General features: G+C 36.8%; 2 protein-coding genes and 1 pseudogene across 4 annotated transcripts; 2 read left to right on the top strand and 1 right to left on the bottom strand.

Moving 5' to 3' along the window:
* Positions 1 to 27,782: 27,782 nt before the first annotated feature.
* On the top strand, positions 27,783 to 119,738 carry LOC121479585 (ATP-binding cassette sub-family C member 2-like). 3 transcript variants are annotated; one of them, XM_041735296.1, is made up of 28 exons: positions 27,783 to 27,902; positions 32,959 to 33,020; positions 40,221 to 40,368; positions 41,098 to 41,240; positions 47,626 to 47,803; positions 57,074 to 57,328; positions 59,795 to 59,860; positions 62,093 to 62,230; positions 63,842 to 63,988; positions 65,958 to 66,042; positions 66,136 to 66,202; positions 66,587 to 66,713; positions 74,336 to 74,512; positions 77,737 to 77,904; positions 79,242 to 79,404; positions 85,017 to 85,092; positions 92,622 to 92,682; positions 93,117 to 93,336; positions 104,694 to 104,848; positions 105,476 to 105,631; positions 108,659 to 108,858; positions 110,065 to 110,191; positions 111,520 to 111,621; positions 114,475 to 114,618; positions 115,604 to 115,762; positions 117,046 to 117,212; positions 118,139 to 118,333; positions 118,674 to 119,738. In XM_041735296.1, the coding sequence occupies exons 1-28, from the start codon at positions 27,831 to 27,833 to the stop codon at positions 118,798 to 118,800; spliced, it is 3,885 nt and encodes a 1,294-aa protein (XP_041591230.1). In that variant the 5' UTR covers positions 27,783 to 27,830; the 3' UTR covers positions 118,801 to 119,738. The 3 variants fall into 3 exon arrangements, with proteins under 3 accessions (XP_041591230.1, XP_041591231.1, XP_041591232.1); XM_041735297.1 differs by lacking the exon at positions 27,783 to 27,902 and adding an exon at positions 30,144 to 30,590; XM_041735298.1 differs by lacking the exons at positions 27,783 to 27,902; positions 32,959 to 33,020; positions 40,221 to 40,368; positions 47,626 to 47,803 and having other exon boundaries at positions 41,171 to 41,240; positions 118,674 to 119,737.
* Positions 97,322 to 98,817, top strand: LOC121479586 (annotated as a pseudogene).
* A 9,315-nt stretch (positions 119,739 to 129,053) lies between the features above and the next one.
* HSPA13 (heat shock protein family A (Hsp70) member 13) lies at positions 129,054 to 141,294 on the bottom strand. Its single transcript, XM_041735189.1, has 5 exons — positions 141,218 to 141,294; positions 138,896 to 139,236; positions 135,770 to 135,983; positions 134,132 to 134,299; positions 129,054 to 132,218 (listed from the first exon to the last, which is right to left on the bottom strand). The coding sequence occupies exons 1-5, from the start codon at positions 141,240 to 141,242 to the stop codon at positions 131,551 to 131,553; spliced, it is 1,416 nt and encodes a 471-aa protein (XP_041591123.1). The 5' UTR covers positions 141,243 to 141,294; the 3' UTR covers positions 129,054 to 131,550.
* Positions 141,295 to 144,179: the final 2,885 nt, after the last annotated feature.

The following is a 144,179-nucleotide window of genomic DNA, read 5'->3' as shown; positions in this document are numbered from 1 at the left end:
ATGCTGCGGGCTCAGTTTATTTAAACAGAGAAACTAAATAGTTATAAAAATCTCATTAGTCCTCTTAATAGTAGTCTCATATCTTGAAAGCAAGTTCATCTGTTCTGTCCCCACAACTTCTTTTTTTTTTTTTTTTTTTTTAAAGATTTTCTTTATTCATGAGAAACAGAGAGACACAGGCTCCATGCAGGAAGCCCGATGCGGGACTTTATACCGGGTCTCCAGGGTTATGCCCTAGGCCAAAGGCAGGCGCTACCGCTGAGCCACCCAGGGATCCCCTGTCTCCACAACTTCTGATAAAGATACAGTACTGTTGACCTAAATAAAAAGGCAAGTTTTGGACCATTTTAAAAAGATGAGTTTACTTGATTTTGGCTCAGGTCATAATCTCAGAATTCTGGGATTGAGCCCCATGTAAGGCTCCACATTTGGCATGGAACTCGCTTCAGATTCTCTTTCCTCTCTCCCTTGGCCCCTCCCCCTCCCTCTCTTAAAAAAAAAAGAGGAGTTTATTTGGGAATAACAGAGAAATTGTAATTTGGAACAGGCAACCTGAGTAAGCTAATCCACTGAGGGTTTGGGATGGGCTGTATTTATGGGCAGGGAATAAGAGGGGAGAGTTCAGTTAGAGTCTGATAAAATCAAAACAAATGGAGACCAGATTTGAAAATTCGCCAAGCAGACAAAACCAGTCCAGTCATACAGACAAAGCTCAAATTCAGTACATTTGCAAGTCTAACCCAACCTGGATCATTTCTTGTTTAAGACTGGAAAATAAGTAAATTTTCCAGTCAATGTGAAGCAATCCCTGATTACTTCCTTATCATTATTATTTTTTTAAGATTTTACTTATTTATTTGAGAAAGACAGAGAGAGTGGGGGGGAGGAGTAGAGGGAGAGGGACAAGCAGACTCCATGCTGAGCACAGAACCCTCCCTGGGGCTCCATCCCAGGACCTTGAGCTCGTGACCGGAGCAGAAATCAAGAGTCAGATTTTAACCAACTGACCTCCCAGGCACCACTACTTCCTTATCATTTAAGAAAATCCAAATAGGGATACCTGAGTGGCTCAGTGGTTGAGTGTCTGCCTTCAGCTCAGGGCGTGATCCTGGAGTCCCAGGATCAATTCCCACATCGGGCTCCCTGCATGGAGCCTGCTTCTCCCTCTGCCTGTGTCTCTGCCTCTCTCTCTGTGTCTCTCATGAATAAATAAATTAAAAAATCTTAAAAAAAAGAAAATCCAAATACTACCAGTTTTCTGTAAATTAGGTATTTAGGGTAAATCAATCTCTCAGCCCTTAAATTTTGCTTTCCTGAGGACACATGTATGAGATTTTTCCATTTTATAATCTCTGGTTCTGTTTTAGATAGAAATTCTTTCATGGTACCCTTGAATCAAACAGACAGGGTATTGACTTTTCTTACCACTCATCTGATTATGTCATTGTCTACTAATCCTTAATATTTAAGTTAGTATGCATTGATAAATAATAATTTGATTGCAGGAGCATATGCACTTAAACTGACTTATACCGTTTCTTAGGACATTTTCAGAAATTGCCATATGCTAGTTGTCCTAAATTCTCTTTATAACAGATCCTTTAATGTTTCTTCAAGAAACTGAATGTCTGAAATATATATCCAATCCAAATCAAATATAGAAACATAGACCATGAAACTTGTACCATTTCTATTCTCAGTTGTTCATATGCAAAGTGGAAAACAATGATCTATTTTACATGTTAAGGATAAATGCAGCTAAGAATGTCCTAGACACCTTTTAAACATTTCATAAATATTATTTTTCCTTATGGACTACACAAAAATCTAATTCATCTTATGGATTGCAAGAGTTCTATTTGTAATCATGAGAGGGTGCATGGGAATGAACTGATTTTTTTTTTCATCCAAACACTTAAAAGCAAAGCTCTGTTCCACATCAGTGAGAAAACACTCAACACAGCAGAATCATTTAATAGCTTTCAATATTAATACAAGGATATGCTATGGCTATGTTCAGTTTTCCATATCTCTGGTTACGTTTATCCATTGAGTCAGGTAATTGATACAACTCTCCAGTCCAAGTTACCTGTGTAAGGATGAATTTTAATATTTTTTTTTACCCTGTATAAAACATGATTAGAAGAGAAATATATCTTCTTTCCTCAAAATGTTTACCCATTATCTAACCAGTGTAGTCAGATTGTAAGGGATAAATTGTTACCATGTGACACAGCAGGAAAGCGAGTTAAAATTCTTAGCAAGTCCAAGGCAACTATCTGGATATCCCAGAGTGCAGTGATGTCATAAGAACATGACCAGATCATGCAAGTGTTCACCAGATAACCTTACTTGTTCTATGGCTTTATTTATGCAAAAACAACAATTAATGTTTTGATTCATCATTCCCTTTGCTATCAAGGATATAACAGTAATTAAGTCCCTTACAGAATTCATTTTTGCAATGAGAAATAGGAAAGAGAAAAGTCACACCTTACATGTGCCTGAGAGTTGTAATATTATAATCCGACAGCTTTCTATGAAGATGGATAGCACTTATGAATATAGAATAGTTATACAGAGTCATTGATCCTTCTTAGCAGATGTCCAAAGGAAGGCTAAGAAAATCCTTCCAGTCCTAAGAACTATAGGGCAAACTACAAACTACTTCCAGAGAATAGGACTCTTGAGTTCCAACCATTGGTACTTACTTTAGAGTTTTGTAAATAACCTTAAACAAACAGTTTGGATATTCAGCTAATCGTGAGTAGGGGATTTTTTTTTTTTTTTTTTGTCTGAATGACCAAATCCAGAGATTTGATAGAGAATAGTAATTAGTTATCTATATATTAAGCAAAATCAAACTTCACTTTATTTATTTTTAATTTTTATTTATTTATGATAGTCACACAGAGAGAGAGAGAGAGAGGCAGAGACACAGGCAGAGGGAGAGAGGGAGAAGCAGGCTCCATGCACCGGGAGCCTGACGTGGGATTCGATCCCGGGTCTCCAGGATCGCGCCCTGGGCCAAAGGCAGGCGCTAAACCACTGCGCCACCCAGGGATCCCCAAACTTCACTTTATAATTAAGAAACTTTAGACATTGAGCTTCTAGTAATAGGTATAGAGTCAAAGGCTCTCAGTATATTTTAGGAGTGACCAGTAGATCTCCTTTGACCCTTTCCTTTTTTCTTGCTATGTTCTTTCTCAAAAATATCTTATCCATAACTTTTGTGAATCATACCTGCAGTCCATATTCCAACCCTGAGCTCTCTCCTGAATACCAGTCACTTGCTTACAAGTACTTATAATGTGCCTTAACCACAGATATTTGATGTGGTTGATTGTTTTGCAGAACAGGAGAAAAGTAGAGGTTATAGCTCTGCTCCAAAAAAATGAGTCCCTTTTTATATTTAGCAGGGAACCTTCCTTAGTTGTATCTCAGGGTCAACAGTGGACAGTGACAGCTTTAAAATATATACATATTTTTAATCACTTGAGTATTTGTATAGGTATTTGGCATCTGATTATTGGGGATGAAAAATATTATTTTGGCCAACAGGATTTTACACATGGGTAGTAAAAGCCAGTTGCCAGTGCCATTAAACAAAACAAACAAAAAACAAAACCTTCCCTATAGCTCCTTTAAACCTTCTACTTTTAATTATTTCCTCTGTTAGACAAAACATGATGAATTATGATGATATGTGGCCTATTGGATTACTTATTGGAAAACATTTTTATTTTCTATTGTTCACTGAGAAATCATTTCAGAGAAACAATGTTTTTGCAAAATATGTGGAGAAATACTTAATGTCTTTCTAATCAATTCCTCAACCACTTAAATAAGCTACAAAATAAAGTTTTACGTAAAAATTGTGCTGATAACTGGTTTGATCTACTCTAAGTGAAATGTTTAAAAATGAATTAAGTTGAACAGCTGACAGTGAGTATGTAGTAAGTCTGTTCATTTATTTATTTATTTGTAAAGATTTTATTTCTTTATTCATGAGAGATGCAGAGAGAGAGGCAGAAACATAGGCAGACACCTCACAGGGAGGTTGATACGGGACTCAATCCCCAGACTCTGGTATCAGACCTGACGTGAAGGCAAACGCTCAAATGCTGAGACACCAGGTTTCCCAATAAGACTATTTAGAATATCTTGAGATATAGTTAACGGGCAACAGTTAGTGGGAAACTAGGCAAAATACCAGCACCACCTAGAAATGAACAGGATAGCGTGGGAGGGAGTAAAGAAAGGAAATTGAGAAAACCAGAATGGTGAGCAAGAGAGAGGAGACCTGACCAGAATAATATAAGACTGGACACTTTTTGGTGGAAACCACATAATAGTGTTTTATATTCAGTTTCAAATTATTTACAATTTCAGATTACTTTACAGCAATGTCAACTAGGTCATCCGTCCAGATTATCATTAAAGTCAACTAGACCAGTGAAGACCTTCTGTGTGTGTGCACACATGCACATGTGTTGAAAACAAGTTCAGTGAGTTAATAAGGTGTGGAGCAGTGCCAATGTATTAATTGTACTAATTTTGTGGAAGCAAGAATTTGAAGATAAAGATAGCTATGACTATGCTGGGTATTCCTAGAAATCTTGAGGAGCTCCCTGCATACTTCATAAGACATGGGTTTGGGATTTGAATCAGTCTTACAGTCTTAAGTAGTAGGAAGAGTTCTATCACAGATTTTAGATGATGCACAAGTACACACATTTTTTTATTGTGAAAAAGATTAGCATGGAGCTTTTAAGGGGCTACTGGTTTGCAGTGTCAGATAAAATAGTCTCAGCAGGCAAGTAGACTCTCCTAATTACTAGAAATGTGTCTCTATCTATCTATCTATCTACCAAAAATAAGGGATAAAAACTCATAAGGAATCTTCGAAGAAAGAAAAGCATAATCCAAACAATCATGGAATATACTGCTCCTAATAGTGGGGCAGCAATAAAAGTACTCTGGACCCAAAGTCTGTAGATAGAGCCAGAGAAGGTGCAGGTGCAAGTAGCAGTGTGATCTCTTGGGTTATTTGCTGAAGGATCATCCAGATGGGGTGACCCTCAACCCATCCACCGTGATTCCCTCCTTAGAGCAGCAGCCCTATGGCTTCTGTCTCCTGGTAGCACTGGAAGAGATGCGTCACCCCTACCAATGACTTTGTCAACTCATCCCTGATTTCATTTCATTTATATTTATATTTTTTATGATGGAAAGAAAACTATAGTGTTAATACATTAACACTGGTACTAATTCTAATGCTGTGTGCTTGAGAATAAAATTTAATCAAAATAGTTTTATGTTACAAAATTCCGAACATTTCTAGAGAGTTGTTAATATAGTTAGAATATAGGGAGGTCAGTGTATCATAAAGCATTAGGGTAATACTCAATGCCTTCTCTTAGAAAACTATTCCTTTAGAATTCTGGACCATATCTCTCAAATTTGAGAAAATGCTCTGTCACCTTGAAACTCAGTTTGGGGTTCATCTTATTTTAGTGTTCTGCAGGTTGGGAGGAAATATTAAACTGCTTCTTCATGAACCTAGGAGGAAATCTATAAGAGCAGTATTGGGTAGTGTAGGATTTGGCCTTCAAAGTTGGAAACTGTTTGCCTTGATAGGAGGCTGCTTTCCCCCTCTAAAGGGAAATATCCTGTCCCTGATTAGCTATTGACCTAAGGGCTAAGCCCAGTAGGTTAGGAGAATGAAAAGCTGAGAGATGTTATAGGGAAAAATGTTATTCATTCACCTCATGTTTCCTTTCCATGGACATCCCCCAAGTAATTCTTTATGGCCTCTTATCCTAAATGTTATTCACTTGACCCTATAGAGGTGTAGGGTTCTTCACTGAAGAAACCTGTTAATCCATATTTTCTGATTGTATAGACCTATGATAAAAACTGGATATCCTAGAGATTCAATTCATATCTTCTTCCCCATCTTCTCTGGACTCATGTGAGACCACAGTCCTGGAAGCATATGTTGGTTCAGCAGAACTAAACTTTCCATTGCTTGGTTGTGTCAGTGTCTACACCGGACTGGAGGCAGTGCTCACAGGTCTTTCCAGTTTGCATTTGTTCTTTCAAAAGCCCTCCTTAGAACACCTGTTTGCAGTTTTCTGCTGTGCTTAATAGCTTTTTTCACCCTGGAATTTGAAGCTGTTTTTCACTTGGGGTGAAGGAATTGAAAACTGGAATTGCAAATTCTGACTCTTCATCCCCACTATGTCCAGCCATGATAGCTAGTGCACACCACAGGTGGTAAGGCCAGGGAGACACCCCAACAATAAAATACGTAAATGCTTCAGTAATAAGATGCCAGTATAAGATTTCCTCATTTTAATATAATCCCTTGCCATGTTTCCAGGGAGAAATTAACTAACAAAATTAATCTCACAACCTAAAGTAAATGAAAGGAAATTAAAGTCCTTAATCTTGCCCTGTGATTTCAGGCCCAGAACTCTCTAAAAAGTTTAAGTTAGAGTCCAAAGAAATTTGAATATTTTGTGGGTTTGTGTTCTTCTCAGAAGCAGCCCGAGCAATTCTCCATGCCCAGATGGAGTTGGGTTTCCTTAGTGGCTACATTCTGGGTTCTGCCTCACAGTCTCCATAAATCTTCCAGAGCCAATAAAAGTAACTGGAGAAGACTCCCATTGAAGGATTTCTTATGGCAATGTATTTTATCACATCTAGAAGGAAAAGGTGATCTGTGTACCCATTTCCTTTCTCAGAGATATTTAGAGATTGCTGCCTTATAAAATTTAGAAAACCCCTAGTGTGATAGCCCTGGTCTCCAAGCTTTTTGAGGTTCTTATTTTGGTACTCTTCCAAATGTGCAGAAGTTTATCACCTCAATTGCCATCTTTCAACCCTGATTTCATGTCCTTTAAGCTTGCATGGAGTCCAAAAGAGGACAGACCTTCATTTTGACCTTAGTCTGTACTTTCTAATTGATTAGATTCTTCTTTCCAGCTTATCTCTTAATTTAGGCAAAAGACCCGGCAGGTGAAGCATCCTGTGAGAGGAACCTGAACTACCCCCTCAAACAATAATGACTGCCCTGACTCCAAGACCCAGAAGATTGAGCCCAAGAGAATGACCTACCCAATCTTTACTGCCCAGCTGCCTGTACCCACTGACTTTTGTCCCACATTTTCCTTATATAATCTTAGAAAGTATTTTCAGCAGTTTAGAGACAGTCTTCGAGACATAAGTCTGCTGTTTTCCCAGTGTTGTCCTCACTGAAATAAATTTCTTTCTTTTTCACCACCACTCACATCTCTGCCTTTGGATTTGGTCACATCAAGTGGTGGAACATGATCTACTTGAGACCTCTGGAGCCAGGTGCTCTTGCACTCTTGTGCCCCCATTACAACACCCCCACTTGAGATACCATTCACCAGTCTGGGTTATCATCTGTGCTTCTGACCAACTGGCTCTGGATCGGAAGTTCCAACAGCTCTCTCTTTGTTTCAATTAATTTGCTAGAGCAGCTCACAGAACTCAGAGAAGCTTTACTTACTAGAGCACCAGTTTATTTTACATATATATAAAATTAAGGAACAGCCAAAGAGAGATGCAAAGGGCAGTATCGAGAGAGCTTCCATGACCTTACTAAGCACTTACTCTCCCCAAATCTCCATGTGTTCACCAATCTGCAAGTTCTCTGGGCCTCTCCTTTTGCCTTTTTATGGAGGCTTCAGAACATGAGCATGCAGGATTAAATCATTGGCCATCAGCAATTGAGTCTACCTCCAGCCCCTCCTCCTCTTCTGAGGTCGGGGAGGTAGGATTAAAGGGTCCAACCTTCAAATCACAGGTTAGGTCTTCTCTCAAGCAGCTTCCACCCTTAGGTGGATTCCAAATATCATCTTATTAACATAAAAAGAGACTCCTTTGTAAGGCTCATCTCTTAGAATTACCATAATTGCAAGGGTTTTAGGAGCCCTGGGCCAGAAATAAAGATGAAGACCAAACATTTAGTTCTTATTACAAATCACAATATCCACAGTCATACCTTAGAGTTGTCCCACTGGAGGGTGGGGAGCCTGGCCATTTATCCTTGGACTCCCATCCCCCATCAGTTAGGAGTTGCCCTGGCACATTAACTACCCATTCCAGCCTTTCCAGGGTGCTGAAGAAGCTACTCCTAACTCGAAAGGAACCTGCAGGGCAGGAGGGAGAAAGCTGTGAGTTGTGGGGCACTGTATGTAACTGCTAGGAAACTCAGATGGGGATTTGGGGGAGGTGGGGACACATACAGTGAAGATGCATCCGCAGCATGTGCTGCATTCTGTAGCCTGCAATTTTCCTGTGCTATTCCCTTACTGCTTTAGCTAAACTCAACAGTCTCCAGAAGTTTCTGAGAATTTTACTTAGGAGGATGATTCTTTTTCTTAGGTTAGCTGAACCCTAGTGCTCCTTTCATTTTAGTTTTCTTTTGCTTTCTGGTTTCTGGTCCAGACACTAGTTTTGTTTTTCTCTCTCTCTTTTTTTTTTTTAATTAAGATTTTATTTATTTATTTGAGAGAGAAAGAGAGTGAAAAAGAGAACATGAAGGGGAGAGGAAGGGATAGAGGGAGGGCCAGGATGCTGACGTGGGGCTTGATCCCAGGACCCTGTGAGTGACTGTGACCTAAGTAGAAGGCAGACACTTAACTGACACTAGTCTTGTTTTGAAAAGCTACCCACAGTAGGATGGATTTATAAAGCAAGCACAATAAATTCTGAGTCTGTGAAAAACACAGATTGTACAGATCTTTCCCAACTGCACCTCATTGAACTGGGCTGTGTTACCTAGAAGACATTCTCTTATCAGAACAACATCTAACCCAGTCTTGGACTCTTCTGCTCTGATCCTTTCAATATGTATCATTTCTACTCTGCCTTCCCTTTGAAAACTATTCCCTTAGATTCTGGAACATATCTCTCAGAGTCAGGGCAATCAATACTCTGTCACCTTGGCATTCACTTAATAATAGTTTGTGTATATTATACTGATCTTATCAGCTTTCCACTTTCACATTTACCTATGCTTTATACAATCCTTTGAAATGGCTGTTTTACTCCCTCCTTCCCCCCAGGTGCCTGCTGTTGCTGTTGCTGCTGCTGCTTTTATGCAACTGGCTGTTTCACTTTAAAAAAAATTTTTTTAGGGGATCCCTGGGTGGCGCAGCGGTTTGGCGCCTGCCTTTGGCCCCGGCGCGATCCTGGAAACCCGGGATCGAATCCCGCATCGGGCTCCCGGTGCATGGAGCCTGCTTCTCCCTCTGCCTGTGTCTCTGCCTCTCTCTCTCTCTCTCTGTGACTATCATAAATAAATAAAAAAGAAAAAAAATTAAATTTTTTTTTTAAAATTTAAGTTCAGTTTGCCAACATATAGTATAATGCCCAGTGCTCATCCTATCAAGTACCCTCCTCAGTGCCTGTCAACCAGCTGTTTCACTTTTTAAAGGATGTGTCATAGTTTGGATTCTCCAGGAAGTAACTTTTGAGATGAAGTTTAGTGTACAGGATGTTTATAGAACAGTATCCTTGGAATCAACACCCAAGGAGGGAGATGTGAGCAATAATGGGCAGAGGGAGACAATGAGTGTTCTATCATAATCAGAGCTATCCTGTTTTGGACTGAAATGTCCTGGTCCTTATACCCCAACCTCTATCAGTCTACATTTAATGTAGGCCACCCCAGAGTGCATGGTCTTAGGCAATGCCATAAGACTGAATAAGAAACACAGGACAAGGAAAATTAAAAAAAAAAAAAAAAGAAAGAAAGAAAGAAAGAAAAGCACAAAATAAGATGGTATATTTAAACCCAAATACATCAATAATAACATGAAATATGAGAGCTCTAGATAAATGACATTTTCACACCAACTTTTTTAAAAGTCCACCTATCTGCTATTTACGATAAATCATCTAATGGAAAAGGATATTGAAATGCTGGAAGTAATAGAACGGAAAATTATACACCATTGAAACATAAAGAAAAAAACCTGGCATAAATGTATTAATATCAAGAAATAGAAACATTTAAGCAAACACTATTACACATGATAAAGTGGGCACTTGAAAATAATAAAAGGTTCATTTCACTAGTTTGATATAAATATAAAATTGTTTGTGCCTAATATCATCCTCAAAACACATAATGCAAGACATTGTCAGAGATATGAAGAGAAATAAATAAAGTCACAATTATACTGGGAGATTTTTTTTACATCTTTATATATAACATAAGGAAGCACATACACAAAACAAGAAAGGATTTAGAAAAATTGAACAATGCAATTATCAATTTTAATTAATTGATATTGATATAAAATTATAATAATTCATATTTGCTATTGATACCAATTGTAACTGGTAATTCAATTATTTATCTCTGTATCCATCTATCATTACATCAACAAGAACACTAAACAATTAAGGAAGCTGAAATTATACAGGGTCACGAAACAAGTCATTAAAAATGATAAAGATATATCATATATATCAGGGCTTGGTAAGTTATGAACCACAGGCCACATTCAGCTTGCTGCTTATTTTTTTAAATAAACATTTGTGGTAATAATACAGCCACACCATTGTCTATGGCTGCCTCCAGGTGCAACGGTAGCATTGAGTGGTTTTGTCCCTAAAGCCCTCAGGACTTGTGCTTCTGTTAATTTAATGATCTTGGTTCCCAAAGGAGTAATTCTTTCACTAGGGGACTAAGTACTTATTACGCCATTAAATTGTAAGTTGAGCCTACTACCTGGCCACTTCGAGTTCCTGATACCAGTAAATCAATAGGCAAAAAAGGAGGTAAATGTCCCAAATGGAATATTAATTCTGACTAGCTAGAGAAAATGGATTGCTACTATATAAGGCATAAGTAGATGTGGAATTCAGGAGTTCTCCCTGCAAGTATCTCAGTATTTCCAAGTCCACAGCAAATGGAGTATTATTTAAAGTATCCAGCAGATGGTGCCCAAGTAACATGCATAGTCGATTTGGGGGCTCCTGCAGGCTAGTCCAAGATTTGATCTGCTCCCAGTGCCAGCTGTCCTTTGCCATGGAAAGGTGAAGTCTGCATTTGTAATTGCAAATGCTAGCTAGGCAGCCTCCTGCCTCTGTACAGAAGCTGAATGAACTGCTTGTTTTACTTTGGGTATAGAAAGAGTAAAGGTTAAGCCAGTATCTTCTAGCTTCTGTAGACTTACTGATATATTTTTATAGAATCATAGGATATTCTTGATATTAAATCAAAAGTGTATGGGCATAAAGACAATACTTTATAACCATATATCATATATTTTAATTGAAAAGTCACATTTGAAAGGTGTGCTCAATTTTTAATCCATACTATGCATACTTATTTTGTTCTAGGGTTAATGTTTAATCCTGAGCAAGAACACTTGTTAAGCATTGTTTGATCTTTTATAGGAATTCCCCCATCAGCTGAGATGAATAATGGAGATTTTTATTAGGGAGTTAATTTAAATTTACAAAGCTATAGATAATCAAAAGCACTTGTTCAACAAAGTTGAAGTTATGGTATATAAAAGATTTAATTATTTGAGGCAAAATGGTTGAAAGCATAGGCTCTGAAGACAATCTGGGTTCTAGACTTCTGTACAATTCGGAGCAAGGTTCTTAGACTGGTTCTGTGCCTCAGTTTCCCCAGCTATAAAATCAGAGTAATTATAGTTTCTTCTTCATAGAAGTACTCTGAGATAACATGAGTACAAATAAAGCACTTAGAATATGTCTGCCATGAAAGAAGTGCTAAATAAGTGCTGATACTATTATCACTATTATTTAACAAATTTAAATTTCATAAGCATGTGTCTAAAATATTAAAATTTCACTGAATAATTTGGACCACTCATTTAGGGTAAGTGTGTCCTTATTTCTTATTTGAATACTTTATGCAAATCAAATTTCTTTATAGAATGCAATGTTATCATCTTTCACTTAAGTAGCATGACAGAGTAGATATGATTAAATTTAAATGAATTTCAATTAGATCAGGATTTAATTCGAGTCAGAATTAATTTCCTCTTTCTATTTTATAAATGGCATGTTCTGTCTCAATATACCAATATTTACATTCTTGATAATTGAAATATAGTTGCAAATTTTATATTTAAATGTAATAAACATTTTGGAATGCACACCTTATGTATTTCAAATAAGGTATCCAATTAATGTATTTCAGTTAATTCTATAGCTATAGTCATTTACTTCTGTAGCTATAATCATATAATTTAGCTGCCATACTTATAAAAGTTTATTCAAGTGACTTTGATGGGGGCCTCAGAAGTTTTCTTTCCCTCCTCATTTAGGGGGATTGCCACACCTGTGTTACATTGAGAACCTAGCAGCAAAACCTAACAATTTCACAATATAGTCAATATAGTCAATATTGAAAACATACCAATACTCCTGAGGTTAACATATATATTTAATATAATCTCATCCAGTACACATATTTTACAATGAAGAAATTTTCTGGTAAAACTAAATTTGCAAAACCAAAGAAATGTACCAAAGAATGAAATATATTTTGATCCAATAGCTACTAAAGTATTATTGTATTGCCATAAACATATCAATGGAAAAGAATAGAAATTTTAAAAGTAGATACAATTGCATATAATTTAGGATATAAGGAAGTATATAACAGGAAATAACGGCAAAAAGGTTAATGCAGAATAAGCAATGTGATAAATGAACAATTCACTTAAAAGGATTATATTCATGTTTTAATATATTAAAAATAAATTCCAGGTAGATTAAAAGGGTAGATTTTAAAAAATCAAGTCTTAGAAAACCAAGTCTCTCAAAAATCCTGCAAGACTTTTTAAGTACAAATTGCATAGCAGGACTGGGAACACTTACCTCAAAGAGATTATGTAACCTACCTAAGGTCACTGAGCTCATTAGTAGAAGAATAAAGAATCAAATACAAGTTTATTTGAATATGAAATCTGTAATTTTCCATTACAATTCTATGTAAAGTGCTTAGAGTAGTGCCTACAATATTTTGAACTAGATTAAGTTTATAATCATTAGTGGTATTGTCACTGCTATGATCATTGTTATCCACAGAGCTGGAGAATGGTTACAGAACCAGGTGAAATAATGTAGGTTAGTAGTATATACTTCTGCACAATGTTGCCAAAGTTAACTAGAGCCACTGAAATGTTTAAACCTCCTGAACTAATAATTCTTTGTAATTCATCTCAAGGAAGTAGTGAAAAGAAGCAGAAACATTTTCTGTACAGAGTCCCTTGTGAAAGTTTGAAAATAATCTAAAATTTGAAGTCACCATTATTTCGTTAATTAAATTATGCCTCATTACCATAGAATATTAGGTAGTTATTTTAAAATGATAATACATAGAAAATGTAGCAAAAGGAAAGAACATGATAGCAAAAAGGAAGAACATAAATGTAATTCTGGTAACATTGCAACTAAAGGCAGTAAGGGTGCTTAAAAAGAGAATATAAAAAAATACACAGTGTGGCTGTCAGAGGAGAATGGAATTAGGGTGATTTTTTTCCTTTGCTCTTTTTTATGTTTGTTCAATTCGTGAAACTGTGAAATAATACCTTTAGGTAATTTGCTTAGTATATTTATAAGCATAATTATTTCAAATATTAACATAGGTATATTTGACATTTAAATTCAAAATAATGTGAGTTTTAAATTAGATTATTTTAGCTATTAAGAAGAAATAAATTACCATATTAAATAATACACATTTTCATTTTCTCTTCCCATTGTCCAAATTTAGATAAAATTTTTTTTTCTTTAATCCTTAAATTAACAATTAATCATTAGGGGGAGAAACCACGTTTAAATCTTTGTAGGGTCTACTACAATTAAGGCTAGATAATCACTTTGGTAGTCTTGGAAGAATCTAAAGCTTTTTGACTTCTTTCTGTTCATTAATGTGCATTTTAAAAGCCAAAATAATAAAACTCTTGCTTCTATGGCTCATCCTTATTCCACAAATTCATCTTGTTAATGTTAATGGGAAGATAATGACTACTTTCTTGTGTCATAACCACCACCTTTTCTTTAATAGACAAAGATTGATGGTGATTCTAAGTAAGAGAATATTGGCCAAGGAGGGGCGGAGGGGTGGGGGGACAGGGAAAGAGGCAGAAATTGTGCACAACCTGTCATGACCCCTTTTCAAGCTTTTAAATACATGTGATTTTATCATTTCTACTTCTAGGTACTTGAAATACATCAGCTTTATTTTGAAAAGATTTTTTTTAATAAGAAGCCTCCTTTGTAAATCTTTATCCTTTATTGAATTCCACTATCTTCTTAATACTATAAATCATTGGATCTCAGATGTCAATGATTATGGATTTACCATTATTTCATGGACTGTTACAGAAAATAATATTACCAACTAAACTATGAAACAATGTTTTCTTACCTATCAGACATGTTTTATAGAGAGATTTTCTTAGGCTTTATTTATTTATTTTTTAAGATTTCATTTATTTATTTGAGAGAGGGACAGAGAGACAGAGAGACGTTGTGAGCAGGGGCGAAGGGCAGAGGGAGAAGCAGACTCCCTACGGATTAGGGAGCCTAATGCCACACTTGATCCTGGACCCTGGGATCATGACCTGAGCCAAAGGCAAATGCTTAACCAACTGAACCCATGCACCCTTTTTTGGGCTTTAGACAGAGGTTTTATTTGTCACTGTTATGTCTTACATGAAAATGATATGGAGAAGTAAACCAAATCAATGAACACATTTCTAAAACTTCTTTGTACTCGGATCCAATTTTATGAATCTCTCTTCAAATCAGAGTTGTCGTGGTCCTTTTTGTCCTCACCATACCGTCGTTCTCTGTGCCATCAAGAACTGGCATAGGTGGGAGCAGCCTGGGTGGCTCAGTGGTTTAGCTCTGCCTTCAGCCCAGGGCGTGACCCTGGAGACATGGGATCGAGTCCCACGTGGGGCTCCCTGCATGGAGCCTGCTTCTCCCTCTGCCTGTGTCTCTGCCTCTCTCTCTGTGTCTCTCATGAATAAATACATAAACTCTTAAAAAAAAATAACTGATGTAGGTGGACATTCTGAAAAGTGTTCCACTGTTCCATTTTCTTCCAAAATGCAGACACCCATTTGGCAAATTTTCATGCCAGAGTTTCCTTGAATTTTGCCAGATACCACATTCTTTGTTCCTCTTTTCCCTTAGGTATTTGCTTAAAATCCTTTTTCAGAGAGACTTTCGCTGATCACCACATATAAATTGCAACATCACTGATACTCTTTTCCCTCTTCCCCTCAGTAGTTCTCCCGATAGCACGCTATCTGACATTACTTTATGTTCATGGTCTATTCCCCCAAACATAAGATAGTGTAAGTGTTCTATGGGAAGGATTTTACTTCCTTTTGTAATCTAAAAAAAAAAAAAATTATCCGACACTTAACACAGTGCCTCCTCCCTGATAGATATTCAATGAATAACAGATGAATGACTAAACAACTATTCACGTGAGCTGGAAAATTCAGAAAAGGTATTCCTAGTTTGCAGGAATTGCCTTCCCTTTGAAATGCTGGGTTTACACACTGAGAAAATGTATTTCTCTCTGAACCCTATTCTTGATAACAACCCCACCGCTTTTTTTTTTTTTTTTTGACACTGTCTTTCCCTGGCTGTGTGAATATCACTGTGCACAGTATGTGGGCTTTGGTTGCACTGTCACCTTCTATTCTGAAAAGCTTGTTGTTAAAAGTGCTTCTGGTCAGTTCTTAGTTTATCAACGATATGAGTCTTTTCAAGTTATTTATTTTCTCAAAAATTCATGAACTGGGTTGTGTGGACTTAGTTTGTAAGTGTAAATAGTATACCAATTGACAAAATAAATGCACTCTAAATATTACTTATTATTAAGTTTGGAGCTTAAAGCCTTCAGGGCTCTGTTCTAGCATCTTACCTGAGCTTGATCAAAAATGTTCAAATCTATTGTAATAGATTTGTATCACACATTATGTACAGAATATACAGAAAGAAATATGTACAGATGTATAATGTGGCTCAATAAATGTTCATTTGGAAAAGATAAATATGAACTTTGCTCCATATTTGTCTCTTTGGAAACCAAATACTTATTCAGGCAACGATGGGGAAAGATAGAGAATAAAGAATACAGTTCTGGGGGTACCTGGGTGGCTCAGTTGGTTAAGCACCTGCCTTGGGCTCAGGTCATGATCCTGGGGTCCTGGAATTCAGCCCCATGCTGGGTTCCCTGCTCAGCGGGGAGCCTGCTCCTCCCTCTCCCTCTGCCCCCTTCACCCCTACTTGTGCTCTCATTTTCTTTCAAATAAATAAAATCTTTTTTTTTTGTCGCATAAACATTCCTTTTATTATCATATTTGAGTTTATGTAGCAATACAGTCCTTCTAAACAATAATCCTATATTTTAGTAGTGATGATTTTGAAGTATTGACATCGTGCTTCATTATATTAAAGAAATATCCATGCCAACTATCTAAACATGACATGGTTTTTTACTTGATCAGCAAGTTGGCAGTAAGAGAGGAAATTCATAGTACTTCTATGTTAACTAAATGCCATATCTACTTAAATTGTCTAATATGCTACTGTAATCTACTTATGAAAACAATAGTTTGCTTAGACAAATAGTCTATAAAGTAGCAACTGTTTTTTAAAAAAAATTTTTTTATTGGAGTTCTATTTGCCAACATATAGCATAACACTCAGTGCTCATCCTGCCAAGTGCCCCCCTCAGTGCCCATCACCCAGTCACCCCAACCCCCTGCCCACCTCCCCTTCCACTACCCCTTGTTCATTTCCCAGAGTTAGGTGTCTTTCACGTTTTGTCACCCTCACTGATATTTTCACTCATCTTCTCTCCTTTCCCTTTATTCCCTTTCACTAGTTTTTATATTCCCCAAATAAATGAGACCATATGTTTGTCCTTCTCCCATTGACTTATTTCACTCAGCATAATACCCTCCAGGTCTCTCCACGTCGAAGCAAATGGTGGGTGTTTGTCAGTTTCTAATGGCTGAGTAATATTCCATTGTATACACAGACCACATCTTCTTCATCCACTCATCTTCTTTTTTTTTTTTATTTTAAAGATTTTATTTATTTATTCATGACAGACACAGAGAGAGAAAGAGAGGCAGAGACACAGGCAGAGGGAGAAGCAGGCTCCATGCAGGGAGCCTGACGTGGGACTCGATCCCTAGTTTCCAGGATCACACTCCAGGCTGAAGGCAGCGTTAAACCGCTGGGCCACTGGGGCTGCCCACATCCACTCATCTTCGATGGACACCGAGGCTCCTTCCACAGTTTGGCTATTGTGGACATTGCTGCTATAAACATTGGGGTGCAGGTGTCCCGGTGTTTCACTGCATCTGTATTTTTGGGGTAAATCCCCAGCAGTGCAATTGCTGGGTCGTAGGGCAGGTCTATTTTTAACTCTTTGAGGAACCTCCACACAGTTTTCCAGAGTGGCTGCACCAGTTCACATTCCCACCAACAGTGCAAGAGGGTTCCCCTTTCTCCACATCCTCTCCAACATTTGTGGTTTCCTGTCTTCCTGTCTTGTTAATTTTCCCCATTCTCACTGGTGTGAGGTGGGATCTCATTGTGGTTTTGATTTGTATTTCCCTGATGGCCAGTGATGCAGAGCATTTTCTCATGTGCTTGTTGGTCAAATAAATAAAATCTTAAAAAAAAAAAAAAGAATACAGTTCTGTTGCAGGTTTAGCAATACCTAGTCATGAATAGATTGTATGTTTTCAAATAATTTGCATCATAAAAAGCATGAAAAAACCACAACGAAAAGGTGTTTTGGTTTCTGCCTACAGTATTTCTGTACCTGAAATTGTCTCCTGCTATTCTTGTAACTGACTATAGTTTATTATGTTCTAACCTTTGAGCCTTCTGTGACTAATTTGGAAGGTGATCCATATCTTGATTCATTGTTCTCTAATAGTGCATCTTGTTCATTTTCTTTACAGCACCATACATTTTGTAGTTACTTATTTATTTGGTGTACTTGTTTCTACTTGGTCTTTCCCACTAGTGTATATAACCCAGTGAGGACAAGGACAATTCACTATATTCCCAGCACCTGCCAGAATGTCTCACACATGGATGGTAGTTACTTAATGCTTGTTAAATACATTAGATAAAGCAGTGAAGATGTGAACAAATTCTCTGGAAAATATTTGGAAATTTATTTTTGCTAAATGATGTGTATATGACTTTGAGGGGTCAAACAAAAATGATCACAAATAAATTACCAGAAGATGAGCATACTGACTGGGATGCCTGGGTGGCTCAGTGGTTGAGTGTCTGCCTTCAGCTCAGGGTTGTGATCCTGGAGTCCTGGGATCCAGCCCCGCATTGGGCTCCCTGCAGGGAGCCTGCTTTTCCCTTTGTCTGTGTCTCTGCCTCTCTCTGTGTGTCTCTCATGAATAAATAAATAAAAAATATATATATATAAAAAAGATGAGCAGACTAAGTAGCTTCACACATCTGCAAATCACTGGGGTTTTGTCTTGTTTTGTTTTTTGGGTTTCTGTTTTTGTTTTTTTTGAGGATAAATGAAAGGGTACCATATTGGTATAGTGGAAAAACAAACACAAAGAATCCTGGATTCAAGGAAATCTAATATTTTCCCCTGGATTTCTTTCTAACTAGAATGATGGGAAAGTCTCCTCCTCTGTGACATGGTGGATTTAGAATAAATCCTTCAAAACTTGGGATCTTTTCTACTATTGCTTTGTTTTTAATTTGTCTGGTGTTGATTTTTTTTTAAAGATTTTATTTATTCATGAGAGACACAGAGACAGAAAGGCAGAGACACAGGCAGAGGGAGAAGCAGGCTCCACGCAGGGAGCCGGATGCGGGACTCGATCCCAGAACCCTGGGATCATGCCCTGAGTGGAAAGCAGGCGCTAACCCAGGCGTCCCTTTCTGGCGTTGACTTTTACCTTTTATAATGCAGTCTAAAGCAGGGCAAGTTGCAGTTGCTTTTAATACATGGAATTAGTAAGTGATTTTGCTATTTTGGTGTCACTTGTGAAAATATGTAAAAGAAACCTCATTTAAAACGGAGTCAGGAATCCCTGCAAGGGGCACTCTCATGCACTTTAACTCAGTGTAAGATGCGTACATCACGTACACCAACTGAAAGAAACTTACTTTACGTATCCTACTAAGGGGAAGGAAGAATTTCTCTATACTCATCAATAGCCCAGCCAAGGAGAAACTGCACACTCAGCCAAAGAGAAGCCATCACCACCCCGAACTCAGCGGAACAGCCTCTCCCAGCTCCCTTCCTCCTCCTGGGAAAGCAAACCCTTCTCCTGAGTTCTCCAGACTTGCCTCCCGTCTGCCAAAGTTTGCCTGTTCCTAATTGCAATTCTTCTGCTGTTCTTGAATTAATTCACTTTCCTGGTAAAATGAGTGGCTTTTTGTTTTGTAAGGCCAATATGTTCTTCTAACTCCATTTTGCTATATTGACTGTCATTTTAGGAAGAATGAAGGGATCACAAGTTCGCAATTTTCTCAATGCTGTCCGATTCTGAGGTCTGAGCTTCATAGAGAAAAACCTGTGCATATTTAATGGAAATAAACCAAGGCATTCTAACTTAAAAAATGTTTGATTCTCCCTGTCAAAATCAATACCTGCCCTTTTGCTGTGAAATGCTATTGTTGGGATAGATATGGAAATTCTGAAGAGATTTGGTGGTGCTTACTACTGGGGAAAAAAAACAGTAGCTATATTCAATAAAGAATAAAGCTATCAACTCCAGATGAAAGACCTGCACATGTATTACATGTATGTAAAAGAAAGCCAAGTTCACCTTTACCAGGCAGCAGTCTGTTGGCAGAGTCAGGTGGAAAGTTGTCCTGTTTGTCCCTCCAAGGGCATATTTGGAATTTTGATCTGGTGACTGATTGTATAAATACCATTCACAAGGGTTCCTACTCTGAGATGCTTCCTTTTTTTTTTTTTTTATTGGAGTTCAATTTGCCAACATATAGCATAACACCCAGTGCTCGTCCCGCCAAGTGCCCCCCTCAGTGCCCATTACCCAGTCACCCCCACCCCTGGCCCACCTCCCCTTCCACTACCCCTTGTTCATTTCCCAGAGTTAGGTAACTGAGATGCTTCCATCTTCAGTTCCCTATCACTTTCCTATCCCATCTGAATAGCCACAGTGACACAATCCCCAGCACTCTGAATTCCTGTGTCTTAATATTTTACAGGTTCTCTTTGTTGAATAAATCCAATTATTCCTATAAATACTCTTGTTTTCTCGGGACACCTGGGTGCCTCAGTGGTTGAGCATCTGTCTTCTGCTCAGGTCATGATCCCAGGGTCCTGGCATGGAGTCCCACATCGGGCTCCCTACAGGAAGTCTGCTTCTCCCTCTGCCTACGTCTCTGCCTCTCTGTGTGTCTCTCATGAATAAATACATAAAATCTTAAAAAAAAAATACTCTTGTTCTCCTGTTCATAAGCAAATCTGGAAAAACAGTCTCATAATTCTGCTCACTGTCTGCACTTTGTATCTCTGGTTTCCAATCTCAGTTGGGCCCCAACCTTTAGACTTTTAGATATGGCTCTAAATGTAATATGATTGCTTTATTTATGGAGTGCTTAGCCGCGTGCCAGGTTCTGTGCCTAACATTTTAGTCTAGTTTCTAATTCAGCTTCTGATATAGTACTTTTGGTGCCCTGTGAGGTAAAAATAAGGCTGAAAAATTGAGGCTAAGGAACAAAAAGCTAAGTGACTTGCCTAGTTTCACACAACTAGCACATGCAAATGGAGATTCTACCGTAGGTCTCACACTCAAGCCCTGCTTTCAACCCAGCCCTCAACCATCTCCTTCTTTCATATGCTGACAAATCATTTGGAGGAAACTTGAGCTGTGGAGGTGCAAAGCTTGTGTTGAAGAATTACGTGCCTATTTGAAACACAGCAGCCTAATGGTGAAACCTCTCTTATTGAACATTTACTTTTGTCTACTTTAAAAACTAATGCATGCTTGCTATAGAGAATTTTGAGAATACGTATGTAGAGGGAAGAAAAATCTTTCATGATCTCACTAGCCCCCAGGGGGGACACTATTAACATCTGATTATTTACAAACAGTAAATAATTTAACATTTTATTTTTTAAAATATTGTGTTTATCTATTTGACAGAGAGACAGCACAGAAGCAGGAGAAGCAGCAGAGGGAGAGGGAGAAGCAGGCTCCCTGCTAAGCAAGGAACTCCATATGGGACTGCATCCCAGAATCCTAGCATCATGACCTGAGCTGAAGGCAGACATTAAATAAACTGAGCCACCCAGGTGTCCTAATTTGACATTTTAAATTTATAATAATTTAATTAATTACATATATTTTATAGTTGATGTCATATATAAAAACTATATTCTTGAAAAATTATATAATTACATTGTTAACGTGTTCAGATATTTTTATCATAAATATCATTTTTATCATGACATAATATTGCATAGTGTATATGTATGTATAATTAACTGAAAGGTTGTCCCATTGTTATAATTTACTTTCTCTTTGTTCCAAATACATAAATAGTAACCCAGTGAAAACATTTATCAGTTAATTATTTGACTTCATTTCATGGACAACCTTTCAGTTAATTATACATACATATACACTATGCAATATTATGTCATGATAAAAATGATATTTATGATAAAATATCTGAACACGTTGACTTCATTTCATTACTGTTTATTCTCTTGGGATGGAAATGAATCAATGAAATAACAGTGAATTCTGTTTACTTACTAGATGATTGAAATGTGTAAGTTTAAAATTAAATTTTATTTTTTATTTTGTTTTTTAAAGATCTTATTTACTTATTCATGAGAGACCCAGAGTGAGAGAGAGAGAGGCAGAGACATAGGCAGAGGGAGAAGCAGGCTCCATGCAGGGGGCCTGATGTGGGACTCGATCCCGGGTCTCTAGGATCACACCCTGAGCTGAAGGCAGTGCTAAATTGCTGAGCCATCTGGGCTGCCCTAAGATTAAATTTTAAATTTATGTTTAGTGCACCTGGGTAGCTCGGTGGTTGAGCCTCTCCCTTTGGCTAGGGTTGTGATCCCAGAGGTCATGGGATCCAGTCCCACATCAGGCTCCCTGTAAGGAGCCTGCTTCTTCCTCTGTCTGTGTCTCTGACTCTCTCTTTGTGTCTCTCATGAATAAATCAATAAAAATTTTAAAAGAAATTACGTTTAAGTTTAATGTGCACCCTCTTCAGAACTTACCTGGATGGTAGTCTTGTTATGCACCTGGACAAATAACTAGTCTTAGCACCTAGTCTTTTTTCACTCTGTTAATATTTGACTCGAAAAGTAATCTAGTAAAACTGCTGGTTCCTTAGAACAAATGCAGCAAAGCCAAGTACAAATAGGCATCACGCTCTTTACCATCGTACATTCACAGGGTGTTAAAATGTGTGTGTGTGTACAAATATTAAATCTTGACCCTTGAGTATGTATTTCTAATATTTTGTGTGAAGAAATTCTAAGTACACAAGGCACTTCTGTTGCATGACAAAATACAGTAGAGCTTTAAGAAAAACACTTATACAACAGTTTGAATTGAAGCTGAATTGGCCACTATCTCATGGAATACCATTTTTACATGAAAGAATGATTGAAGACAAACTACGGTTATTCAGACTTGGATATATGGCAGAATTTTCTCAAGAGTAAATGAAGTGATTCTGTTATTCCAAGGGATACAACTGATGGTGTTTGTTGCCAGTGAAAATTTCAAGGTTTTTAGAGAAAGTTATATTTTTAGACTACCAGTATCACCACTGTGAGCTTGGCAGTAATTCCAATACTTAAAGAATTTTTTGATGAAATTGGTGATGAAACTTTTTTTTATATTAAAGATTTGTGTCAACATTTGGAAGATACTCATAACTCAGGGAATCAATATATTCCAAATAACTGATACATCATGTTATAAAATCATACAGTTATAAAAGACTCATTCAAAATGCAAGATAGATCAATGAATTTTAATGTAGCACAAAAGGTTTACTGATAGTGTTTCAGGTTCTACACTGCAACTAACTTTTAAGAAACTAGCAGAGTTTTGCTGTTATATTAAAGGAAAATACCCAGAACTACCTGAAAAGCAACAAATTAATCCACCTCTTTCAACTACATATGTGTGTGAAGCTAGATTTTCTTCATGTACTTCAATCAAAAGCATTTATTATAAGAAATTGGATGCAGAAGCAGGTATGGGGGTCCCACCACCTTTTACCAAATCAGACATTAAAATCTAAAATAATGCCAGTATTCCCAGAAAAAAAGTGTTGTTCTTTAAATATAGCTGTTTTCCATAAATAATCTATCACTAATGAAAACACACAATGGGTTTATTATTTTTTTAAATAATAAATGAAAACTGTTAAAGTCTCATTTTAATTTCTAATATAGTGAGTATCCATAGAGATACTTCATATAAACAAACGTTAGTTAAGTACTCAATAATTTTGAATATGTAAAGGTTTCCTGACTCCAAAACATTTGAGTTAAATCTCTTGATTTAAGAGAAATCCATATGCTATTCCTTAGAGAGATATTCCTCATAGTACTGACCATGGGAGCAAGGAGTTGGACTTAGCCTACATACTATTCACTAGGTGACTAGGTAAGTAATAACCATCATAATAATTTATTCAATATATACCATGTGCTCTGGCTGTTCTAAGTGCTTTACTTACTAGATGATTGAAATCTGAAATCCAAGAGGAAGGCATTGCTACTACTTGCATTTTATAGATAGGAAAGTGAGCCCTGAGATGTTAAATGACTTCCTGTTAAATGGTGGAGCTGGACTTCAACCTGAAGTCTTACATCAGATTCTATGGGCTTAATCACATTCAAGTTTCTGTAAATTGTGGTATTTTCCTAGAACAAAACACCACGGAGAAGTCAGGAACAATAGGTGAGTACATGGCCTCACATGGGTAGATGCTCTACAAATAAGTCAAAAAATAAGGAAGGAAGGAAGAAGGAAGGAAGGAAGGAAGGAAGGAAGGAAGGAAGGAAGGAAGGAATGAATTGTAATGACTTCATAGAAAAATGCCATTTGCATACTTTTGTGTCATTCCAGATAAATAACTTATGGAAGATAATAAGTGGATTGGAAATCAAAGTAGTGTGAAAATAAAAAGAAAATTTAAAAAATGGTGCCTCGCAAAATGATGGTAGTATCATCATTGTATAGTATCAGTATATCATCATGACCTGAATAGTACATTTTTTTTTTTAAAGATCTTATTTTTTTAATTCATGAGAGACACAGGGAGACACAGGCAGAGACACAGGCAGAGAGAAGCAGACTCCTTGCAGGGAGCCCGATGTGGGATTTGATCCCAGGACTCCAGGATCATGCCCTGGGTAGAAGGCAGGTGCCCAACCGCTGAGCTACCCAGGCATCCTGAATAGTACTGTTAATTCAACTTTTAATACCAAGGTTAACAAGAGCAATGGAAATCACATCTACTCCCACCCCCCCATAAAAGCCTAACCTACAGTTGCCAAAACACTTCTCCCCTCTGTGTCATGGTGACAACCCCTTGCTCAACTATGGGAGACAGGCAGCTCTGTCTTTTGGTCTTAATCTAATCAGCCTTAGAGATTCTGACCCTGATGTCTGAAGCTCTCAACAAGAAAGAATGAGCTGAGTGCCTGCAGAACTTGTAAAGTAGAACAGAATCCCTGGAAGGACAAGAAGCCTCTAAACAAACCTAAAAAAAAATGGATACTGTGACAAAACATGCTCCACCCATTACGAGATCCACAGGGCCTTTTATTCCACATCCCATGATTTTCTTTTTGCTGAGAAAGACATATTTATTTCACAGTTCAGCTAGTGTGAGAATTCAGTCACAGAATGTAAACTTTGCAACAATGTTTTGTTTATGTCAAGGTCATTTTATTTTATACCTTCTGTCACCTAGGCAAATCTGAATATTACACTTTTTTTCATTGAAGGAATGAAAAATGGTCATTCTTTTCTTAAAAACCCTCACGCCTTCCATCTCATTAGCACAGTCTTACCTTCAAAATAGAGAAACTTAAAATGTAGTTCTGTGGGACTCCCAGAGATTTTCCCCCCAATTCCTTTGAGTGGAGACTTCATCATTCCAGTTCCCCCAACACACCTATTGCCTTCTTCTCTAGCCTTTACTAAATTAAATTACCTTGGGGATCTCTGTCTCCTCCCACTAACTAGTGAATTGTGTTATCTATACTGAGCTGAGTATGAGTAGAAATCTGTCCCTTTTCACTTGCTAGAACACCAGCCTTTTCTAGCGGGGCTGACTCCAAGAAGAGGAAGGAAAATAAATGTTGGATTTAAAGCCCGAGCTATTTTTAGGCCTCTTCTTCCTGACTTCCTCCTCTATGGCACAGGTTCAAAGTTCCTTCTTTCCTTGGATCTGAAAAGCAAGGACGGACTTGACAAGAAGATCTTGTATTTTCCACACGGCATCCACACCGTGAGCATTGCAAAAGTACAGATGGAGAAGGAGCCCCTCAGGCAGAAGCTGCTGAATATGAAATATCCCCATATTGCACTGGAGTTTGTGTAAAGTTCTGGAAGAAGTGAGACAAAGTTTCTAAGTCCTGAGCTGTGACCTCAATTCTTCACAGACACACTTTTTTTTTTTTTTTTTCCTGGTAAAGATTTTATTTGTTTATTCATGAGAGACACACAGAGAGTCAGAGACAGAGGCAGAGGGAGAAGCGGGCTCCCTGAGGGGACCCTGATGTGGAACTCGATCCCAGAACCCTGAGATCACGCCCTGAGCGGAAGGCAGACGCTGAGCCACTGAACCACCCAAGTGCCCCTACAGACACACTTGTTTTAAAATAAAATCTACAACTTCCTTTTTGCATAGAAGCCAGACAAACATGGCTTCAAGAGCAGAAGAAAGCCAAATAAACTGTCCTAAACATCCCCTGGAACTTTAATCCTACAATGAATCATTTAGTCTAATCTTTATGCAGAAGTTGTCTGGTTCCTCACATCCTATGAGCCATTCTATGGGCAAGCCCAAACTTCTCCCAGATGATTCTTTGGGCATTTTTCTCCAGGAAACAGGCTTTCTTCAATCCTTAATCTCAATTCTTTCTATGCACCTCTAACATTAAATTCAAGAAGCAGAGAGAATCTTCCTTAGTCCTGAAACATTATTACCCACCCTTGTAAAATTATCACATTGCCTTATCTTTATTCCATTATTTAGAATTTCTTTCTTTTTTTTTTTGAAGATTTATTTACTTATTTATGATAGACACAGAGAAGAGAGAGAGGCAGAGACACAGGCAATAGGGAGAAGCAGGCTCCATGCAGGGAGCCCGACATGGGACTCCATGGATCGCAACCCGGCCAAAGGCAGGCGCCAAACCGCTGAGCCACCCAGGGATCCCCCATTATTTAGAATTTCTAAAATGACTTCTCCTTCTGGCCCGGAGCCTCAGGTGGTGGGGCATGCCATTCCTGATCTCAGGGGCAGGAAGTTCAAGCCCCATGTTCGGGGAGAGCCTACTTTAAAAAATAAAAAAAATAAAAAGCAAAAAAACCCACTCCCTCTTCTGCTGCTTCCAGTTCTAAGTAAATTGAAACAAAATATTTCCTCAGACCAATGACACATCTCAGGGATCAGCAGATCTTCCTCAAAGTATTGCACGCTTTCAGGACTTGTTTACGTAAGGCTCATGGCTTGGCACTAGCTACCACAGCTCTAAAAGCCATCCTCCCTATTCACATTCCCTTTATTTTTTTTTTCTCCATTTTATTTTATTTATTTTTTATGATAGTCACAGAGAGAGAGAGAGAGAGAGAGGCAGAGACACAGGCAGAGGGAGAAGCAGGCTCCATGCACCGGGAGCCCGATGTGGGATTCGATCCCGGGTCTCCAGGATCGCGCCCTGGGCCAAGGCAGGCGCCAAACCGCTGCGCCACCCAGGGATCCCTCACATTCCCTTTAAATGCCCTGTGTCTGGTTTAGCCCTTTGCGAATTCTAGTTACAATGAAGTTTTTTTCATTTATTATGTTGCTTTATAATTAATTTGAAGAGTAAAATTTAGATTCCAGACACAGTTACGGTTTTCTAGAGTTAAGGGATTTCCTTTGTTTCTAATTTTAAAGTCATTGCAATACAATTCGCTCCCTAAAGTCCTACTGACACCTGTTGCCCTTAGCAGTTTTCCCGCTCGGGACAGCTGTAATATTCTGTTTACTAACATGTCATCCCAGGGAGGAATGAGCTTTGGGCTGCTATCCTGAAGAAACAGACCTTTCTTCCTTTCCTTCCTTTCCTTTTTTTTTAACAGAGCAATCCTGCAAATTGGAGAGTGGAGAACTACTGAGGGGAGCGCAAACTACCCGAGAGGCAGAGATCAGCGGACTCTGCAGAAGGTCTCGCCTCTCTGCTCGTGTGGCCGCTCCCCACTCCTCCTCCCCTCTTCTTCTCCTCCCCTTCCTCCCCTTCCTCACCTCTCCCTCCTCCCCCTCCTCTTTCTCACCCCCTCCTCTCCTTCCTTACCTCTTCCTCCCCCTCCTCCCCTCCCCCCTCCTCCCCGGGGCGCGCTCCCGGTTAGGGCGGGCCCAGCTCGGGGCAGGGCGGCAGCCCACGCGGCCTGGCTGGGTGCGCGTCGCCCGCCGTCTGGACGCCGGAGGCAGAGAGGCCAGCGCCTCGGGAGGGAGGGACGTGCCCGAGCCCGGCGCCGCGGACCATGCCCTGCAGCCCGCGGAGGTGGGGCGCCCGCGGCGACTACGAGCGGGTCCCCGGGGGGCGTGAGGCGCAGGTAACGGCCCTCGGTCCTGGGGGCGGGGCGGGGCGGGGGAGGGGGCGGGGGCGCCGCCTGCTCGGACCCCGACCCGGCTCGGCCGGAGCCCGGGCCCCGCGGTCGTCGTACTCACGCCCAGAGGCGGACGCGCGGTGGCGAGATGCCCCGGGCCTCGCGGAGACGCGGCCTCTGGACACCGGGGTCTCAGGCCGCGTGGCTGCTGCCCAGGGAAGGACGCGACTTTCTTGAAGGGACGAGTGACTGCCCGACTCGGAGACACGCCCTAGACAGGAACGGCTGGAGCTGGCGTCGCTGAAGGAGGACAGGCGGGGGCGGGGGGCGCCGGGGGGTGCGGGGGTGCGGGGGTGCGGGGGGCGGGGGCTGCGCATCCTTCCCTGGCCTCGCTGCGCCGCGCCGGGACCCGCGCCCCCCGGGACAGGCTCCGCGCAAGCTCCACGGTTTACTGTTCTCCACCGCACAAGACAAAGCCTCACGAGGAGCCCCTAAGAGAAGCAGTTCCGTGATTCTAAAAAGGAAAAACAAAATTCGGATGCAGGGGATCTTCTTCTAACCCTGAGTGATTCCAAGTGTCAGATCAACATGACAGGATTCTTCTGATTGCACAGAAAATGGAACTATAGATGCTTTTAAAAGCAAAGCGAATTATATGAAGTCTGTAAAATATAGAGGCTGAATAAATCCCTTGAAAATGCGAAAGAGCTCCACCAGGATAATACAGTTTTTTTTTTCTTTTTAATTTGTTTTTGTTTTTAGTTTTTTTGTTTGTTTTTTACTTTCTTTTCTTTTCATTTTTACTTTAATGGCAGGCTTAAGCAGGGAGACAGGTTTAAGATCGTTGGTGCAACTACAGAGGTGGCAAAAGCAGTGATTCACAAACTTGTAGGGTGGGAAATGGCAAAACTCAAATAATTGACTCAGAATTGCACTCAGTTCTTCCTGCAGGATTCCAACGACATTTATGCCTTTGACTGTTATTCAACCTGGGTAGCTTTATGGGCCAGGAATTCATTTAGAAAACACTACTTGTACTTGCATTTTGTTGTTGTTGTTGTTGTTACTTCTACGATGCCAAATTAAAAAAAAAAAAGTTGATGGCTTCAAAGTAGATTGAAAACCTTATATGATCACATTTCATTGCTGAGGCTTTGTATTTTGACATAATAGATCTCAGACATAAATCTCACCTACTTATCAGCTAAGAAAGTGACTTTCTCATAGTTTCTAGGGCCTTTATGGTGACCTAGGAATAGAATGCTTAAAATTATTTTCTTACTGTGATTAGTGGCCATTCATTCATTCATTCCTCCAGAACATGTTTATTATGAGCTAGGCCCTGGGCTAAAACTGAAAATATAAAGATAAATCAAATATAGTTTTCTGTCTTCCAGACTAAGTTAAGCAAGAGAGAAGCACCTCTCAGGAAATGATTCAATAGTCAGGAAAGAATGAGGGTAAATTCAGTGAAGACAGTTCTGAAGAGCCCCTTAAATCCTCCCTAAGGAATATGTTGAGATTGCTATGGTAACCCAGAACAGGAATATAAGCCTTAAAGGCTGGGATGGGAAAAAAAGGAATTACCAAAGGCAATAAATCTTAAATAGGATTGAAGTACAAGAGAGAATTAGCCAGAAGTGAAGTAGAAGGATGCGGGCAGGAGGAAAGTTATCTCTAAGTGGCAGCAAGCAGCCTGTGACAGGTAGAATTGAGAGTGTGGGTTTGACTGGAAGACAGAATGGACTAACTGGATTAGATCCAGTCTCTTAAACTTCTTGAGTTTCTTAAACTCTGGGCCTTAGTTTCATCTACTGTAAATGAGGCTGACAAAAATGGTTTCACCACAAAGACATGAGGTTATATATATGTTTTTTTTTTTTTAATTTTTAAAATTTATTTGTGAGACAGAGAGAGTGAGCCAGCATGAGCAGGAGAAGCAGAAGGAGAAGCAAGCTCCTTGCTAGGCAGGGTGCCCGAGGGGGTGCTCAATTCCAGAACCCAGAGATCATGATCTGAGCTGAAGACTGATCCTTGACTGACTAAGCCACCCAGTTGCCCCACAAAGACATGTATTTAATGAGATAATATAGTTTGTATATATAATCTGGCACATAAGTGATTAAGAAACATACTTTTTAAAAAAGATTTTATTTATTCATTTGACATAGAGAGATAGAAAGAACACACAAGCAGGAGGAGCAGGGGTAGGCAGAGGGATAAGGGGGAAACAGGCTCCCTGCCAAACAAGGAGCTGGATGTGGGACTTGATTCCGGGACCCTGTGATCATGACCTGAGCCAAAGGCAGCTGCTTAACTGTCTGAGCCATCCAGGTAACCCAAGAAACATAAATTGTTTGGTCTCTGGATGTTTTCCCTTCTCCGTGAGGCTGTCCTTCCACTTTCTCTTAACTGCCTCCACCAATCCCAGAACCCTCCTCCAGTACCCACAAAGGAAGCTCCTGAAGTTAGGGGTTATGAGATACTGTGTAGCAGTCCCCCAAACCATATCCTGTGGGACTACATCTCAAGGTTGAACCCAAGAAAGATTGAAAGTAGCACACTTCACACTAGTCCTGGACCCTCGCTATGCTGTGGTCTCATGGTCTAAATATTTCCTGCTCCTCCATCATAATACAGAAATAACAAGACCACCATTCAAATGAAAATTGCCCTTAAATCAGCAATGTTAAGGTATGTTTATGGAATGCCTGTTATACATGCAATAGTAGTTAAGTACAATAGATAAGAAAATAGCTTAGGAAACGAAGGCTTGGGGCGACAAGAGAAATGGGAAACATTTGGGGTCAGTTAGGTCTGCAGACTAGAAGTGCTACCTGAGTGAGAATAAGTGAGTTAGAAGGACTGAGAATATTTAATGGAGAAGAGGAGAGTAAATTAGAACACTGAAAGTTACTTTTTAGAATGTCATGTCCTGATTTTCTACATAGATGTTACTTTGTAACAATATATCAGTAATGAACTCAGGGAGACCCATGCTATGAATTCAGTATTCATTGAAAAGTCATTTATACATACTTGTTGCTTGATAAGGCATATTACCTTCACCAGATATTTACCTGTCTACTGTAATGTTTTCCAGGAGGTAACTATATTTGGAATTTACTGTGATAAATTCAGCCTGGCCTACATCTAAGGAGGCTAATTACCAGAGGACTCAAAGGGCCTCATATGAGATGCTTTCACATGGAAAACGAGCCAAGGGGGAATGTTAAATCAAATCCTGAGTTTTTGGTCTAAAATAACCTTCAGTAATAGCTTTGCTAGATGTAGGTGCTGAAAACAACCACCTTTTTTTTTTTTTTTTTTTTTTACTTAGCTCATGATTGTCTGGACCAGTTGGATCATGACCTGATTTGGGTCAGGTTGGCTGATTTTTGCTGAACTCTTTTAGGCACTTTGGCCAACCAGAAAGTTATCTAGTGACAGGATAGTATAGGATTAATTTACTCCTATGTTTGACACTTCCCAAGGTAGGACGACAGACTGTCAGATGAGCACCTCAGTTCTCTTCTATAAGATCTCTCATCCTCTAGCAGCTAGTTTGGGATCAGGCACATGGTGCATTCAGGGTTTTTAGCACAGAAAGCCTCTTGAGGCTCAGAATTGGAGTTCTCTTAGTGTCACTCTCATGGCATTCTTATGATCACAACAAGAAATGATGCCAGCCCAGATTTAAGGCGTGGAGAATAGAGTTTACCTCTTGATGGGAAAAGCTGCTAAGAATTTTTAGCTATTTGTAGTTGGCCACAAAAACAAGATGTATTTTGGATGTGAATAAGATCTTTTCTTTGGTGGTAAATTATCAAGTTGGCAACTCCCCGTGAAATAGAATGTGACTTGTGGGTTAAATCAAGAATTTTCAGAACATTTTCCACAATATGTGCACTTATTTTCCAAATAATATATTTGGCAATAATAGTGATAGTGATATTATAGATCACATGTGTATGTAAGTGGTTGTTTTGGGCTACAGTGTGATGACTGTTTTACATTTATCATTGCATTTACTTTTTGCAAAGATAATATAAGGATAGATAGCAATTGAGTAAATGATTTATAGTATATCATTTGCTGTGACTCAGAGAACAGATTTGGAATGAATAATGTTTTCTCCTCTATACTCAGGACATTTTTCTGGAAAGGGTGGAATTTTGTTGCACTCATTCCTTTAAGGATAAGAATTTTTAAAAATATAGTAGTAAACACTTACATACCTGTTGCATATGAAATCAGGCCTGGATTAGAGAGGATCAGTGTTAAAATTGTTAAATACAGGACAGTTTCTAATAATGAACTTTATTGTGGTGATCAGTTTTATTTTTTAAAATATAAACATAGATGCTGACTCAAAATATAAAATGATGATTACTTTTGAGGACTTCTTTTAAACCCTTCTTTTGGTTGAACTCACCAGGTCAATAGGAAGAATTTTATGATGATATTATAACCTCCCAAAATAATATGTTTCTGTGATAATTAAATGTTTTTTTATTTATACTTTAATACAACATATGTAATTAAATATACAGAAGTAAACCAAACGCCTATTATATTATTTTTATATTTTTCAGAAAAAAGGACAAAAATATCTTTAATTTAGTGATTAAAATGCTTTAAATTTAATTTATATATAAATGCTAAGTTATTTATGTATACATATGCATATACATACATATAAACACAGTTATAGAAGTTCAAGGGTGTGTGTGTGTGTATATATATATATATAGAGATATAGAGAGAGAGAGAGAGAGAATGAGAAGTAATATTTCAGAAATGATTTTTCTTTCCTATATGGTTTTTTGCTATGTAAACAGAGTCATAATGATAACTGTTGGGAGAAATCCTAAAATGCCTCTAGTCCAACCACTATTCTAATATCTTAATTTTATTCCTTAAGAATTATGATATCAACATAGCCACAACTATTAGTAGATGAAATTGTTTCATATTTACTTTTCCAACGTTAACAAAGATATTTCAAATATAAAATAAAAGCATATTCTTCATATACTACTTGTTATGTTTTTCTTTTTAGAAATGCAATCCAGAGAAAAATGCTTCATTCTTCAGTAGGATGACATATTCCTGGTTTAGCAGGTAGGAATTTACTAATCTGTAGCATACCACCTTGAGGAATAGTACAAGGAAAATGATACCTAAATGTTATTCCTCTAATCTAAGAATGAATATTTTTATAAAATGACTATGTAAAGACTTTTTTGTTATATTATTTTATTACAGAGAAATCACAGATAATAACATAATAAGTAATTCCACAGATAAGATTGCTAATACTTCTGTCTGTCCCTTTATAGGATTTCTAACCCTGTTAGTACTATGGAAGGAGAGAAATTTGATTTTTTTTAAAGATTCTATTTATTTGAGCAAGAGATAGAGAAAGAGAGAGAATGTGCACTCGCATGAGCAGCGGGCGGGGCAGAGGGAGAGGAATAGGTGGAAAATCTCAAGCCTACTCTGCTGACTGGGGATCCTGGGGAGGCTCTATCTGATGACTCTGAGCCAAAACCAAGAGTCGGATTCTTTACTGACTGAGCCACCCAGGCACCCCAGAGCTTTGAATTTCTTTTAACATCCAGTAAATATGTACGTATTTTTCCCCAAGTCTTATGAGATAGGCATATACATTTAAGAAAGTTGAAAATTGGGGAACCCTGGGTGGCACAGTGGTTTAGCGCCTGCCTTTGGCCCAGGGCACGATCCTGGAGACCCGGGATCAAATCCCACGTCAGGCTCCCGGTGCATGGAGCCTGCTTCTCCCTCTGCCTATGTCTCTGCCTCTCTCTTTCTCTCTGTGTGACTATCATAAATAAATAAAAATTAAAAAATTAAAAAAAAAAGAAAATTGAAGCTTAGGGAGAGGAATTAACTCGTCCATTGAGGCCCAAGGAGGGGCACACCAACTTGGTGTTGGAAGTCAGTTTTTTTTATATGTTTCATGCTTTTCTTTGAACTTTGATAGTCTACTTTTTACTAGGAATGTTCCTAGAAACACACATATATATACTACTGTTAAAACACAGTCATTTTTGTAAGGCATATAATGAGAATAATTCATGTGTAATGTATGATGAGGGCTTTAACACAAGATTAAATCATATTAAAAGAGAATAATTTTTTCCAGTTTTATAAATTTAGAAGCTTTCTTTAGAAATGTATTTCTTTCCGCTCATAGCAGAAAGGTTATGATACATGAAATGAATTTATTATCTTTATGCCCCTTGTTCTATAGTTAGTAGAGACAAAATTGCCCAATATGATCTATAAATATGCTCTCAAGAGTAGATGAATGCTTAAAAAGAACAAGAAAAGGTTGGTTGTGTGCTGGATGCCCTGCATTATGCTAACCTTTAAAAATGCAGAGATAAATGTCCTACTGCCTATCTTCTAGGAATTCATAGATATAGAAAGATTAAAAAGTATACTATAAATTACCCAAAAAGGCAAAAGATGATATAAGCATGATAGAGAAACACTGTTTTGAGGAATGACATCTAACCACATTCACACAGAGAATGTTTTACAAGTAATTAATGCTTTAACCCAACACTTAACAATGTGTAAGAGTAAGCCAAGAGGCATTCCAAGTTGAGCAAATACTGTATGCAAACCAGAGAGTGAACTGACCCCTCCCCACTGCAATGTGTTGATGTGGCAAGAGATCAAGCAGAGTGTAATGTGGTTTATGTTTGCACTTAGGAAGATCACCTTTAGAATTGTATGGATATGGTATGTACTAGGTGAGAATGGAGACAGAGGGAGTAGTTAGACAGTTCTTCAATTATGCTGGTAAATTTATGGTTATGGCCTGAACTAGGGTAATGATAAAGAAGATGAAGAAGGAAGAGATTCAAAACCTAATGAACAGATTGAGTTAATTAGATAAGGAATTTGAAGAACTGGGAAAAATATTAATCAGTTTCTGGCTGAGATAACTGTCAGGTTCAGGTGTGGTGAAGACCTGTGTGTTCAGTTTGGAGAAACTTCAATTTAAGATGTTTGACTCATCCCCATAAAAAAATATCAAATAGGTGTTGGATATATAGGCTTTTGATCTATGGATATAGATTTGGAAGTAATTGACTGTATGTCAGTAGTTGATGCCATGAGTCTGAATGAGATCATCCAGAAAGAGAGAGCCTATTGAACAGGATGAACAAATGGAACATTGAGAATCCTCAGTATTTAAATGGTGAAAGGAGGGGTAATCTACCAAAGAAGCTAAGGAAAGGCATTCAGAATGTAAGAGACAAACCAAGGAGAAAAGAGTGTGTTTGAAAGCTAAGGAAACTGCCAATAGTGCCAAATACTGAAAAGGGATAAATTAAAGAAAGAACTGAGTATTCTTCATTGAATTTGGCAATGGAAAGTTCATTGGTGATTTTTAAGAAAGCAGTTTAAGTAGAAAACTGATAAATAATTGGGTTGAATTATAAGACTTACAAGTTAACACAAACCTAGGAATCACTGAAAGAGGCTGCCAAAAATTTTACATCAATATGCTACATTAAGTTATACACCAGGAAAAAGAATGGTTAAATAGGAATTATGTAAATGTGCTATTTATACTCAGTGATTTTGATTTTTCAAACTTGTATATGTATAAATATATTTTCCAGCCCTGAGTTACATTTCATTCATGTGTTGAGAGTAAGAGTGATGTCTATTCCAGCTTTAAAAATTTCAAACTGTCATTTTTAAGTCACAGGATATCATAGAATTTAAATGATTCAAGTAAAATTAATTTTAAGCAAATGTACTTTTAAAACTTTATCAAACTAGAAACACTATATATGTTTATTTTAAATATTGCAAACACCAATTTAGGAGGCCTAAAATATGAAACTGAAATTAAATTTAATAAGCAAGATAAGGCATAACAAATTTTATTTTATTTTATTTTATTTTATTTTATTTTAGAGTCTTTTTTATTTTTTATTTTATTTTTATTTTTTTTTATTTTTATTTATTTATTTATTTATTTTATTTTAGAGTCTTTTTTAAAAATTTTTTTATTTATTTATGATAGTCACAGAGAGAGAGAGAGAGAGAGGCAGAGACACAGGCAGAGGGAGAAGCAGGCTCCATGCACCGGGAGCCCGACGTGGGATTCGATCCCGGGTCTCCAGGATCGCGCCCTGGGCCAAAGGCAGGCGCCAAACCACTGCGCCACCCAGGGATCCCGCATAGCAAATTTTAAAATATAACAACTCAATATCTTGAAGTCCATATCTTAGGTTAATCAAACTAATAAGTTATAATTATTGAATATCACATTTATCTTCTGTTTAAATTTAAGATCTCAGAACTAGATAGGAAATATTTTTATAGTATGCTGCTATCTGGAACTGTCATTGGCATGAATCTAATTTGATTTCTTATCTAGTAATTAAACAATTGCAGCTAAAATATAGCTATTGTTTAAGAGAATGTCTCTTTGAAGACAGTGGCTAATTGTGTTCTCAGAACTGTTCTTTGAATTACAGAATAAAGTCAGAAATTATTTCCTAGGCCAAAGTTAAGCTCCCACAATTATATGAATAATTCAATTAAAATGTGCTCAGATGATACAAATAATTAGGGAATTACATGCTTATGAGCCTTAATTCCTAAGGCAGTAGCTGTCTAGATAGTTTTGATGATCAAATAATTATGAAGCCTTTATCAGCAAATATAATCTGTCATCAGTGTATAATAATCATCGTCATAGAATAATCCCCTTGACGTACATGGAAAAATCTAGGTAAAGTTTTTATAGGTCACAGTTGAATCACTTATTTTAACCAGGGGTACACTGTTTAGTCTGTCCTCCCTTTTCCTCACATATTAATAAAACATAAATTACCTGACTTTGTCCTATATTACAATTTTTGGACAGACTGACTTTTTGTCTTTTCCCATAAGGCAATCACCCTTTTCCAGAAATGTTTTAAAAAGTGATTAACAGGAATGAAATTGGTAATGCAACTATATATCTATACTTCTCAAGTTTTCCAATATTACTTACCTACAGTATTTACATTTCATCTCATCTTCCTAGTGAATTGCTACTGGTTTGCTGCTCTTAACATCAGTTGGATGAGATATTTATTCACACTTGTTATTGTCAAATATACTCAAAATTCTCTTTAAGATAACACCATCTTAAACAGAGTAGAGGGTCACCTGGGTGAATGCCTGCCTTTGGCTCAGGTTGTGATCCTGGAATGGGCTCCCTGCAGGGGTCCTGCCTCTGCCTCTGCCTGTATCTCTGCCTCTCTCTATGTGTCTCTCATGAATAAATAAATTAAATAAATAAATAAATAAATAAATAAATAAATAAATAAAATCTTAAAAAAAACCCAAAAAAACAGAGTAGAATATTATACTTAATGGCATTGTCTGCCTTTGGTTAAGTTAGCAGTGGTTTATATCACATTTAAAAAACTGACCAGTCTCTGGGATGCCTGGTATTTAACAGCCTGTAAAAATGAGAAATTAATACTGCTCTGCCTGCTTTAGAGAGTTGTAACGATCAAATTAATTTAACTGAATGACCTTGAAAAGAAATATCAGTTGAAAAAACCAAGATGCATCCTTAAGAATCAAGTCCACAAGTTTATGGGACCTGGTGCATGCTACATTCCCCTTACTGGAAGGTCCTGGTTTCTTCCCCAAAAGCCTCATCATTTGACTTAAAGAAGCGCTCTTTTCTCTTTTTCTGGATGCTTATGTGTGATGGAAAGACCAGCCAGGACGATGAGAGTATTTAAATTTTCAGCAGAGCAAAAGAGGAACACACACGTGGACAAAGGGAGCCACAGTAGTTAAAAGGCTGAGCCATGTACATGCATCACAATCAATTCAATTTAATTGTCACTTCTAGATGCTACATTATTTGGAGACTCAGCATGAAAGTCGAGGGTCACTTATCCCCGTGAACCAAAACCGCTGAGTTTTGCACAGTTCTAACTCAAAATGCTGAGGCAGTGAATGTTATTAAAAATGCTTTTTTGAAAATCAATGCAATCTTATTTTGAAAATGAATATTTATTTTGTGGAATGGAATAGAAAGACTTAGTATGACATAAAAATAATTTAGTGCTTAATATGTTTTTGAAAGTGCACTGCAGGAAAACTTCCAGGGTATTTGAGCCAACAGAAACATGATTACTGAAGGTCCTTTCTTAGTACATTTAAACCTTTTTGTTAAATATGAATTGTAATATGTTATGTAAGTCTAATAAAAGTGAAATTGAATCCAGTGGAGACTCTGGTTGCCATAGAGTTTAAATCCATCTCAGGGTCAATCAATAGAGATTGTTCAGTAATAATGACAATGAAAGTAGTCCCAATTTGGAGTCATGCAATACTTTGTTATGGTCTCTTGGACTGATAATGTACTTTATAATGGAGAGAACAGAAACTATTGAGTCAGAAGGCCAGGGTTTAAATGTGGGTTTAATTTCTTACTGAACAAGTCATGTCACCAAGCTCATAGACCAAGCATATCTGAAGGACATCACTTAGGAACAAGTTTGACTTTTGTAGCCTTTGGGTAAATACCTAGTAATGCAATTGCTGGGCCCTATTTTTAACTTTTTGAGGAACCTCCACCCGTCTTCCAGAGTGGTTGCACCCGTCTGCATTCCCACCACCAAGTGTAAGAGGGTTCCCCTTTCTCCACTGCCTCGCTAAGTAAAATAAGTCAGTCAGAGGATGATAAATACCGTATCACATGATTTCACTCATGTGGAATTTAAGAAACAAACACGTGAATATAGGGAAGGGAAAAAGAGAGAGAGAGAAGCAAACCAAAGAGGCTCCTAATCACAGAGAAGAAATTGAGGGTTGGTGGAGGGAGGTGGGTGAGGGATGCGCTAACCGGGTGGTGGGTGTTAAGGAGGTCACTTGTTATGATGAGCACTGGGTCTTATATGTAAGTGATGAGTCACTAAATTATACTTCTGAATGAATTTTACACTGTATGTTAACTAACTAGAATTTAAACAAAAATTTGAAAAGAAAAAAAAAACAACAAGGAACGTATCAGGCAACAGAATAGCCGAGTAATAATGGCTGAAACAAATAGGTATTTATTTTCTTGTTATTGGGCAGAACGCTGGGAATAAGCTGGTGACCTATGTTATAAAGGGCCCAGAGTTTTTCTGTCTTTCCACTTCCCATCCTTATTAATTGGCTTTTCACCCATGGTGGCAAAGATGGCTCTTCTGTGTCGGAGCACTATGTCTCTAGTACAATCAGAAAGGAAGAAGGAGAAGGAAAAAGGAGGCAAAATATTTTCTCCTCTTGAAGTTTTGTGCCTGCTTTTGAAAAAGAAAGTTCTCCTCAGCAGACTTTTGTTCAGATGTCCTTAACCATAATTGAGTTAAATTATTAATGCCAAGCAAAAGGTACTGAGATTACCAGGACTACTTTAGACCAATCATAATTTATGACTCTGTGGCTGGGGAGAGGACTTACCCCGAGTTCAAGAAATTTTCAACTGAGTAAGTATCAGATGCCTCATGGTAAGAAGATGATGGGGCAGAAGGATGGCTGTAAGGTAAGTATAATTTATTGTCTGCCACAACAACATTTGGGGTGTAACGAGATCATGCACCATACATAGTTTGCCTGGGACAATCCTGATTTAGACCAGTTGTTTGTGCATAATTGCTCACAGTTCTTGCATAATTACTCTCAGCTTACCTTGGGGTAAGTTTATGGAAGGGGGGAGAGTGGAAGTACTGAGATGAGCAGTAATTTGTCATACTTCTTACAGCATCTTAAGAAACGGCACTGTCACACTGGGTCATATTCTATTGGTCAAAGGTCATATGGCCAAGGCTAAAGTTAAAGTGGCAAAGGGTATACATGTCCCAGTGGAATAGGAGAGGTTGCAAATGCAGAGGTTGGATCCATTTCTTCTCTGATAAAAGACTAAAAAAGCAGCTGTTTTGGGGTTTTGGAGTGAATACCTTACTGTGAAAGTTGGCTATTTAAATTTCAATAAGAGAGGTAAACTAATAGGTGCTTCCAATATGAGATGAGTAAATGAAATTAGTGTTTCACTAAATAATTGGATGTCCAAATACTTCTTCTAAAATCTACAGATGATAATTGCATATTATTGAACTACCCAATATGTTGTATGACTTTTCAAAATACCATCTAGTCATTGTATACTGATTTTAAAAAATAACTTACAAATCAGAGAATAAGAAAAATGCATGCAAAATTATTTTTAACTTTGTTATTGGTTTTGCTTAATTGTTTACCTTACTCTTTCATTTTTAGAGTAATTGTTTTAGGCTATAAGAAACCTTTGGAAAGAGAGGACCTTTTTGAACTAAACGAAAGTGATTCTTCCTATATCGTGTGTCCCATCTTTGAAAAACAATGGAGGAAGGAAGTTTTAAGGAATCAAGAAAGGCAAAAAATAAAGGTAATTAATTCTTAAATTCTAACTACCTAATTACTACCTAAAACTAGAAAAAGCTTCTTCCAAACATGAGAGAGTATTATTAATTTAGAAAGTCCCTAAAATATGTGAAAAGACAAGCTATGTTCATAAGTACAGTTGTTATTGCAACTAATTTCTGTCATCAAATTATTCAGCTAGCCCTCTTTTAGTATCAGGAACAATGTGTTGATATGTTATCTTTGGCTTTTCACCAGTATCTTTTGCTCGACTATTGTGGCAAAGATGGTTTCTATATCCCATGGCCTCTTATCTGTTTGTCCAAGTTAGTAATATGGTGACCAAGACCAAAGTTTATAGGGCAGGGTGGGGACTTCATATCTGTTTAGTATCATATACATACACATATATATCTTTAGAATTCCCAAAAAGAAAATATGATTTGAAAATAAAACTGTATTTATATTAATTAGTTAATGGAACAGTTTCAGCATTCACAAAAGTAATAAAATGACTATTTCTCTTGCCCATTTAGACCAGATGGTGTAAATAATACCACGTGGTCTGGAGATATACCTTACCAATGATATAGGTCATATTTTCAAGTTCAACTGAATTCATCCCTCTTATTACCTTATTATCTTTGGAGTACATTACTAATTTTATAGTCAGTTTATATATATATTTCATTTTTTTACTTGTATTAGCTCTGTCCAATTTTCTCATTGTTTCTTATTTTCTTTCATTATACAGGCACCCTTTTGTAAAGAGGCACATACCAGGAAGCCATCTCTGGTCTATGCATTGTGGAACACCTTTAAGTTTGTCCTAATTCAAGTTGCTTTATTCAAAGTGTTTGCTGATATTTTGTCCTTTAGTAGCCCACTCATAATGAAGTAAGTCGTAGTCTTATTTTTTTAATTTCTCCACAGATAAATGATAAAAAAAGAAGGGAAAGTTCTCATTGCAAATTTTATTTAGGATATGGACACCTTGCTAACTTTGCTATAATACAAATATGAATAATATATTCAATATTTACTGAAGTCAACTGTGTACTAAACAGTGCTCTAAAATCTTTAATTATCTTATTTAATTTTCACAACAATCCTATGAGATAAGAAATATTACACTCATTATCACAATGTGAAAACAGGTTTAAGCAATTTGCCTAAGTTAACATAGCTAGAAAATGCCAGAGCTATGATTAAAAGCTAGGAAGTTGTGGAAGGGGAGGTGGGCCGGGGATGGGGTGACTAAGTGATGGGCACTGAGGGGGGGCACTTGGCGGGACGAGCACTGGGTGTTATGCTGTATGTTGGCAAATCGAACTTCATTAACTTCATTAAAAAAAATTAAAAAAAGCTAGGAAGTCTTCTTGAATATATATTTAGAAAATGAAATGATACATACTCTTACTATTTTTCTTAGCTGTGACCTTTTGGGAGTTGAACTTTATCAGCCAGGGTAGTAATATATCAGTATAAATAAATATAAATGTATATGTCTATATATGTACGCACATATACATAGAGACACAATGTTTGAAGAATTTCCTTGATATTCTTTAATACCAATAAGCCAGATAATGAGTTTGGAACCTTGACTCTGGCACCTTTTTCAAGAAAGCATTGTCCTACCTCTAACTGTTATGTGAAGGAAACACAATTTTTTTTCTTTTTTAATTAATCTTTGATAATATTTTTGTATTGAATACATTTCCAAGTTGCTGGAGATTTTAAGAACTATTTAATTCATGAAAACATAATTAATCCTTAGTTACCTGAACCCTTGATAATATCCAGGCATGTATTTATCTAATATTTATTGAGCACCTACTACATACCACTATTCTTGATAGACCCTGCAGATAGACAAAGATCAAAAGTCCCAGCTCCAAAGACATTCAGAGGGATGAGATAAATATTAAACAAATGAATAAACATAAATGATATTAAGAAATAATCAGTGTTAAGGAAAAAAAATACAGTAAGTGAAGGGGGTAAGAAATTCCACTCTGGGGAGATTAAAGTGCTATTTTATTTAAGGAGGTTAGGAAAGACTTTGGTGATAGGTGACATTTGAAAAAAGCCTTAAAGGAAGTTAGGGAGGAAGCCAAGGCCATATCTATTGCAAATAGAAAGAACAAGAAGGGCAAAAACCACAAGGTAGGTGCATGCTTGTTCTCTTTGAGGACCCACAGGAGGTAAGTGAGAATAGAGCAAAAAGTGAGATTGAAGTTAGAAAGGTCTGGGCACGAAAAAGATTTTAAAGGGCCTCCTAGAATATGATGGGGATACTGGCTTTTATTCTGTTAGAAGGGAAAACTTTGGAAGATTTTTGAGCAGGAATTGGTATGATTAGACTTAAGTTTTATAGGGATCACTCTGATACTTTGTGGAAAATAATGTAAAGAGAAGCAAAAGTAGAAGTATTACCAGTTGGAAGACTGAGATAATCCAAGTAAAAGTCAATGTGGTTTCAACTAAGTTGTAGCAATGAAGGTAATAACAAGTGGTCAGATTCTGGTATATTTTAATGGATGCCTGGGTGATTCAACTGGTTAAGCATCTGCCTTTGGCTCAGGTCATGATCCCAGGGTCCTAGGATCAAGGCCCACATTGGGCTCCCTGCTCAAGGGGTAGCCTGCTTCTTCCTCTCTCCCTGCTTGCTGCTCCCCCTGCTTGTGTTCTCTGTCAAACAAATAAATAAAATCTTAAAAAAAATAAAGGTAGAGTCAGCATAACATAATGGTGGATTGAATATAGGTTAAGAGAGGAGAGGAGTCAAGGATGCCTTCAGAGGTTTTTTTTTTTGTTGAAGTCACAAGGTAAATGAGGCACCATTTACTGAGATATAAAAGCTCAGGAAAGAGTAGGGTAGGAAGTGGGGTGTTTTTTTTGGACTTGCTAAATTTGAAATACATATTAGCCCTTTTGCAGGAAGGAGTGAATTAACTGTTGTCCTTTGGGCAGCTTATGGGAGTGGCTTTTGACTGGCAACTGGAACTTGCATTTCAGGAAGGTTCCTGGTGCCCTAACTGTTAAGAGTGGTTTAATATGTCCAAACTACTTAATGATCAATATGATTCATGCTGAATACCTACTTTCCTTCTAGAAGTTTGGAATTTGGGCATGTGTTTGGAAGAGGGTGCCTTGTATACTGAATCCCCAATGAGCTTATCTGGTAGACAATATTTCATATATGTTGCCACAGCTAGTTGCTGGGGTAATTAAATGTGTTTTTTTTTTTTTTTTTATTTTTATTTTTTTTTTTAATTAAATGTGTTTTATTTGACACTACTGAGAAAGGACTTTTGGAAGCTTGTGTCTGTTTTCTTCTGGACTTTAGCCCATGTACCTTTTCTCTTTGCTGATTTTTTGGGTATCTTTTCAACATAATAAATCATAGTCCTAGTATGACTAGATGCTGACTCTTATAAGTCCTTCAAATGAATCATTTAACTAGGAAGTGGCCTTGGGGATCCCTGACATCCATCTAAAGAATCTAGAAAGATTGTGATTGATTGTCTACATAAACCTGGAGTCAAGCGAAACTCTCCACAGACAAGATAACACACCTCTTCTTCTCCTGCCTCTGCTTCTCACCTTTGTATATAACAGCTATTTTTAAGGAGTTGCCCCAGAGTTATCTCATCTATGGTCAGAAATCTCTCTCTCAGAAATATATTGACCAGCATCTTCCTCTCCTGCCCTCTTCTGGTGATGTATTGCTATAGTATTAAACATATAGAATTTTAGTAGTATAAAACAATGATCATTTTATTATATTCATAAATGTCTGTGAGGAAAACTTGATAACCACTAAGCTACAGCAACAAAGCATGATTTGTGGATCTGAACTTCAGAGAGTGGTGGATTTTCTTTGATCCACCATGATGGAGGCTTTAGCTGAGTAGCTCGAATGGCTGTCGACAGCTGTAGAAGCTCAAATAGAGACATATGTTTGGAGCCTTGGTTTTGGCTCTTGGCTGGGTTACCTTGGTTCTTTTTTATGTGTGCTGGTACTGGAATGTCCAGGATGGCTTCTTCACTTACATACTGATGCCTGGGCTAAGATGGCTGGAGATGGCCAGATATCCATCTCTGTCCGTCTGTCTCTCTCTTCAAGACTCTCCAAATGGTTAGCTTGAGCACAAAAGTCTCAGAGCAGTTGAACTTCCTACATAGCAGCTGGATTTTTTCAGAGTGAACATGCCAAGAGGCTCAGACAAGTCTTTTTATGACCTAGGCTTGGCAGCCCCAAAAATCAGATCTGCCACATATTTTGGTCAACAAGTCCCCAAATAAGCCCAGATTCAAGTGGAAGAGAGAGTAGTTAGGTTTAACTTCTGAGTGGGAGGAGAGGCTAGAGATTTCCAGCCATTTTTAGTCATGTCCTGATTCCTAGTTTTCAATGACTACTGCTCAAAAAACTCATTCTAGAATCTCACTGTGGCCACTGTTTCCTAAAATAGCTGTAGGTCATGGCAATTCAGTGTCCCTGCCTTGCCTATAGGGTAAGGAATGGTCTCTAATTTTGTGGCATACTTTTGTAACACATTAGCTGAACTATACTGGCAAAATAGTAATATCAATATCACATTGAAATGAATTGTTATTGTATTTTTCTCCCTGCCTAGACTATGAGCTCCTCATGTTACACAGGATTCTGTATTATTCAATTTCTGTGTCCTTACTGCCTAGTACAGGACTGAACATAGAACTCAAATACATCTCCTGAATGGAATACTGAATTGTGACTGGCTTATCCAAAGTCACGCTTTTTAAAGAGATTCTCCTTCTAGAGTAGTTGAATAGCCTTAATATTTCTACACCAAGGACTAAATGATCAGAAAGATTTTTAAGGGTTTAACTATATGCTAACTAACTGGAATTTATTTATTTATTTAGCTTTTAAAAAACATTTTATCCATTCATACATGAGAAACAGAGAGAGAGAGAGGTAGAGACACAGGCAGAGGGAGAAGGAGGCTCCATGCAGGGACCCCGACACGGGACTCGATCCTGGGACCCCAGGATCACTGTGGGACGAAGGCAGGCGCCAAACCACCGAGCCACCCGGGGATCCCAACTAACTAGAATTTAAACAAAAACTTGAAATACAAAAATATTTCTGAGTTTGTATGATCATAACTGAGCCTGGGGGAGCTAATTTTATAAGCTAATTTTGAGACGTATATTTTTTTCTTTCCATAAGGGAAATTACTCAAGAGTACTATCCTTAAGGATGAGAATACATTGTCATGTTATCATGACTTGTATGTGTAATAATCAACATATAAAAATGCTACTTTCATTAACTTAGTATTAGAAGAAATATGTTTCTTGTTGATTGTGCTTTTTCTTTGTCCACCTATGAGTTTTATTATAATATTAGTCAAACAAGAAAATGAATATTCATATCTGATATGATGTATTTGGTTTTATGGTCTTCATCATGCCTAGATCACAGATTAATTTTAATACTTCCTGATTTATATGTGTAGAGCCACTATGGTACCTATTGATAATCTTTTTTTGTTTGATTTTATGAGAAAGGAAGAAAGTTTAGTTTGTAGCTACATTCACAATAAGAAGAACAGTGCACCTTTTTAGGGAAATTTAATTGGTAGACCAAGAAAATATTTAGTAAGTTTTTCTTATAAAAATAATTTGGTATCTCAATGGATGGCATCTAATAGAGATCCACTAAGAAATACAGAACTTCCTGTTATTTTTATCTAGATGGGATGTGGCATCATTTAATAGTGTCATTGAGAATACACATTGCTCTAAATAATTTTCGGTGACTAGAGATTGTAATAATAATTTTAGAAACACTGGGATATATTTGATTCCAAAGTACAATTTTAATAATGTGAATATTTTGAAGTACTTGGTTTATAAAGCAATTCGGGAAACACCAATTGCTTTTAATTTTTTCACTCATAAGTTGTCCAAGCTGCCAATAAAATAGATCAAGACTTAGACAATTTTTATTTTTTAAAAATGTAAACTTTAAAAATGTAAACTCGCGTAAAGAATGAGTTTTAAAGTCAATGTTCTTAAAAAAATGTAAGTTTAGTCTGACCTAATTACATGTGGGTTCCTTCTGGTTATTACCTTAAGATAATTCAAAATGGCTATTTACAATGACAAAGCACATTTCTGCATCTCCAGAACTCAAAGTTAAAAAAAAAGTACATTTCTAAAACATCTAATATTAGACTTTTTACCTTATACAATAATATACCTAATTATTGCCTAATAATATACCTACCTAAATAAACCCAAGAATTGAGCCAGCAAAATAAATGATATATTAATCTGTAGTATCTGAGAGAATATGTCCAAGTTATTTTCACCATGATTTAGAGTATAGGTAGTCTTTTTAAATTCTTACTATTATTAGTCACACAGACAGTTTAAAAAAGGTTGAGAACACCTATATAATGTTATTAACAATGACATGAGGCATTTGGAGTTTTAACCAGTGTTTACAATTGAAGGACAATAAGCAGCCAAAAGAGTTATGATTAGAACCGTCCTCATTGTTTAGCTGTACCCCAGCCTTAACCCTAATCATCATGACCATGCTGTCACCAAATGTAAGAGGAAATAAAGGAAAATAGAGTAGACAGAAACTGGATATGGATAAAAGTAACAGAACGTGGGATGCCTGGGTGGCTCAGTGGTTGAGCATTTGCCTTTGGCTCAGGTCATGATTCCAGGGTTCTGGAATCGAGTCCCACATCAGGCTCCCTTGAGGGAGCCTGCTTCTCACTCTGCGTATGTCTCTGCCTCTCTCTCTGCGTCTCTCATGAATAAATAAATAAAATCTATTTTTAAAAAAGTTTTAAAAAGTGAAATATAATTCAGGCCTTTGAAAAAAACTGTGTGCCATTCTGAGAGATTCACTACTTATATTCTAATTGTCATGTTTCCTTATGTTTAACAAAATGCATGATTATTTTAAAAAAGAAGCTTTAAATGTCTTTGTGTCTCAACTTGTATGATGAAGTTAGATCAGAACAGTTGGTGAAAAATTAACCTGGTACTCCAAAGCCTCTGAAAATAACTGTTGCTTCTATTTATTATATAATATTTGAATTAAAAATAAAGGGGGAAAAGAGGCCAAACTGAGCAAGAAGAGCAAAGAGTGGGTAAAAAAAAATATAGGTGTATGTAACGTTTTGACAACACTTCACGCTTATAAGCATTTATCTACTTTAGATGCTTAACATTTCTTCCCCTTTCTCAATTTTTATATGGCATTCAGGCAAATGATCATTTTCTGTGAACATCACGCAGATTTTGGATGGAGTGGCTATGGTTATGCTTTGGCACTTTTTGTTGTAGTCTTTTTGCAAACCTTGATCCTTCAGCAATACCAACGTTTTAACATGCTCACTTCAGCAAAAATTAAGACAGCCATAATGGGACTCATCTACAAAAAGGTAAAAAATTAAGGAATTCCCAATTTCTAAATGGATTCTTTCCTTGTATACTCTAAACTATAGGAGAGTATGTTAAAAGGTTCCTAGGGTGCCCTTTGAATGTACGTTTGTTTTACTTTAAAAGAACTTTGACTCATCCGTATTGGTTGTATTCATTTCTCTGTAGGACTCCCTATAGTTCTTACAGTCCCTGCAACTTCCAGTGAGCCCTAATCCTTGAAACTAAATGATGGTTTCTGTCCACTGTTGTATCACTGAAATCCTCCTCACCAAGTGAATGACAACGAATGTAATGTGTTCGTGATTATCTGTGTGCATGTACCATTGAAGTTTCTTCTTTTCATGATATTTTCATTCTGCATACTACTTTTTTCTTCTTCCTCTGTTTGCTTTACTCTACTTTTTCATGCAACAAAGCCATCTTTCTTTAAACCATCATTATCTGCTTCTCTTTCATTCTAACTCCTGCCTCTGTACCCACCTACCCTCCAAAACCTGGCTGATGCTTATACCTGTGATAATGCTGAAGTATAATTTGTTCTCTCTTGAAAATGCAATTTTAAATACCACCTTTTTACCAGAGCCTTTTATTTACATTATCATCATAAACAATTAACGAGTTTCTTTCTTCCCATAGTTATCACCGGAGTTGTTCAAGCAAGTGCATTTTGCATTCTTACTCTATAGTTTTCTGTAAATTGTGGACTCTTTAAAATTTGGATAGAAACCTATTTACCTGTTGTACCTTTGTCATCTGGGAGAATGGCTTTTATACATTTTTATAAAATTTGGATGACTGAGAAAGTGAGTAAATGAACCATTGCCTTCAAGAAATTAGGGGGAATTATTAGCATACATAATAAATGTGTGGGAGCTAAATGCAGGGATTTTTTTTTTTAAGATTTTGTTTATTCATGAGAGACACAGTCACATAGGCAGAGGGAGAAGCAGGTTCCCCACGAGGATCCTGATATGGGACTTGATCCCAGGACCCCAGGGTCATGACCTGAGCCAAAGAGAGACGCTCAACCACTAAGCCACCCAGGTGCCCCTAAATATAGGTTCTCTGAGAAGTCAGGCGAGCAGGAAATCTACAATGATTGTGTGCAGTTAAAGAAGGTTTCACGTAGAAAGGAAGCCTTTAACTTATCTTTGGGAAAGGTGTAGAATTTGTGTAGTGGAAGGAAGAATTATAATTTGGGCTGAGCTCAGCATGAAACTTATAGGCCCTTTGGCCTTATTGGGCCAAAATGGGTGTGTGGAGTGGTATTAACCCAAATGCAGGGGCATACTGCTACAGTTATAATTCTAGAGACTGTAAATTCTGAGAAATCCTTATATGGAGGAAGGATATCAAAGAGTCTAGGAATCAGTTTAAATATTAACACTTGTTTTTGATATACAGTCCATATGGAATAAGATTTCATTCAGTGATTAAAACATTGGAGTTTGGGTATAGGATTTGGATGGAGTTACAAATATAAAAGAGTGGACTGCAGTAGAAATTAGAACAAGTGATCAAACAAAAAGAAGAAAATCAAGCATTGTGGGTGAGTCTATTACAAGGGCAAAGATATCCCAGAGATAGTAATGGGAGAGGTAACACTGACTACAAGATGAAACCATAGATTCCTTAGAGAGATTAAGAATGAAGAGCCCTCAGGATCAAAGGAATACAGCAATCAAGCCAGCTCAGTAGATCTTGTTGTATGGATTACAATTTAATGCCAAATCCATCAAACAAGCAGCGGAAAACATAACCTGCATCGTTATAACCCGTGTTGATGCACTGAGATAGCATGTGCAGATGGCACTGATATAAGGCTGCCTTTCTTCTGAGTCTCCTATCCTACATCTGCTTTCTGGAGAGAATCTCTCTCCATGGGACTAATTAGGATATTTAGATTTCTATTATCTTTACAGGTGATAGAATTCTGGTTTTTTAAAATCATATTTAGGTACCTTCAATATCAAAATGGCTCTCATAGTGGCACCAGATGACCCATATAAATCTGACATTGGCTCTACTGCATCAGAGATTTGTTATTAGAGTGGGGTAAACATGGTCTCAGACCCTTTTCATGGTGAGGAGCAGAGATGTTAGGACTTCCTGTTCTCTGTCCACCCACATGATTACTGCTAGTTTGGAATAAAGTTCACGAATATCATTTTTAAGATTTGTGGGGAAAACATGGGCCTCATTCCACTTGATAACTTTGAGTTCGTGAGTTTCAAAGCTTAGCTCACAGATCCAGGCTCTATGACAATTCTTTTTTTTTTTTTCAAAGATTTATTTATTTATTTATGAGAGATGCAGAGAGGAGAGGCAGAGACATAGGCAGGGAGAGAAGCAGGCTCTTGCAACTCTATCCCGGAACCAGGGATCATGACCTGAGCTGAAGGCAGACACTCAACCACGGAGTCACCCAGGCGTCCCCTCCATGACAATTCTTGAGGACTAAGACATGGGATATGCTTCAAAAGCAGTGTCAATTAGTGCTGGGTTTCATGTGGGCAGTCTGGGGCATTCCTTCACCAAACAATGTCCAGTAGAATCTTTGTGATTTTAAAAATGGATAAAGGTGATCAGAAGGTACAAAACTTCTAGTTAAAAAATAAATGTCATTAGGATGTATTGTGCAGCATGGTGACTATAGTTAATAATACCATATTGTGTATTTGAAAGCTGCTGAGAGAGTAGATCTTAAACGTTTTAATCACAAGAAATAAAAATTTTATAACTGTGTGGGGTGATGGTTGTTAACTAGACTTGTGGTGATCATTTTGCAATATATACAAATATTGACCGATTTTGTTAAAACACCTGAAACTAATAATATGTCAATTAAATGTATCTCATTTTCTTTAAAAACAAAGGGGGGGGGGGAGGACAGGAGACATTTGAAGCATGGAGTGCTCACAGAGAAAACATTTGAGTTTGAGACCAAAGAAATGTTTTATGTTGAAGGAATAATATGAGGATATAAGGTATCTGAAAAAAAAAAAGAAATAAAGTAAAATGAAATAAAAGAAAATAAAAACTTCCTCATTTCTAAAAAAAATTTTTTTTTAAAGATTGTATTTATTTATTCATGAGAGACACAGAGAGAGAGGCAGAGACACAGGCAGAGGGAGAAGCTGGCTCCATGCAGGGAGCCTGACGTGGGATTGATCTCGGGTCTCCAGGATCATGCCATGGGCTGAAGGCGGCGCTAAACTACTGAGCCACCTGGCTGCCCTAAAAACATTTTTTTTTTTTTAAACTAAACGAAAATGCTATATCCACATTATCCAGTTTGGCAGCTAGTAGTCACATAAGACTATTGAGCCTTTGAATTGTGGCTAGGTAAGACTAAGGAAGTGAATTTTTAAGTTTAATTAAATTTAATAACACGTAGCTAGTGGCTGCCATTACTGGACAGTAGTGCAATATCTAAACTGTCCATATTTGTTGTTTAAAGATTTGTTCTTATCTTAATTGTGATAAATATAAAATGCAAGAAAATTGATAAAAGTGTATTAAAAAAAATAAAGACACCTAAGTGTGGTCAAGAAGAGGAAAAGCAGAATCAAAATCCTGCACTTAGAGTCAGAAAGAAAATACTGGCATACTTTTTTTGCATACGGATGAACTGAAGAAGAATAAGTTCTTATAAATGTTATGAGGGTCCACCTTTAGGTATACAATATCTCTCTAGAAGTATAGTAACTATTGGTTTAGAATCACTGGGTTAGGAATTTTAGGGCTCTTCCAGCTCTAAATTATGTGATTTCTATGACTTAGAGCTAGAATGGTCAGGAAAAATGTCATGATTAATATTGCATGATTTAGGTCTGAAGGATGAATTGCATGAGGCAAAGACTCTACTGTTGGAAATATATTGTGCGAGGGAATATACAGTTGAATACATGGCTTGCTCAGAAAATGATGAGTAGATTAATTTACCTGAAGATAATATCTTATGAGTAGAATGGTGGGGAGAGAGAGGATGGTAAAACAGAAAGGATTGCAGCTCTGTTTTCAGAAACTTGAAAGATACATTGTAAAAATGTACTTTAGTTCTCGAGGAAATTGGGACTTATTTGAGCCATAGGCAGGTAGATGATCAGGAAAAAGTAATGAAAGTAGACAGAGTTGGAAATAAGGAGTACCTTAGAACTATTTCAATAGTTCAGGAAATAAAGATATGAACCAAGAGCATGGCAATGAGTCTATAGACAGGAACAAATATATAATAGGGGGAATGTGAAATTGCAAACAAATTTCATTTTATTTGTTTATTTCATTTTATTTATCTCAATTTATCAGTTGATAAAATGAGATATTAATGAATTGAGTTCAGGGATAATCAAGATATTTCTAGTCAATAAGAGAGGTTTTTGAGGCTGGAGCCCTAACTGGTTCATCTGGGCCTTGTTAAGGTATAATTCACTAAACGAAATTAATGAAGTCTCAAAAAGTGATGTCACATAGTTGTGCTGTGTGTGTGTGTGAGAGAGAGAGAGAGAGAGAGAGACTAGGTAAAGAAAATATTGTAGAAAAGAAATCTCAAACTTGGATGGAATTTTAAAATAACAGAGTTTTGTGGAAGTGATTATGATTACAATAGTTAATTAAAAATGGGTTAATTTTCATTTTTATTGAAGAGCATTTATAAACTCCCAACTTTTTATATGGTTTTAGATTTTACAGTTGGGGTTTTCTCTTTTTATCTCATTTTGGCTTTCTCTCTTTTTTTTTAAGATTTTATTTTATTTATTCATGAGAGACAGAGAGAGAGAGAGAGAGAGAGAGAGGGAGAGAGAGAGGCAGAGACACAGACAGAGGGAGAAGCAGGCTCCACGCAGGGATCCTGATGCGGGACTTGATCCCAGGTCCCCAGGATCACACCCTGGGCCGAAGGCGGCATTAAACCACTGAGCCACCCAGGCTGCCCTCTCTCTTTTATCTCTTTAAGTACTTTTTACCAGACAATTCTAGAACATGTTGCATCATCCGGTATAATTTTGTTGTCATATTGCAGTATTCTTCCAAATTGTTTCATATAACAAAGAGGGAGTTTAGATTGTATAATTTAGCAATAAGCGGTAACTAAATTCCCCTTCATGGCTTGTGATTTTTGTCCCTTCCAGAAATGTAAAAGTTTATTTGGCAGAAAAATATTGAAAGAGAAATCAGTGCTCGGATGTTAAAAATGCCAGCCAGAACAACAGCCAATTATATAATGCCCTTTAATCCTTTCCTTAATATTTTGAAAGCAATTAGTTTTTGAAGAAAATTTTCTTTTGTATATTGAAGAAAATATGTGTAATGCATAAAATAGGAAAGAGAAAATGACAGCCATTCATAAGTCTAGACTGCAAAGATAACCTTAATTTTCCCTTAACATTTATTTTGCATGCATACTTACATATTTGCAATACACTATTTTGTAATCTGTTATTTACTTCATAGTATATCATGACCAAACGTATTGAGAAAACACATTGTTGTATGATTTTTTTTGTATTTAATTTGTTTGCTTTTGTTTTTAAGTACATTTACTTTTACATATAAACAAGTTTAAATTCATAGTGGAAACTTTCATATAAATATTACACTTTTCTCCCACTATTGTGATTTTTTCCCTATTTTGCTTTCCACCTTGCTTACCATCTTCACTCATAATGCATATGGTTCATTTAATATATATCAAAGTACCTTTTCCACACATTCTTTAAAACCATTGCAACATTGTCTTTTGACAGTAGCTATGATAGGTAAAGCTGCTGCCAACCTCTACCTCTTATTCCACCATTTTAGGATAACCTGTTTTGTTTTGATTTTTCTGTGCTTGGGTGCATGTATTTCTTTTTATTTTTTATTTTATTTATTTATTTTTTTTTATGATAGTCACAGAGAGAGAGAGAGAGAGGAAGAGACATAGGCAGAGGGAGAAGCAGGCTCCATGCACGGGGAGCCTGATGTGGGATTCGATCCTGGGTCTCCAGGATCGCGCCCTGGGCCAAAGGCAGGCGCCAAACCGCTGCGCCACCCAGGGATCCCTCTTTTTATTTTTTAATTTTTAAAAACAATTTTATTTATTTGAGAGAGAGAGAGAGAGAGAGAGAGAGAACACAAGTGAGGGGGAAGAAGGGGCAGAGGGAGAAGGAGGAGCAAACTCCTCCTGAACAGAAAGCCCATGCCTAGCTCCGTCACAGGACCCCAAGTTCATGACCTGACTGAAGGCAGACACTTAACCAACTGAGCCACCCAGGGACCCCATAAGTATTTCTTTTTAAGGATAATTTTAACATTATAGAATTTACAAATTTCACCAGGGTAAGAGAAGGAATACTATTTTCTAATTAGATTGGTATTTCTTGACTGCTTTTGGTTTGAAATCTTTCTGTCATTCAGAGAGATTTTCTTCTGTTTTTCTTTATTTCTTCTTATTCTTTACTTGCAAAGTAATTGTGTTACATTTTATGTGTATACGTATGTATATAATACACATATATAATAAATACATATTAACATATATATCTGTTGCACTCTGTTTTAAAGCAGTATTTTGAAAAAGTTTATAAAGAAATATAAAGAAAATATAATGTAATAATTAATATAAATCATAATATGTTTATATAATATATACATTCTTATGTATATATTTATATTTTGTGTGTGTGTGATCTCCTGAAACTTCTCCATGACTTTAATCTTTTTAAAAAATCATTTCATTTTTCAAAATATGTTTCCTCTAATTTCTGGGGAACAGTTTTGAACATATCTACTTAATAGTTTAAGAACTCCATTTGTTGTAATACGCATTTGGACTTTTGGTGCCTGCATTATATTTTTTAAAAATTTGACAGTTGTGTTTTCAATTTGAACTCATTTTTCTCTTCTTTCTCACTTGTAATGGATATCATGTTCTTTCACTTTAGGTTACAAAGCATTATTCGTATATTTCTCATGTTTCTTGTGATATGTTTTTTTCCAATAAGAGGTCATTCATTTGATTCCTTGGATAATTTAGCTACTTTTATCTGTTCAATCTGCTAGTATTTTCATAAATACTAATACCATTTAACTTTTCCTTCTAGAAGTATGAGAGAAAATATATTTGTTTATAAGTTGCTGGTAGATTCTATTAGAGATCAATGGACCTATCTGAAGAAATGTTAGAGACTTAATGAAATGAGAGTTATGGTGGTTCAATTTCCATTGTTTCACTTGGCCACATTAGGTGGTCAGTAATGAATCAGGAGGAGGTTAGGAGCTGGTTTTGGAGGAGACATGGCTAAAGCTTAACAGTCACAGTGACCAAATATTTTGCCTCTTTTTTCAGGCTCTATTTTTTTTTTTATTATTTATTTATGATAGTCACAGAGAGAGAGAGAGAGAGGCAGAGACATAGGCAGAGGGAGAAGCAGGCTCCATGCACCAGGAGCCCGATGTGGGATTCGATCCCGGGTCTCCAGGATCGCGCCCTGGGCCAAAGGCAGGTGCCAAACCGCTGCGCCACCCAGGGATCCCTTCAGGCTCTATTTTTATCTAATGTTTCTCCTTTCTTTTTTCTCTTGTGGCGGTAGTGGACATTCTGTTTTATCAGCACAACAGTCCCCCTTACTAGTCAGTAACAGAAACATTTCCAATTTACTGTATAGAAATGTAAATGAGAATTGAACACTGTAGTAGCCATAGAGCTTAGGGGGATCCTGGCACCTCCTGAACCTCCAGGGCTGTGCAGTGTCTCTGGTGGGTCCGTGGCCTCCCCACATGCATGAAGCCCTCTTGCTTTAAGCTCAGGAATATTTAGAAGAGTTTTGCTGAAGGCCCTGACTACTTGTTTTTCAGATGGGCCTTTTCTTTGGCTTTGCATTATTCATTTATTGAAAAAAATTTATTTTGAGTGCCTCGTGTACCTCATTTATTCCTGTTAGCTCCACCTCTCTATCTGGTCTCTTTAAATCAATGTAGTAGAAATTCCTTAAAATTCTTGGCACATGGAACACCTAGATGGTTTGGTGGTTGGGCATCTGCCTTCGGCTCAGGGCGTGATCCCAGGGTCCTGGGATTGAGTCCCACATTGGGCTCCCCGCAGCGAGCCTGCTTCTCCCTCTGCCTATGTCTCTGTCTCTCTCTTTCTGTGTCTCTCATGAATAAATAAATGGAATCTTAAAAATAAAATTCTTGGCATATGAATAGGCTTTTGCCTGGCTTCTAGTACACATACCAATTCCCCACTACTTTTTACAATTTATTTATGCATTTCACTGGGAATTTAGAATGGGTGAAGAATTAAATAAATGAATTTCTGACATCAACTTTAGTAAGAATTATCAATAATTAAACTTGGGACTATTGAATTCAATATACAAATATTAAAATAACATGCAGAGAAAGGAAGAATTGGGCCTTGGAAGAAAAGTTGTATTTCCATCTGCTCCAAGAAACCTTTCCAATATTTTTCTCTCTCTAAATTCCCATGGCCTTTCTTAACTATTTTTATAATTAACGGTCATCCTGTGTGGGAGGTATATGTGGGTGGTGGGGTGGACTCCACAACCAAATTATAATCTTCTTGAGAATTAGGACAGTATCATTTTAAAATTTTCTAGTTTCAGGCATAGTACTGTTGTTCATCAACATTCATTAGATATTTATTGAATCATTTTTATACTTTATATTGATAAAATTTAGATGGTTTAGCATTATAGGGGTACCAATGAGTATAGAAGATCCCCAATGCTGGAAATCTAGAACAGATTTTTTTTTTTGCAATTTTTTAATAAGATTTTATTTATTTATTCAGGAGACACACACACACACACACACACACACACACACACAGATAGAGACATAGGTAGAGGGAGAAGTAAGCTCCCCATAGGGAGCCTGACTGGGACTCAATCCTGGGACTCCAGGATTACACCCTGAGCCAAAGGCAGACGCTGAGCCACTGAGCTACCCAGGCATCCCATTTGTTCCCAATTTTGTAATCAACAAATTGTGCAGTGTTCTTGAGAATGAATTTGCTTGGGAATCCAAATGTTACTCTTTATCAATATGCGGTGGATTTTAAAACTATGTGTTTTGATCAGTAATTGCATCTTCTTCATCTAAAAACATTTTTAAGAGTTTCAGTATTTCATAATTGTACTACATAAATAATCTTGTAGATTTTCCTAAATATATAAAAATTGATATTAAAAGTTACCATTGTTTGACTATAAAGATGCTCCATGATCTACAGGACTCTTTAAATATTTTGCCTCTTTTTTCAGGCTCTATTTTTATCTAATGTTTCTCGAAAGAGATTTTCAACTGGAGAAGTTATTAACTTGATGTCAGCAGATGCCCAGCAGCTCATGGACTTGACAGCAAACCTCAATCTCCTCTGGTCAGCCCCTTTTCAAATCCTGATGGCCATATCACTTCTTTGGCAGGAGCTGGGGCCAGCAGTGTTAGCAGGGGTGGCAGTCCTTGTATTTGTTATACCAGTGAATGCTTTAGTTGCAACTAGAGTGAAAAAACTAAAGGTAAGAAAAAGACTGCCTCATATGTGTGTCAAGCAGAAGCTGAGTTTTCTGACTTGAGTTGACAATAACTTAGTTAATTTTGTACATGTGGAAATAATCCAGATTTATCATTCATTCATTCAACCAATATTGATTGAACATCTGTTCTGTGCCAAAGTACAGCAATGAGGAGAACTGATAAGTTCCAGCTTTCATTAGAGGAGACAAGCATTAAGAAATAAATAAGGAACATAAGGCCTGGTGTTAATTTACATGAGAAGGAACATAAATTAGGCTAGGATGCAGAGTAACAAAGGGTGCCATTTCACATACAGGGGCAGTAAATTCTGCAGGAAAGAAATGATGCATCAGCAGGGTAAGGGAGGAATCCTTGTGGATGTCTGAGAAAAAGATTTACCAAGCAAAAGGAACAGTGTGTGCACAGCCTGGAGGTAAGGATGTGTTTATTTTATCTGAAGAGTGGCCAAGGGCTGGTGAGCAAGAAGTGACTGGATACAGCAAGGAGATAGTAAATGCTTAACTGAATTAATTTTAATATTCTTTCTTTACATTCAGTCAGTCATTCATCTTATTATCAGTACACTTTTTGACCTCTGGCATGTGTCAGACAGTGTGCATTATACTGTACTATAGGGATGGAGACACAGGACAGAATCACTGTGCTGAAAAGCCACGCTGTGGAGGGAGAGGCAGATGGTTTCATGGGTTAAAGTAACTACGCAAGTGTAGATGTATTGCCTATCACACTTATTTTATTATTTTGAATGGATCAAAGAGTAATAGTATCCATGTACTGACATGGAATTGTGTCAGTCTTATGTTACAGGAAAAATAAACATATGTTTGTGTGTGTGTGTGTGTGTATAATGCATATATGTACATAAATGTCTTTAATCCAGTTTTTAAAATGTGAATATACCTATGCACATGGGTGTGGTAGAGATGAATACAAATGAATTTGTATAAACATAGAAATAATCTAGAGACAAAGCATCATTCTTTTAAGAATAGTTATCTATTGGGGCACTTTGGTGGCTCAGTCAATTAGGCGACCAGCTGTTGGTCTCAGCTAAGACCTTGATCGCAGGGTCATGAGTTCAAGCCCCATACCCAGAGTGGAGCCTACATAAAATAAAATAAAATAAAATAAAATAAAATAAAATAAAATAAAATAAAATAAAATAAGATAAGGTAAGATAAGATAAGATAAAATGAAAAGTTACCTATAGAGTAGAATTAGGTGTGGATGGAAGTGAGATTTTTCACTTGTTACTTTAATACATTTAAGTGATGAGGATTTATACCTTCTTTTGTATTTTTCTGATTTTTAAAAATTCAGATTAATTACCAAATAATTAACAATGAAATAATTATGAATTCTAAGACTCTAGTATTTAGAATAAGAAGCTTGTTTATGATTATAATAAAAACTTTTTTAAAAAAGCCTTTATTTATTTATTCATGAGAGACTGAGAGAGAGAAAGGCAGAGACACAGGCAGAGGGAAAAGCAGGCTCCATGCAAGGATCCCAATGTGGGACTCAACCCCGGGACCCTAGGATCATGCCCTGAACCAAAGGCAGACACTGAACCGCTGAGCCACCCAGGTGTCCCATAATAAATACTGTTAAACTAACTTAAAAAAAAATTCTGTATTTTAAATAATTTAAATTCAAATATTTAGGAATAGAAATACATTTGGGGAACCTTAATATAGTGCCCTAAAACTTTCAGAGACTGCAGTATTATGTACAAATATGCTAAGAAGAAAATATGCTTTTGATCACAAAAGTAGTATTATGGATGTTAACTGGTAAATGTGTACTTTGCTAGATATACAAATGCTATACTTATTATTTTGACATAATTGTGACAATATTATTGGAAGAAATCCTTAAGAAGCAATACTCAAGCAATGATAAGTATAAAATAATATAAAAGTTAAATATTTGAATAAATATATAGTAACTACATAGGATTTGCAAAAAAAGAGTCAGTATTTGAAAATATATATTTTAATTACAAGTATTAACATTCAAGATAATGTACTTACAATATATAGATCTTTATTTTTATTCCTGTGATACTTCTTTTATAAAAAATATACATGTAAATAATTGATAGAGTTTGGGGAATTTTATCCCATTTTAATATAAGATGAATGTTATTTTAGTATTCAATTTTAAACAAATTACATTTAAATAAATATTATATTTTCCACTATTTTGTAAAGTATACAACCTTGCATATATTCTACTACTGGCTACTTTTAAGTTTTAAAATATCTAGTTATAACTAATTTTAACATTAGCAATAGAATAATATAAGAATATTTTAAGATGGTTTTCAACAAAATATTATATAAAATAGAGAGAATAGCTTATATTTTTTAAAATACTGTGGCTATGTAAGTTAAATTATTACCAACTTTTGTCAAATATGCTATCATTTTGTTCCCCTTAAATAGAAAAGCCAAACGAAGAACAAAGATAAACAGATAAAACTACTCAATGAAATCTTACATGGAATTAAGGTAATATAAAAGGAATATGATTTTAATCTCACTATTTATAATATAGCCACATTAGTCAATAAATGATTTTTTAGAATGTTTATTATCAAAATAATTATATATGTGAATAAAATTGTTGGCAGAGTATTTCACCTTTCAGATGTATAGGAATTCTTATTGCTGAAATAACATTTAAATAAAACCAAATAAAATGTAGGTGTTTTCTTTTTGTTTCTCACCCAACAACTGAACACAAATGTCCCCAAAGACACGAAATATGACTTTTTGGGAGGGATTGGGTGGAAGAGATGGAATGAAGCAGGCAAGAGTGGCAAAACATTATCATCAATGTGAAGGCAGATTTATATGGGGGAAGTGATGACATTCATTCAGGTTCTTAAATGTGGAATAGAAATGATCACAAATGTTATTCTTCACAAGGTATGTTATATATTATTTATTCCATAGGAAAGCTACTTCCCATGGCATTAATATTTTCTCTATGATAAAACAGTGAATCCTTGGGGTGCCTGGGTGGCTCAGTTGGTTAAGCCACTGTCTTCAGCTCAGGTCTTGATCCCAGGGTCCTGGGATCGAGCCCTGAGTCAGGCATCAGGCTGTCTGTTCAGCAGGGAACCTGACTTTCCCTTCCCCTCTGTCTGTCACTGCCTGCTTGTGTGCTTGTGTTCTTCTCTCTCTCTCTCTCTCTCTCTTTCTCTCTCACACTGTGTCAAATAAATGAATAAAATCTTCAAAAAAAGTGAAACCTCATGAACTTTTGAATAGATAGATGATAGATGATAGATAGGTATATAGAATTTCAAATCTTGTTGCACCCGAATCATGCCTTATCAGATTTTTCAAAATGGCAAAATTTGCAAAGCCCATATGGAATATCCTTCTGGAATTGATCGTTCTGTCTGGTGCATCAATCTTTATAAACATAGGATATGTCCATTATATGTACACATTGATAAATAAAAATCCTGCTGTATTGTACTGTGTAGAACCTTCACGACATTAAAAATTACTAAAATGAAAGACATTGTTAGATTAAAGATACCCTGAAAAGAGACTGATACTCATTTATTTGTCTGAAATTAAGAGTGGCCTTAAGTAGCTTTGAAATTTAACTCAGATTAAATTATTGAATAACTGAGATTATGTAATAAGGTCATACACTCCCAAAGTAACGTGATCCAAATGCAGTTTGTACCTCCCTGTGGGCTGATAACCCTTGTCTTCATAAAAAGCACAGCACTGTATGCTTATAGGTTTTAAGTATTGATATTATTAAAAGGAAACTTGTATTATCAGTAGGACTAAGACAGTGTAGATAAAATAAAAGAACATCTCCTAAAGATCTGTGCAAAGTCTAAAATTTGAAATACCATAGAATACACTAGAATACTGGTAGAGGACCAAGTATAGGTAAGTTGAAAGTATAGCATACTTAAAGGTGTGGGTGGTCAGTATCTCTGGGGTAAGGATAGCAGATGCCATAGCCTCTGTCTGACAATAATAACTACCATTTGGTGAACATTTTCTGTGGATCACACGCTGTACTGTTTCCTCATATAATTCTTATGAACCCCAAGAAAATAATTTCTCATCCTCATTTTCCAAACAAGGAAACAAAGTCTCTGTGCAATTAAGTGTCATGGCTAAGTTCACAGAGCCAGTGAAAGATTTTTAGGATACTCCAGAGAAACAGAACCAAGAGAATGTGTGTGAATATATATATATTCCAATTTATAATCTCAAAACACCAGTCACCTTTCTAAAAAAGGCTTAAAGTCCCATGCCATCAGTTTTCAGGAAATTGGGAGTCGAGGGAGAGGAGCATAGCTATTAAGAAATTAGGAGTGGATTGAAGTGAGAGTTGGACCGGCAGGAAGAGAACCAAGATTAAGTTAAACAGAAACTGCTACAGAGCTTATACCAAGAGCTGGGATGTTTTTAAAGTCTGGCTCAAGAATAAGCTATTGGTGGGTAAGATGGACATAGGCTAGAGAGATGGTGATATTCTTCTCCCAGCCACCTACCTGTCCAGAAAAACACAATTCATGGAAATATTTTGATTCAGCTGAAAATAGGAGCATTTTACTTTTATGAGTTTACCATCTTTTCTTTTAACTTCCATAATTGTGTGTGTGTTGGGGGTGTGTGTGTATACTGTATATATTTGTATGCATGCATGGTTTTGTTTCTTCTATGATATTATCAAATAGTCACTGCCTGACTCCTCTACAGATCCTCAAACTTTATGCATGGGAGCCTTCCTATAAAAAGAAAATTATTGAAATTCGTGAACAGGAATTGGAAGTTCAAAAATCAGCTGGATATCTTGCTGTGTTTTCTATGCTGACATTAACTTGCATTCCATTCTTGGTGAGTATATGTAATATTCCTGTTTTGATTTTCAGATTTGCAGATTCACCTCCAAATTACCTGGAATTAAGGTACCCAAAGTGAAATCTTCTATATCTGAAATAAAATTTTCAAGAAAAACGGTCATTGATTTATGTAGATTAGATAATGGAAGTTTTAAAGAAGGGGATAATATGTGTATTCTCGTTGGTCTGTATTTTTTACATATAATAAAATTTTACTTCTTTGTAAATTTCTCACAGATCAAACATGTGCTTTCTGTTCTTAAACAATGTAACTTTCATTTCAGAGTTTCATTTTCTCTCTAGAATGTCTTTTTTTTAAGATTATTTATTTATTTATGAGAGACACAGAGAGAAAGAGAGGCAGAGACACAGGCAGAGGGAGAAGCAGGGTCCATTCAGGGAGCCTGATTTGGGCCTCGATCCCGGGTCTTAAGGATCATGCCTGAAGTGGGCTGAAGGCGGCACTAAACCGCTGAGCCCCCAGGCTGCTCTAGAATGTCTTGATTTGTGTGATTAATCCCTTTTAAGCAAGATCCAAAGTCACACTATATGGAGTTGGGAAGAAAGACTGTATGTTTCTCCTGCATGCCAGACAAGTTATAAATTGCTTTATTTCATTCTTGAAATAATAAGGCATTGCTTTTACCACTTCACAATAGGAAATGGAAATCTATTCTAGTTTGGGAAACATCCTCAAAGTTACAGAATTAGTATTTGGAGGCAAACTGATAGGAACTGAGGGCATTCTCTTTCTTTCATACCATGTAAATGTTAGGAATCCCATGCTATTTAAACTAGAGTATAACGTGCCTTGAGGTATGAAGCAATGAATGAAAGCCAAAGGATAATGAAAAACACTTAGAACTGAAGCATCTGTTTTAATCAAATTTACCATCCTCAGTGGTCATAGGATCAGGGGAAGTTCCATGTGTTTCTCTTGTTGATAATTTAAAATATTGTTATTTTTTAAAAAAATATTGTTATTTTTTATTTGAACAAATATCTAGGTATTATTAAAATAAAAACAATATTTACATTTGGAATTCTTTGGTAAAAATGTCCAAGAAACATTTGCTTAAGAGAAGTTGTAGGTACATGAAGGTCAGTACATTCTCATCATATATGAACTTTCCTGCCTTTTCTAAATGAAACTTACAAGTGTAAATATAAACATTATGAGCCATAATTTATTCATAATTTCTTCAGTTAATTTTATGACTCACAGAAAGTGTTATTACATATGAATCAGGATGTATACACACACCACTGGAAAATAAATTTACATAATACTCCATCTTGAAAAAAAGATCAATTAGTATACATATTAAATTGCAGTGATAACTAGTAAGAACATGGTGACTTACAAAAGGGAGCTGGACCACATGGTCTCAAGGCTGCCGTGGTCTAAGGTACACAATTGTATCTGTATATCTTAGTGTACTAAACATTTATTTTATATTCTACAGCAGTCACACTGAATAGTGCTGAATTTTGGTAAACAACAATAAAAAAGGTTTTGAATTTTTCCCCCTAATTTTTGGGACTTTAATTCATCCTGTTGTTAGCTTTGAGTAATTGAAGGAAAGAATTTGTCTCTATTTTTCAGGTTTCTCTGGCGACATTTGGCATCTATTTCTTATTAGATGAAGGAAACATTTTAACAGCCACTAAAGTGTTCACATCTATGTCTTTGTTTAATATTTTGAGGCTTCCTTTGTTTGATTTACCAATGGTGATCTCAGCTGTGGTCCAGGTACATCCAAAATATGCTTAAACTAAGAATCGTTCATCTACTGGAGTCTATGGTTTTGCACATTTTATTTGTCTTTTTTTCCATTATTTATTTCACTTTTTGTGGTTGTTTTACACTGCTTTCTAAATTAGTCTCCCTGAATTAACAAGTGATAGAAAACATTAAAGATTGGAAGGAATCATGTCTTCTTTGTCTATGCTTTTCTTTTATCAAAATGACTTTTAAGTATTTCAATATAGGATATTGTTTTCTTTGATAAATGTTAGTTTCTTTTGTTTGGCTTTTTAAAAGCTTATATCAGATACTATGCCATCAAAAGGCTCATTTTCTGTTTTCAATTGAAGATTTTTTAACGAGGTCCTTTGCCTGGAACTGGATATGAAGGTTTTCCCAGGGTTTAGCAGCATTTCATCTGTACTGAATGAATAAAGACAAGTGCATTGATAATATCAGTCTGCCAACAAACCGTGTATGAGATATTTGGTTCAGCCTACCTCTGTTGTAATCTTCAGTCTCTGGAGGCTCTGTGAATAAATACTATAATGAGTAGAAAGCTGCTGAAACCACAGGGAATGTGAAGAAGTGAGTTCCTTGATTCCTGAGAACCTTGATGCCCTGAGATTTCCTGTTAAATTTTTTGAATGTCAGGTTTGGATTGTCTGGGTGTTCCCCATTGAATCCATTTTCTCAAGTTGAATTCATAAACCAAGTGAAGCTTTGCTTATTGGAACCAACTCTTTAAGAACTTTGCCCTTAAATTTTTATATTATTTGAATAAATATTAACTTATAGTTGCTAATAGTAACTATAATAGTAACAATGATATTAAATTATATTAATTACATTAAAATTATAATAGTAATAATAGTATATTATTTGAATACATAATTATATAGTGAATACCGAGTAATCCACTTTTGTCGTACCTTTTTTGTTGTTATTTTACTAATAATGACCAACAGAGGGCAGAGAAGTACTGTTGATGTGACGCTTTTAACATGTGTTTCATAGCATTTTTTTCTTAAGAAAAATACCATTCTTAGAATCAGTTTTGTTTTGCTTTTGAAATTAGAATCTAGCTAAAGGTCTGCTATCTCATAGTGTTCTCCAACTCCTAGTAGCACACTACATAAATACGGAGAGCAATTGTCAAAAGAGAAAGAGAAGTAAAGGAAAGAAAAAGTAGATCTGCATACTAATATGATGTACTTGGTAAACAAAACCATGGCCCACTTACATCTTATTCACTAACAATAGATGTTTTCTAGCCTAGAGTGAATAAAAATACAATAGAGATTTCATGTAAGTCAGCTGGAGGAAAATAAAATTGATACTTTTTTTTTTTTTTTTAGTAATTTTATTTACTTATTTGTAAGAGAGTGATGGGAGTGAGAGCTAGAGTGGGGTGGAGGGTCAGAGGGAAAGGGAGAAGCAGGATTCCCCTGACCCGAGAGCCTGATGTTGGGCTGGATCCCAGGACCCTGAGATCATGACCTGAGCTGAAGGTAGATGCTTAACCTACTGAGCCTTCAAAATTTATACTATTTATCCTAATTGTAGCTAAGCATATTGTAGCCCTGTTACTGAAACTCAGTGTTATTGCCGAAACTATCATTTAATATTCAGAAGCCGAATATATTCAACAATTCTAGAGCTGTTCTTAAGAACTAATCTTCCTATAATTATTAATTAATTAGTTATGATGGCTTTACTAGAGTGTTAAGGAGGAACTTTTGTGTCTTTTTCTCATGCCTTCCTGCATAAATGATTTGTTTTGATCTGTGATTCCTGAAGCTGTTTTTTCTTTTTAGGAATGAAATTATTTATAAACATTAGAACAATTCAAGCTCTGCTTGCTGAATATCTTCAATATCTTCAATTTGCATCACAAATTTTTAATCATGCTATAAGTCTTTTTAGTTGAAGTTCTTGACCCTCAAATAAATTCCATGTGTGTTTATTTTGATAGACAAGAATATCATTGGATCGTCTGGAAGACTTTCTCAACACTGAGGAGCTTCTTCCTCAAAATATTGAAACAAACTACGTAGGAGGTCAGCATTTCCTCTGCATTCAATATTTATTTGACTTCCAGGTTGAAGATAATAGGCTCTAGGATGCACCATTGTATTTATTTTTCTTCTTAGATCATGCGATTGGATTTACAAATGCTTCCTTCTCCTGGGATAAAACAGGGATTCCAGTACTAAAAAAGTAAGTCATAGTTTGGGGAAAATTAAAAACAAAATTTTTTATTAACATTGAATTCTACAATGTTCCATATTTTTATTTCTTAGAGTTTTTAAAGCGGAAGATGAATATATTAAAATTTACAAGACTTATTTTTTAACCTCCCACTATACTTTGCATTTTTATGGATTTTTTTTACTCCCTTGTTTTCTATTCATTTCTTCTGTTTTCTCTACAGTGTTTGTTGTTTGCATTTTTGGAAGGTTGGGTGTTCATAGAATAATGTAGTATAATATGAATAGCAGCAATTTCAAGGATGATGCTCAGTACGCTAATTTATCTGGGAATAAACATTAAAAATGTAACAAGAACTTCCTATATCATCTCTTTCCTTTTCTTGTCGTACAGCTTGAACATAAAGATTCCAGAAGGAGCTTTAGTGGCTGTTGTAGGGCAAGTTGGATCTGGCAAATCATCTGTGCTTTCTGCCATCCTGGGGGAAATGGAGAAACTTACAGGAGTTGTTCAAAGAAAGGTAAAGCTAACAATACATTCTTTCTATATCTCCTAGTGTAGTAGGCTACAGTCAACACATGGTTAGTGTCAATAAGAATTTATCAAATCAAATTGAAGATGCAAGTATTTAATGGACATTTCTAGTTTGCAGCAAACATTTCAATTTCCACAAAAATTGATTAGCTATGGATGGGTTAGTAACAGCATTTTGTCCTCCAGATACTTTAGTGAATCATTTATGAATGCTTATGGTAATTGTTTGATGATATTAACTGAATTGCAACCAATTATAGAGAAACTAATGTGATTTATATTTTAATTTGATTTGGTTTCTAATTATCATTCATTGCAAAGTTCCCTGAGTAATTTCAGCTACATATCTAAGAAGTCTTATTGTTGCTCGTGGGCAGGATCATTGATCCAGAAGAAAAATCAGGGGAGGGGCAAGATGGCGGAGGAGCAGGGTCTCCAGGTCACCTGTCCTCAGCAAATTACCTAGAAAACCATCCAATCATCCTGAAAACCTACGAATTCGGCCTGAGATTTAAAGAGAGACCAGCTGGAACGCTACAGTGAGAAGAGTTCGCGCTTCTATCAAGGTAGGAAGACGGGGAAAAAGAAATAAAGACACAAAAGGCCTCCGAGGGGGAGGGGCCCGCGAGGAGCCGGGCTGAGGCCGGGGCGAGTGTCCCCAGGACAGGAGAGCCCCGTCCCGGAGGAGCAGGAGCTGCACCGACCTTCCCCGCGGAAAGGGGCTCCCCGGGAATTGGAGCAGGATCCCCAGAAAGGCGGGGACGCCCTCGGGCTCCCTGGGACAGTAACAGAGGAACTGCGCCCCGGGAGATGCGCCGAGCTCCCTAAGGGCTGCAGCGCTCGGCGGGACCCGGAGCAGCTCGGAGGGGCTCGGGGGCGGCTCCGCGGAGGGGGCTGCGGGGCTCCGGGAACAGCTCGGAGGGGCTCGGGCGGCGGCTCCGCGGAGGGGGCTGCGCGGCTCTGGGAACAGCTCAGCGGCGGCGGCTCGCGCAGAGGAAGAAGCTCCGCGCGGAGGGGGCTGCGCGGCTCCGGGAACAGCTCGGAGAGGCTCGGGCGGCGGCTCCGCGGAGGGGGCTGCACCGCCGGGAGCGCGAATCCAACAGCGCAGGCCCCGGAGCACAGGGCGCCGGGACACAGCCCAGGATCCGGCCTCCCCCGGGACAGGCAGAGGCCGGGAGGGCCCAGGACAGCAAGGACGCTCCTGCCTGGAACTGAGCAGATCAGCGGCCCCGCCCCGGAGCCCCCAGGCCCTGCAGAAGGAGAGCCCCGGAGCTACTGCGGGGGCTGGATCCAGGGTCCCAGAGCTGCCCCCGCCACTGTGGCTTCCTCCCGGGGCCTCACGGGGTGAACAACCCCCACCGAGCCCTGCACCAGGCAGGGGCAGAGCAGCTCCCCCAAGTGCTAACACCTGAGATACAGCACAGCAGGCCCCTCCCCCAGAAGACCAGCGAGACGGACCAGTTCCAAGGGAAATCAAGGGACTTAAACTACACAGAATCGGAAGAAACGCCCCGGGGTTTTTTTTGTTTTTTGTTTTTTTGTTTTTGTTTTTGTTTTTTTTTTTTTGTTTGTTTTGTTTTGTTTTGTTTTGTGCTTTTTTTTTTCTCTCTTTCTTCTTGATTTCTGATTGCTTCCCCCACCCCCCCTTTTTTCTTTTTTCTCCTTTCTTTCTTTTTCTTTCTTTTTCTTCTCTTTTTCCCCTATTTTTTTCTTCTTTCTCTTTTTTCTTTTTCTCTTTTCTTTCCTTCTCTCTCTTTTTCTCCTTTTCCCAATACAACTTGTTTTTGGCCACTCTGCACTAAGCAAAATGACTAGAAGGAAAACCCCTCAAAAAAAAGAATCAGAAAACAGCCCACTCTCCCACAGAGTTACAAAATATGGATTACAATTCAATGTCAGAAAGCCAATTCAGAAGCACTATTTTACAGCTACTGGTGGCTCTAGAAAAAACCATAAAGGACTCAAGAGACTTCATGACTGCAGAATTTAGATCTAATCAGGCAGAAATTAAAAATCAATTAAATGAGATGCAATCCAAGCTAGAAGTCCTAACGACGAGGCTTGACGAGGTGGAAGAACGAGTGAGTGACATAGAAGACAAGTTGATGGCAAAGAGGGAAACTGAGGAAAAAAGAGACAGGCAATTAAAAGACCATGAGGATAGATTAAGGGAAATAAATGATAGCCTGAGGAAGAAAAACCTACGTTTAATTGGGGTTCCCGAGGGCGTGGAAAGGGACAGAGGGCCAGAATATGTATTTGAACAAATCCTAGCTGAAAACTTTCCGAATCTGGGAAGGGAAACAGGCATTCAGATCCAGGAAATAGAGAGATCCCCCCCTAAAATCAACAAAAACCGTTCAACACCTCGACATTTAATAGTGAAGCTTGCAAATTCCAAAGATAAGGAGAAGATCCTTAAAGCAGCAAGAGAAAAAAAGTCCCTGACTTTTATGGGGAGGAATATTAGGGTAACAGCAGACCTCTCCACAGAGACCTGGCAGGCCAGAAAGGGCTGGCAGGATATATTCAGGGTCCTAAATGAAAAGAACATGCAACCAAGAATACTTTACCCCGCAAGGCTTTCATTCAAAATGGAAGGAGAGATAAAGAGCTTCCAAGACAGGCAGGAACTGAAAGAATATGTAACCTCCAAACCAGCTCTGCAAGAAATTTTAAGGGGGACTCTTAAAATTCCCCTTTAAGAAGAAGTTCAGTGGAACAATCCACAAAAACAAGGACTGAATAGATATGATGACACTAAACTCATATCTATCAATAGTAACTCTGAATGTGAACGGGCTTAATGACCCCATCAAAAGGCGCAGGGTTTCAGACTGGATAAAAAAGCAGGACCCATCTATTTGCTGTCTACAAGAGACTCATTTTAGACAGAAGGACACCTACAACCTGAAAATAAAAGGTTGGAGAACCATTTACCATTCAAATGGTCCTCAAAAGAAAGCAGGGGTTGCCATCCTTATATCAGATAAATTAAAATTTACCCCGAAGACTATAGTGAGAGATGAAGAGGGACACTATCTCATACTCAAAGGATCTATCCAACAAGAGGACTTAACAATCCTCAATATATATGCCCCGAATGTGGGAGCTGCCAAATATTTAAACCAATTAATAACCAAACTCAAGAAATACCTTGATAATAATACACTTATACTTGGTGACTTCAATCTAGCTCTTTCTACCCTGGATAGGTCTTCTAAGCACAACATCTCCAAAGAAACGAGAGCTTTAAATGATACACTGGACCACATGGATTTCACAGATATCTACAGAACTTTACATCCAAACTCAACTGAATACACATTCTTCTCAAGTGCACATGGAACTTTCTCCAGAATAGACCACATACTGGGTCACAAATCGGGTCTGAACCGATACCAAAAGATCGGGATAGTCCCCTGTATATTCTCAGACCATAATGCCTTGAAATTAGAACTTAATCACAACAAGAAATATGGAAGGACCACAAACACGTGGAGGTTAAGGACCATCCTGCTAAAAGATGAAAAGGTCAACCAGGAAATTAAGGAAGAATTAAAAAGATTCATGGAAACTAATGAGAATGAAGATACAACCGTTCAAAATCTTTGGGATGCGGCAAAAGCAGTCCTGAGGGGGAAATACATCGCAATACAAGCATCCATTCAAAGACTGGAAAGATCTCAAATTCAGAAGAAAAATCAGAAAAATAATAATATTAATAGCTTGCTTTTAAATCTCAGCCCTTGGACTATGGAGAGGACTACTCCAAGCCTTTCACTGTATTCTTAAAGGCAAATAGGAATACGAATTCAACAGGTTCTTAATCACCTGTTTCTTTTTTGAAACACTAACCAATGAGTTTTCCTTATATTTAAATAACTCTTAGGTAAAATATTAATGTAATCCCTCCTCACTTCTGACAAGATGGAGAAGTTCTATGAATCTGAGACTAGTTTCTTCACTTTTTCTCTCTTAGAAGAATCCGCTCCAACTCTTTTGTTTTTCTTCTTAACATGTATTTCCTCATATCCTTATACCTTTCCTGGTTCCAGTCCTTTAATGATGAGTTCTTTATTTATTATTTTCTCTTTCAGCATTACTAGTACTTATTTTAGGATCAACTAAGGTATCTGGGACTTTTTCTGATAAGATTATACTTAATGAATACCACTGCTTTTTAATCTTCATCATACTGTCTTTGTACCCTTATGTTCTTTTTTTTTTTTTTATAAATTTTTTTTTATTATTATTTATTTATGATAGTCATACAGAGAGAGAGAGAGAGGCAGAGACACAGGCAGAGGGAGAAGCAGGCTCCATGCACCGGGAGCCCGACGTGGGATTCGATCCCGGGTCTCCAGGATCGCGCCCTGGGCCAAAGGCAGGCGCCAAACCGCTGCGCCACCCAGGGATCCCCCCTTATGTTCTTCATAATGATTGCAGTCAGCCATTTGTCTTTAGTTGAAATGACTATATCTTATCTTAGGCCAGTGAATATCCTTTAAAAATATGATTGTCATATTGGTTTTATTTTCATTTATTTAGTGTCTTCAGCTTTTTTTACTAAGCAAATACTATGCACACATATTATGTGCCTGTCACTTAGTACCAGGGAAGCAGGCATGAATGTGATATATCCTGCTATTTACAGGGTTCATAGTCTAGTGAGGGAGATATTAAAATCAATTATGATAAGTGTTTAAATCAGATATAAAAAATGAATCAAAGTATAAGGAACAACAAACTCTGAAGAGTTAGAAAAATTTTCAGAGAGATGGTAGTCTTTTACTTGATCTTGAAAAATAGTTGGGAATTAATCAAGATAAAAACAATGTTAGTTCCGTATTTCATCTAAAGCATTAATGTGCAAAGGCCTAGCCTGGTTCTTGGCACAGAGTCAGCCAGCTCCCTGTGAATTTTTATGGTTATTGTTATCTTATTATGATGGTTGAGGATCTCATGGTAAGATTTAAAGATTATTTCTGGTACATTTGAGGGTTTGAAATTAAGAAAATGTTCATGGTGATGCAAGAAACCATAACAATGCTGTTACTAATCATAAAACAGAGAGGACACCCTTTGTTTATAGTAAGCGAGAGTTGTGAAAGAGAGAAGATATTATCTGTCAATATACTTGACAACCTTGTCCTTTGGTCTGGAACAATGGCAGAATTTGAGGTATCATACTCTGAATTATTTCCCCCCAATTTTTTTTTTTTAAGAGAGGGAGAAAGGGATCGGAGAGAGAGAGAATCTTAAGCAGGCTCCATGCCCAGTGCAGAGGCCACCTCAGAGCTGGATCTCACAACCAGGAGATCACAATTGAGCCAAAACTAAGACACTTAACCATCACAATTGAGCCATGCAGGGACCCCCTCAAGACATTTTTAATCCTAAATTTGTAACTGTTATTCTTGTCATTTCTAATTTAATAATAATAATAATAATAATAAATTTAATGGTTAGTGTTCACAGCGTGCTTTTGTGTTTTATCTTTCTGTTCCTCAAGGTTTCATATAAGCATATTTTTGAGGCATATCATATCACAACGTTCAACCTCCAGTCTCCTTGTTCTCAATATCAAAGGTTCACACCAGGCACCATTCATGTAGAATATTCAGTATTCAGTGTTCTTTGATGGAACATTAGAGATTTGGAAGACACTTTTTGAATTAGCAAAACTTTTATTGTAGTTTCTTTATTAGAGTAAAATGAAACAAAAACACATTTGCATTTGTATATGATATTAAAGTAATAATTATTCTTAAAGTTAAAGGAAAAATATACACCTCTGTGAAAATGATCAACTCTTCTTTGGCTCCAATCATTCCAACACTACAAGTCTGTACCTCTCAATGTAGTATTTAGTTTCTGTTTTATATTCTGCACCATTTTTCCTGTTCCTCAGACTTTTTTTTTTCTGTGTTCTTCCTCTGTTCCCCTTATCTTGCTAAATACATAAGTCTCTATCAAAGTCCAAAGTCTCTATCACTTGAGAATTGATTTAATATTATTTTACTCAGAGGTTATTCGCTATGCAAGGCAGTTCAAGAGCAATTACTTTTATGTTCACGATCAAGTCAGATCAGAATTACATTGTTTTGGATCAAAAGCCACTCTATGTCTTACATGCTCAACAAAAAGGAATTAAAGGAATTAATCTTTGATCTTTAAAGTACCTGGAGAAATCAAAAGGCTAACAGTTACATACATATACATAGGCTCTTGGGTCAAAAAGTATTTTAAATGGCTTGTATTGTTATCCAGTGCATAGTAGCCAAAATAAATTCTCTAAAATCAATGTTTGGATACAGTTCATGGGACACATTGAGAGGTAGGTAAGTCTCTAGTTCAAATACTGTGGGTCCTTTCTAATAAAAGGGTTAGTTAAAAGGATATATCGTACAGTAGACTGTCATATATTCAGGAATCATTTTGAGACATAAAATCATCAAAACATAAACTTAGGAGCAGTGTGTGGAAGATACCCCATCTAGGAAGGACTTGTATCTCAGCTGTGAAAGTCCATATAGCAAGTCAGCTCCTTCAGGATTGGCCTGCTGAGAATAGGCTGGCTAAGGCCCCACAGCTGAAGATCAGGCCAACCTAGCCTAACACGGAGCCACTCTGATGAGTAATACTCTATATCTCTCTAGAGGGTAGGCCAAAGCTTTGTTGCATCTGGATCACGGTGTGACTTCTCCATCCACTCAATCCTTCTACCTTCTTTCCTTCCACAAGAATTGATCGCAAATAAACAACTTGCACTCCAGGCATAGTGTTGTGGGCTGACCTGTGTTCCCCCCAAATTCATATGTTATAGTTCCAATCCTGAGAATGTGAATGTATTTGGAGATGAAGTCTTTCAAGAGGTAATTAAGTTAAAATAGGATAGGGGCCTGGGTGGCTCAGCCGTTAAGCATTTGCCTTTGGCTCGGGTCATGATCCCCAGGTCCTGGGATCAAATCCCCCATCTCCCTCTGCCTATGCCTCTGACTTTCTATGTCTCTCATGAATACATAAATAAAATCTTAAAAAGAATGTATAATTGGATGGGCCTTAATCGAATATGACTGTTGTTCTTAAGAGAAGAAGAAATTAAGACATACATACCCACCCAGAAGTAAGGCCATGTGAAGACTCAGGAAAAGACAGTCATCTACAAGCTAAGGAGAAAGGCCTCAGGAGAAATCAACCTTACTGACAAACTTGTTTTCAGATTTCTAGCCTCCAGAATTGTGAGAAAAGAAATTTCTGTTGTTTAAGCAACTCAGTCTGTGGTACCTTGTTAGGATAACTAGAGCTGACTCAGTCTCTGCCTCCAGAAAACTCCACCAGAGACAGATAATTCTGATAGAAACTACAGTGAAAGCAAATAAGAAGCACAAAGTAACTCATTTGATGGGGTCTTGAATAAACATATATAAAATTAAAATGTAAGTAGGATATGTTTACATTTAAGAAATAACCTAGTTTTTTTTTTAATTCAATTTAAAGTTAAAGAAAGCAAAACCATGGACTAAATATGTTCCTTTAATGTGGTACATGCAACTTTTTCTTTTCCCTCGTTAAGAGTATTTCTTTTATTTCTTCCCTGTTTAGGGTTCTGTGGCTTATGTTGCTCAGCAGGCCTGGATTCAGAATTGCAGTTTACAAGAAAACATTCTCTTTGGCTCCATCATGCAGAAGCAGTTTTATGAGCGAGTATTGGAAGCTTGTGCTCTCCTTCCTGATTTGGAGCAGTTACCAAATGGAGATCAAACTGAGATTGGAGAAAGAGTAAGGAAAATATAATTTATCATATGCAGGAATAAAACTCCATTTATCTGTGCTAATAAAATATTTATCGTCTTTTTCCTGAGGTCTCAAAAAGCCATATGCAACTATAATTTTTAAAAAATTAATGCAAAATTCCTATGAATAGGATGGGAATATTAAGGACAAATAATTATCTATAATTGACTATTTGGAAAACAGATTTAAAATCAGCAGGAGATTCTGTCGTTAGTATCCACGTGGGGGGAACGATAGCTCACCAACTGGATCATCAGCACTTTGTTTTGGTTGCTGGCTTAATGCTGTTCACTCTCTAATGAATGAATGATAGTTTTGTTTTGTTCCTCCCCCACCCCCGTATCCCTTGTGCACAAAGTCAAGCCTAGGACAGTAGCAACAGAATGCCAGTCTCCAGTGATGGCACCGCGGTCAGGTTCTAAAAAGGCTCAGGGATGATGCTGTCATTAATGCGCCTACTCTGTGTTTGTTCATTCTTGCTTAAGAGGATCTCGTTTCCCATAGTCTTTGTTCTATTTTATTTTTATTGCATTAATGAATAGTCATTACGTTGCCCAGTGTTTTGGAGTTAAAACAAAACAAAACAAGATAGCGTGAGCCAAAGCATGAACCTGAGAGATTATCTCCGACCCATGACTAAAATCGCCATTAATTAAACATGAATGCAAAAGCAGCCTCTGCCTGCGATTCATGTGTTCTGTGAAGATGAGTAAATAATCCTTGCTGAGTGCTTTGAATTCCTGAAAAGACAGTCAGCATAGCATTAGTGAGGCATTTTTTACTCCTGGCTCCCTGTTGTTTAATAGTCCTCATCTATAAACTGATAAATAAAATAGCAAAATTATAGAAAGTGGACATATTTAAAAATCTAGAATGAGGCAAAATTTACCTTTTTAACTAGACTTATGTTGTCTTTGCTCATAGCCTGTTACTTTGTAGATGTAGTTTCTCAAGTTATTAAATAGATTTAAATTTTTTCCCCACCTCTTTGTTTTTTTTTCTGGTGTCTTCGCTATTCCCAGGCAAAATGGCACCATAGCTAAAATTATGAGGAAATGTGACTTCAGACTTGTAAATACATATTGAATATTATGCTGATAAAGCCAATCCCTAATAATATGAAATAGTTGATAGTATATAACTAAAAAGAATCTAAAGAAGGAAAAAAATGCAAAATATATATGAATAATGAATAATGAAATATATATTTAATATAGACATAAATGTTATTGCCATTTATAACTTATGCCTTTTATTATTAAATGTCTCCCAATTTGATGATATATATTAACATAAACATGTAATTGAACATTTCAAAAGGCAACCTGTTTACAGCTGTTTAGGAGATAACCGAGATAACAAATGTAGAATTTTTCCTCACTTTCATTCATCTTTTCCTTTGGCATTCTTCATTTGACCATAAATATTTTTATTCTGCTACAGGGTGTACAATGGTGAGCAAGAGAGCTATCACCTTGCTTTCAAGAGATTGCAGTCTAGTGGATCTTTGCCAATGATATTATCAATTTTCTTTATTAATATTTATTAATCACCTTGTGTCAGACAGAGTTTATGTGCTGGGAATGCAACGATACTAGCTCATAGGCTTGTGAGGGAGACTGCCTTGGAGATAGCCATTTCCAGCAAAGGGATGAGAAACAGAGCACTGTGAGGAATGGACAGAAGGAATCCATTTACTTGGAACTCTGGGTGGAAGACTGCTGTCAAAGAGGATTTCTCAGTGTGAATAGCTTTTGAATTGAAAAGGGAAGATGAGTGACCAGCCTCTGCTAGTCTGGTTGGCAGGCCACAGTCAGATGAGGGCAGTATTGAGAGAGTGGTTGAGACATGAGTGAATACGAGAGCATAAGTATTGTGGATTTATTTTTTAAAGATTTATTTATTTATTCATGAAAGACACACACACAAAAGGCAGAGACATAGGCGGAAGGAGAAGCAGGCTCCCTGCAGGGACCCTGATGCAGGACTCAATCCCAGGACCCTGGGATCACGACCTGAGCCAAACGCAGACTCTCAATCACTGAGCCACCCAGGTGCCCCAGTATTGTGGATTTATACTAAGGGATTCGTTGATGGTCATGGATGATGGCAGATGAGATGTGAGCATCCCAGGTTTTTAAACAAGGTGATTACATAATCACAGGATATGCAATGACAAGGCAGACGATACACTGGAGAGAGGAGTGATTGGGTGATAATAGCTGATATAGATTGCCTCTGTACTTGGTGTAGGATCTATCGTAAATATTTTACAATTATTAAATGCTCATGACAAACCCTTGGGTGGGGAGCTGATAGAATCATACACACACACACACACACACACACACACACACACACACACATCTATTGTCTTACTTTATTTTTTTCACATCTGTCTCCCCTGCTAAACTATGACCTCCTCACCACAGAGACTCAGTTTCATTTATCTTTGAATCCCAAGTGTTAAAATAGCACCCAAAATATGGATATACAAAGGAGGTATTGGTTGAGTAGGAAGAGAATGAGAAAGGCAAAAAAGCAATGGCATCTTACAATTAGAGGTAACTGGATAAGTTCTGTGTTGCAAGGAGGGCTTTTAAGCCAGATCTGTAAACACTAAATATAAAATAAATCAAGTAAATTGGGCCTGGCTCCATAATTCTCTATACGTGGCTGTACATGTCGACTTTAATTCTTACACGGAATGATGTATATTCCTTATTCTTGCTTCTTAGAGCTGTACTTTTGCCAACAAGACTTGTACTAATCTTTCTACAGAATAAAATAGGACATGGTGATTACTGCTTTGGTAATTTAGCTATTATTCTCAATTTTCTATGTGTCAATTTGAAAATGATCACCAGTGTCAGTATGTGGTTGGCAGCCAAAAGTCTTATTTAATGTTTCAGAGGTATGACTCTTCAAAGTTAGGGGATTGGCAGTTCTTTTCTCCTTAATTGTTAGTATCTACTTTTGAAACCAAGCAGTTAACAAAAAGTAGATACATCTGTTAATTTGCACAAGTTAGTAGCACAGGGAAATAGGGGGTGGGGGTTGGATTTGGATTTCAGGGTAAAGAAAGGTTTGAGGGTTAATCTTGAGTTGTTATCTATCCATGCTACAGAAGAGAAATTGGATATCACTAGATATGCTTCGAAATTTACACCTTTTTTGGTCTTGATTTTTAACTCCTGGTCTCTTTTCAGGGTGTGAATATAAGTGGGGGCCAGAAGCACCGAGTAAGTCTGGCCAGAGCTGTGTATAGTGGGGCTGACATCTACCTCCTGGATGATCCCCTTTCTGCAGTTGATGTTCAGATTGGAAAGCAACTTTTTGAGAAAGTGATTGGGTCCTCGGGTATTTTGAAACACAAGGTAACCATGGTGTCACTTATGCTTTTTTGGGGAAAGGGAAAGATAATCTGCATAGCATTGTGCCTCAAATTCCAATACTTTGTTCATTTGTTGAAGTAGTGAAATTTCACATGTAAAGGGGAATGTCATATTGATCTTTTCACAGATAAAATTTTAATGAATATTTAAAAAAATTTTTATTACAAGTTTACTGACAACAATTTATATGATTGTTACTTTATAGACTCATCCCGTATTCTAAGGGGACTTAAATGTTAAAATGAGTTGGTTTTAGTTTACTCAATTTTTTTAAATGATATTTTCATACATCGTACTTTCATAAAAAAGTATTATTTTACTGATTGTTACTTAAAATTATCGTGTTAATAACATAGCAATAACAATTTAGTTCTCTTGTTAAAGGGCCAAGAAGAAGGGATTAATATTTACTAAGTGCATCCCATGTCTGACACTAAATTAGTTCACTTATCTTTTACAGAAAGTCTCTGAATAGGTATTATGATTATTCCTGGTTTACCTACGAAGGAACTTGGAGTTCAAAATGATTTGATATAGGTTGCTTAGCTTAAGAACATCAGAGGTTTTAATAAATGTAGAATTGTTGAATCACTGTGTTGCACACCTGAAACTCAGGTAACATTGGGTGTCAACTACTTTAATTAAAAAAAAAAAAAAAAAAAAAGAGCAGCAGAGATTTTTAAAAAGTCTATCTGACCATAAAGCCGTACTCATTCCTTCATAGTATGCATTTATAGATTTTTTAAATATAAGGCACTCTGGAAAACATTAAATAAATGCATAAAATGGTTAAATACATATATAAGTAAATAATAGATAAATGTCTTTACTTATTATTAAGTCTTTACTTAACTCAAGATGGAAACTTCTGGCTCAACCCTATGTATATTTGTATGATAATATGGAAAGATTTAAAAAGGAATACTATGAATTAGGACTGGAATCAAGCACTTTATTGTAATGCTATAGGATCTTTAAAAAGTAAGCATGAATGACAGATATGAAATTTTTTTGTAATGAAATTGATTCATTTTTAATGAATGAAGAATAAACTGAACCAGATGGTTAAAACATTTGCAATCCTTTCTTTTGTTTGTCTGGTTTTTTTTGTCTAACAGCATATAATCATTCATTATGAAATATATATATGCTGCCTTAAACTGGTATGTGGTATGTACCTGTCAACAATTACATTCTGAAATAGTAAAAAAAAAAAAAAAAAAGAAAAGAAAAGAAAAGAAAAGACTTCAGCTTTCTTTAAAATAGATTATTTTTGCATTTTTTTTTTGTAACCCAAGGAATAAAATACTCTTTTTCAGACTCGTATTTTAGTGACACATAACCTCACACTTCTGCCCCAGATGGATTTGATTGTTGTAATGGAGAGTGGGAGAATTGCACAAATGGGAACATACCAGGACCTGCTGTCTAAAACCAGAAACCTCACAAATTTGCTTCAGGCCTTCAATGAACAGGAAAAAGGTGAGACACAATAAGAAACAAGCCTAAGATACAGCGTGCCTAGCCATTCTGAAAGCCCATTAATTGCGTGATTTCTTACAATGCATTTTTCTTCATTCATCCTTGCTGGAGTTAGGAACGGGGCATCTTCCTTTCTCTCGAAAAGAAACATACATTAGGACACGTCAGCTAAAAATTAACCTCATTTATGATTTTTAAAGCAAAATGTTATACCCCAAGATCTGTTTGTTCATCTATGAAATAATGGATTACATGATTTATAAGCTCTATTGCTGGTCTAGAATATAATGGGTCTAAACATTCTGCTTTCTTTAAAATTAAGAACAGGGAGCATAAATCCATGTCAAGTACGTAATAAATATTTTAAACATTTTGTTGCATGTTGAGGAGGGGAGATGAACAAACAAAAAAGGAATCTGAGGAAAGACAAAGGAGAATGCTGTTTGTCTAACTTTTATGAGATCACAATTGAGTTTATTTACCAGTTTTTGTTACTATACTATTACCATTTTAAGTTAAGCTTATAAATGCTTATGTAAATGCAGTGGTTTGATCCTTACCTAATTAAGACACAGGGATGTTTGAAATCGAGTATTAATTCAATATTATAGAGGTCAGTTATTTCCCATCTCTGAAAGTATAATGTTCATCAACTCTTTTTCCATCTATAGATGCCTTCTCGTGTGGACCACTATGATCCTTGTCCCATAACTACCCAGAATACCACTGAGAAATTACTATAAAATTGATTAACTACTTCATAATTTCAGGGTAACAGAAGAAATAGGGAGCTGTATCTCAGTATTTCCTATATGAACTGGTATCCACTAATTCACATTACACTGTACCTACTTATAAAAGTCATAAAAATATGAAACCAGCTTATAACAAGATCAGTCATAACATGAAGTCAATTATTAACAGGACCTATTATTTGAATGTTGTGAAATCAAAAAACAAAATGACTTTGCTGATGTGTTTCTTTTTTGGACCTAAGCTAATACACATTAATTCTGTAACACTATTTTTTATTTCTTGCCTTTATTCCTTCCTCAAATTCAAATGTTCTATTTGTAGATGCATTCAGAAATATCTGATGCATCATCAGATGGCCGTGGTCATTCTTAAGCACCTTCTCTTCTCTTAATGGCTAGCAATTTTGGAAATGATCTCTTGGCTACTTGGTCAGGCTAAGTAATAATTTATGCTTAGTGTATGTATGGGAAAGAGATGTCTGTGAGTGTCTCCTAGGATTAGAATGTGGTCTGACATTCTTCTCTATTCCCAGGATTTAGGTAGCTTCATGATAGGCAGATTACAGGTTCAGATTACAGGTTCTCAGTAGCTGTTGGTTAAACAGGTGAATCTGACCAAAGTATGTCTCCTCAGGAGTTAATGGGATTATTTGGAATGCTGTGAACCAGTGTACTTTTCATGTGGCCATTTATTTTAAAGGCCACATGAAATATAAGTTGTATTACTTCGGAAAATATAGTTCTAAAAGCAGGCAATGTTTAAGCTTTGTGTTCAATATTTAATTTACCATAAAATATAAACAGTGTATCTTTTGAAAGTTGTGGAATTTGCTCTTGTTTAAAATCTAGTTTTGGAGGGACCCTTGGGTGGCTCAGTGGTTGAGCTTCTGCCTTTGGCTCAGGTCATGATCCCAGGGTCCTGGAATTGAGTCCCACATTGGGCTCCCTGTAGGGAGCCTGCTTTTCCCTCTGCCTATATTTGTGCTCTCTCTCTCTCTCTCTCTGTGTGTCTCTCATGAATAAATAAATGAAATCTTTTTTTTTAAATATATAAAATCTTTAAAAAAAAAGAAACAGCAGCCCAGTTTTGGAAACAAATATCATGCTTTCTCTTTATTTCTATATGCTTTCTTATGTACATGAGTCCTCTGTGGTAACAAATGGAAAGCTGTATTATTCTTGAAGTTGGGCTGTCATTAATAGGTATTACTACTTCACCATCAGAAATATGCCAGAGTTAGAAAAATGCAAACTGTACTTTTTTCCCTAATGACTTCAACATTGTGTCTTCTCTGTTAGAATTTAGGAAGGTGATGAGTAGAGATAATTTTTGTACTAAAAATATAATACATTTTTGAAAAAGAATATTTCTAGGATTTTGATTTTTTGAATGCTGAATGAAAAACTATTAAGACTTTTTAAAAGTAGCCATAAAATTAAACATGATGATAGATGTTAGATGTTAGGTGATATCTGTAAAAGGTCAGCCACGTATAGTATAATTCCCTTAGGGGCCACACAGAGCAAGGCAAAAGTAGATTTTGATTATATAAAACACCTCGCTAAACAATAGCTTTAAACCAGGTTACACTCAATGTCAAGTTCCTTTTTTTTTTTAATATTTAATTAATTTATTTGAGAGAGGGAGAGAGAGAGAGCATGAGAGCATGAACAGTGGGGAGGAGCAGAGAGGGACAAATAGACTTCATGCTGAGCCCAGAGCCCTACACAGGGCTCCATCTCACGACCCTCAGATCCTGACCTGAGCCGAAATCAAAAGTCAGATGCTTAACTGACTGAGCCACCCAGGTGCCCCCAGTGTTAAGTTCTTACAGTGCTTCCCTTAGACCTGGACCAGTGTGAACTAGTACTACACTCAATGCTTTACAGTGTCCCTCTTCTGGCTTTCTTAGCTGGTTCATTGATCAAGAGCCCAAGGGATTGTGCCCATCAAGGGTCCCTTTCCAATCTTCTACTTTTCCATTCCAGGTATTTGTGGTTCCGGAATTCTCTGCCCAAATGACACAGATTTTTTCTTCTGTTCTATTTACCCAAAGGCAGGCCAATCTACTGGCATTTGCCATTCTTTGGCCTGAGGAATTTTTTTTCTCTCTAGAAGGGGTTAGTGTGAACAGAGCTTCAATAGATGGGTTGAAGTGTCCACAGATATGGTGCAGGATGGGATGAGGGTGGGAGATAAGGGAGCAAGGGCCTTGACTGTCATGTTTCCAGAGGAACACTTAAGGTTCCAAACACTCTCACACGGGCCTTGGTTTTCAGGTGGTTGGGAAGGTGTATTGGTCAGGGTAAGTAATAGAACTTATTTATGAGTCTGTTGGTTCAATCCATTACTATTAAATACTTAGGAATATAGTATGTGGGGCTTTCGTTTATACTCTTGCCCTGGTTCCCACCAATGAGGTGCAGGCCTGTCTCTGTGGGGCACTTCTTTTCTTATTTGCATAAGTAGTAGGGAAAATTCAAACTATACCTGAGCATTTTCATTGGGATTGAGGGAAAAAAGACTAGCTGGACAGGGAGTGGAATTTGAGATATGCCTCCCAGTTCTAAAACACCCTGTGATCTATCACTTATTTATTTTAGCTTATCTTCTTTGATCTTGAATCTCTTCAAGACTTCTTTTAAAAAGTACACAATTCTCCCATTTGAAAATTAATATAAACTTAAATGATACCAGAATAGGAGTAAAAGTAAGCACAACCTTGTGGAAAAAACACTGAGCCAATTTTACTTTGCCCCAGGCTCTAGTTCTGACTCTGAATAACTATGTGAGTCTTCATAGAGGTGACTTAACCACTGGTTCTCTGGTTCTTCCCATTTATGAAAAATAGGAACTAGGTCTGTTTTGGCTGAAGTAGAATTGAACAGTGCACATTTTTATCACTCCCTTGCCCCCCAAAATTCCTGTGACTCAGACACTTTTTCTTTTCCTATCATCCTCATCTTCTACTGGGGTTAATAACAGATAACTGAGAAAAAGTAGTTTTTATGGTATAATTTGGGTGGGGATACCTCAGATCTCTAATAATAGATAACTGAGAAAAAATAGTTTTTATGGTATAGTTTGGATTGGGATACATCAGATCTCTAAGAATCTACCCAGCTCTGAAAAGTCTACAAATCTCACCTTATGGGAATATTATATTAGAGAATCAATAAGAGGTAAGAAGAAAGGTCAATGAAGAAAGATATGAAGACCAATGATAAATTTACGTATTTATAGGTTTAGTTTAGGCTGCTTCTTACCCACACTAATAATCCTGGTGATAGCTAGGATGTCATAGATATTAAGTCAATATATTCACAAGTTTTACCTTTATTTAATTCTCTCTGAAACCTCCTGAGACTACCTGGTCATGATAGTACAGAGACTAGATATCTTGCACAAGTTAAGACAAACTGTAAATGGCAGAATTTGAATCTGATGCTCCCTCTGTTTTATGCTGGAGGCCAGCCAGACTCTTAAACATTCTATCAAACATGTAGGAACAAGTACGCTGGCTTTGTGTGAGGGGACAGAAAGGAGTGTCTGGCTCAGCTCACTCTTGCTTTCTGTGTCTCTGTTTCTTCCTGTCCGTCTCTTTGGTAACTTTTGGTTTTAGGCAAGTCACTTATACTATCTGAGTTTTATTTTTCCCTCGCAAAATATGGGTAAGCTTAACTATTCTCTTTTTCTTATAAGCTCATTTGGTACTCAAATTATGTAATGTATATGAAAGCACTCTATAAATTGCAAATATGTAAATTTTAAAATTATTATTATAAACTATAAAAATGAGAATGTGCCTTAGGCAGGAGGGGACTGAAACATCTCCAGATCAAATTATCATTCTTTGAGACATGGAATACCATGTTTCAGAGAGATAGTTGATGTAAGTCAGATTCTTCCAGTTAAGAGTTGTTAGATGTTTACTTCTAGAAATAAGAAAACATATAATTCATATAAGAAATTGTAGAAACTCCCAAGGCCACTTCCTTCCTTTTAAAGATGAGAAGTCTGAAATTCAAGGAGTTTAAGTATCATACTGTGAAAAGAGACAAAACACAGCCAAGCTCTGAGATGTTTCCCATCAAATTCACAAGCAGTAACGTGAACCTCAGTCTTGGTTGTAGATGTGAGACCTTGGTTCATATGACCTGTGTCTCAGTCTTTTTATCCCTAGGATAAAGGGATAATTATAGTAATTTCCTCATAGGGGTTCTCCTGAGAATTAAATATATGTATATTTAAAATAATATAAATTTTAAAAATATATATTTTATATATATTATATATATTTTATAAATAAAATATATTTATATTTTATAAATATATATATATTTACATATATATATGTATAGAATATTGCCAGCCACATAGGAAGCAATTATTAGCATTATTAGTATTAGTGATATTAGAAAGAACATGACAGAGATTTGGGGAATTTACCATTGTGTTTCACCAGTAACCTTCATAATAATCACATAATTAGGAATCTTCATAGTAATCATAATTGTCTATAGAGCTCTATAGAGCTCATTAAATTGCATTTTTCTTTTAAAGACTAGAGTCATGTTCCTCTGGGAAAATACCTAGCCCTTCTGTGGAAGATCCAAAACAAGTTAGCACTCCTCTCTAATGTCCCAAGATATGATTTTTATAGACTTTTTCATTGTGAAATCTTAGTTTTATGAAGACATTACAAGATACTTCAGGGGAAGGGGAAATAATCGGGAAAATGAAAAGACTCCTTGTATACCTGTGGATCTCCAGCTGGCATAATCTTTCATCATATCTCTATTTTATGCATTGTTTGCTTATATGTATATAAAAGCACTCACCATCTTCCTCTCCAGCTCATGCTTTAAAGCGAGTCAGTGTAATCAACTCCAGAACTATACTGAAAGACCAAATCTTGGAGCAAAATGATAGGTGAGTATTAGGATAATACCACACTCACTGGGATTATGGACTAATTAATTACAATTTTTTAAGCATTTAAAATGCATCCTTTATAAAATATCTACACATCACAGTAGCTACAAAATGTGCTTAGTGGTCTCCAGATTTTAAACTCTAAGTTAGATAGATGTGTCTAAGGTTTTAAGAGAGACAGATGTGACTTAGTTTGGGAAACATATATTCATAGACTTTCAGTAACTTCTAGACAAATTCTAGTGCAGAATTGTGTATGTGTATTTGTGTGTGCACATGCTAAAAATATCCCCAACCCATAATATTCATACACACTGCTGATGTGAATGTGAAAATAAGCTTTAGACATGAGAATTCTACAATGTAATGGTATGATTATCAGGCCAGGATATGTGACCTATAAACAGAGACTTCGTGTAGGAATTGAAGAATCTGTTAAATAGCAAGAGGAAGGAAGGAAAGATGAGAGAGAGTGAGATAGAGAGAGAGAGAGAGAGAGGAAGGAAGTGAGGGAGGAAGAGAAGGTTTGAAGGGAAGGAGAGAGGGAGGAAGTGAAAGAAGGATGTGAGAAAGTGAGAGAAATAAAAATAACAAAGTAGTGATCTTGATTGGATTTCATATTATACTTTTTTTTTCAAAAGTGACTAAAATGAATAGTAATTGAAGCAAATTACCCTAGTCTGTTATTTGCCCCAATATTCCCCCCATAGCAGTTGCAAATAGGATACTGAAAGAAAAAAAGAAATAATAGGAATAAACAGATTAAAAAGTTGGTTCCAGAATTATAGGGAGCAGCCACTCATTGAAATTGCTAAAATGGAAAATTGGAATTTATTATAGGGAAGCAAACACATTGGGATCCAATGGCTCAGAATTTTGTAGATTTGACCTTGAATTAAAAGATGCACCTTGAATTTATTTATATATTTTGAAAAGAGTGGATATTCCTAAGGATTTGTAGATGATGTAGATGTGGCAGGTTTGAGTTTTGCCCCCATTTTAGATTCAGCTGACTTAATAGATCAACTAAATCATTCAGCTAGATATCCATATGGCTTGCTCACTCATCTTCTGGAGGTCTTTACTCAAATATAACCTTATCAATGAAGACTTTGAGTTTAGCCACCCTATTTTATTACAATACTTCCTACCGCCTTCCAGGATTTTTTTTCCTTATAATTCTTATTAATTTTCAGCATACTGGAAAATTTATTTACCTTTATTTTGTCTTTTACTTCTAAGTTTTAAGCTTTGTAACAGCCTAATTTTTTGTCTATTTGTTCATTGCTTTATTGCCATCTAACCAACAAGTTTCAACTAAACACTGAATAGCATATAAACTGATGTTCAATAAATAATTGTTGAATGGATGAATAAGTAACTGACTTTTGAAAGAACACTCAAGGGTCTTTTAATCCATAGTTTATTCTATTTTATTTTTTGACCTTATGACAATACCTTTCATTTAAATGAGTGTCAATTTTTAAGGTTCCCCAAGAGAAACAAATCCAAAAGCACTAAAACAGACTTTGAAATCATATGCTATAGGATCTACACATATCTCTTATCTTTAGGAGAATTTTCACCTGTGTCTAGTTTTGCCAAGCAGTCAAAACATAACTTGTTTAAAAGCTTGAAACTTAAAAATCAGTATTATTGTAAAGTTAATCATACCCTTCACTCTATAATAAATCAATTTTCTTATTTATAAAATCATCATCAGTCATAATATCTAAATTGAACCCCTTGAAGTTTTTGTGAATCACTTTGGGGAAGTTTCTTCTTGAAATAGGAATCCCAATCCCTATGAAAACTTATTTACAGAATTGATTTCTCAATACATCCGAAGTTGTGGAGGCTCCAACTGAAGCCAGGATTCTGAAACTTACTTCTCCAATGATGAGTACATTGGGAATATTGCCTCAATTCCAATATGCTGTATTCTTGTCAACAAAACCAGCATCAGGTTTACTTTTTAACAGCTGCTTTAAAAATGCTATTGGAGGTCCCTGGATTCCCCTATGCTGATCTTTTTCTTGTTTGTCATCATTATAATTAAACTGTTTTTTCATCTTTATGTTTGAGAGACCAGAGACCTATTTCAGTTTTTCCAAAATATGTGTATATTTTGGCTGCTTCTTGTATATTACCTAGTTATTCTTTTTTTGTGCTACTTCTTATTCTGGCTTCCATTTTTTTCCTGCTTTCTTATTTGCTAAGATAATGTGACATGGAGGAAATTTTCCTGACTTTTTAACCTAATTTTCTATTTTATAGAATTACCCAATTTCTACTTAGTGCAGCATTAAGCTAGAATAGGAGCTGAAAGATACACACAGGCAGCAACTTGACAACAGTTAAAGACTCTCTTCAATGGTATGTACTGAGATAGAATGCAGGGAGTCTTTCTCATGGAAGAGGTAGTTCATGGAGAAAGTGGCTAACTGCCTATCAGGAGTGGGGGGGTGGGAAAGGAGTTGAACTAAATGTCTGAGAATCCCTCTCTAAAACTGAAGACAGAATTGCATGATGACATGTTAGTTCAGTTTTCTAACAGGACTAAAACAATTTGAACTGTTTCTGCATTTTATTTTTCACTTTTTGGTTTAAATTTACATGGCATATATTAACTATTTTATTTTTTAAAATATTTATTAATATCTTCCTTGAATAAAATAAGTCAGGAACGTTATTTCAGTATCTACACTGCCCTCTTCTGTCTTTCATGTCAAACTCTTTTAATCACTTTAGCCCTCCCATACATATCCCATACTTTGCAACTGCATGCTCAGATCAGGGATAATAGTTTCAGTATGTTAACTTTATATCTTTTATATAAAAATATGCAGATGGGTATTGTGCCAACTTTTCTGAGGGTTTTTGAAGGACAACACAAGACTCATTTTTAAAACTTCTCTACTAGCATAAAATAATTTGCTCTTTTAAAATTCAGATGAAACTTGTTATTCACAACAAAATGCCCAGAATGAAATGCAGTATTTTTGTGGAAAAAGAATAAATAACATTGTGCTTTGCAAAAGCAATGCCCTCCTGTATAGTGTCCAATAAATTCTTGGTCTTTGTTAGTTGTGTCTAATTAGGATGCTTTAATTCCCTTTTAACAGTTGGGTTTCATGGCATTTTATATCCAACTACATTAAGAATTAATTTTTTGGCTTGACACCAATGCTGAATTTGCTTATCCAAACAGAAGCCATGCCAAGGGCTTGAAGGATGATGACAGTAATTAACCCAAATCATATACCAGGAGCAGTTCCAATGAAAGTGTCTGTTAAATAGTGTATCTTTCCCTGATGGTGAAGCTGATTCTAGAAAGGCCATGTATTACAGCCTCCCACAGACTGTTTCTTGACATTAGCGCCAGAGATAGAAAGGGAAGAGCCACCAGACTGATCAAATAAAGCCTTTCTTATTCTGGTAAAGAAAGTGGAAATCATGGAGAAATGGGGCACATAACTCAGTTTAGTATTTCCAGAGGTCAGCTTGATACTAGGTAAATCAAATGACTTAGAACTTAACATACCTCATGCTTCTATATCCCATCAATGGATAAAGAGAGATATGTAAAAAGAATGATCATTACAGCAAAAAAATAACAGTAGGAAAAAAACTGCAGCCACTCTACTGATTTTGTTAAGTAAATCTTAATATAGTAAAATGATAAAACATAATGCAGTCATAGAATAATATTTTAGGGTGATTACATATTGAGTCACAAAGACCATGTATAAAATTGTTTAAAAGAATGGATTTAGAACAACATTTGTATTATGATAGTAAACACACGTAGAGAAAAGACTATGGCAATATTCACAAGCATGTTAGCACTGAATATCTCTAGAACATAGGAGAATGAATCTTCCTTCTCTTGCTTCTCTTCCTCCTCTTTTTTCCCTCTTCTTTTGCCATTACTTTTCTTCATGCTGTTAGTATTTTCCAAATGTCTCTCCAATAATACATTTCCAGAGGAATTGTCACATGCTGGGTGATTGATTAAAAATATGTCAAAATTAGACTGAAGAAAGAGAAATTAAGGAGTCAATCCCATTTACAATTGCACCCAAAAGCATAAGATACCTAGGAATAAACCTAACCAAAGAGGTAAAAGATCTATACCCTAAAAACTATAGAACACTTCTGAAAGAAATTGAGGAAGACACAAAGAGATGGAAAAATATTCCATGCTCATGGATTGGCAGAATTAATATTGTAAAAATGTCAATGTTACCCAGGGCAATTTATACGTTTAATGCAATCCCTATCAAAATACCATGGACTTTCTTCAGAGAGTTAGAACAAATTATTTTAAGATTTGTGTGGAATCAGAAAAGACCCCGAATAGCCAGGGGAATTTTAAAAAAGAAAACCTTAGCTGGGGGCATCACAATGCCAGATTTCAGGTTGTACTACAAAGCTGTGGTCATCAAGACAGTGTGGTACTGGCACAAAAACAGACACATAGATCAATGGAACAGAATAGAGAACCCAGAAGTGGACCCTGAAATGTACGGCCATCTAATATTCGATAAAGGAGGAAAGATTATCCATTGGAAGAAAGACAGTCTCTTCAATAAATGGTGCTGGGAAAATTGGACATCCACATGCAGAAGAATGAAACTGGACCACTCTCTTTCACCATACACAAAGATAAACTCAAAATGGATGAGAGATCTAAATGTGAGACAAGATTCCATCAAAATCCTAGAGGAGAACACAGGCAACACCCTTTTTGAACTTGGCCACAGTAACTTCTTGCAAGATACATCCACGAAGGCAAAAGAAACAAAAGCAAAAATGAACTATTGGGACTTCATCAAGATAAGAAGCTTTTGCACAGCAAAGGATACAGTCAACAAAACTAAAAGACAACCTACAGAATGGGAGAAGATATTTGCAAATGACATATCAGATAAAGGGCTAGTTTCCAAAATCTATAAAGAACTTATTAAACTCAACACCAAAGAAACAAACAATCCAATCATGAAATGGGCAAAAGACATGAAGAGAACTCTCACAGAGGAAGACATGGACATGGCCAACATGCACATGAGAAAATGCTCTGCATCACTTGCCATCAGGGAAATACAAATCAAAACCACAATGAGATACCACCTCACACCAGTGAGAATGGGGAAAATTAACAAGGCAGGAAACAACAAATGTTGGAGAGGATGCGGAGAAAAGGGAACCCTCTTACACTGTTGGTGGGAATGTGAACTGGTGCAGCCACTCTGGAAAACTGTGTGGAGGTTCCTCAAAGAGTTAAAAATAGACCTGCCCTACGACCCAGCAATTGCACTGTTGGGGATTTACCCCAAAGATTCAGATGCAATGAAACGTCGGGACACCTGCACCCCGATGTTTCTATCAGCAATGGCCACAATAGCCAAACTGTGGAAGGAGCCTCGGTGTCCATCGAAAGATGAATGGATAAAGAAGATGTGGTTTATGTATACAATGGAATATTACTCAGCAATTAGAAACGACAAATACCCACCATTTGCTTCAACGTGGATGGAACTGGAGGGTATTATGCTGAGTGAAATAAGTCAATCGGAGAAGGACAAACAGTGTATGTTCTCATTCATTTGGGGAATATGAATAATAGTGAAAGGGAATATAAAGGAAGGGAAAAGAAATGTTGGGAAATATCAGGAAGGGAGACAGAACATAAAGACTCCTAACTCGGGGAAACGAACTAGGGGTGGTGGAAGGGGAGGAGGGCGGGTGTTGGAGGGGAATGGGTGACGGGCACTGAGGTGGTCACTTGACGGGATGAGCACTGGGTGTTTTTCTGTATGTTGGTAAATTAAACACCAATAAAAGTTAATTAAAAAAAAATATGTCAAAATTGAGACAGAGGAAGGGTTCATGGCCCTTAACAAAACCAGAGAAAGCTTTAAAGGAGGTAGGAAAATATCTGGTTCAGTTTAGGGTGATGTAGAGATAAATAAGCAAAGAGATGAAGTAAGCATTTTACTGTATAGATCTGGAATTCAAGAGAGGTATAGCCTAGAACAATCAATTTGAGAGTCACGCACAAAGAAGAAGTTTATTGAAGCCGTGGAAGTGAATGAGATTGCTCAAGAGAGTGTGGAGCATACAAAGGAAATAGAGTGGGCCTTTGAACAATATGAGAGGTTAGGGGCACCTCCAGATAATGAAGGCAAAAGACAGAGAGAACAGGTTTGTCTGAGACTGGGGGTTTCCTGGAATGTGGGACAATCACGCTAAAACCAGAAATATCCAGGAAACCAGAATCATTGATTATCCTAGGAGAGCAAGGATGGTAGAAAGTTGGATTCAGGAACTGAAAGTCTAGATGGAATAAAAACCAAATGTCGTGAGAATAATTGTACAATTTAGAAATAGAAAGAGTTATGGGCAGAGATTGAAATGTTTAGAGTTGGATTTTCCAAGGTAGGTTATATAAGATTCATGACTTAAAGTCCTGACAGTTAATGTTCAAAGTGAATGCAGATGAAGGATCTGGAGGTATGAAGTTGAAAAGAGATAGAGTTTAATAAGCTGTCTATGTAAACTATGACATCACCCAGGATGGTGGCAGAACAAAAATGATGAGCCCAATGCCAATCTTTATATCTGTTGATTTATTTGTTTGCTTATTTATGTTAGAAAATGAGAGTGAGTGCTTGAGTGGGGATAGAAGCAGAAGGAGAGGGACAAGCAGACTCCACAATGAGCACAGAGCTTACCATGGAGCTTGATCCCATGACTCTGAGATCATGACCTGAGCCGAAGTCAAGAGTCAGATGCTCAACCAATTGAGGTACCCCAGTGCCCTCCTCAACCTTTTTTGAAATAAAAAAAAAAAAAGTTTTTTTTAAACTTTTTTTAAAAAATGATTTCATTTATTTATCCATGAGAGACACAGGGAGAGAGGCAGAGACATAGGCAGAGGGAGAAGGAGGCTCCTTGCAGGGAGTCTGATGCAGAACTCGATCCCAGAACCCGGGGATCACAACCTGAGCCAAAGGCAGATCCTCAACCACTGAGCCTCCCAGGTGCCCCAATTTTTAAAATTAAAAAAAAAAAATTTTAAGTAGGCCCGACACCAACATGGAGCTGAAACTCACAACCTGAGATTAAGAGTCTCATGCTTTACTGACTGAACCAGCCAAGCAGCCCTTAGTGCTATTCTGATAGGCCAGGAAGCAAGTAGATGAGAAGACATAGAATATGGTACACCAGGTGGCATTAGCTTAAATAATTTAGGGATTTGACTCAAATTTAAAGGATAATTATCTAGAAGAAGCAGTAAAGAATCAGATTATATGTTCTGACTTTAAAATGTGTGGGATATTAGAGATTAAACAGTCTCTATTTAAAAAAAAAAAAGAAAAAACAGTCTCTATTTGAAAAGACTAAAGGAATAATGTTATCAGGGCAGAGGAGAATATGCAATAAAATGATTGAGAATGTATAACTTTTAAAAAAGTAGTTGATCTGAAACCTACAACGTATACATTGTCTTGTTTTATTAGGCCCTCATTGGATCAAGGAAAACAGTTCTCAATGAAAAAAGAAAAGATCCCTATTGGTGGGGTAAGCACCAGAATTACTAGTATTATTTGTTATTAACTACACAAATATAAAAGATTACATTGCATTCTTGATAATTATCATATATTTTTAATTTGAGGAGGGTTGCTATATAGTAGTTTGAAAAATTACATTAAATAGAACTGTAGGATAATATAGTGATGTTTAATTGGGATTACATGTTACTTAGCTATTAATCATAGTAACCGATATTATTTGAATATCCATCATATTTAAATGCTCAGGACTGTGTTGGCACTTTACATGTACTTATAAATTGGCTACTGTTACTATTCTGATTTACAGAAGATCTGGGAGTTAGAGGAATTAGTAATTTGACCAAGATCACAAAGCTTGGAAAATGTCATGTGGATTTAAATCTACCTTGTCTGACTTTTAAGCACAGTAACCTAATTTTATATTTACTTTGCCTTTAGGTGAAGTTCGCAATCATTCTGAAGTACCTCCAAGCCTTTGGCTGGCTCTGGGTATGGCTGAGTGTGGCTACTTACGTCGGGCAGAATTTGGTGGGCATTGGACAGAATCTATGGCTTACTGCCTGGGCAAAAGAAGCAAAGCACATGAATGAGTTCACAGAATGGAAACAAATAAGAAACAATAAGCTTAACATTTATGGATTATTGGGATTAATTCAAGGTAAAAAAAAAAGTCTAGCTACCTCTTTTTTTCTTTTTCTGACCTATTTTATTTGAATGCAAGCATATGGCGTCATTTTATTTCAAATAGTTTTCAAGTATTTTGAGATAATTCAAATGCATATGGTTTTAATTCATCATATTTGAGAAAGTAAACCAACACTTGTGTGTCTGCTACACTGCCCACGTTAAATAATGTATTTATCTCATTTATTCTTGACAAAAAGTATTTGGAAAGTTGTTATTATTCCTATTTTACAGCCAAGGAAACTGAGGCCCACGTACTAAGTCATTCAGGACTCAAAAGTCTTGACTACGTGGCTACTCACAGTATGTGTGAGACTTGTGATTGGTATGAAGATCAGTAAGTGAGTCAGTTAAAAACTACATTGTAAATAAAGTCTAAAACTACGTGGCAAGCAATAAGTGCTATAAAAGTAGTAAAGAAAACCTGCAAGGACACAGAGCAGGAAAAAGCCATATTTGAGAGTTAAGATAATTTCCAAGGAATAGTTGTCATTTGAGGTGAAACTAAAAGAGTGGTTTGAATTTTGTGAAGCTGAGGTTACAGAGAAGGAGCACAGGTGACAGAAGCAGAGAGAAAGATGTGAGTAAAGACAGGGGTGGGGAAGAAAGGGGCATGAGCGAGAGTGCCAGTTTGAGTGGTCTTGAGTTATTTGGTATAGGGAAACTAGAGGTGGGAAGGTAGTTTGGAGGTTTGTTAGAGATGATAATTGGAAAGACAAGTGGGAAACTTTGAGAATTTGAGGGAAAAGAGGTGAACTAGGGTTATTTTTCAGACCAAGGATGAATTAGCCATGATGAGAAAGAAAGATGTACTTTTAGTGGAGGGATTAAATCAAAGAACAGCGAGAATTTGGGATTGATAGGGAAGGAGTAATTGAGTATCTTTCAGGTGGAAGTCTGGATGGGAGATAATCTAACATAGAAAGATCTCTTCTCTGATCTATCTCCATGTCACGCAAAGCATCTAGTCCAGTGCTAACCAACAAGTAGAGAGTGGAATGGGATTGATGAATAAAAGATGGAGGAAAATAAATGAACAACAAAGGAATGGTCAAAGAATGGCAATGCAATTGGAGAAAAGGATAGTTAGGAAAGACATTGCAGCGAAAACATATGTAAGAATGAGTGATTTGAAACGAGGAAAAAGGCCTCATTCATGGTTTTGAAGTTCAACTTGAGTAACTGAGGGAATGATGAAGACAAAAATGAAGAAACCAGGAGAAAGTCTTAATTGGTGGGACAGAGAATTCAGTTGACTTCAACTCAATTCAGTGGTGAATTCAATTTTGGATACATTTAATAGAAAGTGTAGATGCATTTCTCTACTTTTTTTCTTCCAGTAGGCAGATTTAAGTGCCTGTCTGGAATTGGGAAGCAGAGTTCATCATTTATTTGTAAAATGGAGGGCTTAGACTAAATCATTTCTACATTATCTCCAATCTCTAACACTCTAGCTCTGTGGTTCTACCGAGGTATGGAGCCATTGTAAAGGAGATAACAAATGAGCCATAAGATGTGATCACTATGAATGAGGATAAAAAGCCACAGGGGTCAATGATAGGTACTTAGGGAATGCCCATGTACAGCCAGTTAGGAGACTGACTTCAGGGAAATTGAGCAGAGATAAATTCCTGATCAACAGATAAAAAAAATAAAACAAAACAAAACAACAACAACAACAACAAAAACACACCCAAAACACAAAAACACAATAATGTGAAGGCTTGCTCTGTTCCTGGAAACCCAAATCATTTTAGTTATAGAAGGTAAACACATGAAATTGCCTTTGTTTCACCTTTTATGGTCCACAAAAATGGTAATTTCATATGGTTTAAACTAATTTATTCATTCATTTAACATATATTCTAATGAGGGATTCCTTAAACCTTGGACATGTTACTTAAACTTTTAATTTTATCATTTCTAGAATGTAGAAAATTTCTACCTAAATATTGCTACAATAAATTAAATTAGCTAATATGTATAGAGCTTACAGAAAAGTGCTGAGCATATAGCAAGAGTGCAGTAAATGTTAGCTATTATTTAACAGTAGTGGAAATGAATACTATGCACAAAGTCCTACAAATAAAAGGTTCCAGAGCCAGGATTTGTATCCATGTGTACCCGATTCCCCAAACTATTTTCTTAAGCAGTAAATTAACATTTCCAAAAGAGTTTTACATGAAGCGGTAGAGATGCTCCATAAATATAAGTTTTTGTAGTTCAGTAGGTCTGGAAAACTGATAACTATATTTTTCTGTGCATCTGGAATCTTCTTTCTTTCCTTTTACTAAAAATTTTGAGATATTCTTCAATAAACTGACTTGTTTAGTTTCATCTAACCCAATGTTTCTCAAATCCATTTGACCATGGAAAAAAATGTTTTTCTTGTGTGGTCTATCAATATCTTGAGCAACTTGTTTTCCATGGAATGTACTGTGGAAAACCCTATATAATTATACATATCCTTCCAAGTGGAAAGTATTATGTAACAAAAGCCAAAAAAAAAAAAAAAAGAAAAAAGAAAGGTAATGTTTCAAAGAAGTTCTCAATGGTTCTGAAATGGTGCAGAAATGTTAAGAAGAAAAAAAATTGAGAATAAACCTATGATTATAGTCAAAGATGCATCATCAAGAAAAAGACAGGAAGAGAATATAGATTGTGGATAGTTGAACAATTGATAATTAAGGAGTAGATACATATTGTCCTTCAAAGAAGTTAGGTGATTTGGAAGAAAAAAAAAGATATTCAAAAGTATGGTAGAAATAGATTTTATTTTTTTTTTTTTTATTTATGATAGTCACACAGAGAGAGATAGAGAGGCAGAGACATAGGCAGAAGGAGAAGCAGGCTCCATGCACCGGGAGCCCGATGTGGGATTCGATCCCGGGTCTCCAGGATCGCGCCCTGGGCCAAAGGCAGGCGCCAAACCGCTGCGCCACCCAGGGATCCCGGAAATAGATTTTAAAGTACAAATATTTTGTGTGTGTTTGTAAGAGGAAGGAAAGGCACCTTGAAGGAAAATGATAATAAATTCAAACAAGAAAATAATATGTAGAAGTCATACTATCTAAGGATATTCATTAGGGAAAACATAAAGAGATACATGCATTTGGTAAAAAAAAAAAATGAAGATAAAATAAAAAGTATGAAACTTAGGACTTTACTTCTCTTTTCTTCTTTCCTGTATTTACTGTGTGGCCATTGTATTGCTTGTAAGCGTCTGCATCAAAAAGCCTACAAATATTGTGAGGCATATTTATGTTTATTTTGCCATTCCATTAACATTATTCATTGGGGAAAGAGATGTTGTTAATGACTAAAATGAGATATAAGGAATACAGTATGAAAGATATAATGTGTTTGGTTTTTAATCAATAAGAGCCAAGTCTATTGGTCTGCAATTTGCAACTCATTGAGGAAAGAATAGATATAGCAATCTAGAATTCTGAGCAGCAAAAGAAACATCCATGTATACAGATATCTCTATATCTGTGTCTATCACATGTTCATACAAGAGTTAAACTCATACCAATCCAGAAGCTCATGTTACAAGTTTAGGGGGAATTCAATATACTTTGCTTTTGTTTTTGTTTTTTTACTTTGAAGGATATTTTGAGTGAGCAAATATCATTTCCTATACTACACAAGGTATGTCAGTTTATTGTTCACAATTTTACTTTTGTAAAGTCTTACTTTTTTATCAGAATTTTAAAACTTTTTATTTTTTTATTTAAATTCCAGTTAGTGGGCAGCCCGGGTGGCTCAGTGGTTTAGTGCTGCCTTCAGCCCCGGGCTTGATCCTAGAGACCTGGGATCGAGTCCCACTCCCTGCATGGAGCCTGCTTCTCCCTCTGCCTGTGTCTCTGCCTCTCTCTCTCTCTGTCTCTCAGGAATAAATAAATAAAATCTTAAAAAAAATAAATTCCAGTTAGTTACATATAATGTAATATTAGTTTAAAGTGTACAACAGGTGGCGACGGGGTCCGTTGGGGCAGAACCATGGAGGAAAAGCCTTTCAAAGCGTCTTTGGGTAGCCATGGCTCAGACGACCTGAGCCCAGACAGCGACATCCGGCACCTGTGGACCAGGGCCCCGCTGTCGCAGCCGAAGCTGAATGTGCCGCGGTCCAAGATCTGCGATGACTCGGACGTGGAGGGCAGCAGCCTGGGCAGCAAGACTCGCCAGTGGTACAGTCGGAGGCCGGGCGCGCGTCGGTTGTGGGTGGGAAGAATGGGATGACGGAGGGGACAGGACGGTTTCAGGCCGGAGGATCTCCACGGCGCTTGTCTTTGGAGAGGGAGCTGCGTCAGGGCAGCATCCTGGGAAGCCATTTAGAGGAAGACGTCGATTCCAAGACCGAGACCGAAGTATCTTCCTCAGGGTCATCGCTCAGTATCTCGAAGCACACACCCCATCGAGCCTAGAGCAGCAGAACAGGCTGCCACTGCCTCTGATGGAAGTCATGGAGATTGAAGCTCTGGAAATCCTCACCAAAGCCCTCTGGAGTGAGCACTCCCCCCCCCCCCAGCTCCCACAAGAGACCCTGGGGGATTTTGCAGGGCTTGGGCCTCTGGGAGTGGGGTTTCAGGATGTGCTTGCCTTGTCAGATCCCCCTAACACCCACAAGCATTCCAGGAGCCCTACCAAAAGTAAAAAATGGGGGGACTGGGCACAGGGACACCCAGTCAGGAAAGCATGGGTGACTTTCAGGGCCTGGGCTCCAGCCTTAATGCAGCCCCTCTCTAGCTAACGCGGCTTTTCTAAAGCTGTTTCTACACTCCCTAGTCTTTGTGTGACCTTGGCTCCCTCCCTCGGTGCTACGAGGAACCACTGAACAATGGATTATTTGGGTAAAATCCTTTGCCCTGCTTATAAGACAGGGTTGCTGGCTAATCGCTTAGAGTAGGTGGCCCAGGAGGTGTCCACAGAGCTGCCAGCTACCACAGTTTGGGCCTGCAACACTCTAACCTTGTCCTCACCATTGCTCCACCTCAACACTCTCATCCTCCTCCACATCCCCCATCTGTTAGCGTACAGGTGTATAACTTGACCCTTAAAAAAAAACCTGTCGGGGCCCAGCACCTTGGAGATCCAGTTTCCCAGACGAACACAGAACCGAGTGCCAAGCGTTCCTGCCACCCCAAGTCACCCGCGGTTCCTCAGATCTCACATGCAGCACCGCTGCTGGGGAGGCCATGCCCCTGCTCCCTGCTCTGAGTGGAGCGCTGTCCTCCAGGCTACCGGCCAGGGATTGGCCGGGATCACTTCCTGACCAAGCAGCTGCAGCGATACATCGATACATCAGGGGCTCAAGAGGCGTCGGAGCAAGAGGCTGCACCTCGTAATGTATTGAGAACGCCGCTTCCGGCTCAAGTGACCGACTGCCCGACTCCGGCCCCCTGCCCCTGTCCCGTCCCCAGAACCAAGCCTGACCCCGTCCACGTGGAATTTGAATCCTAAAGAAATAAAAGACTGTGCACGGTCAAAAAAAGAAAAAAAGTGTACAACATTTTTTTATTTGCCATGTATCTTTCTATCTTTTTCAAGTTTTTATTTAAATTCCAGTTCATTTATATACAGCTTAACATTAATTTCAGTGTAAAATTTAGTGATTTATCGCTTACATATAACATCCAGGGCTCATTACAGGTACACTCCTTAGTACCTATCATTTATTTAACTCATCCTCCTGCGCATCTCCCCTCCTGTAACTCTCAGTTTGTTCTCTACAGTTAAGAGTCTATTTTCTAGTTCGTCTCTGTTTTTTCCCTATATTCATCTGTTTTGTTTCTTAACTTCCACATATAAAATTATATGGTCTTTATCTTTCTCTGACTTATTTTGCTTAGCATAATATTCTCTAGCTTCATCCACATCCTTGCAAATGGCAAGATTTCATTCTACTTTTATGAGTGAGTAATATTCCAGCATATTTTGTGTGTGTGTACATGTACATACCACAACCTCTTTATCCATTCAATGGATAGACATTTGGGCTCTTTCCATAATTTGGGTGTGGTAGATGATGGTGCTGTAAACATCAGGTTGCATGTATCCCTTCAAATTGGCATTTTGGTATCCTTTGGGTAAATACTTAACATAATTGCTCCATCATAGAGTCTTTCTTTCTTTTTCTTTCTTTCTTTCTTTCTTTCTTTCTTTCTTTCTTTCTTTCTTTCTTTCTTTCTCTTTCTTTCTTTCTTTCTCTTTCTTTCTTTCTTTCTTTCTTTCTCTTTCTTTCTTTCTTTCTTTTTCTTTCTTTCTTTCTTTCTTTCTTTCTTTCTTTCTTTCTTTCTTTCTTTCCTTCCTTCCTTCCTTCCTTCCTTCCTTCCTTCCTTCCTTCCTTCTTTCTTTCTTTAACTTTTTGAGGAACATCCATACTGTTTTCCAGAGTCGCTACACCACTTTGCATTCCCACCAAGAATGTAAGAGGGTTCCTCTTTTCTCCATATCCTCACCAACACCTGTTGTTTCTTGTATTGTTGGTTTTAGCCATCCTGACAGGTTTGAGGTGACATCTCATTGTAGTTTTGATTTGTATTTGCCTGGTGACAAGTGATGTTGAGCATCTTTTCCATGTCTATTGGCCATCTGTCTGTCTTCTTTGTAAAAAGTGCCTCTTCAGGTCTTCTGCCCATTTTTTAATTGGATTATTTGTTTTTGGGTGTTGAATTTTTTTAAGACTTTATTTATTCACGATAGAGAAAGAGAGAGAGAGAGAGAGAGAGGAACAGAGACACAGGCAGAGGGAGAAGCAGGCACCATGGTGGGAGCCTGACGCGGGACTCAATCCCGGGACTCCAGGATCACGCCCTGGGCCAAAGGCAGGTGCTAAACCCCTGAGCCACCCAGGGATCCTGGCTGTTGAGTTTTTAAGTTCTTCATATTTTGGGTACTAACTCTTGATCAGATATGTGATTTGCAAATATCTTCTCCCATTATATAGGTTGCCTTTTCATTTTGTTGATTCTTCCTTCACTGTGCAGAGGCTTTTTATTTTTATGAAGTCCCAATAGTTTATTTTTGCTTTTGTTTCCCTTCCTCAAGAGACATATCTAGTAAGAGGTTGCTATGGCTGATGTCAAAGAGGTTACTGCCTGTGTTCTCTTTTAGGATTTTTATAGCTTCAGGTCTCAAGTTTAGGTCTTTTAATCTATTTAGAATTTATTTTTGTGTATGGTGTAAGAAAGTGGTCCAGTTTCATTCTTTTGCATATTGCTATCCAGTTTTTCCAACATTTGCTGAAGAGACTCTTTTATTTTTAATTAACTATCAGTAGATATAGGAAATGTTTTGTAATGAGGCAACAGATTATGCAGTCTAATCAAAAGGGTTTTTTCCTGATTGGATTTTTGTGTAGAGTGGTCTTCAGTCATTAAAATATGAATCTTCCCAGGACACCTGGGTAATCTCAACTCAGATCTTGACCTTAAGGTCATGATTTCAGGCTCCGTGTTGGACCCTACACTGGGCATGCAGCTTATTATAAACAAATGAATAAATAAATAAGAATCCTTAATGTTTTCATTTTTAATTTTTTTGCATTAAATAGTTTAAATTTTCTAAAGACATTATTAGGTGCAATTATAAGTTTTCTATAAGTGGGTAAGCCTAAGAAATGAAAATATATAATTTCTGAGTTTTTCAGTAGACCACATCTGCATCTTATAGAATCCTGTCCAATGAAGAGCAGGCTGTATTCACTTACATCATCATAGCTCACAAAATAAAAAAGGCAGGCAGGGGTGCTTTAAAGCATAAATAGCATTATCACATTTAATATCACAGACCTACTATGAATAACATAGAACACTAACATTCAAAAGAAACTGGAGCTCAAAGCACAATGTTAGATATATATTTTTTGTAACAATAATAAAAAGCTTACTTCATTTTCTAAATAAGAAATAGTTCCGAAGATTTTTTCTGGGGCTCCAGCTATTCTCCTTAGAATCTCTAGGACAGTCTAAACATCCTCAATGTATTGTATTTTAAGCCTCATTGTTAGGAACTTCCTTTCTCCAATCCAATGTGAAAAATATAGGCACTCTAGTTTCAAAGTGCAAAGTTTAAAGAGCACACTGCTGCTTCTAGTTTAAGATGAGTGAGTGGATCATCTGCTTTACTTACCTCACAAAATTCCACTGAAATGACAGTGAAAAAAATATAGAAGGAAAGACTTCAGAAGATTTCAAACTGATACATTTCTACATCAGCAGTTAAGCTGATAGTTAATCATGGGTAGAATAACCTGCAGCCCAGAACAGAGAGGGGAGAAGCTGTATCCCAAGAGAGAGATGTTCATTTGAGCAGTGGAGAAACACTGAACTCTTGGTCATGGGTAGAGAATAGGATTGAGCTGCATGGAAATAATCAAAATAAGTCACTAGACCGTTGTTCTTTTGGCTTATCCGTCTCTCCTACAAAATCCACCACTATCACCACCATCAGATGCACAGCAACAACATTGTAAAAGTACAATGAGAACTAGAAAGCTGATGTCTAATGAGGAAATTAGGGTTCCTAGTAAGTGTGGCATACATAGAAGAAATTCTCCTTAAGTGGCTTTTGGAGAAGCTCCAGCTTACATGTATGGATCCCAATATTCAGACTCTCTGTGTCATGTCTGCCCTCTTATGTGGAATTTGAATCAATCCCTTTCATTTAGAGGAAAAAATGTTGGAGGAAATTAGTGTGTGCAATAGCAGAAGGAAGCCACACCAGGTACCTCTATTAATTAACCAGATGTTTATCTCATATGTTTAAACTGATAATGATGATAGTTGTGTATTTTAATCAAACCAACAGTATAGATAAGTGCTAAAAATAAAGCGATGAAGTCCAGAAATAAAACAATCCTATTTGAAATAGAAGCTTAAAATCCCAAATTAATGTCTTCAGAGATTCAAAATATTATATCCACAAAACAGGTGCAAAAATATGGGATCCCTGGGTGGCACAGCGGTTTGGCGCCTGCTTTTGGCCCAGGGCGCGAACCTGGAGACCCGGGATCGAATCCCACATCAGGCTCCCGGTGCATGGAGCCTGCTTCTCCCTCCTCCTGAGTCTCTGCCTCTCTCTCTCTCTCTGTGACTATCATAAAAAAAAAAAAAATTAAAAAAAATATGCTGAAATAAGTTCAATCTTAGACAAAAAATTCTTGAAACATTTAAAGAATTTAAAAGAGACTGTACAAGTGTGAGAAGATAAATTAGAAGAAAAAACAAAACAAAACAAAACAAAACAAAAATTAGAAGAAATTATCCCAGATGTATAACATCAAAAAAATAGATGGAAAATGATAATAAGAACATTAGAGGAATAATCCAGGAAGTTCAACATTCATGTAATAACTTCTTTAGTAAATGCAAGTGAAAGTGATCAAATTAATATTTAACATTTCCCATATCTGAAGAATGCAAGTGTCTGATCTTTCAACCATTCCAATTAAGAGTGGAAAGAAAGAGCCAAGAGAGTAGTCTAGGTTCCAAAGAGGAAGGGGCTAAATACGATGAAGGAAATAATAGAATATCTAATGAGTTTGAATATATTCAGAAGACATTTGCTGACTATTGAAGTGTTTGGAAATAAATTAGTGCTTGTTGCATAGAAAACTAGAAATATGAAAAAAGTGGTGAACTTCATGCATAATGTATGTTTGGTGGCAATATAAATATTGAATATTTATTTGAGGAAAGAGGGTGACATTCTGTTTTTGAAGGGGAAGAAAGAAGTACGAGGGGAGTGAGGTAGAAAACAATAGAAAATATTTAAGGCTAAAAAATCATTTAACAACAGCATTTGATATTATTTAAAATATAAAGGAATTAGCTGAAATACTTTAAGATAGTCAGGGTCAACTATTATTGTTTTGTTTTGTTCTAAACATACATAAAGGAGTAAGAATCACACTGACAGTATTAGCAGTTTTGTGTATTAGAGCACAAGGAAGCAGTTGTGTATCTTCTGTGATTCAGAGCAAACTAGCTTAAGTAACATGGAAATTTATTGACTCCTCAAACTGAAAAATCCAGGCATAGGTCTTTCTACGTACTCCATCCCTGTGCTCCAAAAAAATATCCACTGCTCTTTATTTATCAGCTCTACTTACTGTCTTCATTGGCTTAATTCTCAGGCTTCAAGTGGTGTTGGAAATGTTCTGTCTCAAAGAACTTCCTTCTATAAAAATCCATGGAGTTACTCTCCTTGAAACAATTTGAGTCACATATCCATCTTTCACCAGTCACTGTATCAAAGCATGTCTTCTTCCAGCCTTACAAGTTCTTTAATTTGAGAACTTTTTGTCCCTTCATTTCTTCTCACACATTGATAGCTCTTTGATGAGCTTGTCTCTTTCTTGTCATAGTCTGTCAAATGCAGGTAACAATACTCAATAGAAGCTGACAACTATTTCAACCTCTTCCACTAAAGCTCTATGCTTATTATTTATATGTATGTTTTTTCAGTTGTTGCAAGAACAACCCTTCCACCAACCAAATCTCAGTAGCTGAGACCCATAAATGAAGGAAGGAAGGAATAAATAAGTAAATAAATAAATAAATAATTATATATATTATATTATATATAAATATTTATTTATTTATTTATTTCTTACTCATACCATGTGTTATATATATATATATATAAATTTATATTTATATATATTATATATAAATATTTATTTATTTATTTATTTATTTATTCCTTACTCATACCATGTGTTCATTGTGGGTCAGCAGGAAAAGGACTCTGCTTATTCTTGGCACCCAAGTTGAAAAGCAATTCTACACCATTATAAATGTTGGCAAGCACTATGCAAAGGTAATAAACTTTAGCAGTTCTAATAACAGCAATTAAATGCTGTAAGCCAGTATTAGTTGTTGTTTCTCCTTCAACTTGTTCAGAAATCTTCATAAGGTCCCGTAAATCACAAGGAGGCCAAAAAGAACAACTTTACCATGGATCTAGAAGCTAAGAGAACTAAAAATATTTGACTAGCAGCACCAGTAACTACCGTATCACAAAATTAATGGGTTGCTAGTATTCTGTGAACCTGTTCATTTCGTTACGTTTTGTGTATTTCTCTAGGCCCTATGCTTATGAATAAGGAACACCCTTTGATAAGATGACAACCCATCAGAGTGTCTATATTTGCTATCAATGCACCATATATATCTATACTTAGTCTGTTCCACAATTACTACATTGTTAAGTTTATTCTTTGAGTTTTCCATGTAAAAAAAATGCTATGATAAGCAACTTTTTGAGAGTTAAGGTACAAAATTCCTTTAAGAGGTTAACATATCTCTGATAACAATTTGTGTTTAGGTCTCTTTGTCTGCTCTGGAGCCTATATACTCACCAGAGGATCCCTGACTGCCTCTCGAACTTTGCATGCTCAACTATTGGATAATGTGCTGCACCTCCCGCTCAGGTTTTTTGAAACCAATCCCATAGGCCAGATCATCAATCGGTTCACCAAGGTAAGTAAAACCACACCTTGCTGAATAGCATACCTAAAAATGATCCATATTTAATACCTTGTAATAAGGTACTAAAAAAAATCACCCTGAAAAGATGGGATTATGTTTAGTATAGATTTCCTTGTTATTTTATTTCTAATTCTTGGGAAATTTATAATTGATGTCTAGCAGCATCACATCTTACAGACAAAAAATAACCCTTGAAAATTGCTGAAAGAATCCAAAAAGCATATGTGCTGTGAGGTCTACTACTACAATTCTTACATACACTCAGCTTGAGAATCATGGGTTTGGGCTGAGAAGTAAAGAAAATATAAGTCTATATGAAGATAACTGGATTTTAAGCATTCTGCTTAAAAAGTGCTGTGTAGTTGTCATTGGGAAGTACAAATTGCTTAATCATAGGCATCTTGTTATTAGAATGTCCTTTTAACAACAACTGACCACAGGGGGAAAATGCATGAGGGTGGATTGGGGAAGGCAAAGACCATGTAGTTAGATTTATCATCAGATTGTCACATCTGGGTAATTTTTAAAGATTTTTACATTGAATGACATATTTCTTCTTCTCCTCATTTTTAACCATGAACAGTTAAAAATAAAGTGACCTGATATCAATTTTTTCAGGACATGTTTATAATTGATATACGTTTCCATTACTACTTACGGACCTGGGTGAATTGTACATTGGATGTTATTGGAACAGTTTTGGTCATTGGGGGAGCTTTACCACCCTTCATTCTAGGGGTTATTCCCTTGGTTTTCCTCTATTTCACTATACAGGTAAGTACTTGGATTTTTATGTGTAATAATAACATAAGTTCAAAGTCAAATATAGGCTTAGACCCACTTAAATGGACTGTTAGTTCACATTCTTTAAAAAGCAGATTTCAAAAAAGGATCCCATTTAATAGAGAGCTACTGGGGAATGCTTGTAACAGATAGAAGAGAGGGAGCAGGAGAAGGCTGAGTGAGCCCTCAGACAGTGATGCAGATCTGATTCCTGTGATGAAGAGAAGAGTATTGGGTATGAAAAATCTTGGATTGCAGGACAGTTCTATGGAAAGATCCATCTCCATGAATGGGAAGTCTACAACCAGTGTCACCCATTGGAGTATCCCAGGTGACCCCAAAATGGGCCTGCGTTAGCACCCTTGCCTTCCATACTCAGTTATTGCCTGGAAGCAACCTGTGGGTAACGTGGCCTCCATGCTAATAGAGTAGTAGATCCAGAGCAGAAGCAGCTGGGCTGTCAGTCAGTTGTGCCTCCTGCCGCAGCAGAACAGAGTCGTGCGTTTTTATGATCTCCACAGAATCTTTATGGTATTTACATTTTAGCAGAAAGCAAATTTGCCTGTAAATCCAAAAGAGACACAGATACTGCCTTTTTGTCCTGTTATCCCTGATATCAGTAAAGTACTCCTAGAAGAAATAAATCGATCTCTTGTGATACATATCTTTGTATTCCAATTAAAATGTGGTCAACCACATTCCAAAATTATGTCACTGTGGGGCCACAGTATAAAAGGAAATTTCTTAACACATATTTAATTTAAATATGAAAGTATTTTGAGGCTGTTTACATAAAAGGATGCAGTTCTGGTAGTTCAATGCTTTCCCAAAATTTAAGCTTTAAAATTCATATTGGACTTTGATCTGCCCAAAGGAGAATGTTAATAATGTTCTCATTTCTACACCTAAGCTATTATTATTCCTCCCACTACCTATGTTTTCCCTATTCTCTCTGCCTTGACTGTATCTTACTTATCCTTCATGGCCTAGGTCATATTTCATTTCTGTGTGAAGTATTCTCCACCAAAATAGTGCAAAGAGATCAGACTCATCTAGATATTATGGATTTATTATACTGCTAGTATTTAGACCACAAATTGTCTCCCCCATGAGATTGAAAGTCCTCCAGGGTAGACACTGTCTTAAGGCTAAAAGAAAAAAAATCTAAGATATGAGGGATAGTATTGAGAATCTATTGTATCTGCTTAAAAAAAAAACAACCCTCATATCACAAGTGAAAATTTAGATGATAGTTTTATGGTTGGTAAACTATACTAGGATGACCAGGAGTGGAAATAGTCTAGAAGCCATATCTTGTTAGGGGACACTATATAGGGTGAGCCCTGAAGTGAATTCAGTAGCCTCAAGTTCTTGTCACTTTCCTGACTCCCATGCTTGGCACAGCACTTCCATTTCCAGGTTTCTTTGCTTTCCCTATAAAATAGGAGGTTTGCATTATATCAGTGCTATGCAAAGGAGGGTCCCTGGACCTATGGACTATACTCCAGACGTACTGAATCAGAATCTCTAGTTGTACTTCTTTTTTTAAAAAAAATCACATTTTACAACATATATCCACACACACATGTGTGTGTAATAATATATATAATAATATATATATATATATATAATTTGTTAATCACATCCTAATAAAACTGGGAGGAAATAAAGAATCTAACAGAGTGAGACCTAAAGTTTGTGTTTTAACAAATCCTCCAGGTGATTTTTACTGAAGTGTGAGAAGCATTGATCTAAATCAATGGTTCTTAAGGTAAATACTCTCGATAGATTCATGGAAGGACTTCAGGACTTCTATAATTCACTGAAATTTTATGAAAATTTCTTTATGACAATCTCTTGAGCCTCCTTGCAGTCCCAGAATGCCATAATCCTCTGTGCTCTCCAGGGCACTTACACAGAGCAGAGTGTGTAGACTGTAAGTTGACAAGCCATATGTAGCTTCAGATATGTTTTTGCTCAGCTTGCTCAGTGTTTTTACTAAAACAAGATATTTTAAAATCAGAATTTTGTATAAAACTCCAGGTCCAAAGATCTTCTTGAAAAAACTTGCAAGATGTGGCAACTCTTGATTTTCATTTACAGTTAGTAACGATTATTGGGAGCTGATAAATGCTGGTCCAGTTAACTCAGGGCATGCTCCCTCCAGCTCTGTAGTGTCCACCCATCTCAATTAGTCTCAACCAAGTTGGAGGAGATTAGACAATTAGACCTATGGCTGCACTGGTGAAGTTATTTTGTAGGCCAAAACAATTTTTTTCTCATAATTATATTTAGGTACGAAAATATTATTGTTTGTACCTTTGGTTGACTTCCTTCATTTAATGGGTTAACTCCTTAGTCATATTTCCAACATGTGACATAGTGCTTCTTCCATAGTAGGTACTCAATAGTGGTTGTTTGAAAGGATTATCAAAGTGGAGCTTTGCCCAATTCTGTTCTAGTTATGCTGTCCAGAATTTGGGTTTTTACTGTTCCAAGGGTGTATTAATTTCTAAGTCTCCTATAACAAATTTGGTAGCTTAAAACAACAGAAATTTTATTCTTTCACAGTTCGGAGGTTAACAGTCAAAAATCAAGGTGTAGGCAGGATTGGTTCCTTCTGGAGCCTTTGAGGGAGAATTGGTTTCATGCTTCTCTCCTAACTTCCAGTGACTGTCAGCAATCCTTGGCATTTTCCTTGGCTTATGCACACATTACATCAATCTCATCTTCACATGGCTTTCTCCTTGTGTCTTTTTGTCTTCTCTTTTTCTGTATCTTACAAGGACACTCAGCATTGGATTTAGGGTGGGCCCACCCTATTTCCAGGATGATCTCATCTCGAGATCTTTAATGACATCTGAAAGATTCCATTTCTACATGAGGCCACACTCACAGGTACTGGAGTTAAAATTTGAGCATCACGTTTTGGGATCACTCAAGTATCATGCCATTTTCAAACCAGTGAAGCAATTTCTGTTACATCTTTCCAACTGCCTCTTTCTGTCTTTGGGTTAGAGATACTACGTGGCGAGTTCTCGGCAGATCCGACGATTGGCAGGAGCATCTCGTTCTCCTATCATTTCCCACTTTAGTGAGACTTTATCAGGGGTGTCCACCATCCGGGCCTTTGGACATGAACAGAGGTTCATCCAGCAAAACAAAGAGGTGGTGAATGAGAACTTGGTCTGTTTCTATAATAACGTAATTTCAAACAGGTAAGTCACATCAGTATGCCTTGTTCAAGACCAATCTCTTTTTATTTTTTTATTTTAATTTTATTTTTTTAAAAGATTTTATTATTTATTTATTCATAAAGATGCAGAGAGAGAGAGAGAGAGAGAGAGAGGCAGAGACACAGGCAGAGGGAGAAGCAGGCTCCATGCAGAGAGCCTGACGTGGGACTCTATCCAGGGTCTCCAGATCACGCCCTGGGCTGCAGGCACTGCTAAACCACTGCACCACCGGGGCTGCCCAAGACCAGTCTCTTTTTAGATGTCTTATGCACTGACTTTTAAACGGAAAGAGCTCTTTGTAATGGCATTTCATTAATTTGTTTTAAAAAAAGAAGGCCTTAAATATGTCTAATATTTAATATACATTTAAGTTAGTGTATCTATTTATAATCAAATAAAAAGTACATGCTATTTTACATGAAAATAATGTTCCAAGTTTTGTGTTTGTTTTTTTTTAAGATTTATTTATCTGAGAGAGAAAGAGATAAACAGAGCAAGCAAGGAGAAGGGGAGAAAGAATCTCCAAGCACACTCCCTGCTGAGGACTGAGCCTGATGCAAGGCTCCATCCCATGACCCATGAGATCATGACCTGACCCAAAACCAAGATTTGAACTCTTAACCAGCTCAGCCACACAGGCACCCCAGGTCCCAAGTTTTTGAAAGTTATACAGGATGCTATTAGAATTAGTAATGTTATGATCCTCTGTTTTATTTTGTATATGTAGGATATATTTTATTTGCATCTAATAATTCATATTTTAAATTTGAGATTATCACTTCACATAAAGGAGAAAAATGAAATATTAAGTAATAGCTGGGCACATTTTAACTTTTGAAGACTAATTTTGTAATATAAAAAAGGGTATGTAATTGGAAAGGTGGTTTGTTTTCTGATAGGAACTCAAAATATGGCACATTTTAGCTAGTGTTCTTTTTTATTTTTAATTCTGATTAAGTTTTAAAGCAAAGTTCTGCAAAATTCAAGTGTGTTTTTATGCAGAGGAATCCTTTAATCTGTCGTCACTGTAACAATCCTATTTTGATTGAGTTCTAAGTAAGTGAGGAAAAAACAAAAAAACAAACAGCCAGCTATCGATATTTACATTTTCATTTCACAGAGAAGAGTTCATACTAAGTGCACCAAAACTTTTGCATCTCAGTTGAGGAATATTTTCCATTATTACAGGTGGCTGTCTGTTAGGCTTGAATTCCTTGGCAACTTAATGGTTTTCTTCGCTGCACTGCTTGCTGTGCTGGCTGGCAATTCTATAGATTCAGCAATAGTTGGTTTGTCCATATCCTATGCCCTAAATGTAAGTAATAATGATTTTGTGGTATTTGATATGTTTATAATCCAGTTAATTAAACTTTCTGCTCCTTTGCCTGTCTGAATTATAGATTCTATTAACTAAGTAATGAGAGACAAATCTGGATTACTCTAGAGGCTCATTTCTTCTCTGTTGCTACTAGCAGGAAGCTGGCTCAGCAATTCTAAGTTAGCTCACAGAAAGAACAGGCTGAATGCTAGAAGATTCAGAAACTCATGGCATTGCCTAGTTACCTAGAAGTTTCCTGTTCTCCTATACTTATAGATTTATAGAATGTCACAGTGGTAGGGCCTCTCTCCACCATGACCTGTCCATCCGGTTTGCCAAACCTAACCAAGGAGATAATCTAAACCCTGGGGAGAATATATGCTATACTTTGCTTGTAAGTTTTTTCCTAATAAGCCCTATTTTATTATTACACTGAAAAGCACTAGTGGTATGAGTGTGTTCATGCCCTTTGTAAAATAGAATATTCCTTAAGCTACTGAATATAATTACATATTATTTAGAAGATAAGCCTAGATGATTTGAGTACCTACCTTTCATCCCTTATCCAAAATGCTTAAATTCAGTTGCATTTCACAATTCAGAACTTGGGCTTGTAGAAAGGAAATATGATACACATACTATAGCCAAGGTTTGGGTCAGAACCCAATAATCCATCGACTTCTTCTGCAGTGAAGTATGTGAATGTTTACCCTAAGTGGGTTAAATAAAGACTTTTAAGAGCCCCATATCAGTTCAGGTCAAGTTGACCATCAAATGATTTGGCACCAAACTTGAGAAAAAACTGAATTGGCAGTTTTTTGGCTTTTAGAATTAGGCTAGAATTACAACCTATATTTCTGGGTATAATGAGAAGAAAATAGAGTTCAAAAAGAAAAAGAAAAGAGGAGACAAGAGTGGTCAAAAATTAGGAGAACCCTCCTTTTGATGAATGATGGTGAGGAATGCTGAAGGTAACATTGTACACAACTTTTTTCTCACTTGAGGTGTGCATTTCTTGAGGCATATCCTGTCAGTCTTGGTATTCATCATTCCTTACACCAAGGAGGGACTCCTTCAACATATGTTGAACTATACTCATTCATTCTATCTACGGCCAAAAAAACGTTGTGTATGATGTGAATGAGTTTAATATACTTAAAGACTTATGTGTGTATGTATAACTATGCTTACATTTAAAGTTGTTAAATAATCAGAAGAGATAAAGTATATGAAAACTATGAAAAGTGAAACTTTCTAAGATATTATTAATATTATATAAAAGGCTAAAGAACCATTCATTAAGATCTTGGGTTTTTTTCCTCCAGATTACTCAATCTCTCAATTTTTGGGTGAGGAAAGCTTGTGAAATTGAAACCAATGCGGTTTCCATTGAAAGAGTGTGTGAATATGAAAATATGAATAAAGAGGTAAGCACTAATACATAACTAAAAATAGATGCAAGATTAAGATATTGTAATGCACGTTGAATTGACATTTAAAAACATAAATTTGAAGTGAAACTTGCTTTTCGAAATTCATGTTGTGATATTCAGTTTTCAATGAAATTAAAACCCGGGGATCCCTGGGTGGCTCAGCGGTTTGGCGCCTGCCTTTGGCCCAGAGCGCGATCCTGGAGTCCCAGGATCAAGTCCCGCATCGGGCTCCCGGCATGGAGCCTGCTTCTCCCTCTGCCTGTTTCTCTGCCTCTCTCTCTCTCTCTCTGTCTATCATAAATAAATAAATAAATCTTAAAACAAAAAAAGAAATTAAAACCCAATCAATTAAAATCCACCATTATTTTATATATCACTAAAATAGAAAAAACACCAGAGTTAACTGAATTGAAATAGTACTTAATTTTAAGACATGTAAAAATTAAATATGATTACCTGTCTTTATTTTTTTTTAAGATTTTATTTATTTATTCATGAGACTCAAAGAGAGAGAGAGAGAGAGGCAGAGGGAGAAGCAGGCTCCATGCAGGAAGCCGATTTGGGACTCGATCCTGGGACCCAGAGATCACACCCTGGGCCGAAGCCAGACACTCAACTGCTGAGCCACCCAGCCATCCCTGATTATCTGTTTTTTAGAAGGCACAATGATTTGTCCTCTATCAATGTAGAGTAACATATGCAACCTAAGATTTAATTTTGTGAGAATTTTACATTGTGAGAAGTGTCTGAGTATAGTTATCTAATAATTAAAGTCTGTGCAATTTTTGAATTTGCTTCATCTTTATTGTTTATACCTTCTGTCCTATTTCCTCAGCATTAACATCTCTGCAGATGGGAAGGAGGAGGAGAATAAATCAGTCTCTTTTGTTCCCTTTAATTAATTATAATTTAGAAAGGAGAAGGATGAAACTATTGATACAGTGTAATATTTGTGTTATCTGCATATTTTCCTTATCTGGGTTATTGCTGCCTCCCAGTTCAATGAATTAACAGGGGAGATGCTAAAGTTGACCTGAATTTCTGTATCTTCTTCCTGATAATGGTATCTAAATCATGTAATGTTCCTCTTTTGCTCATAACTAACTCTTAGGAAGAGGTATCCCTCCTTCAGATAGAAAACCTGGTTTCCACTTGTATTTTTGGTAATATCTCTTCATGTCTTCTGTCAAACTTTGCTCCATTAACTACTTTCTACATCTTTACTTTCTACATCTTAGCATCCTGCCTGCCTTGCCCCTCTTCGTCTATAAATATGCTAAAATATTATCTACATCCTCCAATTCCTACCTAAATTTTGAATCATCCCCTAGATTCTACCCCAGGTCTTACCTTCCTTCTTCACACAAATTTCATGGAAGATTAATCCACCTTCACAACCTCTAATGATTAGTATTCGTTTTGCTCAGTCTAGTGCCATGTCATGACCACTACATAATTTTATTGTTTTGAATATTTTCTAATTTTTTGTATATATATATATTTCTTTGTATATAAACTTGTTTATGTATGTATAAATTTTAATATATGTTATTTTCAAATTGAAAGAAACAGTAAAACATGTAAAACATAAATACCCACACATTTTTTAAATTTAAGATTTATGTATTTTTTCACACACACACAGAGGTGAGACAGGTAGAGGGAGAAGCAGGTTCCCTACAGGGAGCCTGATGTAGGATTTGATCCCAGGACCCCAGGATTGCGACCTGAGCCAAAGGCAGATGCTCAACCACAGAGCCAACCAGGTGCCCCCATCCACACATTTTTTAAAAAATCATCTTTATGTAATTTGATGCAGGTCTGACAAAATACTGTTACAGAAACTCTTAACGTGGAAGAAGTAAATTGCTCAGCTAATTCTGTTTACTCTTCTGTAACCCCATCTCTCTGCACCTTTTTACAGAAGAATTCTTTGCAATAACCTATACTTCCCTCATTCCATTTTGGACTCTCTCCAGACAGGCTTCCAATCCCACCACTCTACTGAAAATGCCCTTGTCAAGATCACCAGTGGTCTCCTGTCAGTCCTCACTTGGCCTAATCTGTCATCTGACACTGGTGATCACTCCCTCTGATGAACACACTTCACCTTGCTGCCCAAACACCACACTCTCCTGCCTCTTGCTGTTCCTCCAATGTCCCAGACAGACCTCTGTCTCAGGACCCCAACATGTGTAGTTATCTGCCTGGGAAGCACTTCAACCCATAGCCACATGGCTTGTTCCTATATCATATCCAACCAAGACTTCCCTATCCACCCTGCTTAAAATTACACCACCACTACTAACCTTGCCTCTCTCCCATCTTCCAAGCTTTATCATTGTCTGACGTTCTACATATGCTATGTGGTTCTTTCTGTGTCTCTCTGGCATCCTGCATGCTCTGTGAGGACAAAACTTTGTTTGGCTCACTGATGAATATCCATTAAGTAAATACTCAGTATCAGAACAGTGAATGAATGACAGACTATCCTCATCTCAGCTAAAATTTCAAACAGGTTACCTTCGGCAACTTTGCAGTTTTAGAAGATTCTTCTTAATAACTGTACAGAAGATAGGAAGCCTTGTTACCTTTAAAATTTTATTTCCAAGTTTTTCTTGTAACCAGAGGAGAAGTTTTATGTTGCTAATATTTAAAACTATTTTTGGGAGATCATAATATCCACGAGTGTTTTCTATCACTTTTGTTTATATGCATGATAATTATTTTTTGTGGGAAATGAATTTTTTAGTCATTACCATAATATTTCTTTGTTTTATATGTACCAAATTATTTTGGTAATAATTATATAGTGATATACTTATTATAATATTTCTTTGTTTTAAGGCACCCTGGATAATGTCTAAAAGGCCTCCATCACAATGGCCTGATAAAGGGATAGTGGAATTTATTAATTATCAGGCTCGATACCGAGATGATCTTGGCTTAGCCTTACAAGATATCACTTTCCAGACTCATGGTGAAGAGAAGGTACCATATATATTTCATCAGTTTCACTTTCCCTTTTATCTGAATTCACTCATTGTTAAGGTCAAAGTACAGTATGGTATTGAATATAAGATGGTCTTCGTTCAAATTTCGTATAAAAATAATAAACTCAGGTGGTTGGTATATACAGAGTAAGTTTTTCCTCTTAAAAACATAGTATTTTTAAATTGTGCATACTATATTATGAAACATGATACTTTATTTTTCAGCTTTATTGAGTTATTAACAAGTAAATAATTGTATATATTTAAAGTGTACAATGTGATGGTTTGAGATATATATATATATATATATATATATATATATATAGAAAGGATTACCATAGTCAAATTAATACATCTGTCACCTCACATAGTTATAAGGTATTTTGTTTTTGCTTTGTTTTGATTTTCTTTGGATGTGGTAGGAACACCTAAGATCTACTATCTTAGCAAATTTCAAGTATACAATACTATTAACTATAGTAACCTCAGGGCACCTGGATGACTCAGTGGTTGAACATTTGCCTTTTGCAAACATTCCTTTGGATTTTCTATCCTTTTGGCAAAGGGTTTCTGTCCTAGTTTTATTTGGGGAAGGAGAGTGGAGAAGCCTCATTTGAAAGTCCCAAGAAAACCATCCCATTATCAAAGTCATCCTTGACCACACTCTGAACAGCTAGTCCCAAGATGGTTCAGGGATGGTCTGCTTTTCCTGGGGCTGCTGGCATGCTCTAGTTAGATGGTTACTAAATTACTCAAAAGTCGAGAAAACATATATATTAACCTGAGCCTTTCTCATAAGTGATGAATTTTGGATAAAGAGTGATCATTAGAAGTCATATTGTATCTTCCATGCCAGTCAGGGTTATTCCATTTGGCAAAATTAAATCCCACTGACCCAACACCCAGTGTATTTGTTGTCAGTGCAAAGCCCCAGTCCCTTACAGAAAGCACAGTGCAAACTGTTTATGATCATTTCATTACAGATTGGAATTGTGGGACGGACTGGAGCAGGCAAATCAACACTTTCAAATTGTCTGTTTCGAATCGTGGAAAGATCAGGAGGCAAAATTATTATCGATGGTATTGACATATCAACTATTGGACTTCATGACCTTCGAGGGAAACTTAATATCATTCCCCAGGTAAAGTCTGTTTTGTCAGTAGACTTTTTTTTTAACTCCCTCTCAGTAATCATCTTCTTTTTTTTTTTTTTTTTTAAATCTGTTCCTTCCAAGCATCTTAATTCATTTCTAGAAGCCAGAGCATTTTAAATGTGTTATTAAAAATCACAACAACTGAATCCTATTAAACATGCTTACTCTAAAACATTCTTCCTAAATGCATTTATCAATTTGAAAAACTGGTATTTTGCTTTACAAGTTTCCTTCATAATAGTAAATGCAAATAAAATTGGAAGAGATCAGGCTGAAATGCATTGATATTTTTTGGAAGAAAAAAAATCACTGAGCCTTTTGCCTAATTGGTAGAGTGAGTAAATAATTTTGCCTCTTTGATTTGAAATTTAAAAACATTTTAAAAGATGAAAAGAACAATAATTCAGTTAGATCATTTTTTTCAAGTCCTTTGATTTGTCTATCTGCAGCATCAAGGGAACTCTCTCATTAACAAACATGCAAATTGGCTCAAGAATATGTATCTACAGTCAAAGATGACTTATTCAGTTGAATTTGAAAAATTTAAGCTGAGCACTTATGAGATATCTTTGTATTACCCTCTAAAAATTTCCTAAAATATAATCTCTTTGTTATATTGTTTAAACATATACTTACTTGTATTCATGAATTTACTTAAAAGCAAATTTGAATAGAATTCTGGCAAGGAAAAATTTAATGAAGAAAAGAGATATTACTCATTCCTCTCATAAATCAATACAGGTATAGTAAAATACAGTTTCACCAGACATGTTGGTATATTGGAAAGAGCATGGACTTGTCCTATTCAAATTCTACTCAACCTCAAATTCTACTCAACCACTTACTTTCTGTGTGGCAAGAACAAGAGCTTTTCAAATCCTCTAGTTCAGTCACTATAAAATGGGGATACTGGCTTCCATCTTTTTGAGTTGGTATGCTGATTGATAATACTATATACATGGTATGGTTTGTATTTATTCTATTCTATAGTATATCTCTGCTAAATGGCACTTATCATCATCATTATGACTGTGGCTGGTGTTGACATTGTAAATGAGAAGGAGAAAGATGGTCAGGAGATTTTTGATTATTTAATCGCACTTATAGCTTATTCTGATTCTCTTCTGTTTTTATTTTCAATTTAGAATGAATTTTAGAACTATTTAGGTTTGATCATTTTGCTTTTTCTTTATTTCCTGAATCTGACTTTTTAAAAATGTATTTGTGCTCTGTGTGACAGTAAGATTACTGGTGACGATTTCATTCTCTAGGATCCTGTTTTGTTTTCTGGTACTCTTCAAATGAACCTGGATCCCCTAGACAAGTATTCTGATAGCCAGCTGTGGGAGGTGCTAGAACTGTGTCACTTAAAAGAGTTTGTGCAGTCCCTTCCCAAGAAGCTGCTGCATGAGATTTCAGAGGGAGGTGAAAATCTCAGGTAAGCTGCTAAGAACAAAGCTTGGCCAAGTTACTCATTCTAAGGCTCCTTAGAAGCTTTGAGTTAGCCTCAAAGGGAAGGGTCCTGAGTCATCAAGGACCTCCTTTGGTCTATTCAAAGCACAAGATTGTTGATTCCCTCTAGGGAAGAAGGACAAGGAATAAAATGGTGACCACTAGCTGGAAACTGCTGGTGAAGGAAAGAAAGGGGGAAATAAGGGAATGATATGATATGAAAAGTCACTATTTAATTGACTAATCTTTTGTAAAGACTTCTGTTTGAATAGTTTTCTTCTTTAAAAATGTTGTAGGGGCAAAAAAAAAAAAAAATGTTGTAGGGGCTCCTTTTTCCTTCATGGCTGTTTGATGCCCAATGACAGTCCCTTTCATGTGATCAGAGACCTAAAGAATGTGAGCTAGATCCCCTCAACCCCTGCACTGCATGAATCTGATTTCTTTTCCTACCTCTCACTGTTTCCCCCACATTGACCTCCTTACTATTTCATGAATATGCCAGCCCAGCTCTTGCATGCCTCAGGGATTTTGCATCTGCTGTTCCCTTTGCCTGGAACAAGTTTGAATTAAAAGGCAACTCCCGCAGTCCAGTGAGGGTTTCTTTGGCAGGCCCATCTAAAATGTCTACCCCAGGTCCACCCTGTACACCCTCCTTCTCTGTGTGCTTGAAGTCTTCTTATTACTATACATTTTACTCATTTATCATGTCTTTTTTCTGTCTTTCTAGGAGGATGTAAATTCCATGTAGAGCTTTTTGTCTCTTTTGACAAAATATTTATTGAAAAAAGAATGAATAAATGTGTGGCTTAGAAAGAGAGTGAATAAAAAAAAAAAAAAAAGAGAGTGAATAGTGATGTAATCAGAATTTCAGGACTGATTTTACCTTTTTTTTTTTTTTTTTTTTTTTAACAGTGTTGGACAAAGGCAGCTTGTCTGTCTTGCTCGTGCTTTGCTTCGAAAAACAAAAATTCTCATCTTGGATGAGGCAACAGCCTCTATTGATTTTGAGACTGATAATTTGGTGCAAACCACGATCAGGAAAGAGTTCTCCGATTGTACCATTCTGACAATTGCTCATAGACTGCATTCTATCATTGATTCAGATAGGTATGCTTTATTTGTTTTTAGAAATAAAACATATCTATGTATCTCTACAGAGATAGCCACTGAACATGCTAAACATATCATTACTAATAAAGGATTGTATCTATGCTGAGAGATACAAAATTTCCCTTAATAGTATGAAGCATAGCTTTCAAATGATTAGAAGAATATGGTAATACTAAAAGAATATTAGAAAACTGAATATACTTCTTGAGTTCAATAGTACCCATATTTTGTAGTGACATAACTCACATGGTAATCTAAATTCTACATTAGCAAGGAAAAAAAGGGTAAACTGGAAAACTGAATAAGGTGACCTGACTGGATTGTTTTTACATTTCAGGGTACTTGTTCTAGACTCGGGAAGAATTACAGAATTTGAAACACCACAGAATTTGATATGCCAGAAAGGACTTTTCTTTGAAATGCTAACAGAAGCTGGAATAACACAAGACTCAGTGACAAAATAATAAGTAATTTCAGATGTATATTGATTGTACTGAATAAAAAATAGATTAGTATTTTTAAAAAAATAACAATGGGGATAACGGCACAATGGCAGGCCCTCGGCTACACGTTTGCCAGAATATCGAAAAGCACCAGAGTTCCAACTATCCTAGGCTGCACCCAACCTTCTCTCTCCCACTCATGTGCTCTGGAATAACTGCCTTCTCCACATTGCCCAAAGTGCTACATGCCACCTACCCTTTAAGTCTCTGACTTCATTCAAGAGTCACCTTCTCCGCGAAGTGCCCCTTGATTTTCCCCCTGGACTCCCCTACCCTGCTCTCCCATCTGATCTAGCTGTCCTTTTCTGAACTCTCACCATTCCCACGTGCATCCTGGTGTCATGGCAGGGACCATACTCTATTTGAATTATTTTAGTCTGTCTTCCCCTAAAGCTACCTGAGGGCAAGTACCCAGTGTCAGTCATCTTTGTAAGTCAGGTTCCTAGCTTAGTGATTTTCATATAGTTGATACCCGATCAATGTTTGGAGAATTAATGACTTGGTATTTTCGAGTAATATAATACAAGTATTTATAGACATACATAATATGTGTTGAGCTACTGTACAGTATGTAAAATGATGGAGGAACCACAGAAAAAATATTGGGTTATTCAATTGCTTTTGGAAATAGTTATTATATATTAACTGAATTTTGTGGTGTACTTTATTTAAAAATAATATTTTATAATTTTTTTTTTCTATTGACTGAGTAAAAAAATCGTACTTTCTCTGCAACATTATTTTTTTGGCTGGTTTAATCTCAGTGATTTATATATTAGCATACATTCACGAGAAGATTGTTGATTTGTAATACTAATCATATTTTAAAGAACTTTTAATTTAGTACTTCTATGTATTAGAAGCAATATTATTGAATTGCCCTTCAATTTTGAAGGTTTCAAATTTTAATGGTATTTTCCATTTAAGATAGTTTTAATAAAATATTTTAACATGTTCCTGAAGACCTAGCAACTATTTCTTTTATTCACCTTTGCTCCTTCCTATACATAATCATGTTCATCCCCAACAGGTATTTATGAAAAGTTGCCTTAAGTTATAAAACCATATATTATGTATAGCCTCCTCCAATTAGAATGTAAGCCACTAGATGTATTATCCTGTCTTTACAATCCCTGAAGTGCCTTGTAATATGTTTTGTACCCAGTATATAATGAATGCATATCTGTTGAATTCCATTAAGAAAGGGATTTAGGAGCACCTGGGTGGCTCACTCAGTTGGTTAAACGTCTGCCTTCAGCTCAGATCATGATCCCAGGGTTCTGGGATCGAGCCCCACATAGGGTATCTTGCTCAGTGGAGAGCCTAATTCTCCCTCTCCCTCTGCCTGTGGCTCCCCCTGCTTGTGAGTGCTCTCTCTGTGTCAAATAAATAAATAAAATCTTAGAAAGGGAGAAGAAAGGAGAAAGAAAGAAAGAGAAAGAAAGAAAGAAAGAAGAAAGAAAGAAAGAAAGAGAAAGAAAGAAAGAAAGAAAGAAAGAAAGAAAGGAGGGAGGGAGGGAGGGATCTGGACTCCAGCAAATAGTGTGGGGAAAACTGGACAGCTACATGGAAAAGAATGAAACTGGACCACTTTCTCACACTGTACACAAAAATAAACTCTAAATGTATTTTCTTAAAAAGACCTAAGTGTGAGACCGGAAACCATAAAATTCGTAGAAGGAAATATAGTAATTTCTTGAACATTGGCTTACCAACATTTTTCTAGATATGTCTCCTCAGGCAGGGAAACAAAGCAAAAAATAAACTATTGGGACTATATCAAAATAAAAAGCCTCTGCACAGTGAAGGAAACCATCAACAAACCGACACAGCAACCTACCGAATGGGAGAAGATATTTGCAAATGATATATCTGATAAGGGGTTAATATTCCAAAATACCGGGCAGCCCGGGTGGCTCAGCAGTTTAGCGCCACCTTCAGCCCAAGGCCTGATCCTGGAGACCCAGGATCCAGTCACACGTCAGGCTCCTTGCATAGAGCCTGCTTCTCTCTCTGCCTGTGTCTTTGTCTCTCTCTCTCTCCCTCTGTGTGTCTCTCCTGAATAAATAAATAAAATCTTTAAAAATATATATATCCAAAATACCTAAAGAACTTTTACAACTCAACACTCAAATCAAGTAATCCAACTAAAAAGGGCAAAGGACCTGAACAGGCATTTTTCCAAAAAGGACGTAGATGTGACCCACAAACACGTGAAAAGAGGCTCAGCATCACTTTCATCAGGCAAATGTAAACTACAGTGAGATATCTCACATCTGTCAGAATGGCTAACATCAAAAAGACAAGAAATAGTGAATGTTGGCAAGCATGTGGAGAAAAAGGAACCCTTATGCACTGTCAGTGGGAAAGCAAATTGGTGCAGCCACTATGGAAAACAGAATGGAGGTTCCTCGAAAAAGGAAAAATAGAATTAACAGATCATCCAGTAATTCTGCTACTAGATATTTACCAAAAAGACACCAAAATGCTAATTTGAAAAGATATATGTACCCCTATGTTTATTGTAGCATATATTCTTCCAATGTTTTCATTATCAATAACCAAGATAGGGCAGCCCGGGTGGCTCAGCGGTTTGGCGCCACCTTCAGTCCACGGCGTGATCCTGGGGACCTGGGATCGAGTCCCATGTCGGGCTCCCTGCATGGAGTCTGCTTCTCTCTCTGCCTGTGTCTCTGCCTCTCTCTCTCTGTCTCTCGTGAATAAATAAATAAAATCTAAAAAAAAAAAATAACCAAGATATAGAAGCAACCCAAGTGGTGATTGTTAGATGAATGGATAAATAATATATATTAATATATATATATATATACACATATATCTTGGATATCACCCAGCCATAAAAATAAAAAATGAGACCTTGCCACGTGCAACATGGATGGATGTAGAGGGTATAATGCTAAGTGAAAGAAGTCACATAAGTACAAAGACCATATGATTTACTTATATGTAGAATTTAAGAAATAAAGCAAGTGAACAAAGATGAGAAGATAAATTTTAAAAAACCAAACTCAAATACAGAGAACTGGTGTTGCCAGAGGGAAGATGGGTAGAGGATGGCTGAAATAGGTGAAGGGGATTCAGAGTACATTTATTTTGATGAACACTAATGTTGAGCATTATTGAGTCATTATACTGTACCCTTGAAACTAAGACAATGCTGCATTTTAGTTCCGCTTCAATTAAAAAAGGATCTATATATATATATATATATATTTATTTATGATAGTCACACACACACACACACACAGAGAGAGAGAGAGAGAGAGAGAGGCAGAGACACAAGCAGGCTTCGTGCACCGGGAGCCCGACGTGGGATTCGATCCTGGGTCTCCAGGATCACGCCCTGGGCCAAAGGCAGGCGCTAAACCGCTGCACCACCCAGGGATCCCAGATCTAGATATTTCATTAAATTAAAAGATGATATTTTAGCCTCCTTACACCTGTAGTAAATCAACCAGAGACCCTCCATAACTTATTTTTTAAATTATTATTTTTTGCGACCCTCTGTAATTTAAGATATCTAGTAGGAATTCAACAGTAGCTTGGATAAATTATGGTATAGTCACACAGTGGAACTCTATACAGCATGAGAATGAATGAACAACAGCTATAGGCAACATTATTGAGTGAAAGAAGCCAACCACAGAAGATTATATTATTATGTGATTCTATAATTCTGCTTATACAAAAGGTTTTTTAAAAAGGAAAAACTAGTCTATAGTACTATTAGAAGTCAGGATACTGGTTATTCATGGTAAAGAGGGAGGGGTAAAGATTGAAGGGGTACACAAGATGGGCTTCTGGGATAATGGTTATATTATGTTTCTTGATCTGGGCCTGAGTATTGGTTCAGATTGTGAAATTTCATCAAGCTGTAAACTTAGGCTATGTGCAGTTTTATACATACATACATACATATGTATAACATATGTTATACTTAAGAAAAAGAAAGCAAAAATAAACATAAAAAACGTTACATGTACGTGATGGATCATTAAATTCTAGTCCTGAAACCAGCATTACACTATATGTTAACTGACTAGAATTTAAATAAAAACAAGAAATTAAAAAAAGACTAAGCCAAAATTACTCAGAGATAATTTTGTCATGTTTTAATAAATTAATATTACATTTTTATTTCAATTATATTCATTAAGATTATTCAATTACCGATGTACACTAGAAGCAAAGTGCAGGGTACTCAATATGACTGGCTCATAGAGAGGTGGTTCATTTGAATTTTGTAAGAAAACACATTTATTTAATGATTGTCTCATTTGTCTGAAGATTTTAAAGTTCAAAATATACTAAGAATGTAATGATGATAATTTTAATATGTAGAAATATTTACCTGAGCTGATGGAAGGAAAATCCAAAGCAGGATTAAGTTGAATTCTTTTAGAATAATGAGAATATTTATTATTGAAAGCATACCATATGCCCAGTAATGTGCAAGGCCTTGGAATCATTTGCTACTTCAATCTTCACTGAAGAATATAAGGAAGGTATTATTATCTATCCTATTTTGTAAAAAATAGGATTTCAAGAGGCTCTTGGCCAATAAAATGTAGAATCCAGGTCAGCCTGGTGAGAAAATTAATGTCTTCCCAGTTTCTACTAAGAAGTCTCATTCATGGGAGAACAAGTTACAGAAAGAATCCTGTGGTTAAAAATGGGGGAGAAGGATTTTAAACCAGGAGCTTTGTAAGAATAGTAAATGGAATTAAAGTTTGGGGGCAGGCTGCTTTTCAAAATATATAATTAGTTTGAACCATATGAAATAGCCATTTTTGTAGGTCAAAATGATTTAATAATGGCAATTTCATATACTTTTAAACATAGTTTTGATATCAAACAGAATCAAGAAGACATAATGCTGTATTTTAATACACACAAATAATACATGGTTATAACTGATCTGTAGGGTCTTTCTTTTAGGAAAAATATTCAAGAAAAATAAAATAAGAAAATTTGGTAAGTAGTTAAAAGAATTCAGGATCTTGAGACAGAGTGTTTACGTTAAATCCCACTCCTACAACTTTCCAGTTGTGTAAACTGGGGCAAGTTGACTTACTTCTGGGCTTACTTGGGAGTAACAATTTTACCTACTTCCTAAAGGTTTTGAAAATTAAATCACGTAACATATAACACTGAAGAGAGCACCTGGCATGTAGAAAACATTCAATAGCATGTTAGCTCTTTTTTAAATATCACACTCACAGCTCCTTGAATTGTAGTCTCGTATTTACAACTCACATCATGAACATACTGTTAAGCAAATGAAAAGGGCAAAATTGACCCAGTGTTTATGAAAGCCTATTCTGTACACAGCAACTTTGGGATAACTGGAGATTAAGAAATAGTCCCCAGTGGTACATAATACAGTATCATATTATTATCAGGTTATTATATTATGTCACTTGAGAAGGCAGCAGTCAGGACAGATCTAGCTCCTTCTAGTTTTCCTAATTCACATCTTGCAGGCTGTCATTTTCCAAGCAAGCGGGCCATCTGTAAAATACTGAAATCAGGACTTATGCCTACATTGTAAGCTACATTTCTCTAAATGCACTTTAGGAGATGAAGACTATCTAGGTAGTTCATGTGGCTGCGGTTCAATTAATAAGGTAATGGGTATGAACTGGAAGAAAGCTGGCTGGCTTCTTTTGATGATTGCTGATGAGGTCATCAGAGTTGCTCACTTGTTACTTATAGATTTACCAGTCTGAGTACATAGTTAAGTATATAGCTGATCAAAGAAAGGATGGGAATCTTTTATCTCCTGAGCAAGGCACAAAGAACAAAATTAAAATGAATAGACCTTAGGAGTAAAATGTAAAAGTAGGTCATAACTTGAGAAATATATATTTTAAGATTTTATTTATTTATTCATGAGAGAGAGAGAGAGAGAGAGAGAGAGAGAGAGAGAAGCAGAGACACAGGCAGAGGGAGAAGCAGGCTCCATGTAGGGAACCCGAAGTGGGACTCAGTCCTGGGTCTCCAGGATCACGCCCTGGGCTGAAGGTGGTGCTAAACCCCTGAGTCACCTGGGCTGCGCAAGAAATATTTGTGTGATATTTATTTAATAAATCTGAAAATTTTGACAAATGTTTGCTCCACAATGTTTAGAAGGAAAATCACACACATGAATTTTTTGTGTGTGCACTAAGGGAAGTGATAGAGGCTGAATTTTTTCTTTTAAAGATTTTACTTATTTATTCATGAGAGACACAGAGAGGCAGACACAGGCAGAGGGAGAAGCAGGCTCCCTGTCAGGAGCCTGATGCGGGACTCGATCCCCGGACTCCAGGATCATGACCTGAGCCAAAAACAGATGCTCAACCACTAAGACACCCAGGTGTCCCAAGGATGAAGTTTTGAATTCATGCTTTAAAAATGTAGCTCACCATTAATATACTTATGAATGATTGTCGGTTTTTGTGTATATGGGTAATAGAAACTAATATGGTGATCAGAGAGTAAGGCTGAAATGATTTGGAATGAGTGACAGGGCAGTACAAACAGGAACTAGGTATACATATTGATAACACTTCTGTTGCCACTGATTCCCTCTGAACATTTGCATTTGGCTTTCTTTTTGAGCATTTGTGCAACAATCTCCAGGTTTTACAGAATAGCCATCTGTTTCCCCTGTATTGGCATATCAATGACTTTACAGAGGTAATGGATACGAATTAATGTTGACCATGATGTGCAAAGTGCAGTTGTTTCATAAGTTTACCTAATTATTAAGTCAAATGAGTTCCTTTTCATTCCATCTTGGCCAGAAGCAGGAGTCCAATAAGTGACACCTTGACCAAATGTTTAACCATCTAGTAAGAGTCATAAGTTTAAAAGCAGAAGGAATAAAAGGAGGAAAATGAAGTATAAATAAACAACTAAGGGGTTTAATTAATTATTTATTTTAAAGATTTTTATTATTTATTCATGAGAGACACACAGAGAGAGGCAGAGACACAGTTATTGGGAGAAGCAGACTCCCTTTAGGGAGCCTGATGTGGGACTCGATCTCAGGACCCCAGGATTACAACCTGACCAAAGGCAGATGCTCAGCCACTGAGCCACCCAGATGCCCCTTTTCTTTACTTTTTAAAAGTAAGTTCTGTTCTTAACTTGGGGCTCAAACACAGTGCTTGAGATCAAGAGTTGTGTACTTCACCAATTAATGCAGCCAGCCACCCCTATTGGGTTTGTTTTTCTTAAGTAGAAAGAAGTCTCAAGGTAGAGGACAAAGTTAACCGGGGTGGTTCCATCACACTACCCAGCAGCTTCTGTCTTTTGCTCAACCATCATCCATAGCACATCTTGGTTGGTAGTTGCAAAAACCCATTGCTTTATCTCCAGCATCATGTCTGCATTTCAAGAAGAAAGGAACGGTGAAGAACAAGACATTTGATAGCACAAATGCATAAACTTAAAAAAAAAGAGAAGCTTGTGGAGTTTCTATCTAGTGACTTATGCTTGCATCTCAGTGGTCAGAATTGTACCACTAGACAGCCCTCACTGCAAAGCAAGCTGGGAAAATAGTTTTTAAGGCAGTAGATGTTGCTGCTCTAAATAAAACAAGTAACAATGAATAGAAAAGACATTGCGATAGCATTTAGCAGGTTTTTGACACAGTCTTTTCCAACCAAAACTTACCTCAACCAAATTAGTTTAGCAAACTGAGAGACAAGGAAGAGTAGTGATTACAACTAGTAACTGAGATCCAACTTCCAATTTCCAATATTATATAGGCCATGTTAGATGATTTAGGGTGGATGGATGAATTCTTAACAGGAGAAATGTGTGTGTGTTTATGTGATATACATATGTTAATAAAGTTACAAGGAGGTCTTTTAGGTAAGCCAAATGATAGTTAATTCAATGAGATATAAAACAGATAGCATTTATTCCTCTTTTAATATCCAAATAATGTCAACTTTTTAATTTTCCTTTTTTTTTAAAAAAAAAAAAAAGATTTTATTTATTCATGAGGGACACACAGAGAGAGGCAGACATAGGCAGAAGGAAAAGCAGGCTCCATGCAGGGAGCCCGATTTGGGACTCGATCCCAGATCCCGGGATCACACCCTGAGCTAAAGGCAGCCACTCAACCGCTGAGCCACCCAGGCGTCCCTTATTTTACTTTTTTTTTTTTAATGTCTATTAATTCTTTTACAAATTAAATAAATGCTTTACCAAAGCAAATATCTTTTCTTTCATAATTCATCAGGAGAAATTTCAATAACTTGAAGAAACCTGAGAACTATAGAATCAGGGTCTTGAGAATCTTAGGTAAAATAGTAACCTATTTTATTGTGACATTTCCTTACAACCCCACATAAACTGGCAAGTCATTGAACTTCTCTCTCTCTCTCTCTTTTTAAGATTTTATTTATTTATTCATGAGAGACACAGAGAGAGAGGCAGAGACACAGGCAGAGACAGTAGCAAGCTCCATGCAGGGAGCCTGATGTGGGACTCGATCCCAGGTCTCTAGGACCACACCCTGGGCCGAAGGCAGTCGCCCAACCGCTGAGCCATCCAGGGATCCCCAGTCATTGAACTTCTTTGTGTATTTGCTTATCTTTCCACCACATCCATTTGTAATATTGAGTACTTTCTTTGCACTAGGTACTCACAAAACCAGCGAGTTAGTCAGAGATGTAAACCATTAAGTAGCAATATCAACATCTTTAATATCATCTGTTAAATAAGAAGTCTATCATGGATACTAGCCAGTAGTTTAGTAACTACTGGCTAAAATAGGTACTATGAGATTGTATTATGTGATGGATAAAGCAGCACAGCGTTGGGTTTGAGCATGGATTGGATCTGAATCATGACTCTTGTCACTTATTAGCTGTATAATCCTGGGGAAATTTCTTGACACATCTGTGCCTTAATTTCCCTATCTGAAATTGGGGATAATAATACCAACTTGTAAGTTTGCTAGAACAAAACTAAATTGGTTATCACCGGAACATTTTTTTTAAAGATTTTAATTTAACTTATTTGAGAGTGAGTAGGGGTGCAGGGCAGAGGGAGAGGCAGAAGCAGACTGCCCACTGAGCAGGGTGCCCAACACCGGGCTCGATCCTAGGACCCTGGGAGATGCTTAAGCCACTGAGCAACCCAGGCAGCCCTATCACTAAAACATTTAAAACAGTTCTGGTAACAGAACTCAATTATCTATTGCTGCATAACAAATTAATCTAAAACTTAGTGGCTTAAAAACAACAAAAATGTATTATCTTAATTTCCATGGGTCCAGAATCCACTTAGCTAGACTGTTCTAAGGTCTCTCATGAGATTATACTTCTATTTCAACCATGGCCGCATCATCTGAAACCTTGACTCAGGTGAGAGGGCTCACTGTTGAGAAGGCTCTCACAGCCGGAAATTGGTGCTGTCCACTGCAGTGCTTATTCACTTACATGTATCTCCCATCATTGGTAGGGAGCCATCAAATCTTGCCCAAGTTCAAGGGACGATCACAAAAGGAGATGAATACCAGAAAATAGGGGTTGTTGGAAGCTACTCTGTAGGCTGCCTACTTCAATGGGGTACTGTGCTTTTGTTGGTTAAATAAACTATATATGCAAGTGTCACTATATTTCCTCATTTGAGTTCCTCAGCAATGGTAATTAGAAAAAAATGAAGGAATCACAGAAACTCCTGGAAAGTCAAGTCTACTATCTTTATTTAAGGACTCATTTGAAAAAAAAATAAATAAAAAAAAAAAATTAAGGACTCATTTGAAAAGATTACATTAATCAAATGAATTTCTTTAAATAAATATGTGTATATAGTTTTGTCCAAAGAAGACAAACTTTATTTGAAAATTATGAAGTATTACTGAATCAACCAAAGATTACAGTAGTCTGTTTTGCAGTATTATTCACTAACTATAGATTAATCTAGGTCTTTGCTCCATTATAGTCAAAAGTCATGAATTGGTATTCAGAATTCAGGAGATCTTGTTCATATGAGGCAGGAACTGTTTCTCTTTTAAATCAGGAAAATGAACGGAAAAGGATAAGGAACCCCAAAGTCAGGACGCAAGGAAGCAGGCAATAGCTGCTGAGCTCATGTGCCATGAGCATCAGATCAGCTCTGTCTCCCTTTTCTCTTATTAAACCTCAAAAATGTACTCCGGCCTAGTCGTGAATGGAAAATAAAGTACACAGTTTAAAAAACAAACCGCAAAGTGGTATTTATTTACATTAAAATGTGAATTACTTGTATACACACAAATAAGAGGCACAATCTGTTATGCACAATAACTATATAATCTTCAGTACATGTTATACACAGTAGCATCTGTTAAGTCAGTGGTTTGAGTGAAAACACAGTACCAAAACATTCCTGATACAAAATAAATTACTCATTCACATATATTCTAATCATACAACAGTTAATATTTAAAAAGTTAATGCACTTCAAAAAACACTAGCTACATGTACAACCAAAATGTATTAAGTTTGTTTTATGAAAAGTGTCTTAAGATTATTAGGCATAAATGATCCCTTTCAGGATACATTTTTATTTTTTAAATAAATAAACTACACTGATTTCAAGACCATTTATATATAGGCCCCTAAAATATGATTGAAGACAGACATTAATTACTTCATATTTTAAAGATGTAACTAGAGAATATGCTAAACTATTGCCCCCAAATTCCAACACTGCCATTCTATTTTTCAGACACAAATTATTTAAACATCCAATTTTAGTATATGAGATTAGCTGCCTTGTTTTGCAAGTTGTTTCTGCTAAAAAGCGTTAACAGATTGTCCTCAACTATCTCCTGTATTTGAGAGTCAAGATTTTTTAAAAAAAATGTTAAAATGTTTTAGGTTAAAGCTGATACTGTATGTGGAGATTTTTTTTTAACACTTTTAAGACCTTCGCAAAAAGATCTTTTCAAATTCTGAGATCTATCAAAGATTCCTATCAAGTCCATGAGAACACTTGAATACTTTCATAACGCAGTGAAGGATTCATCTTTGGCATTTCTCTGTTAGTTCTAAAATAAAATACGTCAACAAACAATTTTTTAAAATTTTTCTATCTACTTACTAGACATTCTGTACACAAAACTATGTGATTGAAATTGTGTTTTAACCACAATCTCATTGCTAACATTTTTCTTTTATCTGAAAAAAATATTAACATTCAGCTTTTTACTCTGAGAAGCTGAAATGTTTTGATGTTGTTGAAATGAGTTTGCTTAGTTCTCTTTTTCAGTGATTAGAAATTCAACATCCTTTAAATTCAACAACGGATAAAGCAGACATACTTTTTACATTAACAAAAATGTTGACCAGAGTGTAATCTTTGAATATTGATATGAAGCATGCATGTATTAAGAAAAAAAATCTTCAAATATGGGCATAACAGAAATATAATTGCTTGCTACATTTTCTTTCTTGGTCCCTGTAGCATTTCTAAAAGGAAACAGACAAAAACAAACAAAACTGCTACAAATGCTGATTTGTCTAAATCCTCCCACATTGCCTTCCACATTAGATTGCCACGTTACTTCCAATGTTCAATTTTTTTACTCTCATCACACACTAACCTTAAGGCTAAAAAACAGTCCAAGTGTGACTACTGTAAAATGATAGCGGGAAACCACAATAAGGATTTTACAACTGAGCACATTTTCCTCATTCAAAACTAACATGGGGAAAAAAGTCTCAGTAAAAATGGAATCAAATATGACTTGATAGTTCAAATGCCAGCTACATTCTCCAGGGCTTACTGAAAATAAACAAAGAAACGAAAACAAAAACATAAATAGTAGAGCTAATTACTGGTACTTACCAATGTCTGCAAAGGTCTTGGATAACAAAAAAGAGCTAGTAACGATGGCTTTATTGTAACATTAAGACGTATAAAGTGAAATTAATAATTCCCTACTGTTTTCCAACCAGGCAGAATCATGGAAATCCAAGCAGAGAATGATGCATTGCAACCGAAGGAACTAGAGTATAAATTGGTTACTTTTACTGTCTGGCACTGAAACATTTGGATAAATCTACAGCTATTTTAGAAAGAAAATAAGCTGATACAATAAATAGGTTTTAAAAATCTGGAGAATGCAGATTATATAAATAGGACACATAACTGAATTTGTGAAAGTAAATTTATTATAGAATATGGCAGTTACTGAACATTATACATGCAGCTTATTTAATACTGCTATCTCCCAGCCAATGTAAAAACCTGACTCCAATACTGTCCTTCAAGTATAGTTCAAACTAATAGTTACATATGATAACCAAGTAAATCCATTACCAGCTCCTGCTAATATAATTTAGTAAGAACTGGGAATCGTAATATGGGCACGAGGCAATATTTACAGAAAGTAATTTTAAGTGCATATGGTTATCTACTTCCAGAATCCAGAAAACAAAGTCACCCAAGCTCCTAGAACAGTTTTACCTCAAGTCTATAATTTTAAAAGCATATGTTGAAATGAGATCTCTCCAAAATCAAATAGGATCGATCTATCCTATTTAATCCTAAACCAAAATGTTATGTAAAATTCTGTGTATCTAAATGTTACCTTTCAGGTAAATTTGTGAGATATTTTAGATTTTCTTTTTTATTGGAGGTGGTCTGATAAAGAGGAAGAGGCTCATCAGACAATCACAAATAACCTTATCCCTCCAGAATTCAGTTGAAGTTGGTCTTTTGCAAATGCTTATTGGGAATTTCTAAAGCACTGACTTGGAGAGGCCAAGAGCCTCCATCAATCCCTGCTTGGATAGCCACTCCTGTCACCACTGCCAGGTCAGGGTCTACAGAAGTGTTGGGATCCTTCCCAAAGAACTCTTGAATGACTTGGCGGATTCGAGGAATACGAGTAGAACCCCCAACCAAAACCACCTCATCAATCTCAGTCTTTTCCAGGTGGCCTTCTTTTAACACTTGCTGAATAGGTACAAGTATCTTCTGGAAGAGATCTTCATTAAGCGCGTCAAAGAGCTTTCGTGATATTTCTGTTTCAAACAACACCTGACTTTCTCCACTTTTCTTTTCAGAAAGGCCAGCTCCAAACACACTGTTTATGTGGTGGTCATCAGAGGGAGAAAATCTGTCCTTTGGCAGTTCAGTGTCACTACTCTGAGGCTCATTCTTGTCCTTTTCCTCCACTGTTAGTAATACTGACAACTGAGCAGACTGATGAAGAGTCAGATTCAATTTGACCATTTCCACAGCTTGTCTTAATCTGTGAATTTCCTCTTTCCTAGAGGGTAGAAAGCCATATGTTTGATAGATCTGTTTATATAAGTACTGAAGCAGTCTTTGATTAAAGTCCTGTCCTCCAAGTTTGTTATTTCCTAAGTTAGAAATAAAAAGGTATATGTTATATTTATGCATTTGTATGTGTATATACAGGTCTGTGTAGTATGTATGAAAATTATATTTAAGGAATAACAAATCTTTTGCTTAATGTACTCTAACTCTTGAAATTTTATTCATTCAAAGCTTGATTAAAAATAACTGGATTACAATAATTTTTTTAAAAAGATTTTATTTATTTATTCATGAGAGACACGGAGAAAGAGAGAGGCAGAGACACAGGCAGAGGGAGAAGCAGGCTCCATGCAGGGAGCCCGATGCAGGACTCGATCCCGGATCCCAGGATCATGACCTGAGCTGAAGGCAGCCACTCAACCACTGAGTCACCCAGGCGTCCCAGGATTAAAATAATTTTAACTTGGGTGCCTGAGTGGCTTAGTTGGTTAAGCATCTGCCTTCGGTTCAGGTCATGATCCCATGATCCAGTACCGCATTAGGCTCCCTGCTCAGCAAGGACCCTGTTTCTCCCTCTCCTCCTCCCTCACTGCTCATGCTCACTCACTCTCTCTCATGCTCTCTTTCTCTCAAATAAATAAAATCTTTAAAAAAATATATTTGATATTAAATATATCAATATATTTTTGATATATATATTTGATAAATATCAAATATATATTTGATATTAAAAAACTGCACATTTGGTTAAAATTTTTAAATAAAAAAGGAATATCTCTTAATGATATCAAATAATTTTTCAGAGGATAAAGGTTGACAACAAAGATTAGCTTTTAGTAGCAATTTAAAACCACTTAAAGTCATTATTTTCAACAGAAGTCCTTATAATTAAAAAAGATAAAGTAGGCACTTTATCTTTTTTAAATCCTTTTGCTTGCTAGATTAAGAGCTAAAATAAAAAAAGAGAGAGAGAGAAATTTAAAAGGAAAAGATTAATGTAATACAAATCTCTGGCACTGAATCTAAAGAGTCCAGTTAGGAGAAAGAAAAATGCAGAAGTTAGACAACCTATTAACTCACAGCTTCACTTTTTAATAGGCTCCATTCTTTAAATTAAAAAAAAAAAATCTTAAAAAGATTTAGAATACAAAATCCTACAATTTCCTAGAGAATATTATTATTAGATTTTCTTACATATCTACTTTGTAAAACACATTATCAAATGAAGTAAACTGATCACTCTTCATTTTTTTATTTATTTATTTATTTATTTATTTATTTATTTATTTATTTTTAAAAGACTTTATTTATTCATGAGAAACACACACACACAGAGAGCCAGAGACACAGGCAGATGGAGAAGCAGGCTCCATGCAGGGAGCTTGATGTGGGACTCGATCCCGGGTCTCCAGGATCACAGCTGGGCCTGAGGGCAGCGCTAAACCGCTGAGCCACCAGGGCTGGCACCATTCTTCATTTTAAAGAATTTTTCTTGCTTTCTGTTCCCTTCACCACAGCCATGAAGTCCTATTGGCTCAGTGAGCTACAACTGGCAATGTATTTATTTGTATTATAGGATGCTCAGTCATTTTATTTAGACTTCACTTTTTGTTGTTATCATATACATAAATGGTGGTTATAAAGTTACATATACAGACTACCAAAGTGAAGTCAAAGTATACTGAAAACATCTGACTTTTAAAAATTTTATTTAAAGATTTTATTTATTATTTATTTTAGAGAGAGAGAGCAGGGGGAAGAGCAGAGAGGGAAAGAATCTGAAGTAGAGTCCATACCAAGTACAATGTCTCCTATGGGGCTTGATCTCACAACCCTGAGATCATGACCTGAGCTGAAACCAATAGCTGAATATTTAACCAACTGAGCCACCTAGGCAATCCCGAAAAATTTTTTAAAATAAACACTTAATACACTTGGTGTGCTAATAAGGAAAGCACTGTCTAAAACTCTTTTAGTCTTCCTGTATTTTTCTTACCAGACATTGCTCGGGTTAGAAACATTCCTCCTTGTTTATTTAGCAATGACACATCTAGAGTTCCTCCACCCAAATCTATCACCAAGACGTGAAAGACCTCAGCCTTGTGGAGGCCATAGGCCATAGCTGCCGCTGTGGGTTCATTTATTACCCTCAAGATCTTCAGTCCTGTAAGATTGGTTGGAAGGAAGAACAATTCATCAGAGGACACCATTACCAAAATTCCTTCCCACTCAACCTCATTATCATGTTAGTGTATTTTATGGAACATGAATCCGCTGAGTAACAATGACTGTAAACATAACACCAAAAATAATGAAATGGGAAAGATAAAAATTGGTTGTAAAATTATTCCAAAAAATTATTAATATAAAAGTCCAGATTCAGTTGAATACGCCATTATTTTCTATATTAACGTTTAATTTTTAAAAGCCCCTTCTAATTTTCATTATTTTACCTGGGAATATATGAGCAATAAAACTTTAATTATTATGTGCTATAATAAATAAATTGTAGAAATAAAGTAAGCTTACTATGCTCTTCTTTTTAAAGTGACTGAAAAAAAAGGGGATAACAGAAGAGATTATAAAAAAAATCTAGATAAAAAGTCCTTAAAATTTAAGACCCTCAAATGTAAATCTGAAATATATAGCAAATCTGATCTTGAAGGTACTGTTAAACAGTGAAAGTTCAAAGATCAGATTTCCTTGCGTAAACTTCCTGCTTTAACCTAAATGCCACGTCAGGGACCATCTCTCTCTCATTCTCTCTCCTGCAACATACTTCCTCTCTTTATCTGGCAGGCTAACAACGTCGCCTCCTTCAGATCTGCTTAAACTTCACTTTCTCAATGAGGCCTGCCTGACCACTCTAAAACCGCAAGACCTCTCACTTTCTGAAGACCCCTGGAAATCCTGTAGGAACAGGATTTTTTCTTCCATAGCATGTTATTTTTGATATATATTATATCAAGGTTTTCAAACTAGGGCAATTCTGCTCCTCAGGGAACATTTGGCAATGTCTGAAGACATAGGACAGTCACTACTTGGAGGACAGTGCTGCTAGCACCTAATGAGTAGAAGCTAGGGGTGCTGCTAACTATCCTATAATGCATAGGACAGTTTCCCACAACACAAAATTATCTGGCTCAAGATATCAATAATGCTAAGAGTGGGAAACCCACAATATACTTATCTTTAATACAGATTTTGTTTCCCTCTAGTAGGATATAAGTTCTGTGAGAACAGAGATTTATCTGTTTTATTTACCAAGGCTCTCAATATTTATTGAATGGTTTTAAAGGAGCTGTCTTCCACCTCAGATTTTCAAGAAAATATTACTTTTATCTTAACATTAAAGAAAGTTTATAGAAAAAAATTCCTCCTTGCTAACATGCACCCATGTTAGCCTTGTTACATGCCTATCTGACTGGCTGTTGTTATAGTGTGTTCCATTTTACATTGTGCTATGGAATTTTCTTAATTTTTTTTATAAACCTATATCAAAATCCATCTAATTTACCCACTTTGGGTTTATTTATGTCCTCCTTTGTTGGTTTGCAAAGTGATACACCTTACTACAGATTTTCAACCTGAGAACATTCTGAGAAATGTACCACTCAAGCAAGGGTGATATTACCTGCAAGGTTAGCAGCTTCAATTGTTGAATTTCTCTGTTTTAGATCAAATTCTGCTGGTACAGAAATAACAGCATTGGCAACTGGCATTCCAAGATATTCTTCTGCCATTTCCTTTAACTTCAACAGTAGTCTAGAGCCAACATATTCTGGGGAAACGGTGATGGTCTCATTACTTGTCACAGAAAACTCAACCATTCCATTTTTGTTTAAAACCTGTGAATAAGTTTTGAAAAAAAAAAAAAAAAAAGAAACGTAAAATCAAACATATACACACACATATACTTAAATACATATGTACTGAACTTATTCAATAAAGACTTTATAAGGTCATAAAATTTATTTGTAATCTATCATTTACTAAGATTAGAAGTTATTGAAAGCTATACTTTAAAATCTATAAAGTGAATCTACAAGAACAGCAGAATAATAAAATCCATTACCAAGCACATAAATGGAACACAGAAGATTCTCAATATATATTTGTTAAATGAATGAAAGAAAAAAAAGATGAAATATAAGGAATAAAAGTTGCTGGATCAGATATTTGACTTAGGATCTTCTTCCTTTTTTTCATTTTTTTTTTTTTTAATTAATTGTTTCCAAAAATAAAAGATAACTGAAAAACTGTTCTGGTACATATTAACAAGAATAATTTTGGTACTTCGCTATGTTTTTATCCAAAAATCACTTACCTTCTTATTTCCATGAAAACATGTACTCACTCATTATCCCTGCTAATGTGGTTATATATTTCAAAAACTAGATTAATTCTAAAACTACGGTCCTACTTTCACCAACAGACTACATTCATATCAACAGAAAAGAGAATCAGTCTCCTAAGAAATTGTAAGAATTTTACCCCAGTCATTCTAGACCACAAACTGGGTTTCAATCAAAAAAACTTGACCATTAACAAACCTATCTGGGAAACAGAAAAACAAGCTACAGATACTATGTAAATAAGGTCCAAAGACACCATACTATCAGACTCCACATGAAACAGAAACAACAAAAAAACAGAACACTTAAGAAACTCAAAACAACAAAAAAACTCAAAATAACTCTCGGTTGAAAAACAGTACAGAGGTTCCTAAAAAATTGGAAACCGAACTACTATATGATGCAGCAAGTCCACTTCTGGGAATATACTCTTATGTCGAAGAACCACCTGCACTTCACGTTCATAATAGCTGAGCCATGAATACAACCTAAGTATCTATCAATAGATATATGAATTAAGTTGGGATATTCACATACAATGGAATGCTATTCAGCCTTAAAAAAAGAAGACAATCCTGTCCTTTGTGACAGCATGGATGGACTAATACTCATGTATTACGCTAGGCACAGGAAGTCAAACAGGGAAAGACAAATGCTGTATGATCTCTTACACGTAGAATCTAAAACAACCAAACTCAGAGAAAGAGATTAGATAGATTACCACAGGCAGAAGATGATGGGGGAGAGTAGGGGAAATGGATGAAGGCGGTAAAAAGGTACAGTTATAAGATAAGTAAGTACTGGGAATGTAATGTCAACATAATGACTATAATTAATATTGCTGTAGGATATATCTGAAAGTTGTTAAGACAGTAAATTCTAAGAGCTCTCACAGCAAGGAAAAAAGTTTTTTTCCTTTTTTGTATCTACATGAGATTACAGATGTTAATGTATTGTGCTAATCATTTCACAATATATTTAAGTCAAATCATTATCCATACATCATAAACTTATATAGGGCTGTATGTTGATTATATTCCAATAAAACTTGGGGGAAAAATAACTCTTGCATCAATAAATAATTGTCTCAAATTCTTAATTTTGCTGAAATATAGAGCTTTATATAATTTAATCATTATTTAAGAAAAACTTATAAATTGATAAAGGACCTTAAGTAAAAGTTAATAAAGAACAAAGAAATAAACCTAAGAAATGCACAGGGTAAATTTATTTTCTCCTTTGGAAATGCATAAAATATTTAAGAATTTTGTTCAATAAGAGCACTGATACAGCTATCAGTTTCAAAAGCTATTCACTTAGAATTCCTCTTCATAATTTACAAGAAAAACCCTCAATGGAAAAAACATATTTAAAAGATATAAGTAGGGGGGTGGGCAAAAAGGTTGATGAGGATTAAAGTGTACAATTATCATGATGAAAAAAAATGTTTTAGACAAAAAATAAAATATTTAAAAGAAAAAAACCCCAGCAAAACACAAACCTACAAATAGTCATGTAAAAACATTAGGAAAAAATAGAAGTGGATAGGAATGGGAAAGGCTACAGTAAGCATGATAAGAGTCTATAACTATTTTTTTTAAATTTGAGATGATTTTGCCACATAAAAATTTAATATTCTTGAGAAGTAAAAAGTAAAAATAAATACATAAATCTTAAAAAAAAAAAAAGAGTAACTAGGGATGACACAACACAGAAGATTGAACACAGCCTTTTCAATCAACGGTTTGGCAATATAAATCAAAGTATTTAAAGAATACAAGTTCTTCTACTTCTAGAATTCAAGTTTAGGAGATTATCAAGAAGTACACAAAGATATGTACAAGGATATTCACTGAGGCTGCAACATAAGTGGAAAACCAGGGAAGAAAAAAAATGTGCACTTATCAAGACTAGACAATTGAATAATGGAATAGTCATTCTAAGGAACCATGTCATATTGTTGAATTTCAAACAAATCATAAAAAGGATGCCTACTATGATCTCTTTTTATGTATACAAATATGTATATCCTAACACACCCAGAGCATCTATTCATCTATCAAGCCATCCATCCATCCAACCATCCGTCCATCCATCCATCCATCCGTCCGTCCATCCCATAGTACGTGGGGCTTCATTAGCTTTCTTGCTACAGTGAAACAAAGAGCTAAGCAGATATTCTGAGGATAACAGCTCAAGAACATTGTAAGACTCCAAGTCTGTGATAGAGCTGTGGAGCCAATGAATTAACTCATCCTGGAATTGCTGTAGGCCTGCTTGTTATCATGTAACTTCCATGCAGACCAAGTAAGTTGAAACAGAATGTTTTGTTACTTGAAGCCAAAACATTAATTGAAACAGTATGCTGAACTAAAATTAAAATAGATTTTAGCTTAATCACTTACCTTAAATGGGTATCTGCCAATTTCAGCCTCCAGCTCCTCTGGGGTAAAAATCTTGCCTATGAATCTCTTGGCATCATATATTGTGTTCTGAGGATTTGAATCTGCCAACTCTAAGCTTTCATAACCCACATATACATCATTGTCAGTAAAGGACACCATACTGGGTATACTGATGTGCCCATTTTCATCTGGAATGACCTTTACTTTTCCTGTGCCAGGAAAAAACACCCCAACAGAACAGTAGGTGGTGCCAAGGTCAATTCCAATCACTTTGGGAGTAGGCAATGGTAAATACTGTTGTGCCAAATAGCCAGCCAACAGGAGAGTCAAAACAGCTGATCCTGAAATAGAGGCAAGTTAAGAGATAGTCTTATTAAACTAGTACAATATGCTAAATTACAAATATGCTATTGTAATTTAAATTTAGTTTTTAGTCTCAACTCTTTGAGACGAGAATAACACACTCTCAAAATATTTTCTTTTATAGTACTAATGATAATACTTCTCTCAGACATCAAGTTTTTCATAATGCAAAATGACTATACTACAATTAAAATAAAGGAACAACAAAACCAAAAACCCCTGTAGTTGTATGTCTGTGTACTTTCCCTATGGGAGAAGAAAAAGTAAAAACATAATAATTGTGTTGATGCTGACAGGAAAAGTCATTCATCTCTAGCAAAGGCTAGATAAATATAGATATAATTCAACGTCTTGATCAATTGATATTTAAATTTTATTGCTTTATAAACAGCCTTAATTATCACTATTAAAAAGAAACTTCAGGGCAGCCCCTGTGGAGCAGCTGTTTGGCGCCGCCTGCGGCCTGGGGTGTGATCCTGGAGACCCGGGATCGAGTCCTGAAATGGGCTCCCTGCATGGAGCCTGCTTCTCCCTCTGCCTCTCTCTCTCTCTCAGTCTCTATGAATAAATAAATAAAATCTTTAAACAAAAATAAAAGAAACTTCACTGGGACGCCTGGGTGGCTCAGTGGTTGATCATCTGCCTTTGGCTCAGTCATGATCCTGGTGTCCTGGGATCGAGTCCCACATCAGGCTCCCTCCGGGAAGCCTGCTTCTCCCTCTGCCTGTGTCTCTGCCTCTCTGAGTCTCATGAATAAATAAATAAAATCTTTAAAAAAAGAAAATAAATAAATAAATAAATAAATAAAATAAAAAGAAACTCCGTTATTAGTATTTCCACACCAAAAACTCTTTGAAGGGCTAAAACTCTTTATTCCCTCATCTCCTTTTTCCTTTCAAAAGGATGCACTGGATAAATTGGCAAAATGATTTTGAAAGTTGTTTGATTATGAAACGGCCACTTTACAACAGAACAGAGTTAACTTTTTCTGTGTTTAAATATGAATTAAGGAAATACTTCCTGCAGAAGTTAACATTTAGAGAAGGAGAACCTAAATGTGTAACCCTAAAGGCAACATAAAGCTCCTTGAAGACAGGTTTTGTTCACTGTTTTATTCCTTTGCACCAGGAATGGTTCCTAGCAAATAGCAGATGCTCTACAAATACTGATTTTAAACACACACACACACACACACACAAATAAGAACAAAAGCTATGCAGATTGTAAACATAAGTGACTAAGAAAGATATCCCTTCGAATTCACAATTAATCTGTTCTTTGGTTTCAGGAGACTATGTCTGTAATCTGTTACATATGACCCCAACGTCAATTTGTAGGAGTCTGTTTTACTAATTGTGAGCTCATCCTCATCAACACATAATCCAAAAAAAAAAATGAAATCAAGTGCCAACCCCACTTTCCTCTTGCTCCTACGTGGAAAACTTCAGAAACATTTCATTATTTTCTCGGTCGGGGAGGGCTAATTACTAACCCCGATCGGTAGAAAGAGCATCAGACTATACACCCGAGAGGCCTGGCTCTTTGCAAACGCAGCATCCCAGGAGTCTACAGCTCCGGCCGCCGGCACAGCTCCTCCCCCTTCCTCTACAAAGGGGTCCTGGGGATGCACGTTCTTGCAGCCTCTCAAAGGCCGCAACTCAACCAACGATTCAAAATCGACATTCTTCTGAAAAGAACCTTTCCCGAGGCCCGATGTCCCTGGGATGCAAGCGGAGGGTCGCCGCCGGCCCTACATGGCCTACTCTGGCCCAGGCCATTCCTGGACGCGACCCTCAATCCGGCGCCCCGAGAGCCAAAAACCGCCTCCAAGTCACCCTTCCGGAGTCCTTCTCACTGCGCCAGTTTGATCCAGGAGGTGACAACCACCCCTGCCCATCCTGGCCTCCCCCAAGCTGCTCCAGTGTCCACAACAGCCACAGAGAACCCCTGGTCACTGACCTAAGATCGTCATCTCTCCAGCCATCACAGTCCCGCCGGAGGGGCTTGGGATGACTGTACCAGACGTGAGGTGCCGCCCCCACGCCACCTCCCAGCCCCGAGGCCTACTGGGTAACGTAGTTCTCTTGCTCCAACGCTGTTCGAGAAGCCACATCTCTGACCAGAGAAGGGACTTCATTTACCGTCAGGTCGCGGGGCTGAGCGCCTCCATTCAACCGCTGCCAGTGACGTCTGAGCCGCCCTCCCACGCCCGGACTACGGAGCCAATGAGGCTGAGGTGGAGGAGAGCCAAGGAGGGAGCCTGGAGTTTATAATCAAACCTGAAGCGCCTGGAGCCAAGTTGAGGTAAAAAGACACGATCTCTTTAGCGCCGCCCCATCGCTTTGCACTCTGGGAAGTGTAGTTCTGGCCTGCTCCTATTCGCGAGAGGGAGAGCGGGGACCGTTAGGTTACTGCTTTTTCTAGCCAGTGTTCCTAACCAGGTCCAGGTTCGAACCTTCGTCTTTCGTGCCTCCTACCTTTTCAGGAATGCTTTCTTTGCCTGGGATCTAGATTCCGGATAGAGCTCCTCTAAACACCGCTCACCCCTCCAGCCTTCCTACAAGAGCCCCTATGGCAGTGAGCACAGAGGAAGGCCAGGGGGACATCCCTGTGACTTCTTTTTTTTTTTTTTTTTTTTAAGATTTTATTTATTTATTCATGAAGGACACAGAAAGAGAGAGGCAGAGACACAGGCAGAGGGAGAAGCAGGCTCCATGCAGGGAGCCCGACGTGGGACTCGACCCTGGGTCACCAGGGTCAGGCTCTGGGCTGAAGGCTGCACTAAACCACTGCGCCACCCGGGCTGCCCTCCCTGTGACTTCTAATAAGATCTTCAGCCCTCTGCTTTTGCTTTGGGATAAATGAGTTAAAGCAGTCTTCAGTGAATATGATTTATCCAAGAGAGCAGGGACGCGTTTTCTCGATTATTACTGAAGTCAGCTATTGCAAACAGAAACGAAAACAAAATATTTTAGCTTCCTCTTGAATTAAGTCATAATTGTCAGGAATTGCTTTCATGGACAAGTCCTGTAGCACGTAATGGCTTTCTCAGATTCTAATGTGTAAGAAATCCTACCCCCCCCCCTTTTTTTTTTTTTGCTTCTTGGTCACCGGTAGTACTTAATAGTTCCTTGTCAGAGCATTTTATCTGTCACTGCTGTCAAAGTTCACCAGAGCTATAATCCTGGAGAATTGAAATCCGTTTCCTCACCTTAGCTGTAAATCAAACAATCCCTGTTGACAACTGGTCAACCTGCTGGGGGTAAAACTACTACTGGCTTTCTGATTATAAAATGTATATGAAAATATTGATGGTTGTTGAGGTTGAAGTATAGTTAATGGGGATTCATTATAATCTCTCCACTTTTGTACATTAAAAAAATCTTTCATAATGTAAACTGTAAAAAGTGTGTGTATGTATGTAGTGCGTATATTCAATATAATTTCCTTATGAAGAACACATATAATCCAAACGCTTAAGTCATTAATATTATTTGGTATAATGATCATTATAAACAAACATTTATTGACTGTAGTGGTAGCCACTGGTAACAACCAGAAGCAGAGATAGAGGATAAACACAGGCATGTAATTTTTTAATGTTAAATACTGTGCAAATAAAGGAAACCTCATCTAAAATGGAGCTGGGAAGCCTTGAGGGGGGATCTCTCTGGGCCTACCACAGGTTGTCAGTTGCAGACCCCAGGAGGAAGAGCCATACCTTGCATCCTCAGCAGGAAGAAGCTTAATTACTAGGCCCAGCAGGACCTAGTAAACTCTTCTCCTTGCCCAGCAATAGCAATAGACAACGAGAAGTTCAAACTCTCACTCTACTCCAAGGGACTTTTGTTCCAGGAAAGTCCTTCATAATTTTGTCATGTCCTCCATACAAACAAACCCCTCTCGTTTGGTTTCCCAGACTTGCCTGTGCTTCACGGCAGTTTGCTTGTCCTGAATTGCAATTCCTCTATTAATCCCAAATAAGCCCATTTTTCTAGTAAAATAACTGACTAGTTTAAGGATTAACAAAACCATAATTGTGTATGGACAGGGGGCAGAAACAGAATTGAATAAACACTGTAATTTTATGTTGAAGTCGAGAAGACTTAGTGAAAGAATATGTGAAAGAAATGAAGAGTGAAAGGGAGCCAGGAGATGAGTTAATAGGATAACATGAAACAATTGTTTGAAGGTGTTCCAGGAAGAGGGAACTGAATTACAAAGAGCATAGAAACAAAAGATAATCTCATAGATTAGAAGTGCTGGATCATAAAGGATGAGGTGAAAGTCTGAGAGGTGGGACTGGAGACATAAGCAAATCAGGAGAACTAGTCTTTTGTGGCAGGCACTGGTCATTGCTGTCTGTTATCCCTGCCACCCGCTCCTTCCTCTTTGTTATTAGGATCCTGATATGGTCAAGAAATAAATAGGTAGAGATTACATGATCTCAGAGTGGAATGCTCTTAATGTAGGGGGGAACTAAAATGGAACTAAGCAGTTTCCACTCTTTCATTACTGCCTTAACAAATGACCACACAAATGACCATTTAGTGTCTTAAATCAACACAAATTTATTATTTTATATTTTTGTAGATCAGAAATTTTGATATGTCTCACCGGTCAAATCAACAGGGGGCTGCATTCCTTTCTGGAGATTTTAGAGGAGAATTGTTTCTTGCTAGATAGCAGTTGCTGGCAGAATTTATTTCCTTGTGATTGTGGGATCAAAGTTCCTATTTTCTTACTAGCTGTAAACTGAAGGTAATTCTCAGTTTCTAGAGGCCACCAACGTTATTTAGCTGACAGACTTTCTTCCTCTGTGGCAACAGTAGGCTCAGAAGACATCATGTAATTAAATTGGACCCACCTGGACAATCCAAGATACTCCCCTCATCTCAAGCCCTGGAACTTAAAAAAAGAA

Source organism: Vulpes lagopus, chromosome 20 (genome assembly GCF_018345385.1).
Source record: "Vulpes lagopus strain Blue_001 chromosome 20, ASM1834538v1, whole genome shotgun sequence".
Lineage (NCBI taxonomy): Eukaryota > Metazoa > Chordata > Mammalia > Carnivora > Canidae > Vulpes > Vulpes lagopus.
The sequence above is the reverse complement of the archived record's forward strand: the minus strand, read 5'-3'. Positions and strand labels throughout refer to the sequence as shown.

What these genes read in the sequence shown, in the direction of transcription:
- LOC121479585 (XM_041735296.1), top strand. Translation starts at nt 27,831, where the DNA reads ATGCCCTGCAGCCCGCGGAGGTGGGGCGCCCGCGGCGACTACGAGCGG. An exon ending in AAGAAAGGCAAAAAATAAAG is followed by an intron (nt 40,369 to 41,097) that starts GTAATTAATTCT and finishes TTCATTATACAG; the next exon opens with GCACCCTTTTGTAAAGAGGC. An exon ending in TGGGACTCATCTACAAAAAG is followed by an intron (nt 47,804 to 57,073) that starts GTAAAAAATTAA and finishes CTCTTTTTTCAG; the next exon opens with GCTCTATTTTTATCTAATGT.
- HSPA13 (XM_041735189.1), bottom strand. Translation starts at nt 141,242, where the DNA reads ATGGCTGGAGAGATGACGATCTTAG. An exon ending in TTGGCAGATACCCATTTAAG is followed by an intron (nt 135,984 to 138,895) that starts GTAAGTGATTAA and finishes ACTTATTCACAG; the next exon opens with GTTTTAAACAAAAATGGAAT. An exon ending in TGAAGCTGCTAACCTTGCAG is followed by an intron (nt 134,300 to 135,769) that starts GTAATATCACCC and finishes CCAATCTTACAG; the next exon opens with GACTGAAGATCTTGAGGGTA.